This window comes from Gopherus evgoodei, unplaced genomic scaffold (assembly GCF_007399415.2).
Source record: "Gopherus evgoodei ecotype Sinaloan lineage unplaced genomic scaffold, rGopEvg1_v1.p scaffold_32_arrow_ctg1, whole genome shotgun sequence".
NCBI lineage: Eukaryota > Metazoa > Chordata > Testudines > Testudinidae > Gopherus > Gopherus evgoodei.
In genome coordinates, this window is record NW_022059994.1 from 5099187 (window position 1) to 5213101 (window position 113915).

The window sequence follows — 113915 nt, forward strand, 5'->3', positions numbered from 1 at the left end:
CATTACATTAGAAGCAAGAGGAAGACCAAGGACAGGATAGGCCCACTGCTCAGTGACGAGGGGGAAACAGTAACGGGAGACTTGGAAATGGCAGAGATGCTTAATGACTTCTTTGTCTCGGTCTTCACTGAGAAGTCTGAAGGAATGTCTAGTATAGTGAATACTTACGGGAAGAGGGTAGGTTTAGAAGATAAAATAAGAAAAGAGCAAGTAAAAAATCACTTAGAAAAGTTAGATGCCTGCAAGTCACCAGGGCCTGATGAAATGCATCCTAGAATACTCAAGGAGTTAATAGAAGAGGTATCTGAGCCTCTAGCTATTATCTTTGGGAAATCATGGGAGACAGGGGAGATTCCAGAAGACTGGAAGGGGGCAAATATAGTGCCCATCTATAAAAAGGGAAATAAAAACAACCCAGGAAACTACAGACCAGTTAGTTTAACTTCTGTGCCAGAGAAGATAATGGAGCAGAAAATTAAAGAAATCATCTGCAAACACTTGGAAGGTGGTAAGGTGATAGGGAATAGCCAGCATGGATTTGTAAAGAACAAATCGTGTCAAACTAATCTGATAGCATTCTTTGATAGGATAACGAGCCTTGTGGATAAGGGAGAAGCAGTGGATGTGATATACCTAGACTTTAGTAAGGCATTTGATACGGTCTCACATGATATTCTTATAAATAAACTAGGAAAGTACAATTTAGATGGGGCTACTATAAGGTGGGTGCATAACTGGCTGGATAACCGTACTCAGAGAGTAGTTATTAATGGCTCCCAATCCTGCTGGAAAGGTATAACAAGTGGGGTTCCGCAGAGGTCTGTTTTGGGACCAGCTCTGTTCAATATCTTCATCAACGATTTAGATGTTGGCATAGAAAGTACGCTTATTAAGTTTGTGGACGATACCAAACTGGGAGGGATTGCAACTGCTTTGGTGGACAGGGTCAAAATTCAAAATGATCTGGACAAATTGGAGAAATGGTCTGAGGTAAACAGGATGAAGTTCAATAAAGATAAATGCAAAGTGCTCCACTTAGGAAGGAACAATCAGTTTCACACATACAGAATGGGAGGAGACTGTCTAGGAAGGAGTATGGCAGAAAGAGATCTAGGGGTCATAGTGAACCACAAGCTTAATATGAGTCAACAGCGTGATACTGTTGCAAAAAAAGCAAACGTGATTCTGGGATGCATTAACAGGTGTGTTGTAAACAAGACACGAGAAGTCATTCTTCCGCTTTACCCTGTGCTGGTTAGGCCTCAACTGGAGTATTGTGTCCAGTTCTGGGCACCGCATTTCAAGAAAGATGTGGAGAAACTGGAGAGGGTCCAGAGAAGAGCAACGAGAATGATTAAAGGTCTTGAGAACATGACCTATGAAGGAAGGCTGAAGGAATTGGGTTTGTTTAGTTTGGAAAAGAGAAGACTGAGAGGGGACATGATAGCAGTTTTCAGATATCTAAAAGGGTGTCATCAGGAGGAGGGAGAAAACTTGTTCATCTTAGCCTTCAATGATAGAACAAGAAGCAATGGGCTTAAACTGCAGCAAGGGAGATTTAGGTTGGACATTAGGAAAAAGTTCCTAACTGTCAGGGTAGTTAAACACTGGAATAGATTGCCTAGGGAAGTTGTGGAATCTCCATCTCTGGAGATATTTAAGAATAGGTTAGATAAATGTTTATTAGGGATGGTCTAGACAGTATTTGGTCCTGCCATGAGGGCAGGGGACTGGACTCGATGACCTCTCGAGGTCCCTTCCAGTCCTAGAGTCTATGAGTCTATGAGCTGAGCTCTGACATCTCCGCTTGCCCCTGCGCTCCATTCTCCTCTCTCAGCGTAAGTCCGGCAGGCTTGCTGCAGATCCAGTATCGCACCGTGTCGCACCAAGAAGAGGTAACGGCTTCATCGTTCAGATACGCGCACTCACCCTGTGCTCTGACTTTGAACCTGCATTGCAAGCACCACAGAATTAAAGTCAAGCCTTCGTATTCTATGCAGCACAGCAGACAGAAAGCAAGCGGCTAGGGCCTCTACGTTATGTACACCGTCCCCTTTCACTGTTGTATAGTCCAGTTAGTCCAACATCCCTGGTTATGGTTCACATTCAACGCTGCTCTCCAATTTTTAAATTTCACTGTGATGCACAATTTTGGTGCAAAGTTCCAAACATAACTGCATCACAGAAGTTGCCAAGGGAAACTGGGAAGCAGCTAGGGTAGGGACAGCTGGGGCTTTTCTTATGTAGGAAAATACTGGGTTTTGGGACCCAGCGAGCAGTTGAAATGTTTGTCACCGGGAGGGGGTGCATCACCTTTGTCTTTCCCCATTTTGGGGACATGATGGAGAAGACTACATTTGGGGAAGGGGGTTGAATTTTTCTTTTACAGTGCCAGCAATCCTTGATAGCAACTATCTGTCCCAGGATCTGGGACTTCATCCAGTGCCGATGGGGAAGTCTGCTGTCTTGATGCTTCTGTTAAAATGGTCAGCAGCAAAACAGTTACGTGTGGATGTTGAAAACAGCCTAGGCCTTGGCTACTCCTGAGAGTTACAGTGCTGGTGGTGGCTTTACAGCGCTGTAATTCACTCCCCGTCCACACTGGCAAGGCACATACAGCGCTATATCTCCCTGGATACAGCGCTGTCTGTTCTCCACCTGGACGAGACGAATAAAGAGTATAGCTGCTGCTGCAGCACTGGGGTGCCAGTATAAACAGGGAATAATCTTACTATGTTGTGACTGACCTCTGGAACCTTCCCATAATGCTTTTAAGTAAAGATAACTCTTTGTTTTGTCGTGATGCCTCTGTTTGTTTTGTTGTCAACTCCAGGCTCCGGGAGCTGCTTATCTAAAAAACAAACCTAGCTACTGTTTGCTGTGAAGGAGCAGAGGCAGGGAGCTCCCTTTGGGATGCCCACAGCTAGTGTTTGCTTGAGGAGAGGGGGAGGGAGGGGGTGGAGGTCCATTTTGGAGTGGCTGCTTATCTGGTCTGTGAGGAAAAAACCAAAGAGGGCTATTTGCTTTCAGCAAACGGGTCGGAACTTGCAAGGCAGCTGCTGACACAGAGTCAGCTCCAAAAATCCACTCTCTCTCTCTCCCCCACGCTCCCTGTCACACTCCACCCCCCTCTTTTGAAAAGCACCTTGCAGCTTGAACGCTGGGATAGCTGCCCATAATGCACCACTCTCGGTGCCGCTGCAGACGCTGCAAATGTGGCCACGACAGGGCACTAGCAGCTGTCAGTGTGGACAGACGGCAGCGCTTTTCCTACTCGGCTGTACGAAGACAGGTTTAACTCCCAGCACTGTACAGCGGCAAGTGTAGCCATACCCTTGAGTAGGGTTGGGGTAAGCCCAGCTGTAATCAGCTGAGCTATGCTATTAAGGCTTGTCTCAGAGCTATCACAACAGCAGTTCTCTCCATTTCCTCAGGGATATGTTTTACTACTCAAAACAGTTCAACATCAAGCAAAGAACTAAACCGGGCCCTGCCTCCAGCAAGCACCTACCTGCTCCCTGCAGTTCTCAGCGGAGCAGTTTGCTGGCCTTTAAACTAAGCCTGCAAATCACCGGATCCTCTCTTGGGATCCCTGGCCTCAGCCCCATCAGCTGGGAGTCACATTTGTGGCTAAGCCAATTTCCCTGATAGCCCCCCTCCCCATTAACAAGAAAGAGAACTCACCAGTGGTTGAATTCGGTGCCGTTGGTCCATTTCCAGACCTGGCCCGGTTCCCTCCGGAGGCCGATCCAGTGCTCAGAGAGGTCTTTATGGCGCTTAATGAAAGCCTTTCCAAAAGCGGAAGTGAAAGATATTATTCACCACGACTTGCATGTGAGTCTCTCTGTGCTGCTGATGGGGCCTAGTGCAGTCTGCAGCGCTGTTCTAGCTGCCAGCGACAGCAAAGCCTCCTCATTAAGGTTACGGCTGTGGCCTTACCAAAATCACGGCCGTGAAAAACACATCACGGACTGTGAAATCAGACCTCCTCTGTGAAATCTAGTTATGTGGGGGGAGGGGCAGGGCCGGGGGCACCTAAGCTGGGGGCTACTGCCGTGTCCCCATCTCTAGCTTCTAGTCCCTGGGATGGGGAGGGACAGGACTTATTCCTCCCTTGCACAGGGGCTCTCAGGGGAGATCAGAATCCCTCTGGGTACCTCCTCCAGGCGTGGGTGGAAGCTCCAGGGCTTCCTGCAGCCCTAAGAGGTTGCCAGAGCTGGAGGTGGATCTGATCTCCCCTGTGCTGCTGGGAGTGCCCTGCAGCCGGGGGAGGCACCCAGAGATAGGTCTGATCTCCCCCGTCAACTCTTGTCTGCAAGCAGCTGTGTAGGGGAAAAGCAAGTCCTGTCCCTCCCCAGCCCACCCGGGACTAGCAGCTAGGAGCTGGGCTGGGGAGCTATGGGGGAGATCAAACTCACCTCTACGAACCTCCACCTCTGGGGGTGGTGAGAGGAGAGCACGATCAGAAGTAAGGGGCGGGGGCACAACCCTCAAAAGTTTGGGGACCACTGCTCTAAAGTCTGAAAGGGTCTCTCACCATTTCCTGAGGGGTGTCGATCTCAGCCAGGGAGGCACTGAAGGAGGAGCAGTTGCTCTGGCTGTTGTTCCAGTCCCCTTCAGCCTCGGAGAAGTAGTAGCATTTCCCTCCGTACCCGACCCAGCCGTCCGGGCAGCAGCGGGCAGCGGCCGGAGGATCAGAACGAGCCAAAGGTGGGTTAACTAGTGAAAATGAGAAAGTCAAACAGGGTCAAAGATTCTCTCCCTCTCTGTATAGGAGGGGGGTAAGAGGCAATAAATGTTCTCAGAACCAGAGACCCCCATTCAACCAAGGATAGTGCAGCTGCTGCTCCTCCGGGCCTCAGTTTCCCTCTCCAAGGTTGGTCTCCTCAGCTTCCCAGCCACTGCTCTGTGCTGCAGATGTAGCGTCACCCTCCGTTCAAGTCCACGACAAACGTATGCCCTTCCAGGTTGCCAAGGGTCCAAATTAAGAAGTCCCAAACAAATGAAGATGTCCTGCTGAACCTCAGGACTTCCCATCAGCTCACCCCCTACACCCAATTCCCAGCTCTTTTCCTTACAGACCCTTCCTCAAGGCCTTCCAAGGGAGCCTGCCTGGTCCCTGTGTTCCCGCTCTCAGTCCCTTTATAAGGCCCAGGTGATTAAGCTCTTACTTGACCCTCCTTAGTCTCCCTCCCTCAGGCTAGGAAACAACTAATTAACTATCGCACTGGTGGGGCTGGCCCCATCCCCCCTTAAAGGAACCAGTTGCCCCATGACACCTTGATTCCATTTCATGTTACTGATTGTCACAGCGATTCCAGACCCTGTTTATGATAAATCTCTGCCCCCCTGTCTACCACAGGCACCGACTTCCTGCATTTCCAGGTGGGGAGGGGGGAAGATGCTCGACCCTCGCTCTGCCCCAGGCCTCGCCCCCACTTCACCCCTCTCCCAAGCCCCCACCCCTCCTTTTCCTGCCCAGTCTCTTCCTGCCCCCCCCAGCACCTCCTACATGCCACTGAACAGCTGATTGGGGGAGGCGCTGGGGGGGAACAGCTGATCGTCGGGGCCCGCTGACAGGTAGGAGGCACTGGGGGTGGGAGTGGGCATCAATCTGTGGGGCTGCTGATAGGTGCTGAGCACCCACTCTTTTTTTTCCGTAGGTGCCCCATCCCCGGACAGGAAAGGGCGCACAGGAAGTTTCCGCACCCAAAGCCAGCGCCTTAACCCTTGGACCATCCTCCCTCCCATGAAAGCCCCTCAGAAATGGTAACTGGCAGTTCCACTTTACAGAGCCTGCCTTCAGCACAACCTCGGAGACTCAAATGAGCTGGCACGACCGACAGTCGACTTTACCATCAATACAAACAGAGGGGAACCAGAGTCAGCCGCACTTTCGCTCACTTGACTTTTCAAGGCGGTGCGTCCTGGCTGAGACCAACCTCTGACAGGCTCCTGGAACTGTCTGTACAAAAGGTGGAGAGAATGAAAAAGGGGAGATTTCTATTCTCCCCTGGTGTGGCAGAAAAAGGGGGCTGCACAGTAAATCTAGCTGAAAACCCTCAATGAAATGCAACCCTTTCACTGCAGTAGAGGAGGGACAGGGATGGTGCCCCATGGGTAATACTAAAGAGCTGATCTAAAGAGCCAGTGATGAAGTAGTAAGAGGAAGGACCGGAAGTTGGAGGCTGGGGAGGTGCGAATATGTGACTGCGATGGCTCCAAGGCAAAACACGAAGCACAGAGACTGAGGGCTGGGAACTCACCAGCCAGAACAATGATGGTAGTGATCAAAACTAAGATGATTCCTGCTACAAAAGCACGTTTCATGAACTTGCAGTTACATGAATAACCTAAAATAGGGAGAGAAAAACCATTAGTGCTCTTGAGGGAGCGGTGGTATCTAAATAATAACAGAAATGATTTGATTTCCAGTGAGACAAGGAGCGGGAGGTAACAGCTTTTATTGGAGCCATTTCTGCTGGTGAAAGAGACAGCATTCAAGCGACACAGACACCTTCTTCAATTCTGTGTAAGCTCAAAAGCTGGTCTCTCTCAGCAACAGAAGTTGGTTCAATAAAAGATATCACCTCCCCTGGCTTGTCTCTCTAATGTCCTGGGACCAACACGGCTACAAGTACATTGCAAACAACAGTGGTTGATTTCCAGTAACATCTAGAGACTCCAGCTGAGATCAGGGCCCCGTTGTGCTGGGCTCTGCACAGACACACAGAGAGAGACAGTCCCTGCCCCAGCTGAGATCAGGGCCCCGTTGTGCTGGGCACTGCACAGACACACAGGGAGAGACAGGCCCTGCCCCAGCTGAGATCAGGGCCCCGTTGTGCCGGGTGCTGCACAGACACACAGCGAGAGACAGTCCCTGCCCCAGCTGAGATCAGGGCCCCATTATGCCGGGCGCTGCACAGACACACAGTGACAGTCCCTGCCCCAGCTGAGATCAGGCCCCGTTATGCCGGGCATTGCACAGATACACAGCGAGAGACAGTTCCTCCCCCAGCTGAGATCAGGGCCCCATTGTGCCGGGCGCTGCACAGACACACAGTGACAGTCCCTACCCCAGCTGAGATCAGGGCCCCATTGTGCCGGGCGCTGCACAGACACAGCGAGAAACAGTCCCTGCCATAAAGGGCTTACAATCTAAATAGATAAGACACACAAAGGAAGGTTTACTTTCCCCATTTTACAGTTGAGGAACTGAGGCATAGAAATATTATGTGACTTGCCCAAGGTTACAAAGGAAGTCAGAGAGATGAATTGAACCCAATTCTCTTTAGTTTTAATCCAGTGCCTTAACCACAAGTCCCCACAGTTTCTCTAGGGAAGCACATTCCCTACTCTCAACCCACAGCACTGGAGCAAGGCCCTAGCTTTTTGAGTTGTTTATTCCCAGGTCTCTGTATCTAAATCACAAAGTTCTCCAGGTCCATGTGTTCCCCGGGGTTCTTTCAACCCAGAGTTCTCGGTAACATGTACTCTGTGCCAGGTGGTGTCAGGAAATACAAAATCTCCCTGTACGCATGCTGGGCAATGACCATTACCAGAACAGGCAGGGGTCCTGATCTCAGCAGGACCTCTAGGTGCTGTGGTAATATAAAGAACAATAAAGTAGCGATTCGTTCTATTATCAGAGATCTGGGATAGGGTGCAGGATGCTGTTTCTCTTGGGAGTTAAGGCATTAACTACAACATTTATACTTCTTTAACGACACCACTACAGCCTCCCTAGTGTGAACACATTTATGCAGGTATCAAGGTACCATAAGCTTTATCTGCAATTACACCAGGAATCAAACCACAGCCCTCCAGCGCTGGAAGCATAGTGGAGGCAGGAACAGACTCCAGTCCTCTGTGGATCTGGCACAGGGGGGCCTGTAACGCACACTGATCAGAGAAGTGGCTCTCAAGCTGCAGCCCATGTGACATCCCAGGGCCATACAGGTAGTAGGGGATGCAGCCCACAATGGTAAATAGGTTGAGAACAACTGGACTAGAGAGTTGCATACACAGAGATCAGAATAAGAGAGTCCACATGGGGGTTGTACCAGGGTAGGTACATCTGTTTACATTCACAACTTAGCGTATATGGGGATAACTTTCCCATGTGGCCAAGCCCTTAGCCTCTGTGTCTCCTGCTAACCATTTCCTAGAGAGTGAGGGTTTAAGGTGCTTGTCCACATGGGAGAATTTACTGGTATAAGCCATGCCTGTAGTATTACACCACTATGGTTATACTGGGCTAGCTCCCCATGAAGATACATTTATTCTAGAATAGGTGTGTTCACACAGGAAGTTATACTAGTAGGGGGAGGGATAGCTCAGTGGTTTGAGCATTGGCCTGCTAAACCCAGGGTTGTGAGCTCAACCCTTGAGGGGGCCCTTTGGGGATTTAGTTGGGAATCAGTCCTGCCTTAAGCAGCAGGGTCAAACTAGGTGACTGCCTGAGGCCCCTTCCAACCTTGACAGGCTGTGATTTAGGGGGGAGGGATAGCTCAGTGGCTTGAGCATTGGTCTGCTAAACCCAGGGTTGTGCATTCAATCCTTGAGGGGGCAATTTAGGAATCTGGGGGAAATATCAGTACTTGGTCCTGCTAGTGAAGGCAGGGGGCTGGACTCAATGGCCTTACAAGCCCTTCCAGTTCTAGGAGATAGGTATATCTCCAATTATTATTTTTTTTTAACTATAATGGTATAATTATACTGGTAAATTTCTCTGCACAAAGTCCTAAGTTACCTGGTTCATCTCCTCTGTCCAGGTGTCCATTACAATTAAGAGGCTCCATCAGCTGCTGTTGCTGCTGAACAGAATTCTCTCCTCCTCCCTCTGCGTTTTCATTGCCATTAAGACGCTCTTCCATTTGAAGTTCCCCCCCAGAACGATCTCCGTGTCCTCTCTCTGAAAGGCAGGGGCAGAGGCATGAGCTAGCAGCATGAGTGCGTGCACGCACACCAACAGAGCTTGTGCAGTCCCTGCCACCATGGCTATGTGGCTCTCGTTACTGGAGCTAGCTCTAGTATTCTAGCTTGGTACGCCTTCACAAACTGCAGTCACACCTCCCAGCTGCAGTGTAGACCTAGCCTAAAGCCAAGGCAAGAGGTGAAGCACAAGGTACCAGTGAGATAGTTATGACCAGTGGGCTAGGCAGTGATCACAGCATTCCCGCTGCCTGACCATGGCCATGTGAGCTGTCAGCAGCAGGGCAGGAATTTGGGTATTTTTCTCCTTGCCCCAGCTACTGAAATATGTGATTGTCTCAGCTTTCATTAAAACAAACAAACAACCCCCCCCTCAAAGTGTCTAGCCCCCGTGCTTGGTGAGAAAAACTCGAGACCGTGATGCGAGGGCAGCTCCAGGCTAGGAAAAAGACCCGACGGGATTACTTTTAAACATCACTGCTTCGTTTTATGCCAATCTTGTGATGATGCGTGATTTTTGGACACTTGGGGTTGGTGATACTGTCTCTTCTCCCTGTCCCCCAGCCACACCTCATCCCACCTTAGGGTGACCAGATGTCCCGATTTTATAGGGAGAGTCCCGATTTTGGGGTCTTTTTCTTATATAGGCTCCTATTACCCCCACCCTTGTCCTGATTTTTCACACTTGCTGTCTGGTCACCCTACCCCACCCTGCTCAGCCCTGCCCGTCTCCCCCCATGCACCCCCTCCCACCTGGATTCCCACCCCCCCCCCCGCCTCACTCTGCAGTGCGCTGCCGCAGTGCCAGGCAGCACACTCAGGCGCCGCTTTGGCTGCTATATTCTGTCCCCTTCGTCTCCCCGTAGGAATTTCGTCGCCATTGTGGTATTGGCATCGGCCAGGCCTGGGAATTCACACAGCAGCCCCCCCCTCAAAGGTGGAGCTGCCCCTGTCCCCGCCCCGAAGGCAGAAGCTCGGGGGGAGAAGGTGGCGGTGGGACCCAGGCGTCCTGCCCGGAACACGAGCGCCTCAGAGCCCCCCCATCTGTGGGGCCCGCGCCCCCCTTCACTCCGAAAGCAGGGGATGAAACCCTAAGGCCACCCCCCATCAGTGCGGGGGGGGATCGAGGGTTCCTCCACTTCACCCCCCCAGAAATAGAGGTGCACCCCTCCAGAGCCTGCCCCCGATTAGTGCAGGAGGAGGGGAGGGTTGGGGTGCCCCAGCACAGCAGCCCCTATAAAAGGGGGGAGGTGCAGCCCCCAAAACCCCCCCGATTAGTGCAGGATGAGATGAGGATTGGGGTGCCCCAGCACAGCTGCCCTTACAAAGGGGAGAAGTGCAGCCCCCAAAGCCCCCCCTCATTAGCACAGGAAGAGGGGAGGATTGGGGTGCCCCAGCACAGCTGCCCCTATAAAAGGGGGGAGGTGCAGCCCCCAAAGCCCCCCCGATTAGTGCAGGATGAGATGAGGATTGGGGTGCCCCAGCACAGCTGCCCTTACAAAGGGGAGAAGTGCAGCCCCCAAAGCCCCCCCTCATTAGCACAGGAAGAGGGGAGGATTGGGGTGCCCCAGCACAGCTGCCCCTATAAAAGGGGGGAGGTGCAGCCCCCAAAGCCCCCCCGATTAGTGCAGGATGAGGTGAGGATTGGGGTGCCCCAGCACAGCTGCCCTTATAAGGGGGGGGAAGTGCAGCCCCCAAAGCCCCCCCCATTAACAGAGGAAGAGGGGAGGATTGGGGTGCCCAAGCACAGCTGCCCCTATAAAAGGGGGGAGGTGCAGCCCCCAAAGCCCTCCTCGATTAGCACAGGAAGAGGGGAGGATTGGGGTGCCCCAGCACAGCTGCCCTTATAAAAGGGGGAAGTGCAGCCCCCAAAGCCCCCCAGGATTAGTGCAGGAGGAGGGGGAGGTCTCTAAGTCCCCTGTCCCCCCCCGTTCCTCTTCTCCCACTACAAGACACAGGGGCAGCTCCTCTCCTAGATGGTCAGAAAGTTACCAGCTTTCTCTCCGCTGCTGCTGTAGTGCTCGTAGCCCAGCAAATCTCATCTGGATCCTGCCTGCAGTCTGTCTGTCTCTTATCTAAACTCTGCAGGCACTTCCTTGCCCCAGCCTTTGTAATACATCTCTGTACGTCAGTATTTTCTCAGCTGTTTTTTTTAGGTTGAGAGTCCCAGTGAACTGTCGTAAATCAGAGGGGAGAAGCTGGAATGAGTCAGTTCATTTCATAACCAGTTCTGATATAGTCTCAGTTTGAAAAAGTGCAAAACAATGTGGGACAGTGCAAAATATGGGCCGTGAAAGGGTCTCATCCAAGTGTGCATGACTTAGGCAAGCGATGTTGTTTTTCCTGTGGCACCTTATAGACTAACAGACCAAGTGTGTGTGGGGTGCCCCTCAGGACACAGGCGTCTAAGGGGTTGGGATGGATTCGCTGTCCTACACCAGTGTGAAATGGGGCCTCTGAGGGCAGGGCCAGATTAACTCTCCTGTGGGCCTGGGGCTATTAGATTTTGTGGGGCTGTAGGGGATTTGGAGTGGGCTCAGGGCTGGGGATTGGGGTGCGGGAGGGGTTGCAGCTCCAGCTGGGGGGTGGGGCCACGGATGGGATGGGGTTGTGGTGCAGCAGGAGGTTTGGCGTGTGGGCTCTGGGAGGGAGTTTGGGTGCAGGAGGGGGCTCAGGTGGAGTAAGGGGTGGGGGTGCAGGCTGCAGGCTCCAGCCAGGAGGTGCTTACCTCAGGCGGCTCCTGGTCAGCCGCACAGCAGGGCTAAGGCAGGATTCCTGCCTGCACTGGCTTCGCACTGCTCTGCTCCCTGAGGTGGCCAGCATGTCCAGCCACTAGGCAGAGGGGCCAGGCTGCTCTATGTGGTCTATACTGCCCATGTCTGCAGGCACTGCCTCTGCAGCTCCCATGGGCTGCAGTACCTGGCCAATGGGAGCTGCAGAGCTGGCCCTGGGGGCAGGGAGATTCCCTGAATGCCCCTTGCCTAGGGCCGCAGGGACACATTGGGGAGTCAGTGCTTGCGGCTCCAGACCACAGTGGGGGAGGCTTGGGGGCTGGTTTTCGGCCCGTGGTGCAGAAATTTGCTGTGGGCTGGATGAAAAGAAGCAGTGGGCCGTATCTGGCCTTCAGGGCCCTCCTTAGCCCTAGGGCCTGGGCTGCAGCCCTTAAAGCCCCTGCATTAATCCAGTCCTGTCTGAGTGGGTGGCAAATGGATTTGAGTTTGAACTGATTTTTACACCTGTTAGATGGCTGATTGCGTGCTCTGTGCATGGCAAACTCAGAGGCAGGTCCTGTAAGCACTGCAAACACTAGGCTGTACAGGCTCTAACCCTGGGTAGGTTCCCTTTACATACACCCAGTAAGCAAGGGGAGGAAACTTTAGTAGGGCTGGCAGGAAAGAAAAGGTGAAAATACCCTAAGTCATTGGCCCCAGATCCTACAAACATTTAAAACACCCGCTTAGCTTTATGCACGAGTAGTCCCATCAGTGGGACTGTTCATACATTAAGTCAAGCACATGCAGTGCATAAGTATATGTATAGCTCCATCCCTAGACTGTCTCAGGGCTTGTCTACATCAGAAAGTTGCAGCGCTGGTGAGGGAGTTACAGCGCTGCAACTTTGAAGGTGTACACATCTGCAGGGCATCACCAGCGCTGCAACTCCCTGTTTGCAGCGCTGGCCGTACTCCCGTTTTGTCTGGGGTGTAGAGGATCCAGCGCTGGTGATCCAGCGCTGGTAATCCAATGTAGACACTTACCAGCGCTTTTCTTGACCTCCGTGGAACGAGGAAGCCTCTGGTAATCAAGCTGGTCTCCTTTCCCGGTTTGCTCTCTCGTTCCCGGAACCCCGAGCAAGCAGGTCTCCTTCCCTGCGGTTTGCAGGGTGGCTCCGGGAACGCGAGAGCAAACCGCGGCGAAGCTGGTCTCCTTTCCCGGTTTGCTCTCTCGTTCCCGGAGCCACCCTGCAAACCGCAGGGAAGGAGAACCGCTTGCTCGGCGGTTCGGGGAACGAGAGTGCAAACCGGGAAAGGAGACCAGCTTCGCCGCGGTTTGCTCTCGCGTTCCCGGAGCCACCCTGCAAACCGCAGGGAAGGAGAACCGCTTGCTCGGCGGTTCGGGGAACGAGAGTGCAAACCGGGAAAGGAGACCAGCTTCGCCGCGGTTTGCTCTCGCGTTCCCGGAGCCACCCTGCAAACCGCAGGGAAGGAGACCTGCTTGCTCGGGGTTCCGGGAACGAGAGAGCAAACCGCGGCGAAGCTGGTCTCCTTTCCCGGTTTGCTCTCTCGTTCCCCGAACCGCCGAGCAAGCGGTTCTCCTTCCCTGCGGTTTGCAGGGTGGCTCCGGGAACGCGAGAGCAAACCGCGGCGAAGCTGGTCTCCTTTCCCGGTTTGGAAGGAGACCTGCTTGCTCTACACTACACTACCACAGTAAGTCAACCTACGCTACACAACTCCAGCTACGTGGAAGGTGGTACCTATAGTTGAGGCTGCAGAACCGTTTTCTTTATAAACCCAGCAAAGAGTCCTGTGGCACCTTATTGACTAAACAGACATATTGGAGCATGCTTCAATACATCTGTCAGTCTGTAAGGTGCCACAGGACTCTTTGCTGCTTTTACAGATCCAGACTAACACGGCTACCCCTCTGATACTTTATAAACCCAGTTTTTCAGATACTTCACTTCTTGAACTTTTGCAGGTTTCCCAAAGTGGAGAAGGCACAGACTAAGGTGTTGTTTAGTTCTAAATATTTGCTGTTGTTTATTATTTATATTGTGGCCACACCAGTCACAGACCAGGACCTCATGGTGCTGTTTTTAGCATTAATTTAAAATGGAGGGTTGCTTAATAGGTGGAGATACAGGTTTGCTATATCCTATCTGTAAGTAGGTAAGAACATAATGTGAAATTAGGACTGGTTGAAGCCATGAATACCTCCCTCTAATGAGCAGAGATCAGAAATGAGTCTGTCTGTGGTTGGGATTGATTTTCAGGAATGCTGTGTTAGTGTGAGATTGCTGGAAGGTTTATCCTATTTTAGGGTTTTCTGTTGCACCCATCCCCATACTGTCTAAGTTTGTGGTTACTGCTTTGAAGGGTGAGTTTTCTCTTTTCTGTGAAAGCAAAACATTCTCTGTCATACTGAGATCCCTATTTGTTTTGATTGTTATTGCTTTGAAGTTCTCTTTTTCTTGGTGGAAACATTGTCATACTGAGATTCCTATTTGTTTTGATTGTTATTGCTTTGAAGTTCTCTTTTTCTTAGTGGAAACATTGTCATACTGAGATCCCTATTTGTTTTGATTGTTATTGCTTTGAAGTTCTCTTTTTCTTGGTGGAAACATTGTCATACTGAGATTCCTATTTGTAATGATGGATTATTTATATATTGGTGTCTTACAAATCGTTGTTATTGTTTGAGGATGCCTCTTCATGTTCCCACCAATGGTTAAGAGGTCCTTGGGTGGTTGAACTCTTTCTGAATCAATGCTCATTGGGAAACTCATGACTCCACTGTGGTACGAGATTATATCAGGGATGTGGCTTTATCACTGCATTTCCTTCCTTTCTGTGGGTGTCTCTTTATTCCTGCAGTCTAGTTTGACCAGACTTCAAGCCCCTTTGTACCTTTAATTTTATAATAGGGGAGGTCTTCACTGCAGAGTTAACTCAGGTGACTGGCACTGGTGTCTGAGCACCTGGTTTAGCCTAGACTGGGTGAGATCAGCCACACTGGACAGCTGTCACTGTGTCCTGGTGAGGCACTCACTTGTGTGAGTCACTGGGACTTCTGGGGCCATATCCAATGGTTCTTTGTGCTGCAGGAAGGTGAGCTGCTTTATGATTCTTTGCCAGTGAGTTGTGGGAGCACTTGTCCTCCCTGTGGGGCATACAACAGGGATTATGTGAAGCCGTTGGAGGATTATCAGCATTGGAGTGGCTTAGCCTGTATCCTCACTGCAAAGTAGATGGGTTACCAGACCTAGTGAAGTGAGCACCTAGGCTTTTGCCTGTAGCCCCAGACGGGCCAACTAGCCTGGGTTTAAAGCACCGCCAAACTCAGGTTAGAATTTTGTGTATGTGTCCGGGACAGGGATTGGGGCAACAAGTGAGTAAAAGCCCGAGTTAGCTCTGCAGTGAAAACACACCGTGAATCACAAGATGGCTGAAGTGTGGGGCAGCACTGATCTGACTTGATGCCACTCTGACAGACTATGGTGAGTACTTTTAAAGACAAGAAAAGCTTGTTTAAAGGAGCGTTGGTCTCCAGAGCATTGTGAGGATTGTCAAGGTTTTATCTCCCAAAGGCCAGGGATCTCCTTAGCTCAAGTGGTTCTTCAGAGCTGGGCACTGGAGCAGGGCAAATGCTGTGGTTCCATGAAGGACTGAGATAGGCCATCTTCGGCTGCCAAACCCTCATCCTCAGATAAAGGGAAGCCTCTGGATTCCTTAGTCAAAGGTTTCAATGCTAAAGCTTGGAATCAGTTCTGGTCCAGGCTCTACAATAGGGGTTGGCAAACTTTCAGAAGTGGTGTGCTGAGTCTTCATTTATTCACTCTAATTTAAGGTTTCGCGTGCCAGTAATATATTTTAACGTTTTTAGAAGGTCTCTTTCTATAAGTCTATAATATATAACTAAACTATTGTTGTATGTAAAGTAAATAAGGCTTTTAAAATGTTTAAAAAGCTTCATTTAAAAATAAATTAAAATGCAGAGCCCCCCAGACTGGTGGCCAGGACCTGGGCAGTGTGAGTGCCACTGAAAATCAGCTCACGTGCCACCTTCGGCACCCATGCCGTAGGTTGCCTACCCCTGCTCTACACTAAAGTACATAAGTCATCTGCATGTGATGGTGCAAAATTACCACCAGCACTTTCTTCAGTACCACAAATGAACCAAGAGCTGTTGTGCTGGCAACCTCCTCAGGGCTGAACACCAGGGACTCCTGGAAGCACTGGGGCCCCAGGGCAGGCTCCCCCTCCAGTGCCAAGCAAAGCCGAGATCCTGACTCTAGGTCTTGGCTAAGACAGTGCTGGGCATTGGTGAGCCCACCTCTGGTGGGAAGGACTCGGGAAGATGATGCATATTTGGTGGCTCTGTTGGGGATGCAAATGTGTAGCCTTGAGCCTCCAGATCCAACAGTATAGTTGGAATATGTCAAAGTTCTTGGTTTGCTTTTCTCTGCCCTTAAGCGTGAGTGGCAGAGGAAGTGTTTGGAGAAGAGAGGCAGGCCCTGGGAAGAAGAGGGACCATCATCACAGCAGAGGTCATGGATCAGATGCAGGTCATTCACTTCCACAGATCTCAGTTCTGGAGGCCTCAGATACCATCCAGACTCCTCAAATCCATTTGATTCCATCTGTTGGAATCAGTATTATGGTGCCATTGACTTCTCTTTCTCCTTGACTTGGCACTTTCCCATTAGGTAGCTCTAGTGCTATACTAGTGGAGGACTCGTCAGGGCTCAGATGTCAGTTCTAGGGGTTGTCTGGGTTGGCACAGCTGCCTGCTAGCTAGGGTTGCCAACCTCCCAGAATTGGCCTGGAGTCTCCAGGAATTAAAGATTCATCTTTAGTTAAAGATTAATGTCATGTAATTAAACCTCCAGGAATACATCCAACCACAGTTGGTAAGTCTTCTGCTAGCTAGAAACTGTTTTTTAAATGAAAGTTTAGATCCTGCACAATCTGAGTATGTCAAAAGTCACATAAATACCTCATGTGAGTTAAATCCATCTTACATGCCATGTATTCGATGCACACCCTGCTCTAGATCCTCAAATCCATGTTGTATCTAAATCTTTCTGCTTCTCCTTGCGCAGTAAATCTAACACGTGACCTTTCCTTTCCATCCACAGAAGTAAACCTCTTATCTCACATCTTGACCATTGCATCATCCTCCTTTGTGGCTTTGGAAATTCCCCTCTTGGCTCACTTATTTAAACAAAACTGCATTTTTCTGGCTCATCACTTCAACCACATCATCCCTCTTTTTGCACCCCATCCCTTTCTCCACAGCATCAAAGAACTTGTCTTCCTTTTTAAGGCCCTCTGCAGCCGGTTCTCATGCTACCTACCACCTCTCATTTGCTGTCAAGATGCTGACTCCCCTGATCTGTTCTGCCACCGATGCCAGCCTTCACTGCCCATTGGTCAAGTTTTCCAGTAAGCACCTTCAGGCCTTCTCCCATCCTGCCCCTTATGCATGGAAGGAGTTTCCCATGAAAATCCACACAGCCACCGTATAGTCCCCTTTCAAATTCTTCTCTGCTGTGCTGCCTAGGTAGCTAGACTCTCTATGGATAGAAATTCCATGCTCGAATAATAAGAGTGGTGGTATATTCCTATTTCTATAAACACCTGACCAGGATGGTGACTGTGAAATGCTCTAGAAGATTAGAGAAACTACAAAAATCAGAAAACCCAATAATAATGGGGGATTTCAACTATCTCCATACTGACTGGGAACATGTCTTCTCAGGATGGGATGCAGAGATAAGATTTCTAGACACCATTGATGATTGCTTCTTGAGACAGCTAGTCTTGTAACCAACATGGGGAGAGGCAATTCTTGATTTAATCCTAAAATAGGATCTGGTCCAAGAGATGAATATAGTGGAAACACTTGGTAATAGCAACCATAATGTAATTAAATTTAATGTCGGGGGTGGTGATGGTGTGAAGAGGAATACCAAAGAAGCCCATCACAGTAAAATGTAACTTCAAAAAGGGGAATGACACAAAATTGAAGAAGCTAGTTAAACAGAAACTAAAAGGAATAGTCAGAAGGATGAAATGCCTGCAAGCTGCGTGGAAGCTATTTAAAAACACCATAATAGAGGCATTAACTAAATGTATATCCCAAATAATAATAATTAAAAAAAAAGTAAAAGGACCAAAAATTGCCACCATTGCTAAACAGAGTAAAAGAGATGGTTAGACACAAAAAAAATCCTTTAAAAAATTGGAAGGCAAATCCTAGTGAGAAAAATAGAAAGCAGCATAAACTCTGGCAAGTCAAGTTTAAAAGTATAATTACACAGGCCAAAAAGAAGTTGAAGAGTTATAAGCAAAAGACGCAAAAACTAACAGTAACATTTTTTTTAAAGTACATTAGAAGCAGGAAGCCTGCCGAACAATCAGTGGGGACCACTGGACAACTGAAGTGCCGTAGGAGCACTCAAGGAAGATAAGGCCATTGCGGAGAAGTTAAATTCTTTGCATTAGTCTTCACTGCAGAGGATGTGAGGAAGATTCCCACACCTGAGCTCTGCTGTGCAGGTGACAAATCTGAGTAACTGTCCTAGATTGAGATGTAAATAGAGGAGGTTTTAGAACAAACTGATAAATTAAACTGTAATAAGTCACCAGGACAAGATGGTGTTCACTCAACAGTTCTGAAGGAATTCACATATGAAACTGCAGAACTAACAACTGTGGTATGTAACCTGTCACTTAACTCAGCCTGTGAACCAGATGACTGGAGGATAGCTAATGTAATGCCGATTTTTTAAAAAAGACTCTAGAGGCTGTCCTGGCAATTATAGGCCAGAAAGCCTTACCAGGAAAATTGGTTGAAACTATAGTAAAGAATAGAATTATCAGACACATAGATGAACACGATATGTTGGGGGAAGAGTCCACATGGCTTTACAAATCTATTCGAATTCTTTGAAGTTGTCAACAAACATGTGGACAAAGGTGATCCAGTGGCTATAGCGTACTTGGACTTTCAGAAAGCCTTTGACAAGGTCCCTCACCAAAGGTTCTAAGCAGTCATGGGATAAAAGAGAAGGTTCACTCATGGATCAGTAACTGGTTAAAAGATAGGAAACAAAGGGCAGGTAGGAATACATTTTCACAGTGGAAAAAGGTGAATAGCAGAGTCTGCCAAGGATCTGTCCTGGGACCAGCACTGTTCAACATTTTCCTATATAATCTGGAAATGGGTGAAAATAGTGAGGTGGCAAAGTTTGCAGACAATACAAAATTACTCAAAGATTGTTTCATCCAAATCTGACTGCAAAGAATTACAAGGGGATCTTGCTTAACTAGGCAATAAAATGGCAGATTAAATTCAGTGTTGAAAGGTGCAATGTAATGCACACTGGACAACATAATCTGAACTATATGTATAAAAAGATGGGATCTAAATTAGCTATTACCACTGAAGAAAGAGAACTTGAAGTCGTCGTGGATTGTTCTCTGAAAACATCCACTCAGGTTTTTTTGCTGCTGCTGCACATTAACAATGTTAGGAACCCTTTGGAAAGGGAGAGATAATAAGAAAATATCAAGATGACACTATGTCAATCCATGCTACACCCACACCTTGAATCCTGCGTGCAGTTCTGGTCACCCCATCTCCAGAAAGCTATATTACAATTGGAAAAAGTACAGAGAAGTACAACAAAAATGATTAAGGGTATGGGACTGCTTCCATATGAGAGAGATTAATAAGACTGGGACTGTCCCTCTTAGAAAAGAGACGACTAAGAGGGCATATGATAGAGGCCTGTAAATTCAAGAATGGTGTGGAGAAAGTGATGAGGAAAGTGTTATTTATCCCTTCAAATAACACGAACTAGGGGTCACCCAGTGAAATGAATAGGCAGCAGGTTTAAAACAAACAAAAGGAAGTTCTTCATACAATGCATAGTCAACCTGTAGAACTCATTGCCAGGAGATGTTATGAAAGCCAAAAGCATAGCTGGGTTCAAGATGGCTCAAGAAGCAACTTCATGCTCTGGGGGTTCCTAAACCTCTGACTGCCAGAAGCTGGGACTGGATGACAGGGATGGATCACTTGATAAATTGCCCTGTTCTGTTCATTACCTCTAAACTTTCTGGCACCGGCCACTGTCAGAAGACAGGATACTGGGATAGATGGACCTTTGGTCTGACCCAGTGTGGCAGTTCTTATGTTCTGCCTAGGCAGCTGGTGTGCTGAGACTACTACTTATTATGCTGATAACACTCATTATTTCCTTTTGCCCCCGTCGGTTGCATTTATCTGTTGTATCACCTTATACTTAACCTGTAAGCTCTTTTGGGCAGGGACTGTCTCTTTGTTATATCTGTACATTGCCCAGCACAGTGGGGTCCTGGCTTCTGTGCAGTATCTCAATACAAATAATAATAATTGGTTCTCATTCTTGCTGGAGATGTCAAGTATCTCCTGATCTACTAACCTAGATGACTGGAGTGGTCCTTCACCTGGTAGTTTGGGTTATGGAGCTTTAACTGTCACTGGACCCTCTCTTTGTTGGGGCTCAGGACACCCTTTTGCTTTCTGGAACGCCCTCTGCCGTGAAGTGTTATGCACAAAACTAAAGGAGATTTTCTGCATGGGCATCTTAGGATAACCTGCCTCCTGAATCTACACCAGTCCCTCTTGTCTTGAACTATTTGCTGCATCTTAAAATATCTGGACTGTCAATCTCATTATAAAGTTCTATTTTCCTGCCATCTCGGTTTATAAATCTGTGGACTAGGGTGAAGCTGTTTAGTCATCTGACCATATCAAGGTTTATTAAAGGGCTGATCAATGCTTAACTGCTGTTCAGAGACCCTATTCTGGTGTTGAATTTGAATCTGGTACCAACAAGACTGAGGGAGGCTCTTTTGGGGCAGCTGGGAGAATGCTCTTTATTCCATCTGTCCCTAAAGTTGGGACGAATGAGCACGTTGCAGTTCTTAATGGCTGCTCCACCCTAGACAGCCTTCCACAAAGTCCAGGTGATTCTGCAGGCCCAGCTTAAGCTTCTCCATAAAGGTATCTCTGAAGTCCACCTAAATTAGCCTATTATATGGCAAGTATTTTCCCCTCAGGCCACATAAACAATCTGAAGCGATTAAACGGCACACTTCAGATGTCAAGAGGGTCCTTAATTTCAATTTAAGCAGAGCAAAGCCTTTCAAAAAGTCTCAGACTTCCTGTGGAATAAGATTAATGCCTCCTTCTTTCATATTTGCTAAGTAGATACACCCTGACACACTGGTGAAGGTCCTGCTACCTGTAAATCTTAGAGCTCATTCCACAAGGGTCGAGGCTCTTTCTATGGATTACCTCCAGGAATGTTTGAGCTTTGCAAAGCAGCTGCAGGGAGTTCTGCACGTACATTCACACAGCGCTACTTTAGATTTAGCATCCCACTCTGACGCTAGGTTAGGGAGAGTGGGCTTACACAACCCTTATTTAGTGGTCTTTAGTCCACCTGGGTAATACTCTTTTCTGACTCCTATCAATGGGGATATGCAGAGGTCATCTCAAAGAAAAGAAAGAGAATTTATTTAATAGTTCTTCCAAAGTGTTGTCTCTGCATAGGCATACCACTCATATCCTTCTCTTTTTCCCTCAGAGTTCGCTGACCATGTGAGTTTCAGGCATAAGGAACTGAGGCAATTACTTCCAGGAATGTTTATTCTGATGTTGAATTTGACCCTTTATATAACCTCTGATCTCCTCAGCTGGCCCTCATGGAGCTTAAAATGGACATGGCTTTTAACGAGCTCTAAAGCTCTCAGAGCTATAGGATGTCATGCAGAGTCAGCCCTTCAGCCACAGTTACTGGTGGCTAACATCTTTTTATTAAAAATTATGATGAGACCAAATCTGCGGAAGCTGGATGTGGACAATTCTCAGGATGGACATGGCTTGGATCTAATATTCATCTATGCCAAAGTGTTAATATTTAAATGTTCTCTCTTTGGCTTTTCCCCAGAAATGTTGTTGTTGTTGAATGATTTCTATAGTTGTATCACCCTCTGAAATGAATGTGCTGGAACCTTTCCTCACCTGGGTATTTCTAAAAATATTTTGTGTCTGTGCTATTTCTTGTTGGACTTCGCTGAGGAAACATGCTTTTAACTTTGGATAGTAGTATATAAATATTTCTACCACTTTCTGGTCTGCACTTAAAACTTAGCAACCTAGCTATATTGGTCAGGGGTCTGATTCTTCCTCCTCTCTCCACCAAACAACCTAGGTCAACAGAGCTCCCCGGGTAGATTGCAGCTAAGCCAACAGAAAAGCACTTCTGTCTTCTTAGCTTATTTCCTTTGGGGAGGTGGTGTTACCGTGCTGCTAGAAGTACCTGCTTCTGCTTGTGGGCATGCTAGCAGTGCCAGAGGGCTATTCTGGCACTGCTGCGGCAACAGAGCTGTGCCAACAAGCTCCGTAAGCATAGACAGGATTCCAGTTTGCTATGTCCGCTTGGAATTTGATGCTTAAATTGTAAGATATTGAGATTCTCTTATGAGAGGCTGCCTGTTTCTTTGGTATAAAATTTTGTTGTATAGGTCTAGTTGTGAACTGGGAGAAACATTGCATTGTAGCTGCTTCCCCAGAATATGTAATGCCATGTGTGTGTGTCAGTCTGACATTTGCGATCTAAGCCCTGATTCTGCAAGCTCTTAAATGTTATTTGCTTAACTAAGCATAAGTAATCCCACTGATTTCAATGGGGCTATGCATGGCCTTCACTTAACCCCACTGAAATCAGTGGGATTACTTATGTCAGTGGTTTTCAAACTTTTGTAGTGGTGACCCCTTACACACCGCAAATCTCTGAGTGTGACTCCCCTTATAAATTAAAAACACTTTTTATATTTAACACTACTATAAATGTTAGAGGCAAATGGGGTTTGGGGGTGGAGGCTGGCAGCTCGTAACCCCCATTTAATAACCTTGCAACCCCCACAAGGGTCACGACCCGCAGTTTGAGAACCCCTGATTTATGTGCTTAAAGTTAATCGTGTCAGAGTTTGCAGGAATGAGGTTCTAATTTGTGAGGCTGGTGACAGTGAATCTGTCCCTTGGTGTAAGACCTCATTGGTTTAGGGTAGCGGCTGTGTGGAATACATTGTCGTGTGTGTGGGGAGGTGGGGAATAGCCCCCGAGAATGTGTATTTTGGAGCCATACATTTTACTGCTGGGTTTTGGCTGTTGCCAAAAGTTGTCACTCTTTCAGTGAAAGCAGCAAAGAGTCCTGTGGCACCTTATAGACTAACAGACGTTTTGCAGCATGAGCTTTCGTGGGTTAATACCCACTTCATCGGATGCATGTCACCATAGCCACAAGTTCTAAATTTCTCAAATCTCCTTTCAGTGCAGGTTTAATAAATTGTTTAGAAGACATGGCTGTGGTGAGATATTTAGAATGTTTGTGACTTTTGAAGCTACTTATTCAGATTTAATGTTTAATAATCTCTGTAATTAACTCAGTTGTAATCTCTCTCCAACAGTTTTGAAAGGGAGAAAACACTTTTTAAAAGATGTTACAAGATTTCTTTTCACTCACATTTTTTGTGGTGGTGGTTTTGTGTCGATTATGTGTTGCACTTAAGATTTTCCATTAGTCTTTGTGCTTTAGCAGTACTATTACGCAATTTGGGTAAAACCCTGGGCCCACTGAAGCGAACGTGAAGTTTTGCCGCTGACTTCACTAGTCAGGATTTTATTCTGAGTTTACCTTGCCACAAATTTGGTTCAGTTTTCTGAGAGGGAATCGTGAGTGTAGCATAGCACCTTCTGTTGCAATTTGATTATTTTTTTTAACTACAGTTTTTGCAACTCTTTATCTGCATGATTTGTGTCAGGTTTTCATTCTCACGTGAATGTGTTTAAAAATACAGACTAGGGTACGTCTACATCTAAAATTTTGCAGCGCTGGTTGTTACAGCTGTATTAGTACAGCTGTATAGGGCCAGCGCTGCGGAGTGGCCACACTTACAGCAACCAGCGCTGCAAGTGGTGTTAGAAGTGGCCACACTGCAGCGCTGTTGGGTGGCTTCAAGGGGGGTTCGGGGAACGCGAGAGCAAACCGGGGAAGGAGACCAGCTTCGTCGCGGTTTGCTCTCGCGTTCCCCGAACCCCCCTGCAAACCGCAGGGAAGGAGACTTGCTTGCTCGGGGTTCGGGGAACGCGAGAGCAAACCGGGAAAGGAGACCAGCTTCGCCGCGGTTTGCTCTCGTGTTCCCCGAACCCCCCTGCAAACCTCAGGGAAGGAGACCTGCTTGCTCGGGGTTCGGGGAACGCGAGAGCAAGCTGGGGAAGGAGACCAGTTTGATTACCAGAGGCTTTCTCAGGTATGCTGGGATGCCTGCTTATTCCACGGAGGTCAAGAAAAGCGCTGGTAAGTGTCTATACTTGATTACCAGCGCTGGATCACCAGTGCTGGATCCTCTACACCCGAGACAAAACGGGAGTTGCAGCGCTGGTGGTGCCCTGCAGATGTGTACACCTCCTAAGTTGCAGCGCTGTAACCCCCTCACCAGCGCTGCAACTTTGTGATGTAGACAAGCCTGAGCATGTGCAGACAGAGGTGCCTACGCCACGTAGGGAGTTTTAACTGCAGCTGCAACTGTGAAAATGTAAAGAGAGAAAACTGCTTACAAATAAACACGGGTAATTATCCGTTGAAACTGTAAACCAATAAAACCCCAATTCTGCCAAGCCGGGATTGAGAAGTTTGGTGCACTCCCGTGCTGAATCATTACACAACACCCAGATCTGTCTGTTGGTCCACTGATCCCGCAGATGACTCTAGCCCCGCCTGGCCCCCCCAGCTACCCATTGCCATTCATATAGACCTGAGCTCATCTAGCCAGTGGTTCTCAAACTTCATTGCACTGTGGACCCCCCTGCTGACAACAAAAATTACTACACAACCCCGGGGAGGGGGATCAAAGCCTGAGCCCACCCCAGTCCCGCTGCCCCGGGGGGCAGGGGTGAGAGGCAAAGCTGAAGTCCTTCTGCCCCGGTCTACACGGCTCAGGCTTTGGCCCCGGTTGCAACAAGTCTAACACCGGCCTTGGTGACCCCATTGAAAGGGTCTTTTAAGGTTTGAAAGCCCCTAATCTTGGCCAGTATGTCCCGCCTTGCGCCGAGCTGTGCGCTCTGCGGTGTTCCCCAGCCCCGAGGCAGGGCTCTGGCTAAGCTGGGAAGCCCGTCTCCCTCCCCAACAGAAGTTGGTCCAGTCAAAGCTCTCACCTCCCCTACCTGGGCTATCATCTTGCCAGGGCATCTCTCCGGCTGCCCAAGGGGGAAGTCCCTGGGAGCAGGGCCGCCCAGAAGGGGGGGGGGCAAGTGGGGCAATTTGCCCCAGGCCCCGCAGGGGCTCCCCCGAGAGTTTCTCGGAGGCCCTGGAGCGGGATCCTTCACCCGCTCGGTGGGTCCTGGAAAAGTCTGACGGGTCCCCGGCCCCCGGAGCTGCTTCTGCTCGGAGTTTGTGGTGGTAATTCAGCAGCGGAGGCCCCCCCACCGCCGAAGACCCCAGGCCCCCTGAATCCTCCGGGCGGCCCTGCCTGGCGCTGGGGCCTGGGGGTGCTTTCCCACCAGCCAGCCCGCTTGCTTTGCCCCTGTTGGCTGCGGTGGTGGGGCGAGGGCTCTGCAGCTGTGCCCTCCAGAGGGCTCTGGTGTATCGCTCGGGGCTGGGATCCTGCTGCCTCTCTGCCTTTCTCCCATTTCCTGTGAGCCGCGGATCGGCGGCTGAACTGCCCGGGTTAGCAGGGAGCCGCTTCGGGAGCGACCCCGGGGGGAGCTGGAGAAACCGCTCCGCAGAGCCCCCTCTGTGCCCAGCCGGGTGGGGGCTCTGGAGCCAGCCCCAGGCTCTGCAGGGGGGCGACTGAGAGGGGAGGGGCGGCCGGAGCAAGGAAAGGGGAGGGAGGTTCCCAGCTCCCAGCCCTGCCCGGATCCATCGCTGCAGCGGCCCTGGGCAGACTGGCTCGCCTGGGCTCGAGGTAAGGAGCGGAGAGAGGAGAAGCCAGTTGCTGGCCCTGCCCGCTGAGTCCCTGGCGGGGTGCTCTGGGGGGGGGCAGGGGGCAATGTCAGGGGGCTTCCCTCCTAGGCGCTGGGACTATGGGGCTGCCGCCGCACCCCCTGGCTCGAAGGGGTTCTCATCATCTGCAGGGTTTGCTGTTTGCTTGTACAAATTGTTCCCGCACCCCTGTAAGGTGGAAAGTCTCTATCCAGGGAAAATAGGGCCCAGCTGGGGCCAACTCTTAGCCCAGCAACCCCATGTGGAGAAGAGCCCCCCCCTACTCTGAAGGCACTAGGCTACGTTGCAGGTAGGGGCCACCTAGCTGCCACTCTTTTGGGGAGGTGGAATTATTATGCGGACACCTTTGAAATGCCCCCCCCCAAATATCCAGCACGCAGCCCCCAACCATGAGGCAGCTCCACAACCCCTACCCCCCTTCAAGGGTCACTTAGAGTGACTCATGCCTTGGGACCTACCAGATTCATGATCCATTTTGGTCAATTTCACAGTCATAGGATTTTTAAAATTCTAAATTTAGTGATTTCAGCTATTTCAATCTGAAATTTCATGGTGCTGTAGTTGTAGGGGCCCTGACCCAAAAAGGAGCTGTTGGGGGTGGAGGGTGGGACTGCTACCTTACTTCTGCGCTGCTGCTGGCAGGGTGCTGCATTCAGAGCTGGGAGGCTGGAGACAGTGGCTGCTGGCTGGGAACCCAGCTCTGACAGCAGAGTTGCCGCCAGCAGCAAGGACGGCATGGTATGGTATTGCCACCTTACTTCTGCGCTGCTGCTGGCAGGGTGCTGCCTTCAGAGCTGGGCGCCCAGCCAGCAGCCGCTGCTTCCTGGCCATCCAGCTCTGAAAGCAGCAGTGCAAAAGTAAGGGTGGCAATACTGCACCCCCACCCTAAAATAACCTTGCAACCCCTCCCCCGCAACTCCCTTTTGGGTCAGGACCCCCAATTTGAAAAATGCTGGTGTCCGCCGTGAAATCTGTATAGCATAGGGTAAAAGCACACCAAAGCCCAGATTCCATGGTCCGTGCGGCGTTTTTCATGGCTGTGAATTTGGTAGGGCCCCGCTCATACCCTCTCTCTCACACCTCTGCTGTTGCTCAAGGCAGGGACATTGCTGCGACGTGTTTAACTGGCTGGAGTGGGGGAATTGATTTCCGGAGTGAAGAGAGCGGAGGCGAGGGCCGGAGGCAGTTTGAGATAAGCTGATAAAGTAGCAGGGGCGGCCGGGGTTAAAAAAGCAACTCCGCAGGCATGACAAAGATACCCCCGGGTCCCCGGCTAGTGAATTTGGCTGGAGTTGGAGAGTTTGGCTGCGTTGTGCGGACCCTGACCTCAGCACGCAGAGCTGCAGCCTGTAGCTGCCCGCGGCTGGGAGGATGCTGGGGGCAGCGTCCATCCAGCCACACTCGGTCTGGTGCCAGTTCCCCCATCTGCCCCCGGACACACGCTCCCCGCGGCCTCCCTCCCGGGGCAGGGGTGCAGCAGCCCCGGCCGCTCTTAGCTCCTACCGCGCAGGCTCGGCTGTCCCGGGCACAGCTGGTTAAAGGGCTGCCCCAGCCCGGTGCCCCCGCGCAGCCCCCGTTACCTTCTAGCCGCGGGGGCTGGGAGATCCCCGGGCACAGCCCTGCAGCCGGTGCCGCTCGACGCGATCGCTCCTGGAGGGAGCGGGGCGGGCCCGCCTGCCGCTGGGCTTCAGTCGATGTGACCCCCTTCCCCTCGCCGTGAGGTTTCCACTTTCCTGATCCCAGTCGGGGTCTCCCCCTGCCCATTCGGGGTGCGTCCCTCTCTCCCCGGTGGGCTGTTATGGGGGGCAGAGGGGAATTCCCATTTCCTGCAGTAGCTGATATAAGCACCCAAGGGCTCCTCTCCCTTCAGTCCTACATATACTGTATAACTGCACCGCATCCACCCGAGGAGTTCAAAGGCACTGCTCACGCTCCTAACCCTACTTCCTATATATGAATTTGTATAGGATCCAGCGCCCACAGCAAGACACGTGATAAGTGCTTTCTCCTGGCTAAGGGAAAGTCCCCACCTCATTGGGGCTAACAGCTGTAACAAGAAAACCTGGTTGTAGTTTGAAGATGCCACTAATGGTAGAAAGAGATGATCCTCCACCGCCTAGGGGATAGGGCATCTTGTTACTCACACCACTCCTGTTACAGTGGTGTAAGTCCACCTTACAACAAGGTGTAAGTCCTTGTAACTTCACTGGCGTTCACTGATATTTAAACAGATAAAAACAAAAAGACCCCAAACAAATGCAAAATGCAACTATTCATCTGAACAGAAAAATAACCTTGCCCTAAGTAGAGTTTCTGTACCCCAACAAGGGAAAAGACCCCATTAAGTACACCAGGGAGCTTGTTGTTCCCATCACTGTTTCCCTGCTGAGGGTGTTGTGATATTACAGGGATGGGCAGCTGTAAAACCCCAAGACAGAGATTTATTAGGAAAGGTTCAAGGAAATCTTTAGCTGTTACCAGTCAAAAACAAAGATCTTGGAGTCATTGTGGATAGTTCTCTGAAAACATCCACTCAATGTGTAGGGGCAGTCAAAAAAGTGAACAGAATGCTGGGAATAATTAAAAAAGGGATAGATAATAGGCCAGAAAATACCATGTTGCCTCTATATAAATCCATGGTGCGCCCACATCTTGAATACTGTGTGCAGATGTGGTTGCCCCGTCTCAAAAAAGATACATTGGAATTGGAAAAGGTTCAGAAAAGGGCAACAAAAATGATTAGGGATATTGAACGGCGTCTGTGTGAGGAGAGATTAATAAGATTGGGACTTTTCAGCTTGGAAAAGAGACGACTAAGGGGAGATATGATTGAGGTCTGTAAAATCATGACTGGTGTAGAGAAAGTAAATAAGGAAGTGTTGTTTACTGCTTGTCATAACACAATAACTAGGGGGTCACGAAATGAAATCAATAAGCTGCAGGTTTAAAACAAATAAAAGGAACTATTTATTCACACAATGCATAATCAACCCGTGGACCTCCTTGCCAGAGGATGTTGTGAAGGCTAAGATCATAACAGGGATCAAAAAGATTTAGATACATTCATGGGGGACAGATCCATCAATGGCTATTAGCCAGGATGGGCTGGGATGGTGTCCCTGGCCTCTGTTTGCCAGAGCTGGGAATGAGTGACGGGATGTATCCCTTGATGATTCCTTGTTCTGTTCATTCCCTCTGGGGCAGCTGGCACTGGGCACTGTCAGAAGACAGGGTACTGGGCTAGATGGACCTTTGGTCTGACCCAGTAGGGCCATTCTTATGTTCTTTGTTCTTATGAAACCAGACGCAGAAAGGTTCTAAAACTGTGGAACTAGGTAAATAGCCTGTCCTAATGCATTTAACAAATGTATAATACAACCACAGGGAACAAATAAAAAGGATGCTTAGAAGGCATTGCGAGTCTGGGAATGTATATCTTCCTGGAGGAACTGGGCATGCCCAAATTTTAATGCAGGCGCTGCCTCCTACTCCCAGTATGGCCTGACACAACATAAACTTGCCGTACCTCACTTTTCTGATCTGTAAAATGGGGATGGTGGTAATGACCTAGCCCACTGCTATGTTGTGAAGACTTCGTTAGTGGGCCAGATTTGTGAGAGGTATGTGCTAAGTCTGATCATTGCTGAGTTTGTTTAACCCATCACCACCACATAAAGTAGCTCTATCTGGGCCTGTCAGTATTGCCAAGCTTCATGATAACATCAGAAGTCTTATGATATTTAGTGTTTTTCTTACAGCTACAGCTCCTGGTGTCAAGTGAAGACAGAATCTTGGCTTTCATTTTAAAAGAAAAAGTCAATCTCTAGCCCTCTGTGACTGCTAAATGCTCAAAAACCAGAAGGCAAAGAAAGAACTCACCATGTATTATTATTAATCTCATGATTTCTGGAGGCCTGCCTCAGCATTTTTGAATCCTTGGGGCTGGCAATGCTGAATAAAAGTGATGTGTTTAAAATTTGACAACTAACATGTCTTAACATGCTAATGCAGACAGGGCAAGTTGCATTTTAACAAGTGTTAGCTGGGGGTAGCCTGTGGTTCACCTTGACCAGCTAACCCATGTTGAAATACAATGCAACCTATCTACACTAGAGTTTTAAACGTTAGCTTTCGCACTTTTAAAACACCCCTTTTATCCTAGCGTGTGGACAGGCCCACTGAAATACTGGTTAAAACCCCCCAGTACAGGTGGGTGGCTTATTTCCTGAATTGACTGACTGACTTATAAAAAACCTACTGCTAAGTGTGAAGTGAAGAAAGCGCATGAGCTGTGGTAACCACAAAAGTGACATAAAAGATTGTTAAAGGAAACAAGGAAAGCAGTGAGTTCCTTGCCCTTCCTGCTCTTTCAAGCAAAGATAAAAATAGAGAAGATCTTTGCAGAGTAAGATCACACTCAGTCATGGACTCCATTTCAGGTTTTGGTAAGTGGGGACAACTTTAACCGTGATTGCAGGGACTGCTTAGGCAACTGAAAACTCCAGGGTATTTTTGCAGACAATAACTTAGGAATTGTGTGTCTGCCTGTCTCTCTCTCTTTCATATCTCTAATACTAACACATTCTAATATCTTGTGTCATGTCGCTGAAGGGACACTGGTTAGGTTTAAAATTTTAAAGTATATTCTTACTCTTGAATACAACGATTGTAGAAAAATCTAGCTTTACTTTCTATCATTTAGGCCACTTACTTTTTGCAGTTCACCAAGCTTGGACTAGATCACTTAACTTTTGAAAACATCCTACTAGGGTAAGGCCTCGTGAGTTTATACCTCCACCTGCCTGGGGTGTTACCCTACTACATATAATAGACCAGAAATTGACTTTAAACAGGAAGGAAACTGACACTTTCAAGTTACTTTCCCAGTATTGTCAACTCCAGATGTTTAAAAATCATGAATCAGGCTCACAAAAAATCATCAGATTGGCTTAAAAATCATATTATGTAAATAATAGATTTGGGGTTATTTTTATTTGCCTTCTGCTTTTTGAGCATTTAGGGCGCACTGGGGTCACATTGTGAAGCTTTCTCCACAGCTACAAGGAGCGGAAACTTACTTTTTCTTTAAGAATGAAGGCTGAAATCATCACATCTCCATTTGACTCCAGGAGCTGGGGCCTTAAGGAAAACAATAATTATCGTGAGACTCATGACAAAATCATGAGAGTTGAAAACACTGCTTTCACTTCTGTTTAAAGACTAGTTACCTTCCTGAAGGCTCTTAAGAAAAACACTACGGTGATTGAAAAGAATCCTGTGGCACCTTATAGACTAACAGACGTTTTGGAGCATGAGCTTTCGTGGGTGAATACCCACTTCCTCAGATGCATGGTGAATACCCACTTCCTCAGACATGCATCTGAGGAAGTGGGTATTCACTCACGAAAGCTCATGCTCCAAAACGTCTGTTAGTCTATAAGGTGCCACAGGATTCTTTGCTGCTTTTACAGATCCAGACTAACACGGCTACCCTCTGATATATGGTGATTGAGTTGCAGTTCTCACAGGAGAATGCTTAAAACCAAGCATCAAGAAAATTCCACATTTTAAAGCTGAGGAAAAATGGAATCTTCTGAGGTCTATCAGGGCCACTGCTGGCAGGAAAGAAAAATAAAAAGGCCCAGGAGCTTAAGAGGAAGAACTGTCCAGAAAGAAAGTTGGAGGGTCAAATCTTCCAGTGCTTAATCAGATAAAACTTCTATTTCCATCAGCACCTCCGCTCTTAGCTATTAATGTGTTCAATAATTATGCGCTTCATACTTAAATATCTTCAGCCACCTTATCCAGACCTACACATTTTATACGCCTTGGCTCAGGGACTGTATTTTCTGGCATATTCTGAACAGTGCTGAGCATACAGATGGTGTCTGTGAATGGGAACGGCCATACTGGGTCGGCTAGGCATCCTGTGGGGTTTGCAAAGCACCTAGCCTTCCAGGCGCTTTTGAAAATCCTACTAGGCACCCCTGCACTTAGGGTATGGCTACATTTGGAATTTCAAAGCGCTGCCCCGGCAGTGCTGCGAAGTGTGAGTGTAGTCAGAGCGGCAGCGCTGGGAGAGAGCTCTCCCAGCGCTGCATGTAAACCATATCCCTTACGGGTGTAGCGTGCAGCGCTGGGAGCCGTGCTCCCAGCGCTGCTGCCCTGATTACACTGACGCTTTACAGCGCTGTATCTTGCAGCGCTCAGGGGGGTGTTTTTTCACACCCCAGTTGCAGCGCAGTAAAGTGTGAGTGTAGCCAAGGCCTTAGCCAGTTCCTGAAGCCCTTACTCAGTTTTCATCTAGACAGTGCTCAGGTCGAACTCCCAGCAGGGCCTTGTCTACAACTAGCTTCTCTTTATTAAGCTAAATTGAGCAACAGAATTAAACTAACTTGATATAAGGCAGTTGTAAACTGCTTTAAGAACGTCCACCCAGGATTTGCACCAGTTTAACTACATCAATTGTGGTTAAGCTGGTGTGTGTAGCCTAGGTTTGATTCTGATTGTCTGTTGGCTTCAGTGCAATTTACTCCTTGTATGCCCAGGGTGAGCAAGAGGAGAATCAGACCCAGGGAGGGGCTCCAGTGCGGTTGCTCCCAATTCAGACTGAGAGCGAATGAGAAAAGAATTCGGCCCAGTGACTCTAATGAGAGGAGTACTTATGGCACCTTAGAGATTAACAAGTTTATTTGAGCATAAGCTTTTGTGGGCTACAGCCCATTTCATCGGATGCATAGAATGGAACACACAGAAGGAAGATATTTATACATACAGAGAACATGAAAAGGTGGAAGTACCCATACCAATTGTAAGAGTCCAATCAACTGAGATGAGCTATCATCAGCAGGAGGAAAAAAAACTTTTGAAGCGATAATCGAGATGACCCATAGAAGGTGTGATATGGGGCAATAGATTCAATTAGTGTAATGACCCAATCACTCCCAGTCTCTGTTTAAACCTAAGTTAATTGTATCTAATTTGCATATTAATTCAAGTTCAGCAGTCTCTCTTTGGAGTTTGGTTTTGACTTTTTTTGTTGCAAAATTGCCACCTTCAGGACTGTCACTGAGTGGTTAGAGAGGTTGAAGTGTTCTCCCACAGGTTTTTGAATGTTATGATTCCTGATGTCAGATTTGTATCCATTTATTCTTTTGCATAGAGATTGTCCGGTTTGGCCAATGTACATGTCAGAGGGGCAGTGCTGGCACATGATGGCATATATCACGTTGGTAGATGTGCAGGTGAATGAGCCCCTGATGGCGTGGCTGATGATGTGATTAGGTCCTATTATGGTGTCACTTGAATAGATATGTGGACAGAATTGGCATCGGGCTTTGTTGCACGGGTAGGTTCCTAGGTTAGTGTTTATGTTGTATGGTGTGGGATTGCTGGTGAGTATTTGCTTCAGGTTCTGGGGGGCTGTCTGTAGGCGAGGACAGGTCTGTCTCCCAAGGTCTGTGTGAGAGAAGGATCATCTTTCACGGCAGGTTGTCGATCTTTGATGATGTGCTGGAGAGGTTTTAGTTGGGGGCTGAAGGTAATGGCTACTGGCGTTCTGTTATTTTCTTGGTTGGGTCTGTAGTAGGTGACTTCTGGGTACTCTTCTGGCTCTGCCAATGTGTTTCTTCACTTCACCAGGTGGGTATTGTAGTTCTAAGAATGCTTGATAAAGATGTTGTAGGTGTTTGTCTCTGTCTGAGGGATTGGAGCAAATTCGGTTCTATCTTAGAGCTTGGCTGTAGAAAATGGATCGTGTGGTATGTCCTGGATGGAAGCTGGAGGCATGTAGATAAGTATAGCGGTCAGTGGGTTTCCGGTATAGGGTGGTATTTATGTGACCATCGCTTATTAGCACTGTAGTGTCTAGGAAATGGACCACTTATGTGGATTGGTCTAGGCTGAGGTTGATGAGAGGATAGCCCTGTGTGAGGACTTGGTAAAAAGAGTATCGGGGCTCCCAGACTTCAGTGATCTCGCTGGAGTGGGACTCTCCGCAGAACTGAGGGGCTGGGAGGGGAAAACTTCTGAGCCTGCCGAGGGATGGGGCAGGTCCCAGAATTATACTCTGATCCTTCATGTTAAAAAAAGGAAGAAAGGAAGGCTGTGCTGTTTTCTAGCATGGTCCAGCACTGCTGGAGCCTTTAGAATAAGATTCAGTGTTTGGGACTAGAACTGTAGACTATAGTGGATGTTTTCTCACTGGGAGAGGGATGCATCAGGGGGTGTGGGAAAAATCTCATCCCTCACAGTGGAGTCTCCTGATTCTGTGTTCTTTTCCACCCTAGTATTGTTCCAGATTGTAACTTCTGGTGCCCATAGTGTTTGGGGTGACTCCTTTGGTGCTCTCTTGCCCAGCTTGTCTGGACCATTTTTTATTCCCCACTGTAGCTGGTCTGCCTTGTTTTCTGAAGTCTTACTGCATCCCAAAGAGGAATCACTGAAATATTGGAGCATGTACATCAGGCTCCATTTCAGGAACAGTTCAAACAGGGCCGGCTTTAGGCCTATTCCACCAATTCCCCCAAATCGGGCCCTATGCCTAAGAGGGCCCCGCACCCAGTGAGAATCCCTTCCCTGGCTAGAGGCGCCTTTTTAATTTTTACTCACCCTGTGGCGCTCTAGGTCTTTGGCGGCACTTCGGCGGCTGGTCCTTCACTCGCTCCAGGTCTTCGGCAGCACTTCGGCGGCCAGTCCTTCAGTGCCGCCGAAGACCCAGAGTGAGTGAAGGACCCACCGCCGAAGTGGCGCCGAAGACTCGGAGAACCGCCCAGTGAGTACAAGCCCCAAGCGTTTTTTTACGTGGTTGTTTTTTTTTTTTTAAGTCATCCTTGCTGGGGCCCCGTCAAAACTGTTCGAATTGGGCCTCGCACTTCCTAAAGCCGACCCTGAGTACAAATGGGTTCTTCCCGTATGTTTAACAAAAAACAAACAAACCCACAACAAAACTAATCAATAAGACCTCACAGTAATGACCGTGAACACAGAAGTACTGTTGTTCAGGTTATGTACCATTAATGTTGAGTATTGTTGTACTTCCTTATGTTTCCACCAGGACCTGTAGATGTCTGTATTAAATATCAGTTCTATTTCATAGCCAGCCTGGTAAGTTTCCATTGTTGCATTTTGATGATTTTGTGATGGACTCACTGTGAGGCTCTTGTGTTGGACATGTAGAATATCCTGAATTAATATCTAACTTATGTCACTAATCACTGAGCTGATTCCCCACCCTCCCCTATAGACATGGAGAAGGAGCCATTCAACTGAAATAATACAGCTTTTGTAGACTAAACTGAAAGAATTTCCCTCTGTGCTAACTTTAACCCCATTCTTCGCTCTTTGGACTGGAAATTGACCCAATAATTGAAATAAAAAAACTTAGCAGAGAATCTGACAAATTACTCCCAAAGGTGGGAGTGACTAAATCTATTAGGATGTAAAATCTTTACATGGGGGAGGGAAAAATGGTCATGTAGATAATTTAGGGTTCCATTGAAATCGATGGGAGAGTTATCATTGACCTCAGCGGCAGGCCCCGAATAGATTACACGTTCAGGACTCCGATCCAAAGCCCACTGAAATCAGCAGCGATATTTTCATTGGCTTCAATGGGCTTTGGAAGAGACTCTTCTATAGCACCTTAAAGAAAGAAGGGTTTCCAAAGCACTAAAACCTGGGTGGTGTCCTTGGATGCCCAGCCTGAGAGCCCTTAAAGAAGCCTGACTTTCAGAGGGTGGGCACTCAGCACTTTTTGAAAACAAAGCCCCTTTCAGATGTCTCAAACTGGGACCCCAAAATCACTTGCCAAGATTTTTTTTTCTTCTTCTTTTTTTTTTTATTAAGTGATCACCACTCACAAACTAGACGCCTGCACCTGGGCCCATTGAAAGGTTAGTCGACTGAAAGGAAGCAGGAGTGGGCCATGTTGGTAATAAAGAAAGCATTTCAAGCACCACTGAGATGCAGCCAGCTTTGGGGCTATACATGGTGGTGGTGTTTAACAGTGCATTGCAACAGAGTGCTTTTTGTACTAGCAAAAGAGAGGCATAAAAAAGAAAAGAATTGATCACAAGACCGCACCCAAAGGGAATGACAAATACCCAAATAAGACTTGTTTTGGAACAGAGCCCATTTCAGCTCTGAGTAATGGGGAAGCCTCTTCGCCTGGTGGTATTTTTGTAAGTTTGTGCATGAATTGAACAACAGAAAGAAAAATATGCTGGTGCTAAAAGCACACTCTGCCTCACCTCATGCAAAATAAAATCTCTAGAGAAACTGAGTCACTGGGGTTTAAAAGCTGGCGGAATGACACCAGGGCTAGAAAGCAGAAAATCCAAATAGTGCTGGCAAGGGCTTTTTCTGTAGCTCTGGGTGCTTTTCTGTCTCTAGCATTTGGTATTTATTTCCCTCCCTTTTCATGATGGTGCCCTCACAAAACACACACTGCGTCACAGTTCCTGACAAACTGGTTTGCTCAGCGTTCCCGAGCTAGAGAAGGTGAAAGCTGACATAAAGCTCTTTACTGTCTCAAAAGAAGTTCTGTGTTTCATACTGTGGATCCTAAAGTGATGAGACTAAATCAGAAGAGTTTTGGGTTAGCGCTAAGGGTTTAAGGGCTATAGTCCTAAGGGGGGGTTATTTTTTAACGTCTGTAGATGATCCTGGATCTCTAGACTTAGGCCCTGGGGAATTCCCAGTCTCTCCCCAAGGCCTCTGAGAGGCAGGGTGTAGTTGTTAAGTGTGATCCTTTTAGTGCAGATACTTCCTACCCCCACCTGCAGACAAGAGGGGATGGTGAGGGCACAGGTTAATTTATAACCCTGAGCAAATGTATTAGCCTAGCATCAGCAACTGACAAACTGGTTCTTGTGCAGTGCGAAGCAGGAAGCCTGGGCTTGGGCAGTGAGCAGGTGTGCACTGTATCGCACTCAACTGGGAACTATTGCTGAGGGACGGGGAGTTGAAATCCCTGCACCAGGGGAGGATCTTCGTGAGCCACCCCTCCCCAGCCTCCCGAGCCTCTCTGCACTAGTTAGCATCTGCAGAAGCTGTGCACTGATTCCCCAAACCAGGGATACAGGGTGTAATTGCAGCTGCATCCCGGCACTGTGAACTTTCACCCTAGCTTTCATAGGCTGGTGTGGGATTCACACTGAACTCTGGGGCCAAGCAAAATTGTATCTCAGCCCTGCAGTGTTTCTTATGAATCCAGCTATGCCCCGGCGGTGATGAAGAAACATATGGGGGGTGGGGGCAGCAGTGAGGGAAGAGTGGCTCTTGCTGCTCCCTGGAGGCTGTGTGCCAGATTCTCATCCTGGTTACCAAGATAACTCTGAGGTAACTTCAGTGCCCCAGAACTGGTGTAAATGAGAGCAGGATCTGGCCCTGTGCGTCTAACTCTGCTACTCTGGGCCTTTTATTTACTCAGGAGATTCACCCTTTCTTCATCAGCACTGAGCATTCTTCAGACGCCTGAATTATCCTCCACTCCTAAACCGCAATGGGATTCTTTCCTGTCACCTTCAAAGACCTAAAAAATAGCCCAGTCGTTCATCCTAATGCCAGCATTCCCTGCCTTCCCCAGCTCCCTGAAAACACCCCCATGCGGCAAGTTGGAAGCAGGGTTGATATAACCCTATCCACCTCACCTCTTTCTGTCCCAAACAAGCCTCCTCTACAAACACTGAGAAGCCACGTGATCCAGCTTGCACCAGATTCCTTAGCTTTCTGGAGTGCTATTCATGCACCAGTTTTCTGTGGGGCTATTTATGCAACTGAATATTGTTTTCCCTCTGTCTTGTGACTGGTTGGACCTTAGTCACGTAGCCTCACCAGAGCACAATAGCACAGCACTCAGAGAAATACCTCACCCTGAATGTTGTGACATCATACACGGTTCCCTGCCAAGTGTTGAGGCAGCAGGAGCTGCTTACTCAACGTCCTGGGAACGAGCCCTTCAATGTTTCTGAGCAGGATTTGGGAATAACCAAAGAGGAGACCGTCTGGGACAATGCGCTAGGCCCAATGCACTGTGGGCCAGTGCTGAGCGGATAACTGTGCGGTACATACAGGTTTAGTGACATTTCTAGCTAGGTACCTCCTGACTCTGCATCTCAGCGCTGAATGCTTCGATTCAGGGAGCCCCCAGTAATCAGGGACAGGAGAACAGCTGAGGAATCACCATTGGCTTTCTGCTCCTCCTCCCCCATCCCAAGAACATTGGCACCAACCAAGAAAATCCTACCTGCTTGAAGCCCCCGCTGCCCTGTCAGGGCTTCCGCTGAGGGAGCAGAGCAGCAAGCCGGTGGAGGGAGGGCAGCACACCCCTGGCCTCTGCCTTTAGCTCCCCACATCTTTGGCATGGCAGCGAGTGCACTAGACTAGTCCGTCTCTGATATTTCTGTGCCCATGTCTGTGTGCCAGGCTTGTGGTGCAACTCGACATTGTTCAGCCATAGCATTTCTTAGGGCTGTGTGAAACGTGGAAAGAAAATGCGTGGGACTTTGTCTATCGACATCTGTTGCAGGGTATCGAGGGAAGAATCATTCAGATTTATAGGGCCCGATCCAAAGGGTTCGTAGTGCTGTTTGACACCCACTTTGCTCAGACAGAAATGACCACACAAGTGGCAGGGCAATGGGGAACTAAGCCCAGTGTTTCTTCTTGCTCCTGACTGACTACACCCCCCATCTCTTCTTTCCTCCCAGTTCTGTTTTTTCTCCATTTCCCTCCTACCAAGTTTACCTTGCTCTCCTTCTTCACACTCCCCTCTGCTCTTCCTCTTCCAAATCCCCAGTGCTCCTTCCTTCCCTGATCATAAATACACCTCCTCTCTCCTCCCTTCCCAGCATGAATTTTCCCAGGTCTCCTTTGTCTGCCAGGCCCCAGAATTTTTGGATGGCTTTAATGTCTAGCCACTGGTTCTTGTCATGCATTTCTCTGCTAGGTTAAAGACATTGGCGGTGGGTATCATAGGCTGAGGGAGACTGTGCCTCCCCAAACAGCCAGGTGTGGCCCTGCCCATGCCCCCCACCCCTCATGCTCCCCCTCCTGCTTCCCGCTCTGCGGTTTCCCCTGTGCGGTGGCCCTGGGTTGGCCTGGGGCCATGCTGTGCCGCCCGCTCTCCCCACGGTTCAGGGGCTGGGGCAGTTAGCCTGAGGCAAGGGCCGGCAGCCATGGTGGGGTGCTTTGGCGGATGCAGAAGGGGCAGGGCCTCATTTGGAAGGGGCAGGGCTAGTCTCCCCCAGCTGGCAATTCACACGCTGCCCCTGGTTAAAGAGCCCTTTAGTACCTTTTTATTTCCCCCGGTGAAGGTGCTGTGTAATCGAGTCACCATTCGATCTTCTGTTTGTCACGCTAAAGAGGTTGAGCTCTTCTGCATTTTCTCCAGCCTCTGTATCATTTTGATGACTCTTCTCTGCACCTGCTCCAATTTTTCAGCATCCGTTTTAGAAGGTGTACACCGGAACTGCATGCAGTATTCCAATCCTGATTGCACCAGTGCCGGAAACAGAGGTAAAATCACCTGACTTCTCCCCTATTTATATAGCCAAGGATCGTATTAGCCCCTTTTGCCACAACATCACACAGGGAGCTCACGTTCAGTTGCTTGTCCATTGTGATGGCCCCTAAATCTTGTTCCGAATCAGTACTTTCTAGGATACAGTCCCCCCGTTCTGCATTCCTTGTTCCGAGGGGCCCATTGTTTAATGATGTTTTCAAATGTAATCATGTTTTCTTATTTTGCCACCTGCCCCGTGGAACACCCTGAGCCCCCACCCCCACCTTTTCTTAGACTCCTGGCCATGCTGCAGTTTGAGCCCAGGGCCTAGTCCGGCTCAGAGGAGCCCAGCAGTCAGGAACTGCGGGGAGCCAGGGATGTACATTGTACCATCGGCTCTGGGTCAGTCCTCTGCTCTAAGCACTTTCTGGCACTCAGCCGGTCCGCCCTCCCCCTGCGTGCTGGGCCCCTGAGCCTGGCTAACACTCAGGACTGAATTCTAATGGAGACAAGTTACTGTCTCCACCTATGCTATTATTGTGTGTGTATTGTGGTAGCGCCCAGATATCCTAACTGAGAGCAGGGCTGCATCATGTGAAACACCCATCAAAAGCCAACAGTCTAAATAGACCAGACAGAAAGTATTAGGTAGGGAAACCGTGGCACGGAGCAGTGATGTGCCCAAGGTCACCTGACGCACCAGTGGCAGAGCTGGGGATAGCACCTGGGTCTCCTGACGCTTAGCCCAGTGCTCTATCCACTAGACAACAATGCCTGTGATCTGGTTGTGTTTCGCATCCACTTTGGTGTAAATGACTACACCAGGGCAGGCCAAAGGTGAACCAGGCCCAGAGATGCTGGACATAGGCCAGTTTCGTATCTCAGCAAAGGGTTCCATGCCCCCAATGCCAAGGGGGGAGGGGAATCTGAATTAACTGCCAGCATAGATGGGACGATCCCCTTTTCAGCTCTGTTATAAAGAGCGTTTCATGGGTCCATTTTCCAGTGTCAGATTGTGCCAGGCACAGGGGCCCTGCATGGAGGGACAAGGACGGACCCAACGTGCCTTTTTAAAGGTGACTTGTAAAGCTTGTGCACTTTTTGTTTTGTTATATCTCTTTGGGTTTGTTTGTTTGTTTTTGCCTTGAGTGCCTGGAATGATTTTCCTTGATTTTGCTGGGGGGCTTGTTGGGGTCATTGAGGATGTACTGTAACTCTGTTGTATGCATATTGTGACTTGGCAAACACCCAAAAATATGTATTTAAATTAAACATCCATTGATTAAACAGAAGAAAGAACAAGAAATTAAAACAGGCCTTTATACTGAAATTGGGTGAGTGATTATGCAAAACAGTCAAAACTTTTAAAACTTTTCTTCCTTTGGGGGCAAAGTAGTAGTCTCTTATATTAGAACAGTCTTTGGTGAAAACGGTAATTTTCCTTTTGGCTCCGATATGTGGAGGGTATTTATGTATCCTATTTGTAACAAGCAGAGACTGGTTAATTAAGAATGGATGTTTGTGGCTGCCTGGCAAGTCAGCCACAACACCTGCTGCTTAGATCGTGGTTTACGATTTGGTCAAGAATGCTATTTACTTGGGGTGCTGTGCAGGGCCCTGCTGCTCCTGCCTATCGGCCACCATCCCTCGTCTAACCAATGTCAAGTAGATTTATGGGTCCCTTCTGGCCTTAAAGTCTAGGAATCTGTGTTGACTACAAACATCTCAGCGAACTGACATCTGCATCCCTGTGTGTCTTGGTGATTTGGCCATGATCCCGGTGTGTTGCCCAAAAACATCTTTAATTGTTTCTACATTGGCAGCTGGCATCTGTTGGCAGTCTCTTTCTCAGTATCCCCCATGGTTTACACAGCAGGCTTTGTCTAACTGAATCCCATGAATGTTTAGATTTAAGATATCCAGAGTTGCTGGAAGTCTGGCCCCTGCATAATAAGGCCATGGCTACACTGGCACTTTACAGCGCTGCAACTTTCGCGCTCAGGGGTGTGAAAAAACACCCCCCTGAGCGCTGCAAGATCCAGCGCTGTAAAGCCCCAGTGTAATCAGTGCTGCAGCGCTGGGAGCGCGGCTCCCAGTGCTGCAAGCTACACCCATAAGGGATGTGGTTTACGTGCAGCGCTGGGAGAGCTCTCTCCCAGCGCTGGCGCTCCGACCACACTCACACTTCAAAGCACTGCTGCGGCAGTGCTTTGACATTTCAAGTGTAGCCATACCCTAAAACTGGCTGGGTGACTCCATGGGTCTCTGCTGTGATATGATGTGTTAGGTTTTCTCCACACTAGAAAATTGTAGCGTGTTAACTACTGTGTGGTCCCCATAGCCCTTGAACTGGAAGATCGTCAGTGATCGTTTAGGTGGTACACACACAGGAGCAGAGTTGAGGATATTTGAGGGACCTTTTCTCTGCATTCCAAAACTTTTTCCAGCTTAAAAAAAAAATAGTTTTATCAGAACCTCAAATGTCCTGTTTTTCCACTGTGTTTCCAGGCTGTCAGTATTCGGTCACTGATTTGTGTATACATCAGTCTTGCCCTTACATAAAGCTCAAGGGACATGCACATCATTTTAATAACACACCACAGCCACTGTGCAGTTGTTATCCTGCACAGGATCTTTTCAGGGGAGATAAGGCAAAGCACCACATTTATTGGTAATACATGTATCAATCAACACTGTGTCATATGCATATGATTATATATACCACTTATGCGTGTGCGCACACACACACACACACATACACACTGTCTTGATGTTGTTACCATCTAGTTGCTTCCCTTAACTGCACTGGCCAGGTGAGTTAGATAGGGGAGGGGTGGAGCCAGGCTTCTGCTGATCCATATCGATGCTTGGATGTTGACAAGACGAGACCCGGGGTCCTGTGCAAGACACCTCATATTTATAGCAGCTTCCCTCTCATGAAAATCTGTACCAGATTCGAAATCTGAATCTGTGTTCATTAGTCCTTTGTGCTGCTTCCCTCTGGGTGTTGTCCCAATGCTGTTCAAAGAGGGTGTTTCCAAAAGAAGGTGCTTGCTTCCAACCCTCAAGGCTGTCAATATGTCTGCTCTTCTAGTTTTATCGTTCTTGGGTCTGGCTTCCAATCCCCTCTCCAACTGCCGCAGCTGTCTGGAAGTGCTGCCTTCCAGGCCTTGCTCATTCTCACCTCTTTCATTCAACAGGACAATTGACTAAGGTGTGTGGAGGGGGGAATCTTATTCTACTCTTAGCAAAGAGACATCTTTCTTCTATCTTATTCTATCCTTAAGGCTATAACATTATACCAAGGTTCAATACAAAGTTTCTACATAACGATTTGATACAAAGTTCCCATATACCAAGGCTCATCAGTACAAGGTTTCTATATGAGGTTTTGATACAAAGTTTCATGAAAACAGAGGTCGCATGTGGGTAGACCCACTACGAGGTTATATGAAGAGGCACAATGTAAAGCTATATGAAAATTATCAGAGATTTATCTACCTGGTGTCACTGAGCGAGGGAGAGCACACCAGTCCATGTTTGGTAGCCTGCTGTACATAGCATGAGCTCACAGACAAGCTGTGTGGGGGCTCCAAGCACTAAGTTTTGTTTGGGGAGTCCCTACTAAACAGACATCCGTGCTAAGAAAAAAATGATTCTTGCTAGGGCTGTCAGGAAACAGGACGAGACTAGCCTGGCATGCAAGGGTTAGAGGTTTGTTGCGGGAAGAAAGCAAGATTTCCAAGCTATGCTCCTGTGGGATGGTCTAGAGGAGTATGAAGCCAGTCCCTCGGGGTCTTTGGCTGTAGCTCAGAGGTTCTCAAACTGTGGTCCGCGGGTGGTCTGCAGCCTCTAAGGGCTTGTCTACATCACAAAGTTGCAGGGCTGGTGAGGGGGTTACAGCGCTGCAACTTAGGAGGTGTACACATCTGCAGGGCATCACCAGCGCTGCAACTCCCTGTTTGCAGCACTGGCCGTACTCCCGTTTTGTCTCGGGTGTAGAGGATCCAGCGCTGGTGATCCAGTGCTGGTAATCAAGTGTAGACACTTACCAGTGCTTTTCTTGACCTCTGTGGAATAAGCAGGTATCCCAGCATACCTGAGGAAGCCTCTGGTAATCAAGCAGGTCTCCTTCCCCGGTTTGCTCTGGCGTTCCCCGAATCCCGAGCAAGCAGGTCTCCTTCCCTGCGGTTTGCAGGGGGGTTCGGGGAACGCGAGAGCAAACCGCGGCGAAGCTGGTCTCCTTCCCCGGTTTGCTCTCTCGTTCCCGGAACCCCCGTGCAAGCAGGTCTCCTTCCCTGCGGTTTGCAGGGGAGTTCGGGGAACGCGAGAGCAAACCGCGGCGAAGCTGGTCTCCTTCCCCGGTTTGCTCTCGCGTTCCCCGAACCCCCCTTGAAGCCGCCCAACAGCGCTGCAGTGTGGCCACATCTAACACCACTTGCAGCGCTGGTTGCTGTAAGTGTGGCCACTCTGCAGCGCTGGCCCTATACAGCTGTACTAATACAGCTATAAGAACCAGCGCTGCAAAACTGTAGATGTAGACATACCCTAAGTGTAAGAGTACTCTCATTGACTCTTAAGTAGCAAGCAGCACTGGGTTTGGTGGGGGTGCTGCTAGGTGTTTTATAGGATAAAGACCTTATTTGCAAGCTCTTTGAAGCACAGATCTGCCTGCAAAAAAAACAAAACACACACACACACACACACACACACACACACACACACACACACACACACAGAGAGAGAAAGCAGGAGAACTTTGCCTGTTTTTACAGGGCTCTGTTGCATTTGCACAGTGTGGGTCCTAAACACTCACTTAAAATCCCCCAAACCAACCACTTAATGTTTTACTTCTCTTTGTATTCTCAGTGTTGTCACTTGTTTGTGGTTTGCTTTTGCCATTTGTGTCTCATTATTACATATTTTTACTGTTCTATGTGTGTAAAGTATTAATGAAATGTAGAGTGAACATCTCAGAGAAATTGCATAAGCTTGAGTGAATGCCTTTTACTGTCCCTTCCAGTCTCAGAAAAGATTGTGTTGTTTTTTTTTTTTTGGAAGTATGGCAACTTTCAAGTCTGTGACTGTGTGTCCAGGGAGACTGAAGTGTTCTCCTACTGGTTTTTGTATGTTACCATTCCCAATGTCTGATTTGTGTCCATTTATTTTTTTGCTTAGAGATTGTCTGGCTTGGCCAATGTACATGGCAGAGGGGCATTGCCGGCACATGATGACATATATCACATTGGTAGATGTGCAGGTGAAGGAGTCCCTTATGGTGCAGCTGATGTGGTTAGGTCCTGTGCTATCACACCGTGGTGCAAAATGGATTCCCAGCGGTGTAAGGGTGAATTAAAGCACCTGTCCCCAGGGCACACAGCAAGATGAGCAGCCAGCGCCACTTGGAACAGAGAAGGGACAGTGCATCACACTCTTCCAGTCAGACACAGGCAGGGTGAGCGGCTGCAGCAGCAGGCGGCTTATGCTAAGGGCACTGAGACTGGTGCAGGGGCCCAAGGGAGAGAGGTGCAGTCCCCCAATGGCAGTCTCACAGGAGGAGATGATGCAGGTGTTGCTGCAGGAAGTGAGCAGCTCTGTGCAGGGCACACGGGCATATTTTCCGTGTCTCGGTCTCTCTCTCCCTCTGTACACCTCGCCTCCTGTCCAGCCTGTGGGGCAGCCCTGATGTTAACTTACTTGCTGGGAGAGTAATTAAATCTTTCCCCTTACATATTTTCAAACATCACTAGTAAGTGAAACAATGAATTCACACAACTGTGCGGCTGTTTTGGGTAAGGTTGATCACTAATTTGGTTCCTGAATCACTGAGGTCTGAGTATCACTGGTCTAGTCCCTGTCTGATACTAAAAGTGATACTGGGCTCCCTCTCACCTGCCCTTGAGTGGAAACTTTCCCCCCCTCATGAAAAATGTTAACAAATGGGCCGGGGGGAATGTTGCCCAATTTCTTGGGGTGGGTTTCATCCAAAAACTTTTGTTGCTTAAACCCAAGGAATTATTGGCTCTCGATTTATCAGAAATTCAGCAGATGGTGAAAACGTTTTTTAATCGGAAAAGCCCATTTTCCATTTAAAAATAACAACAGACTTTCAGCCAGCTCTACTTGAACACCACCAACAGCAGGATCTAAAAATCCTAAAAACAGACCAGGGAATGTGCATTTTCATCCTCTACATCTTGTTAAGCACCAGTGATATTATCCCATGGTTCTCAGTAATCTCAGTCAGTGTTTTGCAGGCTGCTGTTTATTCTTCATTTGTATTGGGGGTAACACCTGGAGGCCCCAATCATGCATTCAGTGTGTGTCACAGGGTGTCAGGTCCCAGGGAACAAAGTCCCAGCTGAAAACCCAGGGCAGTGCCTGGGATTATACAGGACCAGGGAGACTCTGGGGAGGGAGCGGTGCTTTGGAGCATTGGTTCCTGGGGGAAGGCTGAAGGTACAGAAGCAGCAAGCAGGGTTGGAGAGGACTGAAGGCAGAAAAGCAGCAGAGGGAGTTGCTTGCTGCTTCAGAGCCAAGAGCTGAAAACACCGGGCAGTAGAAGGACTCGCTGATGTCTTCACATTGGAGAGCTGAACTAAGGAGAATTGGGAGAGGGCTGGGGGAGTGAGGGACTTCCCGCTCTCCTAGTAAAGATGATCTCTCAGCAGAGAGTTGGGGATCAGGGGAGGAGTGGGGTTGCACTCCAGCTGGAAGCGCTGGGGTGACTCTCTGGATAGAAGAGGACTGACAGAGTCTGGGTGTGGCAGATGTGTGGTATGTAGGGCATCAAGGGATGAGATATCCTGGGATTTCAATGTCTGCTTGCACTGCAGCGATATATGGACTGTGTGTTGGGATTTAGGTTTTGGACTATTTGCACAAAGTTTTCCCGAGGAAGGGGTACTGTTGGGGCAAGAGGGCCTGTCCAAGAGTCCTTGGGTTACCTGAGAGTAGGAAATGAAGTAGGCCCGCTGATGGTGCCATGGCTTGCCACCAGAGTACACTCTAATTGGGGCAGCCCTTTGTACAGCACCTAGCACTCTTGGGCCTGTCAATCACATAATTAAAATGTTGCCCTGGTACACAGCAGGGAAAGAAACGTGAATGAAAAATCAGTTAGTGTAGGCAGGAAACTGGTCTCAACTTCCTCTTCTACAAGGAAGATGGACACGTGAGGAAGAACCTCATGTATAGATTCTTTGTCAAAAAACTACATTAAAATGGCATTCAGCTGAGCGCACACATCAGTAATTGAGGATAAACAACATTGCAGGGATGTAGTAATTATCTCAAAAGGAATTTATTAATCTAAGGAATTTACCATTATGGTTACACTTGAAAGGAATATAAATGTGTTAAGCTTTGGGTGTCCAAATTCTGCCTCATCAGATTCTTTGAACTTTTCCTGTGTTATTAGATCATTGCCATCTTGTGTACAGGCTACTGTTGAATATACATGTATTTTTAGGATTAATGCTCATTACTCCCCTCGCTATTTTAATAACAGATTCAACTTCCTCAGAAACCTTAACTCTGCTCTTTAGTGCTATAATGAGGACGGAAGAAGTGAAAACATTTAATGTCTCTAAGGCCACGTCCAGACTACCCACAGTATCGGCGGGTTAAAATCGATTGCTCGGGGATCGATATATCGCGTCTAATCTAGACGCGATATATCGATCCCCGAGCGCGCTTATATCGATTCCGGAACTCCATCAACCCCAATGGAGTTCCGGAATCAACAGGGAGAGCCGCGAACATCGATCCCGCGCGGTGTGGACGGGTGAGTAATCCGATCTTAGATATCTGACTTCAGCTACGTTATTCACGTAGCTGAAGTTGAGTATCTAAGATCGATTTCCCCCCCATAGTGTGGACCAGCCCTAAAATGGGATGGATAGAAATTGGTTTTTAAAAACAAAATCAAATGTTTAATGTAAATACAGGTTTTCTTTTAAAAATACACCTATCTAAAGTTAAATTTGACAAACTGAGTTAGAACCTAAACATACACCTCTACCCCAATACAACACTGTTCTAGGGAGCCAAAAAAACTTACCGCGTTATAGGTGAAACAGTGTTATATTGAACTTGCTTTGATCTGCCAGAGTGCGTAGCCCCGCCCCGCCCCTCAGAGCGCTGCTTTACTGCGTTATATCCAAATTCATGTTATATTGGGTTGCATTATATCGGGGTAGAGGTGTACTATAATTTCTTAATTAAAAAGAATTAAGTTGAACTTGTCTTCTGCAAAGTCTTAAATAAAGGCAAACCACTGAACTGGTGGAAGGCACTGGCTAAGCACCTGGAACCAGAGTTTGCTGAAATGATAAACCAGCTTTTAACAGCAGAAGCTTCTGTTGCAGAGAGAATATTTTCTTCATTTCAGTTTATTTAAATAATTCAGTTTGTTGACTAGTTCATTCCTAGTTGGATAAACAAGCTTTTCTGTGTTTTCTTTCTTCTTATCTATGACTAATAACTAGATGTAACAGGATGAGCGCTCCTAGTTCTGAAAAACTTGAAGGACACAGTGACCAGAAACAATCAGCTTAATTCATTAACTCTAGGCATATAAACGGGAGCGCTACTACTGGGGGATGGTGCCAGAAAAGGGGAGGGGCCAGTGGGGGCCACTGCCAGGGCTGGTCAATGAGGGCCCTTGGGTCCCCACGTGTTGCCCCTGACTATAGAGAATACTTTGTTTAACAAATCAGCTTTAGATAATGTTTCTTATATATCCAGCACATTTAAGGTAGCTTTTATTTAACTAATAAAAAAAATTAAAAAAATTGGGTGCATTTATAATTGAATTTGATTTTCCATCTAAACAGAGCTTGCCGCAAGTCATTGTTGTTGTCTAGTAAGTATGAAAAACATCACTCACCACTTTCTAACATAATACAAATATAAAAATTAAGAATCTGTACAAACATAAGCTATATAATTGCTTAAATAAATATGTCTAGATATTTACTGTATTCTCCTGGCTAGCAACTAAAACAACCCCCCCCCCACCATATTTAGTGTAAAGGCAAATCAGCATGGTTTAATGATTTCCAACCAGTGAGAACCAACCACTCTTTGGCACAGGTGGAAAGTGAGAAAACACAGAGATCTTCCTAGCTCAGGATTCCCTTACTGTCATTTATGATAAGGGGCTTTTAAATCACTCTGGCGATGTAGGTGTCTTAAACTTTCATAGTTTTATGCTTTAAAACTTCATGTTCCTGGGGGAATTGATCTAGAATGAGAACAGTTGAAAAACAGTAGAAATGTGAACAACATTAACATAATAGGCTGCTACATCTCTGCTGCAGAGAATGCGATCAATTAACCATCACAAGCAACTTTAACAATGTTACTTCAGGCAGGCAGGCAGCTAGTGCCTTGGTGAATGAATCAATTAACTCAGACAGAGCTGCTATTTGTGCCTGTAGCCTGCCTCTTGCATATAAAAGATGCCCCCTCCCTCCAACAGTACTCATTCAGACCTGTGTGCTTTCTCACTTTCTTCCTGTGCCAAAGAGAGGTTGGTTCTCACTGGTTGGAAATCATTAAACCATGCTGACTTGCCTTTACACTAAATTTGGTGGGGAGGTATGTTTTATTTGCTAGCCAGGATAATATAGTATATCTAGACATATTTATTTAAGCAATTATATAGCTTATGTTTGTACCGATTCTTAATTTTTATATTTGTATTATGTTAGAAAGTGGTGAGTGATGTTTTTCTTACTAGACAAAAATAATAACAGTACGCCCGGCTCCCCTCCCCTGGCTCTGAGGCTGATCCTCCAAACACACTGGAACAGATGCACTGCCTAGGCTCCCAGGGAAGAGGCTGATTATTTATTTGTTGTATTTTTCTGCACAGGGGGCACAGAAAAATGAATGGGCAGACCAAATGAATTGTGTGCACCTGCAGGGGCGCAGAATCCCCCCAGGAGTAACAGTGGCATGGTGTCACTGAAAACATCTGCTTGATTTGCAGCAGAAGTCAGGAAAAAGCTGTTAGGAACCATTAGGAAAGGGATGGAGAACGAGACAGAAAATATCATAATGCCTCTGTATAAATTTGTGGGATGCCCATATCTTGAATAGTGCATGAAGGTCTGGTTGCCCCAGCTCAAAAAAGATATCCTGGAATTGGAAAAGGTACAGAGAAGGGCAATGGAAATGATATGGGGCATGGAACAGCTTCCGTATGAGGTGAGATTAAAAAGACTGGGATATTCAGCTTGGAAAAGAGATGAGTAAGTTGAAGTCTGTAAAATCATGACTGGTGAGCAGAAAGTAAATAAGGAAGTGTCGTTTACTCCTCATAACACAAGAATTAGGGATCACTCAATGAAAACAATAGGCAGCAGGTTTAAAACAAACAAAAGGAAGTATTTTTTCCACACAACACCCAGTCAACCTGTGAAACTCATTGTCAGAGGATGTTGTGAAGGCCAAGACACTAACGGGGTTCAGAAAAGAACTAGATAAGTTCATGGAGGATGGGTCCATCGATGGCTATAAGCCAGGATGAGCAGGGTTGCAACACTGTGCTCTGAGTATCCGGGGTCTCTGTTTTTGCCAGAACCTGGGAGCGGATGACAGGGGGTGGCTCACTTGATGATTATCTGTTCTGTTCATTCCCTAGGAATCACAAAGTAGCTTGTGCATATGAGCCCGTTGCAGTAGACTTAGAGCTGCTCTGTTTGACCGGAGCAGGGCAAAATAGCCTTTCTAGATTCTTTCCCCTCACCCACCCTGTCTGTCCTCAAAATTCTCCCTGCTTCTGGTACCACCCTACCGGTAACCCTGTGTGCTCAGATACACCAGTTTCCCTTCCCTTGTGACCTACCTGTTGAGTAGATCTGGCTGAATGGGTGGCATCTGCAAAGACATTCAGGATTAATGGCTATTTTTCATAACAAACTTTGTCAGAAAGAATAGCCCCCTTTCAGAATGGCCTCCATATTGCATTGTTCTTGATGGGTCTGAAGCCACAGGATCCCACAGGAAAGCTGGTGGGTCCCTGCACTTTGAGGAAGTAAAGAGAGAGAGAGAGATGCCCTTCTCAAAATGGCCACCAAGCGAGGCCCGGTATGGCTTCTGTCCCATTGAGGAGAAGAGGAGAGGACACCATTTTGAAAGAGGGCAGCTCTGTCTGGCATTCTCTGTAACAGACCATTGTATCTGAATCTGTTCTGCTGAAGGAGAACCTTTCTTTTGTGAAGAATAGCTTGGTGGAGAGAGGGGAACTACCATTAATCCAAAACAATGCAGCCTCCGCACAAAAGTTCAGTGGGTTTTAATGCTATGGGAAGTGCTGTTACTGAGAGTGGGGTGTGACAATTGTAGATCTTGCGATTGCTCCTTGATGGTTTTCATTTTCACTGTCTACAAAACTGAAGACCATGGGCAATATCTTTGTGCATGAGGTTAGAGGGCCAGGGAAGAGAGGGGATGCATCGGGTGCCCATAATTATCACGGAGTCTTTATTTTTGCATAGCTCTCAGCATAACGTGTTTCTTAATGGGCAAAGGATCTTTTAAATAAGTTGCTTGAATATTGAGAGGTTAGACAAGGTTGGTGAGGTAATATCGTTGACTGGGCCAACTTCTGTTGGTGAAAGAAACAGGCTTTCCAGCCACACAGGGCATTCGTCTTCAGGTCTGGGAAAGGTTCTTCCGGCTAAGGTGGAATAGATTGTTTAGCATCAGTAATTAGCACATATTCTAAGGGACCATTCAAGGTAGAGTGGCCGGTTAACGCCTCTGCGGTCATAGGGGATTAGTGGGTTACTCACTGTTGTAAAAAGCCATAAATTCAGTGTCTCTGTTCAGTCCGTGATTTCTAGTGTCTAGCAGAGGAATGAATTTAAGCTCCCAGACTCGTCTTTTCAAGGTGTTATGCAGGGATCAGTCGGATTCAGACGCTCGCTGTGTGACAGGTGCTCCCCTACAGGCGATAGGGTGAGTTTATTTACTGGTTATTAAAAAAATCATGAAAGGCTCAAGGTGTGTCTGGGGTGGGGCGCTTCTTGGAACCTGCAAACAGTCTCACTGCTGGCGAATTGGCTCCTCTCCTTTGGGGCTCCCTTCTTGTCATGTTTAGATTTACTGCCCTTTCAGGGTGTTTTTCCTAAGTGCTCACGGGGATTGGCTGGAATGGGAAGTGCCACCTGCCACAGGAGAGTGAAGTGAAGGCGCGTGCTGGGGGTTGAGCAACCTGCCAGGCTCTGACTCTTGGCTTCGTGTTGCAGCTTGAATCTGTAGGAGAAGGGAGGGGAGCTGACTCAGAGCTTTTGCTAAAGAAACAGCCCTGAGCAGAGCCCTGAGATTCTCCACCCCTGGGTCTAGGGGATCCAATCCTGCTCTGCTCAGGTTCGGGGTCCTGCTGGGGCAGGGAGACGCAGTGCACGAAGTGAGGAATCTCTGGTACTCGGTGAGGATGGGGGATCCTGTGCTGATCAGGGTGGGGAGGGGGAGCATGGAGCAAGGGGGGGGAGCTTCAGCTAAACCCTGGAGAGTGGAGCAGGGGTCAGATGGGGGGATACTGGGGAGGGGGTTACACTGGTTGAGCTAGGACAGGTATGTTTCTCCACTGATCAAATGGGGGACTGTTGTTGGGTGGGGCTGCATGCTGACCAGATGGGGAGGGGATTGGAGGCTGTGCTGAGCAGTTTATTTGAACTGTGAAACACCCCCCCACCCCACCCCAGAATCTCAATTTGCTGCAGGCTAGGGTAGGAAACGGCCTGGAGGTGTCTGTATCCCATCCAGGGCAGTTCTCCTGGAATTGGCATGGGCCAAGCAGCCCATCCTGCTGCTCTAATTCAAGAGCATGGTTCAGCTCCGAGAAGTGCGGGGATGTTAGCAGCTCTCTAACATACCCCAGTTGAAAACAGGAGGTTAAACAGCAAGGGCTGAAGCTGCCTCCTCCCATAAGAGCTCAGCAGCTGGGGGACAAATTATAGACTGTGCAGCAGCTATTACAATATGACCTATTAAGCCAGGGGTCGGCAGCCTTTCAGAAGTGCTGTGCCGAGTCTTCATTTATTCACTCTGATTTAAGGTTTTGTGTGCCAGTCATACATTTTAACGTTTTTAGAAGGCCTCTTTCTATAAGTCTTGTGATAGACCCAGGCCCGCTGGGTACAACAGAGTAGTCAAAGGGACATATACTAGCTACTGGATAAGCAGTTTTCTGTTCCTGAGTGACCAGAGCAGGGGCTGCTCCAGGCTAATGAGAACCCCGACTCCAATTAACCTGCTAAGAGTCAGGTGAGGCTGTTAAGCACCTGACTCTAATTAAGGCCCCTCTGATTCTATAAAAGGGCTCACTCCAGTCAGGCCAAAGGGAGCCAGGGAGCCAGAGGAGAGGAAGTGCGTGCGTGCATGCGTGGAACTGAGAGCAAGAGGCATGTGAGAAGCTGCGAGTGAGTAGGCATCCTGCTGGAGGACTGAGAAGTGCAAGCATTATCAGATATCAGGAGGAAGGTCCGGTGGTGAGGACACAGAGGTGTTGGGAGGAGGTCATGGGGAAGTAGCCCAGGGAGTTGTAGCTGTCGCACAGCTGTACCAGGAGGCACTCTAGACAGCTGCAGTCCATAGGGCCCTGGGCTGGAACCCGGAGTAGCGGACCTGAGTTCCCCAAAACCTCCCAACTCCTGATCAAACACAGGAGGAATTGACCTGGACTGTGGCTTCTACCAGAGGGGAAGGTCTCTGGGCTGTTTCCTGACCCACAGGGTGAATCTGTGAGATGAGCAAATCCGCCAATAAGTGCAGAACCCACCAAGGTAGAGGAGGAACTTTGTCACAGTCTATAATATATAACTAAACTATTGTTGTACGTAAAGTAAATAAGGTTTTTTAAAATGTTTAAGAAGCTTCATTTAAAATTAAATTAAAATGCAGATCCCCCGGACCAGTGGCCAGGACCCAGGCAGTGTGAGTGCCACTGACAATCAGCTCACATGCCACTTTCAGCACACATGCCGTAGGTTTCCTACCCCTGTCTTAAGCTAAAGAGTAGGCTTGGAAGGATTCAATTCTGATGGCACGCAGACATGCTGACGGAAAATATCTCCATTGGTGATGTTTGAAATGTACAGCCTGGCAAAGTGAGAAAACTTTTAACTTTTAAAATATGAACGTCTGATGTCTTTAAATATTGTCTGACCGCCACCCACTGACCCACACTTTCTTCACAACTATGAAAACTTAAATTGATATAAAAAAAATTACAAATAAACCTGTGTTATCCATTGAAATTACAAATATTGAATTCTGCCAAATCTAAGAAGCAAACACTTCCTGTTGACTTTTTACTGGAACAGTGCCAAGCATTACTGATACTTTCAGCACAGGAAAATGACTACAGTAGTAGATTTTTAGAAAGGGGTGAGAGTGTGCTGCTTATCTTCACCAAGAAAGGAGAATGGGTGGGTTGCTTTTTGTTGTTCCAGATCTAGCCCCAGTCTCTCAACTATGAATACAAACTTGTATGAAGGAGAATGTGTTTAACTGCTGGACCAGAAATGCCTTATGATGATGAGGTTCAACTGAGTGCATGGAGGTCTCAAAAATAGTGTATATTTTAGTGAGTTTCATGTACAGGATTCTCAGGCAGACACTCACTAACTTCTTGCTCTTTGGTTGCTAGCTATCACAGAATAGTGTATCAATGCGTGTCCTTTTCAGATGCCGTAGTTTTCTTCGTTGGTTCCCTCCTTGGCTGGTCCAGGCTGGGTAAGGTTACATTTACATTTCTTTGTTCTAAACAATCTTAATAATACAGTCTTGGAAAGAGATCCAATAGGAGGAACTGTATGACTGCCCTTGCTTGCGGGAATAGCATCCCTTAAGAAGTAAACCCACAACAGGAAGCTATTTTTTTTTCATGATGCGACCAAATTCTCATGGTGTGACAGTAACTAAAGATAAATGGCTTCCTGTGAATGGACACTTCCAGGTCTGTTACCTGCTACTGAGATGATTTAGAGGTTCTGGGCCAAAAGCAGGAGCCAGTTGAGTCTAGATGCTGGATACAGGGTTTGAAATGTTCTTGCCCAGCAATGTCCGATTAAAAACTCTCGTTTGTCCTGGTAGGAACTTCACTTGTTAGGAGCAGCAGGGTGAGGGGCCGAATGGTGGTGGATTCCAGGGCATGGGGAGAGACTGCATCAATAACTATCATTTTTCCTTTAGGCAAAGTCTTGAATTTCGGACCAAAAGCCGGCCAGAGCTATGTGCCAAATGCGTGAATGTTTGTGGTGCCATTGGGCTGTTCTGGCAGGGTCTGGGTTCTGCTGGTGGATTAGGATCAGTTCTGCGGGCTCTCAACTTGTGCAGTAGAATTCAGAAGCCAAAAACTAACTGGATGTCTTGGTGCTTATGTTCTTGGCCTGAACAGGGAAAGACAAGAACTGACTCCGCTGTGCCCTGAACTATTCTGAGTGTTGCCTCTTAGCTCCTGCGCAGAACTGAAAGTCGCAGAGGGAGTGGAATCGGAGTGACTCTTGCCACAGCCGGAGAGGAGCGGATCAGAGGTGCTCAGAGCAGCCTGTGCGCGTCAGCGGAGAGATGGGGAAAACAGCAGATTCAACTGAGCACAGTCCACAAGGACTTTGTAATGGGGAACCTGAGGCAGGAAGGGAGATGGAAACTCAAAAGAATCCTCAGCAAGAACAGTTATTAATGGAGTTGCCAAGTAGGAATGGAGATGCAACAAGAGAACGAGACCCAGGTAATCACAGCTTCGTGGTCAGGGAACGGGAGGGGGAGACGCATGCTGGGCTTTGCAATTTCCCCTTCCACTGAGGGTTTGTCTCCTTGCGTTTGCCCAGGTAGCAAGGCCCTGACTGCCCCAGTGGGCTCCTGTCAGCAGTTACCCAGCCTGAACTTGTAACCGCCCTTTTCTATGTGCAGCGAAGGGTTGTGGATGAACAGTTCTGGGTGGCAATGTGTCACTCCTGTTTAAAGAGCAAAAGGCAATGAAATGCTACGAACGAACCCCAGGACACAGTGGGGTGCCAAATATCTGTGTGTACTAACTACACACAGACACACCAGGCCCAGCTACAAACACACTGCTGCTTGGGCTGGCTTCTCAAATCTAAAACACAGTGAGCGCTGCTGGAGGGCGCACCAGCTATTTAAAGGGGCGCTAGCCCTATTTCTGCACACTACAGCATCCATATCTAAAACCCTGGGCCCCTGGTCTGTGTTCATCCCTCTGCTTACCGTGAGGGCCAGACTCTCAAACAGGAGAGCACAGGTCCCCTCACATAGTCTTGTATTTCTAGTCAAGTGCCTAGAGACCAGCCAGGCTGGGGCCCGTTGTGCTGGGTGCTGTACAAACATACGCACAATGAAAGTCCCAGCCCCAAAGCACTTAGTCTCACCACATTTGGGACACTCCCAGGGTCCCCCACTTGTGCATGACAAGGAGCCAGGTGTGTGGGGACAGTGAAATTCCTACCTTCCGTTGAGGAGCCCATGTTCAAGCTGGATTTTCCCTAGGCCTTCTGAAAATGTGGCTCTGGGCATTTGGGGAAGGCTGTTTGTGAAGGCTGGGTGGGGCCACAGAGCTGTTCTCCCAGCCCCACACTGGCTCAGAGGGTGGACTTCTTTTGCACAGGGTTTATTCCCTGGGTAATGAGCCAGTGTCCCCAGTTCCTTCATTTTTCAGAGTGTCTGAAGTCTCGGTGCTGCGACACCTTCTCAGCTCTCTGGTGGAATCAATATAGGCAGGAGGGATGGCTCAGTGATTTGAGCCTTGGCCTGCTAAACCCAGGGTTGTAAGTTCAATCCTTGAGGGGGCCATTTAGGGAACTGGGGTAAAAATCCATCTGGGGATTGATCCTGCTTTGAGCAGGGGGTTGGACTAGAGACCTCCTGAGGTCCCTTCCAACCCTGATATTCTATGAACAGATAGTAGATTTTCCCCCCACACTCACCGAGGGAGGGGCATGTGTTCAACTGCTCTGGGCTCAGAGCTGCCTGACCTAAGGCAGAGGAGCTGGGCCCAGACACTGCTCAGGGCACAGACTGCAGAGAAGGGGAGTGAGAGACCCGTTTCTATCCCTTCTGTCTGGGAGCTGGTCACCCTTCTGATGCTCCAGGAGAGCCTGGACCGGAAGAGGGGGATTAGCTAGACCCATTTATCCTCTAACAGGAGCTGAGATCCCTGTAACTCGGTGGGATTTGGGGAGGACATTGTTGGAACTCTGTGGTTTTAACTAATATCCAGGCACATGCAAGGGCACCCGCATTCCAGCAATACAAATAAATACCTGGTCTGTGGCTGCTCCCCTGCTGCTGGTTACTGACGTTGGCTCCCCAATCCCCTGCCGTGGAGCAGCCCTGCGGGCATTCGTGACTTCTCTTTCAGGTTGTGTCTGTCCCTTCAGGAAACCATTAGTATGGGGCACAGCTGCAGGTCTGGTCGTCGTCATCAGTGGTTTGGGGGTAGCTCTGGCAGGTGAGTTCCCAGCCCGTCTGGCCTCCTCTGTGCTTCCCATTCAGTTGCATGTTCTCCCCTCCCAGCCTCTCTGACCTCAGCAGTGGGTTCAGGAAGGATTCATGTTAGATGTCTTTCCAATTCCTTCCCCCCCGCCTACCCCAGTGCCCATCACTCCCTCCGTACAGCTCAAACACACACGCCCCATATTACACACACCTGGAGCAATGGAGTGAACATAATTCCCACCACAGGATCTCTAGCTCATCTGCACAGTGTTCCTGTGAGGACACAGGACAGGGTTTGCAAGTACTACAGTGTTTCTGAGACAGGCTTGATTAGGCAGTGGACACGGGGAGAGGGGGGGAGTCACTGCAGCCCAGCTGGGAAATAAACCTGTCCGTCAAGTTGGAACACAGATGGGAGAGTTTCCACCTCGGCTATTAACCACTCTAGTTGGCACACGCCGTAAATGCTGTTTATGCTGCTAAACGTGACCCTTATTATAGATTCACCGCACACAGACCTTCATTTCAGTTGCTGCCATGTTCCCCTGGCTCCCTCCACTGGAGCCTGGCAAGAACAGCAGTTCAAATAACTCCCTCAACGTTAAAAAACCCAGGCAGTGCATAGCAGAGGCTGCTCATAGGACTCTGGGCATCCAGACCACCTTAACTCTGCCCCCCATAGATACTCTGTGAACATCCAGCTGTGCTCTCCATGCCATGCCATGCCATGCCATGCCAAGCCCAGGAAACAGGCTGCTGCCCTCTTTAGCCTAATGTGGTGAAGTGCCTGATGGAGGCTCATGCATGGTTAGTGTTCAATATCGTTGCCATCTAGATTGGACACAGTGCCGTGCAAGAGCAATCAGACCCCCACTCCTCATGAAGGACCCATTCTGTTCTGGCCCAGAGGGCTTGGCATAGTAGCTACCCAGCCCCTCACATGCTGGGGCCCTCGGGCTCTCTGAGGCAGCCAACTCTCCCTGTGTCACTAAGCCCAGTTGCAGGGAGTCTAAATACCTAACCTCCCCCCTGCCCGGGACATCCCCCGGAAAGCAGCACCGTCCATGTGAGACTCCTGCTCCTCTGCTTGGGCTCAGACACAAACGTAGGATTAGTGTGCTATGCAGAGTGCCCTACTCGGCATGTGTTTGGAGCAGGCCAGCGTCACTACAAGGGGGCAGAGTTAAGGTGATCGTGGGGAGGTAACATGCTGTGCAGTGCACATGTTCGTGATGTCTCTAATAGCCCTGCCATGCTTACTAGGCTCTTGTTGGGAAGCCAGGGAATTAAATAACATGATCAGGGTTCTTGGACTGAGCACCGTGACCCTATCCCAGCTGCTATGGAAATTAATGCAGAGCGTCTATGTATTTTAATAGGCTAGTATAAGGGGGAGCTGTCTCAGGGTGCCCCCTTGTGGCCTAACATGGCCCTGCAGGTGTGCTGCCTCCAGCTCCCTCTTTGTGTCTTGTACCAAGTACCTTAAATTAAGATTCCTCCCCTCTTCTGCTGTTGCATTAAGTACTGTACAGCAAATCAAACTGTTCCTTTGCCCGTCAAGTCTAACGTCTGTTCCCCTGGAGTCAGGGATCCCCCACCCAGCCCTCCTGGACCTGTGTGATTCTTTGGGTAGATTCCTCTCCTCGGATCAGGAGTCTCTGAGCCTCTTTCTAGGGTCTGTGCTGGCCCCTTCCAACTCCTTCTCCGCAGAGAGCAGCCGGCAACCAGTCCTCCTCTCCCTCGGAGGTTCTCTGCTGCCTCTCTGGGAACTTCTCTTCTCTTCAGGCCTGGACTGGTTTTTAACCCCGTGACCGCCTGTCCTGGGCCCCCAGGAATTTCCCCAGCTGGGGAGGAGGGTGGAGTGAGGGACAAGTAGGGCTGGCCCCATTACCTTTGGAGGCCGGTTATGCTGTGACAGGCAAGACCAGCCCCAGTGTAACTTCTGTTACTCACCCCATTCAAACCATTGCACAGGCGCCTTCCAACCCCTCCCTGGTGCTGCTCATATGGATTAGGGAGTCGGACAGTCCCAGTTCTGCGCAGCAGCCAATTGTGGGTCAGGCCTGAGGTTAAAACATTGGCCTGGACATTGGGATTCCTGGGTTCTGTTCCCAGATCTGCCCCTGGGTGACTGGACAGAATGCCTCAGTTTCCCCGTAGTAAAATGTGGTTAATTGCACTTCCCTGCCTCACAGGGCGGGGGAAATGTGACTAAAATCAACCATGCTTGTGGGGAACTCGGGTGCTGCTATGGTGGGTGTGCGCATGCTGAAAGGTTTATAAATAGGAAGGGTGGGCCAGGAGGTCGTGCATCTGTCTAGGCATCTACACTACACCCATCATGGGGGTGCCTGAGCTTGGCCTATACAAGTGACGGCAGCGCCTGTGTGTGTCCGTTCCTAGCCATCTGGGGCAAACCACTGCAGAGCCAGACCCAGCATAACTACTGGCTTTGTGTGCAGCTGCCCGGAGATTGTGCCCCAGCCTGTCACTGCCCTGGCCAGATAAGTTTTTCCAGTGGATCTAACAACTCACAGCACAGAAGCAGCTTCCCATGGCTGAGGTGCTGGTGCCACCCTGTGGCCGAGGTGCTCAGGTTCCCGCCTCTGAGTCCAGTTAGTGCCACGGGCTGAGCGTGCCCCTGAAATTCATCTTACAAAAGCGCCATAGCCGACACTTGTGTGAGCCCCCCCGGACTCGGGAGGGGTGCGGTGTGAGCGAAGGACTGGCCAGGACTCCTGGGTTCACATCACAGCTCGGCCCCCTGACTCCCTGTGACCTGGAGCCAACCCCTCCCCTTCTGTATTGCCAGCCCCTGGCTGGCTAAGCAGAAACCATGTGGGGTAGAGAACTCAAACTAATGGCATTAAACTGAGCAAAGGGAAAATATCTTCTAGTCCCATGGAATCTAACTCCAGAGACCTATTTGCCCTAGGGAAGCCCTGGGGAGAGTCTATAAAGAATACAGACCCAGCCTCCTCCATCTTCAGGCAGTGGAAGGTGTGTCCCCAATAAAGCTTTTCCAAGCCTAGTTTCTAAGAGTCTCCAAGTTTTGACTCCACAATACGTCCTTCCCCATTGTACAGGCATTGGGTTTGCTGCAGATCCAGCGTCTCCCTGTGCTGCAGCGCGAGCTGCCGAACCAGCCCTCATCCATCAGAAAAGCACAGTCGCCGCCTCCTCTTATCGGAAACCTGCAACACAGACCCAAGGGTGGGAGTCAGGGAGGGGCTGGGCATTGCCCATCAATCACGGACGGGGGAGACTCCATCACAGGGTTGGGCAGCCAGAGGAGCAGCTGCACTGAGAGGCATCGGCCTGGCTTTAGACTCCTCCCTGGCACAAGGGGGAAAATAAAGGTGTAGGAACACAAGTAGTAGCTATTGCACAGCAGGGAGAGGAGAAACGGGGTGGGGCTGAAAGACAACAGCTGGGGCTTCCAGAAGAGTCTTTATGCTGGTAGATATTAGGCACGACTTGCCCACTACTCAGCTTTGCCTGATGCTCTCCCCTAGCCCCAACTTTCTCTCCAGGCCCATTTGGCGCAGAGGGGAGAGAATCCACAGGCCTCTCACAAGGCAGCGAGCAGCACCAGCTCTCTGCGGAGAAGAGTTTGATATGATCCTCCCCAGGCAGCTGGGGGACTGTCAGAGAGGCCGCAGGCCTGTTTCAAACCCGATGGGCTGTCAGGACAGACTGTTAGTAGTGAAATCAGATTTCTCCCTACAGCCTTCCCATGGAGAGAAACTCAAATTTCCCCAACAGTGAAGGACCCTGTTCTTCTCCGCACACCACTCCTCAGAGTGGGCTTAGGGAGTCTAACTTCCACCCGGACAGCCCAATGGGGAAGGGGGAGCTCAGTTAGTGTCTCCTCCAGCAACCTCCCTTGTGCCCAGAACTGTGGTGTATTGTAAACTCCGTGGGGCAGGGACCCTCTCTCTGTTCTGTGATCGTACAGCGCCTGGCACAATGGGGCCCTGGTCTAGGGGCTCTGCATTACTATGAATTACAAACAATAACAACACTGCACGGGGGACTCAAACGCTGCTGGAATACTAGTTTTAGTCCATGAAAACCAAATACCAATAAGACCCCCACCCCAAACAACCTTGGTTAAATATATTCTTCATCTTTTGGCAGCATGGCAGGCACTTGTGATCTAACCCAGAAAATGTTACTGGAGGGAGAGCGTAGCACTGGGATGTGGTCTCCCTCCTTGATGGGTGGAGAGAGAGCCATGACCGCCCCCCCGCCCCCCTGGTGGGCAGAACCGGGATACCTGCAGCCACCCCACCGGAAGCAGGGGGGGCGGGGCAGGAACAGGAACTATAAAAGGCCAGCCCACTAGCTCAGTTGGGACAGAGCTGCCAAAGGAGCTGGATGTCTCTCCCTTGCTGCTGGAGCCTGGACCTGATGGAGGCTGCTCCCGTGCCAGAGACCGGCAAGGGCTGCCAGACACCAGGGACACGGAGGAGCTGTTGGAGCTACTGCTTGCCCTTTACCCGGGCAAGACCGATACCAGCCCCAAAATGCAGGTATCTGGACTGGGAGTGTAGGAAGGAGCCCAGGGAAGGTGAATAGGGTTTGGCTGTGTGTGGTGAACTGGGAATGTTCTTAATGTTTTCTCTGAATACGGTGTTGGTGCCTCAGTGTCCCCTAGGCAGTTCTTAAGTATCTTGGTGGTGGAATAAGGGTGTGTGATTGCTGCAGAGCAAGGGGCCAGTGCACCTAAATGCCTGACCTGCTGTCTCCTAGCAACTGATGGCCTGGGCCCCCCCTCTGCAAAGGTGCCAACTGAAGGTGTTGGAGACAAAGAGGTTGGGGTGACCTCCTGGCCCAGGAAAGGAACTCAGCAGAGAGGAGGGGCTGGAGGTGGTTTGAGTCGAGCTGGCTGGGGACGAGGAGTGAGGGCAGACGTGGGGGTCTGGCTCACTGCACCCCAGAATGGACCCAGCTGAGGGGTCCTGGTCACTGTACCTACCAGCTCTGTTTTAGACCGTGTTCCTGTCATCGAATAAATCTCTGTGTTACTGGCTGGCTGAGAGTCACGTCTGACTGCAAAGTGGGGGTGCAGGACCCTGTGGCTTTCCCAGGACCCTGCTGGGGCAGGCTCGCTGTGGGAAGCGCACGGAGGAGCACATGCTGAATGCTCCAAGGAGAGACCCAGGAGGTGAAGCCGTGTGAGCTTCTTGCCCTGCAGACAGTCTGCTCCGAGGGAGAGAAGGCTCCCCAGAGTCCTGCCTGGCTTTGTGGGGAGCAGTTCCAGAGCATCACCCAGGGACTCTGATGGAGGCTGCTCCCATGCCAGAGACCCAGAAGGGCTACCAGACACCAGGGACACGGAGGAGCTGTTGGAGCTACTGCTTGCCCTTTACCCGAGCAAGACTGATGACAGCCCCAAAATGCAGGTACCTGGACTGGGAATGTAGGAAGGAACCCACAGAAGCTGAATAGCGTTTGGCGGTGTGACTGATTGCAAGCTGGACAGAGTGTTGCGGTCAGATTTCCCTGCTGACTCGTGGCACAGCACTCCACCACTGTTAGGGCCCTAGGCTAGGATGCCGTAGAGCAGAAGGGCCTGTGTCCCCCTACCACCCCATCGTCAGGGGTGGCAGCCTCCCCACTTTGTGGTCAGGAGGTCTGCGTTGGTCTGGCACCTGCCTGAACTAGGACGCCAGATGGTTTGCTGACTTTCCCACCAGAGAGCTAATCTCTCCTAAACTGCTATGTGGCTCTGCATGACAGCCGGCCAGAGCCCCTTACCTGAGCTGATTGCTGCCCCGCCCTGATTGGGGGCCCTGGGTGAATACGCTCTCTGCGACTGCCTGAGTGACAGCAGGCCAGAGACCCTACTGGATCACTGCCCTGGGCATATAGATCTATCGCTGCTCGGCTGGACTGCAGGCCTGGGAAACGAACTGTGAGCCAGTTTTCCCCTGAACCGAAGTGCTCTGGAAACATCGTAGCAAAGGGGCCTGGTCTCCTGCCCTGACAGACAGGGGGAGAGAGCTACGACCGCCTTACAGAAAGGGACTCACCAGTTGTTGAATTCGATGCCATTGGGCCATCTCCAAGGCTGGCCCGGCTCCCTCTGGAGGCCGATCCAACGGTCAAGGAAGCCCTTATAACATATCAGGAAATCCTGAAAAATACGACAAGGCAGATTATGCTTCAGCCCCTGGCTGTGGTGCTCGCCTGCCCCTCTGGCTCTGTGTGGCCCTTTCTCAGAAGTTCAGGTTTGGATGGGCCACCCATAGTTTGCCAGCTGAGAGCCTAGGGTCCGATGACATGAGCCCAGCCTGTGCTGGAGGGAGTCTGAGAACATGGCACAGTTTAATGAGCCAACTGGGGGTCATGAAGACAGGACTCAGTAACAACAGGAGTTTTCCCCTCCACTGGTCCCCTTCTAGGCTGGTAGGGGTGAAAGCTGGCAGCTCCGTTCCTCTGACAGCAGCTTCAGCTGGTGAACCGATCACTGGCTGAGAATCCAAGTTTGATGGATGTCCCATCAGACTGGGGCCTGCTCAGCTGGGAGCCTGGGGACACGTGCAGGAGCTGGGGGCTGCTCAGAGGCCATTTTACCCTGTCTGTCTCCATCCCCACATCCATGTTACATGGACAGACCTGCCCCTGCCCCATCCTTCTCCACTCCCCTCTGGGGCTGGGCAACTCTTTGGCTTTGCAGGCACCTCTGCCCTCCTTGTCAGGCTCCTTTCCAGAAGCTTTGCACATAGCGACCCCTCACCCCCCCCCCAAACACACACACTCCCTGCTGCTGCCAGACAGGCAGGAGCTGCTCTGAGGAAGGGCAGAGCTCACCCCTTGCAGAGCCCAAGAGCCTTAGTGCTTCCCCTGGCAGGGGCACGGAGCCCCCACCCCACTGAGTCACTGGCTGTGGTGAGCTGCAGAGGCAGGTTCTCCACAGGCAGTCCACAGGCCAGGAGCTGACCAGGCTGGCCCAGCCCTACAGAGGGGGGATCCCTCCCACCTGGGGCTCTGGGAAAGAGGGGGGGCTGGGCACGAGTGATCCCTGACTGTGAGCTCAGCTCTAGCCAGGCCTGGGATTCAGCCACCAGAAACACTCTGAGGAGAGGCAACAGGGCAGTTTCTGGAAGCTCTGGGGCTGAGCCCAGCCCGATTCCAGCCCTGCCAAGCCCAGTCTGTTGGGATAAAGCATCTGCCGCTCTTTCACCTTTTCCTGCTCACTGTCGATCCCAGCCAGGGAGGCACTGAGTGCAGAGCACTGGCTCTGGCTGTAGGTCCAGTTCCCTTCAGTCTCTGAGAAATAATAGCATTTCCCTCGGTACCCGATCCAGCCGTCCGGGCAGCAGGGCCCAGCAGGGGGGCCTGGAGCAGCTAGAGATGGTTTGGATTTTTCCACTGAAAGAGAGGCAAGTAACAGGGTCAGAGACTGTATCCGCTACCCCCAGCCTGACTCTGTATCTGAGTGAATGAGGGGAGAGAATCCCTCAGATCCAGGCCGCAGGCGCCTTACACCCCTGATCACTGTGCTGAGGGAGGAAATAGGACATTTGACACAAGGGATGGGCAACCGACCCCCTCCTCTTTAGTGGCTCAGCTTCTGGGGGTCAAATTCACAGAAAGTGCAGCTGACGAGCAACCCAGAGCAGAGTGCAGTAACACCGGAGTCACCATGAAGGTGTGGAGCAGGCAGGTAGGGGGGAGCGTTACCCAGTGGCTGGCACAGACAGATATTGACACTATATAAAGTTCAATAAGATTGTGTGGGACACTAGTTCAACCAACCCAGGGACAGCCTCCTAATCCAGCTAGCTAGCCCCCCTCCCCAGGCTCTTTGCTTTAGAGATGCACCTTGGGATGAAGATGGGATTAAACCAGGGGTGGGCAAACTTTTTGGCCCAAGGACCACATCTGGGTATGGAAATTGTATGGCGCACCATGAATGCTCACGAAATGAGGCTTGGGGTGCGGGAGGAGATGAGGGCTCCAGCTGGGGGTGCAGGCTCTGGGGGGGAGGCAGAAATGAGGAGTTCAGGGTGCAGGAGAGGGCTCTGGGCTAGAGCAGGGGGTTGGGATGTGGGGTGGGGGGGCTCCAGCTGTGGGTGTGGGAGGGGGATGAGGGAATGGCGGTACAGGATGGGGCTCTGGGCTTGGACTAAGGGGTTTGGAGGGTGGGAGGAGAATCAGGGCTGGGGATTGGGGCATGGGAGGGGCTCAGGGATGCAGGCTCCAGGTGGCTGTGACCTCAAGCAGCTCCCAGAAGCAGGGGCATGTCTCCCCTCTGGCTCCAACACGGAGCGTGGCCAGGCGGCTCCATCCACAGGCACCGCCCCTGCAGCTCCCATTGGCCGTGGTTCCGGGCCAATGGGAGCTGCGGGGGCAGCACCTGGGGCAGGGGCAATGTGCAGAGCCACTTGGCTTTCCCTATGTGTAGGTGCCAGAAGGGAGACATGCTGCTGCTTCTGGGAGCCATGCGGAGCCACGGCACACATGGAGCAGGGCAAGCCCTGGACCCCACTCCCTGGTGGGAGCTCGAGGGCTGGATTACAATGTCTGAAGGGCCGGATGTGGCCCCTAGGCCATAGTTTGCCGGCTCCTGGGTTAGACTCACGTCAGGAAACAAACCCTGACTGCACCAATCTGTGCAAGGGACAGGCTCTCAGAGAATCTGACATTAGATCCAGCCCAGCAGAGATGTGTTTTATGTAAGTGTCTACACCAGTAAGAATTCCCAGCCTAGGGTGGGGGCACGAGCATAGCCCAGAGCACTTTATCCTGGGCTTAAAAGTAGCCTGTACTGAGTATTCGGAGTCATGTGAATTAGTTTTAAACAAGTGCTGTAATTCTCAGTGACAAAAAATGGGCACAGTGTGGCACCAGAACCTCAGAAATGGGAACAGTCTCCAGGTTAAGACAGTGCTTCCCTGGACCCCAAACTGTGGGGTGCCCCCCCAGGGGTGCAGATGGGTCACCGGGGAGGGAGCACCACCCAGCTTTGCTCTGACCCCAGCCCCAGCTACCTGGACGTTAAAAGTCCAGTTACCCGCAGTAACTAGCTTCTACCACTGGGGGAAGGGGGCAGAAAGAGCCTGGAGGAGCACTCAGCAAAGGCTCCAAAGAGAGGTACCGGCAGCTCCCCAGTCCTGCCCCATTCACCCCCCTACTCCAGCTCCCCCTCCTCCATCCTGCCCCACTCACCCGTGGCTCTGGCTGCAGGCATGGACTGGGTAAGGGGAGGGGCATGATTGAGAAAGTTTGGGGACCACTGGATTGAGCTGGGTTAAAAAGGTCAGTGCCAGAGTCACCCTGTCCAGAGACAGTTCAGCTGGGATCTCCCCAGATCCTCAAGCCAGCGAATCTGTCACAGGCTCCTAGGGAATTTCGATGGGCACCAACCCCCACAGCCGCCTTTTGGAGACCCCACCCCCGCCTCCTTCCCCCAGTGCAGCAGCAGGGACAGGGTCACACAAACTCCTGGGAAAGCCTCCTGACGATTAACTCTTTCGGGGAAGGAGCAGCGGTGGGGTCAGTCAGGTCTAACACCCAGGATACATCTGAAGGGCCAGTGCAGTTGGCTCATACTCAGAGGTAGGGAGGGTTATTGTGTCACTAACAAGTGAGCCAGGACAAGCCATTCTAGACCCACTGGAGTCACTGGTTAGTAGCTTCCCTGCTGCCCCACAGACAGTCCAGGGGAGCAGAGACTGGGTGGACCACGCACTTACCTGCTAAAAGTGCTGCTAGAGTAACGATGATGATGATCAAAACTGTGATGGTAGCTGGGACTAGGACTTGATGGGAAGCACATTTCCTGAGCCTGTTAGGCCCAGGGCCTGAAAGATTCAAAGCCATGAGTGCTTCTGGGGAGCATACTTATTCACGGGATCAGTGCCTGAGCCGCTGTCAGCAAATATCTACTGTGATTCCCAGGGTGCGCTGAGTTGGAGAAACAAGGGGTTTGGTTTTTCTATTTGCAGCTACAATACAACCAGGTTTACAGCATTTAACCGAAGAGTCACTGGGAGATCCCAAAGGGAGCCATTCTGGGACAGACCCGCTGGGTTCTCTCAGGCTCTTTCTCTAGCTCCATGTGCAATTACATGAAGGCAGAGGTTCAAAGGTGTCAGATGTACAACGGAAGATCTAAATCTCCTCCCTGCCGCCCCCCTCCAGGAGCCTCTGTGCGGAGAGTCTGAAGGGGGGACGTGCTGCTGCTTCTGGGAGCCATGTGGAGCCACAGCACGTGTGGAGCAGGGCAAGTCCTGGACCCGCTCCCCAGCAGGAGCTCGAGGGCCATAGTTTGCCCCCAGACTAAGGACTGGCCTCTCTTGGCCTTGCTTCAGGGTTCACACAGAGGGTCTGATCTCTCAGACTTCCTGCAATTCTTGACCCTCCTTGTCTGAAGGAACAAGTTTCCTTTGAAGTCTTGATTCTCAGGACAAAGAGGGGATTTCAGTTAGTGACGTGAGACACAGACACAATGTTACTCGGGGGAATGACCCCTGGCCGCCCCCATGGGAGATGAGGCTCCCAGCTCCAGCAGCTGTGACAGTTGGAGATCTCAACATCCCCTCTTCACACTTGGCAGGCACAGCAGCTGCGCTGGCAAAAACAGCAGGAACAGACGGCATTACCTGCCACCCCCAGACACGGGTTCATTTTCATGCACACCCAGGGCCCTGCCTCCGTGCAATGGTTTCGGGCGTGTGCCTCTCACACAGCGGGAATGCAAAAGTGAAGCGGACCAGAGGGAGACGGGAGTCCAGGATTTCAGTGGGGTAACAGCCCCTGCCCACTTCGAGACCTCTGGCCACATCCAGGCACACAAAGTACAAGTAGCAGGAACAAACTGGGTACCTGATCCATCGGAGCTCTTTGAGGCAATCAGTTTCCTGCGGTGTCCACACATGGGAGTTTGATCAGTTCCATCCACCATTGAAAGTGTGGCCCCGTCTGGCCATGCCTCAGTGTCTCTGCCCAGCCAGTTCCAGTATTATAATCTCTTAAAAGATTTAATTTAAAAAGCAATATGCTGAATCCATAAGCCTATATCAAAAACTTTGAGTTGAAGGCTGCTTTTCTATATAAAGAAAATATCAGGGGACAAACATCAAACTTTCCATGTCGAGCTTTATACATATGGCACAATAGGTCATGGACGGTATAAAGGCCTGGATCCTCTGAGGGACCCAGGGGCTATGCTACTGGGTGCAAGATTGTTTAATAAAGAAATGTTATCTGCAGCTTTATTTAATTAAATTCCACTTACCATCCTAATGCAGCTTGGCACATGTCACCAACAAAAAGTTAATTATGTAGTAAATAAGCAACATCTCATTCGTCATTGTCTAACATACTCAAGGCTGCCCAGAGGATTCAGGCGGTGGGTCCCAGGGCAGTCTTCGCTGGCAATTCAGTGGCAGGGGGCCCCTGCCGCGGGTCTCTGGGGCACTTCGCCAGCGGGTCCTGGAGCGGAAAGACCCCCCACCACTGAATTACCGCCGAAGCGGGGGCCCCCCCACCGCTGAAGACCCCAGGCCCCCTGAATCCTCTGGGCAGCCCTGCTTGGAGCAGAGCCAGGCTGGCCCCGAGCTGCAACCCCGGCCAGAGGGGGCAACACATGTCATTTTGGAACAGGCAAAGTTGAAAGCGCACTGAACTGATCAGTTCCTTCAGCCTGCAATCCACAGACAGTCCATGGGTCTGTGTCCTTTCCCGCCCCCCCCCGCAGACACATACACATAGCCACAGCCCCACAGTCCGTGTCCTTGCCCCCTCCCCCCAGCAGACACAGACACTGCTCCCAGAGCCGCTCCTCTCCTCTCTTCCTCCTTCCCTGGAGCTGCCCATCCCTCCTTCCTGCCTCCCTCCCGGGACTACCCCTCTCTGCCCCCTGGGGCCCGCTCTTCTCCCTCTCTCCCCCCCAGGCCCACCAGGGACACCCCTTTCTCCCTCCCTCCCCCCATTGCCGGGGCTACTCCGGGACTGGGTCTCTTTCCCCCCCTACCCAGGCCTGCCGTCCCGCTCCTAGTATCTGGGGGGCTAGGTCTCTAAAACAGCCGCTTACCAACTCTTGGCGCAGGGGAGGACGTGGCAGTGGGGGTTCTCTGTCTTCATACAGCTACTTACTCACACCCGCTTCCACTACACTCATGATCCTCTCATCTCCAGTACAGGGAGCTTCTGCCCTTTGCCAGCAGTTTCTCTTCCCTCCAACTTCCTGTGGTTATATGTCCTGCCCAGCTCATTTCTGGGTTGCTGTCCTGTGGGGTTTGCAAGGTCTCTGGCCTGGTTCCCCGCTCCCTGTGCACCATGGTGCTGCCCCCTCCGTCTTTTCGCTATATACATGTGTGAGGGATGACACAAGGTGCAGGGCAGCGGGGGAGAATCAGGCCAATGGAGCATCAGGAACAAACGGGGCCTTTAGCTTCAGTGGGACCCCACTGACACTTCCATTAGGGTCAGCGTTACCTGCCTGCGGCTGAAAGGCAGCTGTCGGAACCGTGGCAGGCCAAGCTGGACACGTCAAATGTGGGTTACAGAGGCCTGAATCTCTCCCCTCTCCCTCCAGTTCCCCCCTCACGCCACTGCCTGTTGCAGCTAGCTGGTGGGGGCTTGGAACCAGGGTGGGCTGGCAGCCCCCCTATCAGCTCCCCTAAGTTCCCTGTGCAGCAGCTGCCCAGCAGGCTATTGATTCCCCCCACTGCTGTGTGCTGCTCCTGCCCTCTGCCTTAGAGCTGCTTCTGGGAGCCTCCTGCTTGCTGTGCAGTGTGTGTGTGTGTGTGTGTGCGTGTGCGCAAATATCAGCATGTCTCCTGCCCTCTGCTCCTTTACCCCATCTCCACAGAGCAAGGGGGACACGACAGGGCTCAGGACTAAGGGAGCTTGCTGGCAGCAGTTGCTGTCTCAGCTTGCTGATCTATTTTAAAAGGCAATGTACTTAGAGGGAAGTCAGCGTACAGTAACAGAAAATGTGGAAATGGCATAGGTGCTTAATGACGTCTTTGTTTCAGTTTTCACCAAGAAGGTTGGTGGTGATTGGAGGTCTAACATAGTGAATGCCAATGAAAATGAGGTAGGATTAGAGGCAAAAATAGGAAAAGATCAAGTTAAGAATTACTTAGACAAATTAGATGTCTTCAAGTCACCAGGGCCTGATGAAATGCACCTTAGAATACTCAAGGAGCTGACTGAGGAGATATCTGAGCCATTAGCGATTGTCTTTGAAAAGTCGTGAAAGATGAGAGAGATTCCAGAAGAATGGAAAAAGGCAAATATAGTGCCCATCTATAAAAAGAGAAATAAGGACAACCCAGGGAATTACAGACCAGTCAGCTTAACTTCTGTGCCAGGAAAGATAATGAGGCAAATAATTAAGCACTCAGTTTGCAAACATCTAGAAGAAATTAAGGTGATAAGTAACAATCAGCATGGATTTGTCAAGAACAAATCATGTCAAACCACCTGATAGCTTTCTTTGACAGGGTAACAAGCCATGTTGATGGGAGAAAGTGGGCAATGTGGTATATCTTGACTTTAGTAAAGTTTTTGAAACTGTGTCATGTGACCTTCTCAAATCAAACCAGGGAAGTGCAACCTAGATGGAGCTACAATAAGTTAGGTACAAAACTGGTTGAAAAACCGTTCCCAGAGAGCAGTTCTCAGTGGTTCACAGTCATGCAGGAAGGGCATAACGAGTGGGGTCCTGCAGGGATCAGTTCTGGATACGTTTCTGTTCAATATCTTCATCAATGATTTAGATAATGGCATAGAGATTACACTTACAAAGTTTGCGGATGATACCAAGCTGGGAGGGGTTGCAAGTGCTTTGGAGGATAGCGTTAAAATTCAAAATTATCTGGATAAACTGGAGAAATGGTTGGAAGAAAATAGGATGAAATTAAATACAGACAAGTGCAAAGTGCTTCACTTAGGAAGGAACAATCAGTTGCACGCACACAAAATTGGAAATGACTTCCTAGGAAGGAGTATTGTGGAAAGAGATCTGGGGAATCATAGTGGACCACAAGCTAAATATGAGTCAACTGTGTAACACTGCTGCAAAAAAAGAGGAATGAAATACTGAGATGTATTAGCAGGAGCGTCATAAGCAAGACACGAGAAGTAATTCTTCTGCTCTACTCTGCGCGGATTAGGCCTCAACTGGAGTATTGTGTTCAGTTCTGGGCGTCACATTTCAGGAAAGATGTGGACAAACTGGAGAAAGTCCAGCAAAGAGCAACAAAAATGATGAAGGGTCTAGAAAACATGACCTATGAGGGAAGACTGAAACGCGATAACCATTTTAAAGTACATAAATGGTTGTTACAAGGAGGAGGAAGAATAATTGTTCTCCTTAACCTCTGAGGATAGGACAAGAAGCAATGGGCTTAAATTGCAGCAAGGGAGGTTTAGGTTGGTGCGACGTTGCACTCTATATGATTTTGTAAAAATATGCTAGTGAGTGTGAATATAATGTAACTGGAATATGCTTCATGTAAAAGATCTCTTGTAAAGTATCATTACGAAGTTTATAATCTACTGAATGTGGTCATCCTATTTGTATAAATGTATCACTCTTGTATGTGAAACTAGAAATATGAAATATAACTCTGAGGGCCTATTGTAATTATGCAAAGAGTGGGCCATTAACGGTGGTTTGGAATCTTGAGGGCTCCCCTCAGCCAGGACGATTGACTGTAGGTGGCTCTGTTTTACTTGTTAGTCTTCCTGTATATGTGTGTGCTGGCAAATGGGTTATGAAGTCTTTACAGTGACATGTGACCATGTCAGCTGAACTGGAATCCATCTTTTACCTGGTGCTTTTCCATTGAGAAGGAGGGGTGGGAACCCAGAGAGGGACAAAGGATTCCTGCCTTATGCAAAAGATATATAAATGGGTGGAAGAGAACAAAGGAGGCAGCCATCATGAGAAATCCCCTAGCTACCACCTGAGCTGGAACAAGGGCTGTACGAGGGGAAAGGATTGTGCCCAGACTGGAAAGGTGTCCAGTCTGTGAAAGAAACTTATTGAAACATCTCTGAGGGTGAGATTTCATCTGTATTCAGTTTTATTACTGTTTTAGGCTTAGACTTGCATGTTTTATTTTATTTTCTTAGTAATTCACTTTGTTCTGTCTGTTGCTACTTGTAGCCATTTAAATCCTATTTTCTGTATTTAATAAAATCACTTTTTACTTACTAATTAACCCAGAGTATGTATTAATAAGCTCGATACAAGGTAAAATGGATTTATTTGGGGTTTGGACCCCATTGGGCGTTGGGCATCTGAGTGTTAAAGATGGGAACACTTTTGTAAGTTGCTTTCAGTTAAGTTTGCAGCTTTGGGGTACGTGGGTCAGACCCTGGGTCTGGGTTGGAGCAGATGGGTGTGTCTGGCTCAACAAGATAGGGTGCTGGATTCCCGAGCTGGCAGGGAAAGCAGGGACAGAAGTAGTCTTGGCAGCTGGCAGTTCCCAAGGAGGTTTCTGTGATCCAACCCGTCACAGTTGGACATTAGGAATAAATTGCCCAGGGAAGGAAATCTCTATCAATGGAGATTTTTAAAAGCGGGTTGGACAAACACATGTTAGGAATGGTCTAGATCAGAGGTTCTCAAATAGTGGTCTATGGAACATGTTCCATTTAGGTGGTCTGCAGATAGTTCCCTCTAAGGTGCGTGCCTGAGAACCTGTACATGAGAGAATGAAGGGCTACCCACCTAATTAGTGGAGTCGTACAGGCATGGCTCCACTAATTAGGTGCCTGGACCCTGGAGAAGATGCACATGTAAGGTGAGGTGGTTTCCTGGAGAGAATGGGGGTAGGTGGTGGAGGGGCAGTGATGTGAGAAGAGAGGGTGGGGGGAATTTGGGATGTGCAGGGCTGCAGCGGCCAGAAAAAGAGGTGACTTTCCTCAGCTCCAGGGCTGCGGCTTCCAGGGAGAGACCCTGCTCCTTCCCAGCCCCAGCTTGGGGGTTGCCATGGCAGGGGAGAGAGGGCACATCCATCGCATTAGGAAGGTAAGACAACTGATTTTAAAATATGAGCTGTGTGCTTTTATTTGTAACAAAAAAACTTGAATTATTATTAAGTTATTATTATTATTATAGAGAGCTTTTGTCCACAGCACTTTACAATAGTTAGCTAACGGTACAAACAACATTTGGGAAGATCATGAAGTGGTCTGCCGAGACCCTCAGCAATTTTCATGTGGTCCCAAAATAAAAAGTTTGAGAATCATTGATCTAGATAATACTTTGTCCTGCCATGAGTGCAGGGGACAACAAGAGTGCAGGGGACAAACTGCTCCCTGTGGCTTTTGCTACATCCAGTAGCAGTATTTTACAATAGCAGTTTCTTACAATCCATTGCCTATCAGTAACTGCTCCAGGTAACACATTCCTACAGGGAGCCATTTCCAACAGTATATTATGTGTGGGTGTGTTTGTGGTGGTGTGCTTGGTGCTGGACTAAAATATACATAAAGTTGCCAAGTCTCATGAGATAACTATGTGACCCTGCCTTTCAAAAACAAGCCCAAGCCGCCCGAAAACAAGCAGCTCGGTAAGTGATGATTTGAGCTTCCCCTTCCCGCCCAGGCTGGCCAGCCCCAAGCTCCTAGTTCCACTTCCCCTTCCCCTCTGCACTCCTGGTTCCACTTCCCCTTTCCCGCTGCCTCTTCTCCTCTCCTCTCCTCCTCTCCCCCCAGTTTCCCAATAACTAGCCTGTCTCCAGGCCCACCCCCACAGGCTCCCAACCGAGGGCTGGCTCCTCTCTCTGCTCTCCCCCCCCCCCCGCCCAGGAGCGCTAAGTAAACACATGGCCTGCAGGTAAAGCGCTGTGCTGTTAATGTAACAGGCGAGGCGGCGGGAGGGGGGAAGTAAACTGGCCCTTTCTAGCTGTATTTAGAACCTGCCAAAGGCACTAATCAGAGCTTCCCACAGATTAGGTTCCTTTGAAACAAATGGTTCTGAAAGGACGAAACCACCCTCAGTGCAGTAGAAAGGGAACTCTGAGCCTTCCTCTGACCATGGGCAGCCCCCCCTCACCCCCAGAGGCTAAAGCACGTGAAAGTTGTCAGTACAGCAGCCACATGCCAGGCTCTTTAGAAGGGTCATGAGACCCGGTCTCTGCCCCCAAAGAGTTTACAGTAGGTAAGTGTGATGTTATTGGCATAATCTGGGATCACGTAGATCATTGTTGCAACCAAGGTCCTATAGTGGCACCAAATCTGGTATAAAGGAGGTCAAATGAGCTGTCTAAAACAAGGTTATGGTTATAAATATTGCCTCTATACTGTCAGTATTTCAAAATTATGCTGTGCTTCTGGGTGACACCCCAGACAAGTTGGTGTTAGCTCTGCCTAGCCTGCTTGATGGCCCATTAAGGACCATCAGCTACACAATTGACCCATTGAGAGAAGGCAAATACGCCTTGTAACTCAGCAAAGTATGCAGGGACTTGCCCATGTGACTCCAGACTCCATTTTGCTGTAATTTTCCACAGTAAGGACAAAGAGGTTCTTACACCTGGAAAAGACTATAAAAGACTGATGCCTCATCTCCATCTTGTCTTCAGTCCTGCTTCTTACCTCTGGAGGGACTTGCTACAAAGGACTGATGACCCATCCCAGTGGGGGATGTACTCCAGAGACTTAATTTGAACCTGCAGTTTATTCTGTCTCTGCTACAAGCCTGAACCAAGAACTGTGCCATTACTTTATCTAATTGATTCCATTTAACCAATTCTAGCTCTCATCTATATTTTTTCCTTTTATGAATATATCTTTAGATTTTAGATTCTAAAGGATTGGCAACAGCGTGATTTGTGGGTAAGATCTGATTTGTATATTGACCTGGATCTGGGGCTTGGTTCTTTGGGATCAAGAGAACCTTTTTTCTTTTACTGGGGTATTGCTTTTCATAACCTTTCATCCCCATAATGAGTGGCACTGGTGGTGGTACTGGGAAACTGGAGTGTCTAAGTAAATTAGAACATAAGAACGGCCGTACCAGGTCAGACCAAAGGTCCATCTAGCCCAGTATCTTGTCTACTAACAGTGGCCAATGCCAGGTGCCCCAGAGGGAGTGAACCTAACGGCAATGATCAAGTGTTCTCTCTCCTGCCATCCATCTCCATCCTCTGAAAAACAGAGGCTAGGGACACCATTCCTTACTTGTGCTGGCTAATAGCCATTTATGGACTTATGAATTTATCCAGTTCTTTTTAAAATGCTGTTATAGTCCTAATCTTCACAACCTCCTCAGGCAAGGAGTTCCTCAAGTTGACTGTGCGCTGCGTGAAGAAGAACATCCTTTTATTTGTTGTAAACCTGCTGCCTATTCATTTCATTTGGTGACCCCTAGTTCTTATATTACAGGAATAAGTAAATAACGTTTCCTTATCTACTCTCTCCACATCACTCATAATTTTATATACCTCTATCATATCCCTCCTTAGTCTCTTTTCCAAGCTGAAGAGTCCTTGCCTCTTTAATCTCTCCTGATATGGGACCCGTTCCAAACCCCTAATTGTTTTAGTTGTCCTTCTCTGAACCTTTTCCAGTGCCAGTATATCTTTTTTGAGGTGAGGAGACCACATCTGTACACAGTATTCAAGATGTGGGCTTAACATTGCTTATATAATGGCAATAATATATTCTCAGTCTTATTCTCTATCCCCTTTTTAATGATTCCTAACATCCTGTTTGCTTTTTTGACCACCTCTGCACACTGTGTGGACATCTTTAGACAACTATCCACGATGACTCCAAGATCTTTTTCCTGACTTGTTGTAACTAAATTAGCCCCCATCATATTGTTTGTATAGTTGGGGTTATTTTTTCCAGCGTGCATTACTTTACATTTATCCACATTAAATTTCATTTGTCATTTTGTTGCCCAATCACTTAGTTTTGTGAGATCTTTTTGAAGTTCTTCACAGTCTGCTTTGGTCTTAACTATCTTGAGCAGTTTAGTATCGTCTGCAAACTTTGCCAGCTCACTGTTTACCCCTTTCTCCAGATCATTTATGAATGAATAGGATTGGTCCTAGGACTGACCCTTGGGGAACACCACTAATTACCCCTCTTCATTCTGAGAATTGACCATTAATTCCTATCCTTTGTTCCCTGTCTTTTAACTAGTTTCAATCCATGAAAGGACCTTCCCTTTTATCCCATGACAGCTTAATTTACGTAACAGCCTTTGGTGAGGGACCTTGTCAAAGGCTTTCTGGAAATCTTAAGTACACTATGTCCACTGGATCCCCCTTGTCCGCGTTTGTTGACCCCTTCAAAGAACTCTAATAGATTAGTAAGACGCAATTTCCCTTTACAGAAACAATGTTGACTATTGCTCAACAGTTTGTTTTTCTATGTGTCTGACAATTTTATTCTTAACTATTGTTTTGACTAATTTGGGGATCATCCAAAGTGCGTGGAGTAAGAGTCAGTTCTCCCACTCCCGGGCTCTTGGTTCCCTGAATCCCTTCCCTCATTGGCCTGTAGTGCCCTGTCAATTGGGCTGACCTGGAGCGTTGGCCTCTCCCCATTGGTCCTGGGGTCTGTCAGTCTCCTCCAGATTTTGGTTAGAGGGATTGTACAACCGGGAGCCAATCATGCTCTCTGGCGGGAAATTAAAAAAAAAAAGCAGCAGCCACTCCTTTGGAAGCCCAAAACAAGCAACAATCAATAAGCCACTTCAAGCAGGAAGCCCAAAATGAGAAGTAACAAGCCCCTTAAAGAGCTGGAAAAGCCCAAAAACAAGTAACTCAAAGAAATTACAAGACAAGTCCACTTAAAAAGTCCACTTAAAAACAAGTGAAAAGTGGCTTGTTTTAAATCTACTTGGCAAGCTGATGGGGCGCTAAGCCAGGTGGCCTGCTAGGCAAGGCTGAGAGCTTCTTAACGAGGCTTTGATCCCTAAGCTCTTTATCACCCATCAACCCTTAACCAGGAGGCGGGGCTACTCAGGAAGACCAGGGCTTTACAAAGCTCACTCCTAAGCGACTAGAGAAGCAGCTAACAGGGGAGTTTTGCGAGGGGGTTTACAAAGGGGACCTGGGAGGACGGGCTATGTACACTTAAGATTCCTTAAACGTCTTTTAACTTAAGCCAAAAAACACCTCCTGATAAAAACAAAACAACAACAAAGGAACGAGCTGCAGGAGTAAAAAGAGAACGCAGGCAGAAGTCCAGCAACAGAGGTGCTACCCAGTTTATTACACCCAATTCAGCATGTATGATTACCTGTCCTGTGGGCAGGTGCCATATGTATGGATTCGGTGCAAGGAGCTCCTGGCCCTCAGAGACTGTGTACGACTTTGAAGACCAGGGTGGCTGAGCTGGAGGAGCTAAGGGAGGCAGAGAGGTACATAGATTAGGCTTTCCGGGACAGAAGAACGGTCCCACCTCCGGGTCTGACTGCCTCTGTGCTGTTGAGGAGGATGAAAGCCTCAGGGAAGGAGAACATCCCACTGGAGCTGAGGGAGGGAACTCCAGTTTTTAAGAAGAGACAGCTATTAGTAATCGGCGATCTGATCATTAGAATGTGAGGCTACATTAACAACAATGTGTTAACCCTTGAGGGCTCAGCCGAGTGCTAGTTCATCATTTAGCAACAAGGCGTTCCCTGGGAAATATCCCACCCTCTGACTCCTACACCTCAACCAAGCTTCACAGTCATCACTGCTGTGTACAGTATTAGATTGTTTGTATAAAACTTATACTGTGTATATGTGTGTGTATACAGTACATAATGGACGGATGAGGGGGACAGTACCATGGGACACAGGGAGCAGGGAATCAGGCCAGAGACCTACAAACCCCACAGGACAGCGACCCAGAAATGAGCTGGGCAGGCCATATAACGGCAGGAAATTGGAGGGAAGGGGAACTGCTGACAAAGGACAGAAACTCTCTGAACTGGAGACAAGAGGATGACGAGCTGTGGGAGGTGCATTGGGGAAGTAGCTGTATAAAGGTAGCAAATCCCCACTGTGACATTCTCCCCTGCACCAAGAGTCGGTAAGCGGCTGTTTTAGCTGAGTGGGAGACCCAGGTCCCCAGATACTAGGAGCGGGAAGGAAGGCCTGGTGAAGGGGGAGAGACCCAGTCCCAGAGTGGTGAGGGGGGGAGGGAGGGAGAAAGGGGTGTCCCCAGGAAGAGCAGTGGACCCCGGGGTCAGGGCCAGCTCCAGAGTTTTTGCCACCCCAAGCAGCTTAAAAAAAAAAAGGACACGATCATGATCTGTGGCACTTTGGCAGCAATTCGGAGGCTGGTCCTTTGCTCTGAGTGGGAGTGAGGGACCCACTGCCGAACTGCCGCTGAATAGCTGGACATGCTGCCTCTCTCCGGGACTGGCTGCCCCAAGCACCTGCTTTCTAAGCTAGTGCTTGGAGCTGGCCCTGCCCGGGGTAGTGGGAAGCAAGGATGGGGAGAGGGGTGGCTCCAGGGCTGGAGGAGAGGAGCAGCTCTGGGGAGGGGGAGAAGAGTGGTGCTGGAGAGAAGGAGGGGGCAGCCTCAGGGAAGGGGTGGCCCTCGGGAGGGGGGAAGGGGTGGTCCCAGGGAGATGGGGAAGAAGGGAGAGATAGGGGCTGCCCCAGAGGGAAGGGAGGGAAGGGGAGAGGGGTGGCCTGAGTGGGAGAAGTGAGGGAGAGAGGGGTTGTCTGGGGGGAGAGGGGCAGTCCTGGGCGGTGGGGGGAAGGTGGGTGGAAGAGGGGGAGAGTTGTGGCCCCGGGGGGAGGAGGTCTGGTGGGAGTGGGGAGAGGCGCTGAGTCAGGATGCCTGGGTTCTATACCTAAGTCTGCTACTTACTGATTATGTGAAATTGCATCTGCCTTAATTTCATCCTCTCTAAAGTCAGTGTAAACAGGCTCACCCAAAACACTATGGGATCTATGGATGGTTGGCTGTGTATAGGTGCAAAGAATGGATAATCCATTAGTGTTCACAATGTCTTGGAACTGCTGGGAGTCTCCTAAAGCCTAATTCTGCTCCTGATTAAGGAGGGATGTGTGCTGTGTAATGCTGACCCCTAGTGGAGACTCTCAGCATTGATACAAACAAGTTACGTGTTACACCCTAGATCGGTGGTCTCCAAAGCGCACCCCAGGGGATGCAAGAGGATCCTTCGGGGTGCGCGGAAGGAGGAGCACCGCCGGAGCAGCGCAGGGGGCAGGTCTCCAGCCCATGTTACACAGGAGGCCAGACTAGACGATTACGATAGTCCTCTCTCACCTTGGAATCTATGTGAGTCTATGTTGTCTGCCATAATCTAGATAGGCTGCCCTTTAATAAGAGGTAAGAACTTGATGCCAACTCTGAGTTCCAACACATTAATAAGTAGGGAAGCCTCCTCACAAGTCCATTTGCCTTGTGCTTGATGGTGATCTAGGTATGCTGTTCTCCCCAGAAGTAATGCATCAGGTTGGGCGTGGCAGTGAAAAGAATACTCTTCTGCACATCTTACTCAGTTCTTTCAATTAGTTAAAAGAGGCGAGAACATTCTCTGGAATCTGCAGCAGCATGTCTAAATTACATCTGCTCAGCTCGAATGCTGATTTCAGCCAATCCTGCATGCAGCATAAGTGTAGTCTGGCATGCTGCATGACAATAGTGCAGGAGGCCATGTGTCCAAGCAGACTTGGACAGTCCTTACTGTAGTGTATGGATTCAACTGAAGCTGTTTGATGAGACTGGACATGGTTACAAATCTGCCCTGGGGCAGATGAGCTCTGGCTGTCTTGAAGTACAAAATCACCCCTATGCGCTCTATTCATTGTGTTGGAGTAAAAGTGGATTTTTCTTTGTCAATCTTCAGGCTGAGGTTGCTCAAGAGTTGGAAAATCTGAAGGCTGAAACTTTGTACCTACGTTGCGATTTCCCTCTGGCAAGCCAGTCGTCCAGGTGTGAATAAACTGCTATGCTTAGTGTTCTGAGATGGGCCGCAATCACTGCCAAGACGTTGGTGAGCACCCTCAGTACTGTTAAGAGACCAAAAGGGTAGAACCTTGTACTGATAACGGTTTCGTCCCAGCAAGGACCTTAAATACTTCCTATGCACCTTAAATACTTCCTATGGAAGCATGTGTTCTGGAGGTAGAGAGGCATAAATCAGTTTTCTGAATCTAGGGATGATATTATGGAGGCTAACATTATCATCCTGAACTTGTATCAGTAGCATAAGGTGTTTAGCTCTCTCAAAGCCAGGAAGTGCACATTAGCACAAGTTTTCTTAAAAAGCCAGCCTAGGAAATTAAATGCACGTGTCTTGGTATGGACAGTAGAGGTAAATCACATTACTCCACACTGTAACAATCAGGGTCCAAACACGGCAAAGGGAGAACAGTGGCTCTGAACCATGAAGAGTAAGCAATTGAATCAACTGGTTTTATACGTTAGTGTATAAAAATATCAAAAGTAAGGTATTTTATGAAAACTTGAAGATGTTCTGAATTTGATGGTCATTATAAATTATGTATACAGACTGGGGTTGTGAATCTATATATATTAAATAGTATGCTCATAACCTGTACTACAATTTCAAGTACACCTCACAGAAGGGAAGGGCTCCTCGCAAGACAGCTGTTTACACAAAACCAGACACAAGTAATGATCCCTGGTACAACCCAGGAAAAGATAAATGATGGACCATTAGTGGTAAGACACAAAAGCCCCAGCTACCAAGTTGAGAGGGAATTTCACCCTCACTCCCCACCTGCTGAATAACTGTGAATTACCATAGTCTGGGAGAAAGAAAAAACAAAGATCGTGCAAACCCAGTTAAAAGAAGGAGGTTGAAGTGAAAGGTATCCAGAAACTGAGGGACTGCCTCTAAGCTGTCCGTGAAACGCTGGATCCCCTCTATGACAAGGGCACACTGGGAAACTGTTCAGAGGCAATAAGTAACTCAACAGTTCCCAAACTAAGGGGTTGAGACTCCACGGGGAGGTCACACCATGAATGAAGGGTGTCCCGCTGTTTTGCTTTTCACAACATGACCTTGCATGTATGTTGCATGAAAGGTCACGCTATGCAGAGGCCACCATTTTGTCAGGGCACCCTCCATAGTGTCTGGGGTTGCAGAAAGCCATAAGGCTGAAAATGGAGTCACGCAGGGAAAATGTTTGGGAATTGCTGAGATAAAATTGCTCTATGTTTATTTTCTATGTAACGTGGGTTTGCTTTTCCTTACTATTTCATTTAGTGAATCTGTGATTTTTTCTCTGGTGTCCAAACGTTGTGGAGGGTGTGTACCAAAGCAAACTGATAACTGGGGGCTCCTTTTACACCTCCAGGGGAAAAGTCTGAGTGTTTGGTAGCTAAGAACTTGGGGTAGATGGATCTGGGGAGATGTCGGACCAGAAGGGCTGTTTAGGCCACTCTGTGAGGAGTAGCTAGAGTAATGGAAGCCAGGGTGACAACTTTATACTTGTGGGCTGGATAGTGGGGTCAGAGCTCTGAGCCATAATAATAATATAATATAATATAATATGTGGAGATATACCTCTCTCATAGAACTGGAAGGGACCCTGAAGGGTCATGGAGTCCAGCCCCCTGCCTTCACTAGCAGGACCAATTTTGCCACAGATCCCTAAGTGTCTCACTCAAAGACTGAACTTACAGCCCTGGGTTTAGATTGCCAATGCTCAAACCACTGAGCAATCCCTCCCCTGTAGCAATATAGTATTAAGAAATCCCAAGGGCACAGGACAGCTGGTTACAGACACTCATTGGATTGAATGTCATGTCACACACTATCCCATTTTGCCCTGTATTTTCTCCTCCACATCAAGGACTCCTTGCAGCTGTCACCTTCACGTGCTGAATTTGCCTTTGAGCCCATTTTTCCTGTCACCTTGGGACTCCAGAATCCTGCCTTCTTGAGCCAGACACGCTTGCCAGCTGCAAACACAGATCCAAGTCTGGTCCATGCCCCCAAAGCTGCAGACTTTGATGAAAAAATGCTCAGCAGGTCACCTATCTCCAGCACCCAAACACCCAGTTCCCATTGGGATCCAAACCCCAAATAAATCCATTTTACTGTGTATAAAGCTTAAACAAGGTAAATTGTCCGTCCTCTAAAACACTGATAGAGAGATATGCACAGCTGTTTGCTCCCCTAGATATTAATGACTTACTCTGGGTTAATTAATAAAGAGAAGTGATTTTATTAAGTATAAAAAGTAGGATTTATGTGGTTTCAAGTAATAACAGACAGAACAAAGTAAGTTACTCAGCAAAATAAAACAAAACATGCAAGTTTAAGCTTAATACATTAAGAAATTGAATACAGGTAAAATCTCCCCCTCAGAGATGTTCCAATAAGCTTCTTTCACAGACTAGACTTCTTCCTAGTCTGGGCCCAATCCTTTCCCCTGGTACAGACCTTGTTAGTTCCAGCAGGCATCTTAGGTGAAAAGCCAGGGATTTCACATGATTGGGCTTCTTTGTTCTGCTCCACCCCCTTTTATAACTTTGGCACAAGGTGGGAATCCTTTGTCTCTCTCTGGGTTCCCACCTCTCCTTCTAAATAGAAAAGCACCAGGTTTAAGATGAATTCCAGTATCATGTGACATGGTCACATGTCCTATGAGACCCCAGCCTTCATCCTTCCAGTACTGGCCTGCACATACCTGGGAAGTTTTGCAAGTAAACAGAGCCGCTCACAATTAATTGTCCTAGTTAATGGGAGCCATTAAAATTCCAAGCCACCATTAATGGCCCACACTTTGCATCATTACAATAGGACTTCAGAGTAATGCTTCATATTTCTAGTTTTAGATTCAAGAATGATACATTCATACAAATAGGATGACCACACTCAGTAGATTATAAGCTTTGTAATCATAATTTACAAAAGATCTTTGCATAAAGCATATTCCAGTTACATTATATTTACACTCATAAGCATATGGAGTGCAATGTCACACTGCCAAAGGGGAAGATGAGGCACCTGAGCCTGGCTGTGGCTGGAGAACAAAGGGGCGAGATTGCTGCTTGAGTCAGCTCAGAACAAAGGTGGAGCCCATGGAAGCAGGGAATGGTGAACCCATGGGACCCTGCCCCATCTGATCTTTGGCCTAAGACTACCTCTTTGATGCTAGCCTACAGCCTTTCAGCTTCTGTATTGCAGGTGACTGATGAATTGGTACCTTATGTTGAAAAGGCTGCCTGGGGTCGCTGCAGATATTCACTGAGGGCACTGCACCCTGGAGAGGAAAGTCTGAACAGGATCCTACCTCAGTTCAGCTTGCCAAATGGGTTGCTTGGGCCCCAAGGCCCTGGTCTCAGAGTCATTGAGGCTACAGGCTGGCTGTTGCAGAACAGTGGGGATCGTTGGGGTCCAGGACACTAAAGTAGTTACTAGCAGGAGACTGATGGAAGGTTAGAGCATAGCATAGACACTGTAAGTCAGTGACACTGCCCTGCCCTGCCACCACCACCAGAAAAACTGGCCAGTCAGGCTAGAGGAGCAGTTTATGGGCAGAGGGTGACTCTCAATGGCTAGCAAGTGCCAGCTTTGAATCCTGTGAATTCCCAGAGCAGTGCCTGCAAAGATTAGGATCAGATTTTCCAATGGGAGGTCTCACTGTGGACTGTAGATTAGCACACAAAGAACTGTACCTACAAGGGCGTTTTTGGGGGAGGGATAGCTCAGTGGTTTGCGCATTGGCCCACTAAACCCAGGATTGTGAATTCAATCCTTGAGGGGGCCACTTAGGGATTGGGGGCAAAATCAGTACTTAGTTCTGCTAATGAAGGTAGGAGGCTGGACTCAATGACCTTTCAGGGTCCCTTCCAGTTCTAGGAGATAGGATATCATCATTATTGCAGTGGGCATTTTCTGCAATATTTTGACACCTATGTGCCTCAGTTTCCCTGAATGCTTTGTATTGCTACCCACAGGGTGCAAATGGGTTAAATATGTTCTTGGGGGCAGATTAAGAGACAGGAGGTGTTTGTGTCACACAGCTGTCTGGGATGCTATGAAGGGGGTCATTAAAGGACTGGTAGAAACTGGCCCAAATCAATGGAGAATTTGGAAAGGCAATGGGAACCCCACTGGCCGTGATGTTCAGGCCTAGCAAACACCAACTAAAACAAAGGACATTTCCCCTGTCACATCTCGGAAGAGAAGCAGGACAAAGGCCCCAGTGGGAGAACAAAGGGGAAAGGTGATGGCTGGGAGAAGGGCTGACCTCTGGGAAGATAGAGAATCTCACACTTGGGACTGATAAGGAGATGGAGACAAAAATGGATCCCATGCCAGCTCGACTGGCTGATGGCATTGGGGACCAGGCCTTAACCTTTGCCTTTCTATGCTGCTCTGAGGACTTACAGATTCTGTAGCCAGGTGACTTATAAATTGTTACCTTGTTTTGAAAAGGCTGCCTGGTGTTGCTGCAAATACTGCGAGCAGTGTGTGCTGCAGGGATACAGCGTACACAAGCCTCCTGTAGGAGTCTGGAACCACTGCAGGGAGCCACAGAGAGAGAGAGAGAGGAATAGCTGGTGCTGAGGGCCCAGTTTCAGAGTCTGGGAGGCCACAGGCCAGGCCCAGCCTAGTAAAGGTGTTAGTTACAGGCTGGGCATAGACCAGACCCTGTGGATCTGTGACAAGAACTATTGTGTGCCCAGATTTGGGTGCATAAATGGTAAGCAACTACCAGATGTGGGAATACAAACTGGTGCTTTTTCATCTAAATCTCCCACAGAATTAGAGGCTATGGCTGAAAGTGGGGCAGGGTGGAAGAATGTTCAAAACGGTGCCTTTCTGAGATGTGGCCAGATGGCAGGTAGGTCTCCAAAAGTGACACTGGTGCTTTACGACTTTTAATTTTCAAATTGTTTCTAAGAGCCAAGAGTGTCTGCTCACACTCGATGCCCAGGAGGCAGCCAGCTCCTCATGAAATCAGACCCTGATCCTGAGGAATAAGTGAATGGATCTTTCTTGGAAAATGAGTTTGTCGGAGGCTTTAGAATTCTTTAATTAGCAAATATGTTTTTCTTTTAGAAAATAAGCAAGGGTGCTCGCCATTTCAGTTACGCAAGTGCAGCTCACTGGTGTGACTGCTTATTTCAGGGCAACTTTCTCACAAATCCATTTAGCTACAGCCGTGTAGGTTTCCGAAATAGTGCGGTTCCCTTTGATCATCCCACAGCTCTCCCTGTCAGCAGTGCCTGTTAGCTGGAACCTGGGGAACAAAGAGCAGGAGTCGCTGGGTGTTTAGCTTTACTGAGCAAGATCTTTAGCAGCTATCCCTCGTTCGGAGGGGTGGCCTATCTCCATACTAGCTTCCTTCAGCCCTACTTTTCTACAGAGCCCTAGTTAGTAACGTGCCTCCCAGAGTGGGAAAGGAGCTGGGGAGGCTCAGTTCAGTGCTGGAAAACACTTGTCCACTTGCAAAATCAACCGCCATGATTGATCATCACCGCCTGTGGGTGTGTTCAAACCCCACTGCTGGGGAGCCAAGCCCAGGAGCCCAGCAGCACCCGTGTGGTCCTGTTTTGTACAACTGTGCCATGTGCACTGAGTGGTGTCTGAAGTGGGTGGAGCTTAGTTGGTGGGCGGGGCTTGGGAAAATACCGCCACTTTCCCCACCCCCATGGCAGCCTGAGGGAGGTAAAATGTGCTGCTCAGCAGGAGAGGGGACCCTGATCCTGCATTAGCAAGCACATTGCTGGACAAGGGCCACCTTACTCAGGCAGAGCAGCACAGCCGAGAGCTAACATAGGTGTGAACAGCTAAGTGCCTCTTCAGCAAGACAAGGATTGTGCTTAAACTAGTGTCTTCCCAGACATGCCCATTCTCCAAAGAGACCCTGGCCTGACCCCCCTTCATCCTGTGGTCTTGCAAGCACACGGGGGCTTGAGACTGACCAGCTCTCCATGGGGAGGACTCTGCCTGGTGCTTAACTGTACTTGTGCTCACAGACAGCCTCTGCTCCTGCTAGCACTACAGAGCACTAACCTTGTGTTCCCACTTGTGCACTGTGCAAGACACACTCAGTTTCAAAGCCAGAATAGGCCCCATGAACACTCACAGTGTTTCATCGAACGTGGCGCCATCCACCCAGGTCCATTTCCTCTCTGGGGATGGAACCTGGAGTCCAAGCCAGACCAGGTTCAGCTGTGGAATACTCAGTACGTACGCCTGTAAGTGACAGGACGGAGGAGTCTGGGTGAGTATAACCTGCTGGAATTCTCTGGCTTCTTTGCTCTCTCAGCAAATGAAGGAAGAGAACCTGCTACACAGCTCTGCAATAGGTATAAACCCGATTTCTGATGTTTCTCTTTCCCAGTCTCACCCCATCCTTCCCTTCCACGTATCAATGACATTTTAATGTGCTCTGGAATAGATTTTTCTTAAGCCAAATGCCATACAGCCAGGGCATTGTTGTTTTGCTGCAAGCCCATTGTATTACATTATGACTAGCGACACTCATCTCTCAAGTATCAGAGGGTTAGCCATGTTAGTCTGTATCCACAAAACCAACAAGGAGCCCGGTGGCACCTTAAAGACTCACAGATTTATTTGGGCATAAGTTTTCGTGGGTAAAAAACCCACTTATTCTCAAGGGGCGGGTTAAGCCATCTTTATTTACTGTACCATCTCCTTCTTGTCTTGGATCACCAGGATCTGAGAGCTCTTCGCTGAGCAGTCCTCACGACTCTCACTCCAGGTTTTACTTTCTTTAGAGACCCAATAGCACTTGTTCTTGTGCAGCAGCCAGTCAGCAGGGCACAGTTTGCATCCACAGCCCTCTGGAAAGAGATATGGAAAAGGCAGCATTAAATAGGCTGGAAGCTTCTGAACAATGCTGAGCTTCCCTGTGTTCACAAGGGGCTTTCAAACGATAAACATTCTCAGCCAAGACATTTCTCTTTGTTCATTGCTTGTTTGAGGAAAGGCTCACTGGGGGTGTGAGGCAGGAGAGAGGTGCTCTGGCAGAGCTGTAATGTGAATAGGAATTCATGAGCTCAGGCACACAATTCACATTTTACAGGCTCAGTAACACACAATGCATTTCCCCCCAAGGAGCACCGAACCGCTGAAATGAAAGACACGACAGAACTGTCACCTTCTCTGCTGAACCACTTCTGGAGCCCTTTAAAAGTAGTAGGAGAGAGGTAAGGGATTCTCATAGGAAGTGCTGAGGGCTGCGTGCTGATCACACACACAAACACACACAAAACCACCTTACAAGAACAGTATTGCGGTTGCAAAGTCAAGCACTCAAAAGTTAGGAAGTGTCAGAATTAAGGTTGCCTGTGCAATTTCTATTGGGTTCCCTTGTGCATATGCATTATGATCCAATCCGTAATTACATAGTCCCAGACTAGTTTTCTCCACCAGACCCCTGTGTCATTCAGGGCACATGACAGATGGGCCTTTAGTTTCCTGGATTGCTGCTACCACGTGGTGTTACAAGCCTCACCTAAAATCTGCACATGCACATCCTGAATACCTCTACTCAGTGCCTCAAAAGTCAGTATAGGGAAAGCCGGCGCAATCTAGTGGCAGAGTAGGGAGGCTGAACACCTGGGTTCTAAACCCAGCTCTGACACCACCCCACTCTGGCTGTGTCTACACTTACGATAATTAAAATCCCAGCATCCTCTTTTGACTAACAGAGGATTTACCAGCTTGTGCAACTACATTATTTCCTCCCTAAAAATCTCTCTAGAAATTTCAATTGGATGTGGCAAATATTTCCAAATTATGGTCTATGGGATGCTTGTAGGTGCTCTATGAAAGCTGACAAGTCACATGTGCCTGGCTTCTCTTTGTTTCCAGCTGCTGTATCTCACTACAAGACAGCTACAATTACATGTAATGCTTTCCCAGTACATCTCTACCCCGATATAACGTGACCCAATATAACAAGAATTCGTATTTAACACGGTAAAGCACTGCTCCGGGGAGGCAGGGCTGTGCACTCCAGCGGATCAAAGCTAATTTGATATAATGCAGTTTCAACCATAATGCAGTAAGATTTTTTGGCTCCCGAGGACAGCGTTATATCAGGGTAGAGGTGTACTACTTTTCTATGAGCAACTTCTGTAGTTGCCATTGGGATGTTATTGGATTGCAAAAGGGAGGTGAGGAGGGTGGGGTCTGGCAGTTTACACATGGGAAGGCAGGCATCCATTAGGTGCTCTGTGTTAAAATATGCTGCACCATGCAAAAACATTTGAAACTATCTGGGATTTGGAATTGTTTTTCATTTCCTCTCCTGTGGTATTGTATAATGTTGTGTGCTACTAAACAGCTAGCAAGTTTCACCCCACATGTGATCACACTACAATGGTAAGTGAAAGGATATAAAATGTGCTTGTTTTGTACATATTGGAAGTACTTTGAATGACCACTAGATATCACTCCTACTACTCTGCACAAACAGCTGAAAATTTATTTATCAAAGCTGCCTGAAAAGTGAGATTTTCCCTGGCAAATTATCAGAGGGTTTTCCCCTTTTTTGCTTTCTCTCCTATTTTTCTCTCCACTGGAGGAAAGATGTGAAAAGATAAAATGTATAGGAAAGTGGGGAAAAGGTCATGATTTTGAAATTAAATATTTAGTTTTTCTCTGAAAATTTCCCCTTTGGAAAAATTTCAGAAAATTGAAAAATAAATCGTATCATGAAAAATAAAATTTGACAAAACCCTCTTTTCTGATTAAGAATCAGGTATGTTTCAGTCAGTTGTAGTATTTATTTTGCAGCCATCAAACAGAACAAATGACAAGAAAAATAAGGACGGGAAGATGAAGCTCTGGCACCTCTCAGCTATGTATAAGTTATTGTGACACAGTAGCTGAATTTTCAATCAGTGAGTTTGGAGTGAGCGTTCTTCCAGGTGGACACAACGTTGCAAAGAGTACAAAGAATAGAAGATACAGTTACCTGTTGAGTTGTTGTCTGGCTTTGGATACAAATTTTGATTCGAACAAGACTGGGAATCCTTCGGGCTGGAATTACATTCAATTCCATTTGTTGTTCTCGGGCTTCCAGTCTGACCTTCACAAGGATGTGTAACAAAAGGTAAAAAGTATCAATTCACCAAATACTGTGGGAGATCTATCGAGTTACAATGGGGACAGAAAAGTGGCGTGAGATGGAATCTGACTCTATCCATTGTAAGGGTCATTCCACATTTTTGCACTTCTCACGGTGCAGCTGTTACAGCCAAATAATGCATGTTTCATGTATCAAGTTCTCAACTCTACTTTGTTTATGTAACACTTTTGATGTCTATGGCAGTGATGAAATGCCTGGTAATTTATTCAGAAATGTTTTGGAGGCCAAAAAAATAGAATCTAAATGGAATTGCCGGGGAAGAGGAGAATTCGCTGAGCCAATGAATCTGTGGCACTGAGATACTCACCCCAAACACCAAGCGCGATCACAGCTGCTGCTAGGATGACGTTCCCGGCCCATCCAAGCCATAAAGCCATCCGATGCCAGCGTGGGCACTGAGGGATTTCTGCAAGAGTCAAAATCTAGTGTAAAGTTTCATAATGAAACATGGAAACTTCTTCTCCGTTGGAGGCTGCTCAGCTGGAGATAAGGATTAAAGTTCAGGCTCATGTAATATGAGGAGGAAAATGATCATGCACGGAGTTTAAAACTCTGAGGCCACATCACCCTCACAAGGGCAACATTAATTGCCCAACTGGATGGAAGTAGAGGAAAGCTGAAGAAAATGCCAAAGACAACTAATGTTTACTAGTCAGCAAGTCCACATCAACGGTCAAGCAAGAGATTTCCTTCTGATTATTGATTAACCAGCTGTGGGTTTTTCCCCCAGAGTTTGCAGCCTTGAGGACCCTAAAATGCACGTATAGCTACTTCAACACAGTTTTTAACAGGAAAGATGTGGGGACAAGCTGCCTTTTCTGTGTCACCCAAAACCCCTGCCTTGGTTAAGCTAAGCCTGCTGCATGGCCACTGTATGGCCTGCTGACTTGGCTGCTTTTAACAATAAGCAATAATGGTTTCAGGCACTTTACTGGTTTGCTAAAATCTCCCCGTATAGCAGAGGATAGAGAATGTCAGAGGGGAAGGTGCTAGAGACTTGTTTGGCTCCTGAGTGTCCCATTAAATCAGCTGCTTGTAGGCAGAGGAGGAGGACTGTGATGAAGAACGCTGGAAGTGTTTGTTCTTGTGCTTTTGAGGTCTCTTCCCACTGCCACTGTGGAGAAAGGTTGGAACTTCCTTAGTGAGCAATACACCTGACAGAGGTTGTTGCTGAGCCCTACCTTTGAAACATGTCAAGGTTCAGATAATTCTCAGACTAGGTGATATATATGCTTCTAATAAGCATGGTCATACTGGCTCAGACCAAAGGTCTGTCTAATTCAGTGTCCTTTCTTCTGACAGTGCCAGTGCCCGGTGCCCCAGAGGGAATGAACAGAACAGGAAATCATCAAATAATCCATCCCCTGTCACCCATTCCCAACTTCTGGCAAAGAGTAGATTTGATCGTCTCCAGATCTTCTCACTGGCCCTTAAAAGGCAGATCTTCTATCCTCCACTGGGCTGCTGTAATGAGGGCTGGGCAGTGGGGTCAGGAACATCTACACAGGACTATCCCAGTGGCCACACCCCTTGTATTGGTATCCAAGGCATCATATGCTATGTTAAGAGGATGTTTACCCATTGTACAGCCCCTCCAGTACCAGCGCCCCGCCACCTGCTTTTGTTCCTCTGGAAGAGACTCCAAGAGGGGTTCAGGGTATCCCGGGGAGCACAGCTCTACCTGGACATTACTGGTTAGTAACTCAAGACTTGCATTCCTAGAGAGTCTGAGGCATATTCCCTACAACCAAAGGAGACAAATCTTTTCCTTTCTCTGTTTGTGAGAGCAGAAGACAAGGCTCTGGGCCTGTCCTGGGCCACTGACACCATCACAGAGTTGGGGGTATGGTGTTGCTGAAGGAACTGACATCTTTCTGATGGGACAGGATACATCTGGCCTGTTCTCTTAGAGACCAGGGGAAAAAGCACAAGAGTCAGCCAAATGTCCTTTGTAAGATTTGTCAGCCCCTGACTGGTGGGATAACATTTTCTTTCACCTGGGCCTACAGAATATTGAACAACTCCACTGCAGAGGTACCTACCTTGAGCTCCAGAGAATTGGCCCTCTTCCTGAGATGCTCTTGAAACCAAGGATGTCTATTCACTAGGAGGTGGCACTACAGAAAGACTATATTTTCGTGCAGGACAATGGCATAGTAGTGTCCCCAAATGGAGATTCTTCCATGTCCTGGAAGTATCACTGTCCCTCATGTTATCATCTCAAACACCGGTGTGGAGGGACAGTAGGCTAGGCCGGTGCCAATGCTGATCGATGAGGCACCAGAATTGGAGCAGACAGTGGCTGATGGAGCTTCCACCAAAACCTAGATTTCTACTGGGGCAGGAGGTTTGGGTTGTCGTCTCCATTAAGGTTTGAACAGATTCCTGAATATCTGACTCGCATCAGTGACTGATGGGGCTTGAAAATTCTTGGAGGAAAGATCCCTTGCATCACCTTCCTTTTGCATATTCTGTCAAATTTACAAATATTCATGTTGTATAGCAGCATCTTCTTGTCATGGGAAAGGTATAACTTGACCTGAGAAAATAATTAGAGGTCACGTCTCTTTCTCTTTACATCTGCAAACAGATTGTGACTATCTTGACTTCCATTATTCAAATCTGCAGAATAATTTCTGAACATGATTCAGTTTTTAAATCCCTTGAACAGTAAAGTCTTTGAATGGGAAACTAGTCTCCTAGTAACTTGCTATGTTGACATTTGCACATAGTTTTCAAATTTTAGGGAAGAAAGTGATGGTTGGTTGGATGGTGCAAAAAGGCTGTGAGGGAAGGATTTAGAAAATTACCAATAGAGCGTGGCAGAGAGAACATGCTTAGTCCCCTAACTGTTCACTTCTTGACATGCTAATGTTTGGTGCTTTTAAAATGGCTCTGATATTTTCCTACTGTAAAAAAAATTAGAAAATCCACCAGGAAGTACAATCTTAGAAATCACTTTACATTTTCAAGGCTGTCTTCAAAGAGGAAAAGAGCTAGAGACTTAAAAACATAATTTAAAATCAAAAAAGCAACAGTCTCTAGGCTCCACTGAGTTTGTAATCACAACAGGAGACTTGCTTTCAATATCAAAGAACTTAACTTCAAGTAACTTTAAAAACTATAGCCCATTATTCATAAGAGTTCATCTTATGTGAGAATTCTCAGTGAGACTTAATAAAAAAATCTTACGACCTTAATAGAACAAGATGTTCTAGAGACATAAGTGGACAAAAAATGATGTATTTTTAAAATAGTAAACAGCTGATTTTCTGTTTTTAATTAAAATAATTAAATGATTTGTTAAATTAACTTCAAATTTTCAAAAAAATAAAAATAAAATTCTTGTCTGGCCCCAGATTAACAAATTTCAGGATCAAACAGGGAGGGGGGGAGGGAGGTTAGAGATGGTGTTAAAAAATTAGGCTTATACTAGAAACTCTTTGACGAATGTAACTACGGTGACTCCACAGTTTAAGCTCCAGATTCCAAGGAAAGTAAAGGACATATGTAGGGACCCAACTCCTGGCCACAGCAACACATTTCCATTTTACAGCCCCACGGGGCACTACATGGGGCTGGAGCTCCCCCAACTCCCTGGGGGCAGAGAGCCTGGTCAGGTTTTCCCCAACAGCATCCGGGACCCAGCCCATGACCCCAGTGGCCTGGGTGCATCACAAGGGACCGGAGTTCCAACTCTGGGAGGCTTGAAAGGAGAGAGATCTGGCATGGACTGGGCTCCCCCAAGAGCCATACCACAAACCACATCTGAACCCATTGGTCTATTTCCTCCCTCCGTGATAAGACTTTTGCTGCAGCCAGCTAATTACATTAGTCTTGTTGTTCAAGCAGTAGCAGTTCGTGCTGCAATGCTGACCCTTCAGGGTTCAAACTTTGCTGAAAATACATGATGGGGGTTGCTACAGTGGCACATAACAGAATTTGGTTTTACCCTTTTCCTTTAAAAAAAATCTAGTAAATTACATACAAAGAAGACTCCCAAAAGAATGATTTCAGAGGGGTAGCCATGTTAGTGTGTATCAGCAAAAACAACAAGGAGTCCTTGTAGCAACTTAGAGACTAACAAATTCATTTGGGCATAAGCTTTCATGGGCTATAACCCATTAATCAGATGCATTACAGCCCACGAAAGCTTATGCCCAAATACATTTGTTAGTCTCTAAGGTGCCACAAGGACTCCTTGTTGTTTTTTCTCAAAAGAATGTTATTTAGATTGCAAAGTCAAACACTCAAAAGTTAAGAAATGCTAGATTTACAATTGCTTCAGGAAACTTATCTCTGTTCCCTTGTGCATATCGATTATGACAATGTATGTCCATGTAATTAGAGACTACTTTTTTCCTAAAGGATCCCGGCCTCATAGAATACACAAGATGGTTGCACAGTGGGGCAGAATTAAGGTTGTACCAGCAACTGTATGTCTGGCATGTCCTAACTTTTGAATGCTTCACTGTGCAAACTAAGTAATGGTTTTTAACTTTTTATATGTAATCCTGCATATACTGTACTATACACAGACTGAGTGATAAAATATCTGAACTATTAGTATTTAATTTGCTCGTCAACTGAAATATCAGCTTTATATATTTTGATTCTAAGATTAACAGCATAATAGTAATCTAAAATGGCCTCTCATTAGTAGCCTGACTCTATTTATAGAAAATATGCTCTGAAAATAGCTAATATATTTACTATTTTATTATATTATTAGGATTTTTTATCTCCAGATCCCAATCTTTTCAGGAGAGTCTTGTAAAAAAATATACTATGATTTATATATTTACATTTTACATCCTTTTAAGTTTAGTTTACAGTTCCTTGTATATTCATTATTCCTGGAGCACTGAAAGCTATTATTTTTCTTCCTCTTCTTCCTACTGTAATCATCTTTGTTAAGAGTTGTCCAAAGTTTAATTGCTCTGAAGTGTAACGACTTGATTCCTCACAAATTCTCCCTATCCAGGTCTATTCAGAAACCAGTACAACCCCCTGCTGCATCCCCCACTGTTTTCTTCACCCTTTATTGACCAAGTTGCCCTTCATTTCTTTCTCTTTTTCTCACCTATTTCCTAACCTGGGATACTAGACTTCAGTCTCCCTACTTGCCTCTTCATGAATCCTTTCCTCCTCACTTCCCTCACCATGTGGAATCACCTCCATGACCCTCTGCACTGACTTGTCAGCAATTTTCCAAATCCAATCTCTTCTCCCTGATCTGTGTGATATAACGTTCTCTCCAAGAATAAATGAAAGACACTGAAATAAGTCTCTCAGACTCCTTGTGTTCAGTCTTTCCAAGACTTGACCAGTGCATTGCTCTTTACCTCTGATTTACCCCACTACACTATGTACTGCATCGTCAATACAGTATGAATATCCACCCCCAAGTGTTTATGAAATATGTATAAAAATGCCATAAAATAAAGCTGTATTGTTCTTCACATGGAGTTTACATGTATAGACTGTCAGCAGCTCTGAAGATTTCTGTGACACTCTGTATTAACATTAAAATAAAATTCACAATATTACATTAAAGAGATTCAGTTCCTAGTTCTGACAGGTGGTAAATTACCTCATATTTGCTGAGTTCTAACATACAAACGGAACATAGAGACTCCCACCTGCATTTTGTTTCTAGAAAATCTTTCTTTAAATATCTGTGCTACCAGTAAAAAACAAAAACAAAAACAAACTCACCCAAAAAGTGAAATCCAAACCAAAAAAAGAGAGCATACCGCTACAAAACGAAGAAGTTAAATACACTTACTGGGGTGCTGAGCTGGATGCAGTGACTTTGAAGTGGGAAAAGCTCCAGGAATGTTTAAATCAGCATATACTATTTCTCCAGCCATGGCAAGTGCAGAGGAAGATGAGAAGGTACAAGAAGGCAGACTGTCTAAGAGTTGCCTCATATTTATGCATGAACCAAGATGACGGACGTATCCAGTAAGAGGAAGTGTGTATCAGAAGGTTTTGACTTTCTTCTTTCCTAGCAAGCTAAGAGAGAAATCCAGGCACTAGAGATGAAGCGTTTGAAGTACAATTGCACCAGCTAATCTGAGACAGTCTCTCAATACATTAGAGCTGGTACTGGGATCAGATGAACTGTTGATTTTTCCTATATTAAAAGGAAGCTGCTCCCTGTTATGTTTGGTTCAGAAGCTCTGGACATTTTAAGATGAGAATTCTTATCATCACATAAAACTGGAAAACAGATTGAAAAATATGAACTTTTTAATTACAATTCATATTTCCCATTGGGGACAGATGTCTTTAATTTATCTCATCACTAGGGACAGTCATATCCCTCTCTCTAGCTATTTTATTCAGGTTCTGCACTGTTACCCCTTTTAACCTGACTGTCTACTCAAAGTTGGGAGCTTTGTGGGTTGTTCCAGTTAGGAAGAGAAATTGCTGATGGAGTCCGTTACCTTTGATGCAATCTTATTTACAAAGAATGTACAAAGTCCTGTTTCCCCAGACACAAGAGGAACCAAACAGGACCCATAGTCCTTGTTCTCAGGTCCAAAACTCATTTCAGCTTTCCAACCCAAATCCTCTCTCTAGGCTACTCCCCTGGGCAAACCATGCTCCCAGTGGCTTGTTGCTGAGGCTGTGTCTGTTCCCCTCTCACCTTCCACCCCCGGTTTCACTCTCTCTGCTCTGTCTCATGCTTCTCTTCACACATACACACACACATATATCTCTGGCCAAACAATACACGGTGGAGTCTTCTCCCACACAATGCTCACGTCCACCTTTGTCTTAAGTGGGGACTTGTGATTATAGAATCATAGAAGATTAGAATTGGAAGAGACCTCAGGAGGTCATCTAGTCCAACCCTCTGCTCAAAGCAGGACCAACCACAACTAAATCATCCCAGCCAGGGCTTTTCTTAACTTATCTTAAATCGGGGGTTCTCAAACTGGGGGTTGGGACCCCTCAGAGGGTTGTCAGGTTACTACATCGGGATCACAAGCTGTCAACCTCCATTTCAAACCCTGCTTTGCCTCTAGCATTTATAACAGTGTTAAAGATACAAAAAAGTGTTTTTAATTGATAAGGGGGTGGCGGCACTCAGAGGCTTCATGTGGGAAAGGGGTCACCAGTGCAAAAGTTTGAGAATCACCATGGCTTAAATGAAGGCCAATGGCTAAACCTGCAATAACATCATTAGTATCATTCCTTTGAGATATTCAGACTCTTGTAATAGTACTTCCTTTGCAACCTGCACCTGACCCAGGGAAAAGCTTCTCTGTTGCACTAGGACTACAAGGCACTGAGCGACATCCTACTGAAGTAATGGGAGGAAAGGGTGCTCAGCACTTCACAGGACAGAGCCCTGTGTCTGATCCCTGGACTATAGGAATCAGCCAAGGTTCTGCAGAAATTTTGCCCACAGGAAAATAATCAGGTTCCCTAGTCACACAGTGACCTGACAAGTAAGAAGTACAGTTGGAGGAAACTGGTCTTATGCAATAATGCCGGCACCTCTACATCTCACGTACCACTTGCTAGTAACATTAGTTTATTAACTACCTGGTTGATAAATCTGCAGCTCCAGAGGTGTCTCCTCCTCACTTCTCTGTCCATCCCTCGTACCCCTCCTGTTACTGCAGCAAATCCACCTCTCTGTACAGAAATTCTAATGACTACAGCACTGCAGTAAAGGAGGCAAAACAACCCTTCTGATCCTCCAACATCCATGCAGCAGAATCATGGTCAATGGAGCTATTTTGCACAGTGAACTGGCTAAGCAATCCAGGCTGCATAGCCCAAACATCAGACCCAGGCGTCAGCTTCTGTGAAGAGCTGTCAACATGCTTCACGGATAAGATCAACCAAATCTGTATGAATGGAGCTGACTGGGAAAGAAAATTCCATTGCTCACCAGATTGTATTATTCATCCCTCCATCCCTGAGATCGCCCCCATCAAGAAGCCCTGAAAAATGTTTGAGATACAACCTGTGAAACAGATCCATGCCCCTCCTCGCTGTTACATGTCAGGTAGGAACAGCTATGCCCACTACTCATGGAAATAATCAACATCTCCTTTGGAGAAGCACACCTGCCAAATTCCTTGAAAAATGCAATTGAGATGATTTGGGGAATCTGTCTATCTACAATTTATAAATTTTGGTTAATTTTATGAAATTTCTGTATCACTAAATGCCTCAGTGTGTCTGGCAGGATGTATAACACCCCCTCTTCCTTTCCTTCCATGATCTGAAAGAACCAGTAGAATAAATAAAAGAAATCATTAACCATAATACCTGGTCTCTGACCAAACTATGGGTATGCTAAGGAGGGTGTCTGATCTGGGAGAACCAGTTTGACCCAGATGGTCTGAAGGAAGTGGGTTTTGGAGAATAGAAAGTCCACAAACAGGAAAACAAAGAAACCAGGTGCTGATTTTGTCCAAAGACTCAGAAGGACTCTGAGACAGAGGAAGTTTGAGCAGGAGAGAGGAACAGAGAGGCATGCTTTTGTAGCAAAGTGGTCCTTCTTTGACTGTGGGACCAGCCAAGGTTAAAAGAAGCAGGCAGGAGGAAAGAGCAGACTGCACATTCCAGAGGAGAAGTCATGAGGAGAGAGGTACAGAGGAGGGGACTTGGAACCCTGAAAAGATACTCCCCCAAATCATGACAAACACTCCAGCATGGTGAGGAAAGTGAAACGAGAATGGTGTATAGATGTTTTAGTGTTTTGGCAAGAGCTGTACATCTCTGGAGCTACCTAAAAGAACAGTGATTGGTTTGGGAGCCATTTGCAAAGCCTCTGTGTTACATGCTTCAACTATCACACTCCGCAGGAGAGGTAAACTGTAAACCCAAATACCCATAAGGTCAGACCTCTGTAGAAAAGTGCTTAAGCTACTGGGATGTCTATGTGGGGCACTAGGATAACTGGACCACAAGGTCCCATTTCCATGATGGGGCAATAGACATACTGCCTGAGTCCAGGGAACATGCCAGAGAAACCAGTGAACGAAAGCATGCTGAGGCCAGCTCAGAGTCAGGTAGCTTACGACACAAGGGTCTAGCATGATGGGACCCAACCACAGAAGCCTGGTGAGTGTCCAGCAGGGGGAGCTTTACTAGGACTAGTTAATTAATCTATTAACAAAGAATTAATGGAAGGTAATATAATCAATGCTAATCAATAAGGGTTTATGGAAAATAGATCCTGACAAAATAACTTGATATCTTTTTTATGTTGACATTACAAGTTTAGTTGATAAATGTAACATACTTATGTTTGACTTGGTACCAAGTGACATTTTGATTTAAAAAACTAGAGAGCTATAAAATTAACATGGCAAACATTAGATGGATTAAAAGCTGGCTAATGGATATGTCTCAACGTGTAGTTATAAATAGGGAATCATCATCCAGCCGATCTGTTTCCAGAGGGGTCCTGCAGGGTTCGGTTTTTGGACCCACACTATTTAACATTAATAAAAATGACCTGGAAGAAAACATTAAATCATCACAAGATTATACAAAAATTGGGGGAGTGATAATCAATGAAGTGAACAGGTCATTGATACAGAACTATCTGGATCACTTGGTAAGCTGGGCACAAATGAACAATATGCATTTTAATATGGCTACATGTAAATGTATACAGGTAGGAAGAAAGTCTACAGGGCATGATTAGAGAACAGGGGACTCTCTCCTGGGAAGCAGCGACTCAGAGAGATTTGGGGGTCATGGTGGATAGTCAGCTGTACATGAGCTCCCAGTGCAAAACTGGCCAAAAGGGCTAATGCGATCCTGGGGTGCATAAAGAGGGGAATCTAGAGTAGGTGTAGAGAGGTTATTTTACCTCTATATTTGACACTGATGTGACAGCTGCTGGAATCCTGTGTCCAGCTCCGATGTCCACAATTTAAGAAAGATGGTCATAAATTGGAAAGTGTTCCAAGAAATCTATAAAAATGATTAAAGATTAAAAAATATGCCTTGTAGTGAAAAACTCAAGGGGCTCGATCTATATAGCTAAACAAAGAGACGCTTCAGAGGTGACTTGATTACAGTCTAGAAGTACCTACAGGAAGAACAAATATTTAATAATGGGCTCTTCAGTCCAGCAGAAAAAGGTCTGACATGATCCAATAGCTGGAAGTTGATGCTAGACAAGTTCAGACTGGAAATAAGGTGTATATTTTTAACAGTTGAGAGTAATTAACCACTGGAACAACTTACCAAGCATTGTGATGGATTCTCTCTCACTGACCATGTTTAAGTCAAGATCAGATGTTTTTTTCCTAAGAGATCTGCTCTAGGAATTATTTTGGGGCAGATCCCTGGCCAGTGTTTTATAGGAGGTCAGACGAGGTGTTCACGGTCATCCCTTCTGGCCATGGAATCTATGAAGGTCTGAGACAGCAATAGCTTGCCCAACCCCAAGAAACCAACCTACTTGACCCTGAAGACCTGGCATATTTAATCTTGTGAAAAGAACCCTGGGGGGTGGGAACCTGATAACAGTCTTCAAATATGTTGAGAGCTGTTGTAAGGTTCTATGGTAATTTGCTGTCATTTACTGTTATTTTGAAATTTTCCTGTCATCACCATTTCAAATCTGTATATTTTGTTGTTTGGGGGCCATATTGGGGTTCCTGCTTGTTAAGCTTTTGGTGCTCTTTTCAAGTGTGGCGGGAAAAGACTGAGTTCGTGACCTGGCTAATCTGCCTAGATGCTGCATATATAAACCCTATGTGCCAGTCTCCAAGTGCCGTCTGCCCAGAACCACCCCATGTCAGTTGTGTTTGCACAGTCTTCGAGAGACAAGTACCATCATCAGCGCTTACCTGAGGTCCTGCTTACCTGAAAGATCATTCCAACTGATCCAAGTTCCTCCTGTGTGCATTCATGACACGGTCGAAGGTCTGGATCCACCTCATCAGGAGCTGTGGCAGACCAGACGGACACGCCTGCTTTCCTTGTTCTGATTGTCATCTCATCTGTAAAATAATAATCTTGTTGTTAGTCCATAGTCTGTATTGGGGAATAGTAAGACCAGCTCCACGCCCTCTGTTTCTCAGACCACCAAGTTATTGTTGTTGCTTTATCCTTGTTTACCTAACAGTGTTATGTTAATAAACCCTCTTTGGTTCACCTTTAATTCTGGCAAAGTGTCATTGTTGCTCCGCCCATGGGTGATAGACCCTAACTCAGGGAAGCAGAAAACAACCTTTAGCAGGGGTCCTCTATATCTCTCCTATTTTCCCTTTTCCCATAACACTGTTATTAAGAGGACAGTGATCAATTGTTCTCCTTGTCCACTGACGGTAGGATAAGATGTAATGGGCTTAATCTGCAGCAAGTGAGGTTCATGTTAGACATTAGGAAAAACTTTCTAACTCTCTGGGTACTTAAGCTCTGGAATAGGCTTCCATGGGAGGTTGTGGAATCCCCATCATTGGAGGTTTTTAAGAACAGGATGGCCAGTCACCTGTCAGGAATAGTCTAGGCTGACTTTGTCCTGCCTCAGTACTTTATGACTTTTTGAGGTCCCTCTCAGACCTACATTTCTATAATTTTATTTGCTAGGTGGATCTGCAAAAAGGTTAGACTGAAAGAAAAATATATAATTCACACATAAGGAAGTGCTAGACTCCGATTACTGATTCATGTAAATTGCCGAAGCTCCATTGAAGTCAATGTCACTGTGCCCATTCGTAACAGCTGAGAATTTGACCCCTTAATCCGTATATCAAAGTTTATCGACATCTCATGTAGTAATTCGGTATCAAAATCAATTGCCAAATCTTTAAAAGACTCAGCATGTCAGGTGAGGAAACAAGCAACACTGTCTGGTGTTAGAATAGGGGGTTGGGTTGTATTTCCAGCCCTGGCTCGGATGAACTGGGTTGTTTCAAAGTGGGTATTCTTCGGGTGTTGCTGAGTAGCATAGCGGGGGGGGGGGAGCGGGGCAGCGGCCGCTCTCCCACTGAGCACAAATGGCACCCTTTAAATTTCTTGGCTCCTTTTTAATTTTTACTCACCCAGCGGCGCTCTGGGTCTTCGGCGGTGGGCCCATCACTAGCTCTGGGTGTCTTCAGTGACACTGAAGGACCAGCCACTGAAATGCTGCCGAAGACCCATGGAGCACGTGAAGGTCCCGCTGCCAAGGTACTGCCAGAGACCCGGAGTGCCGCCCTGTCAGTAAAAGTGCCACCAAGTGAGTAAAAGTGCTGCAGTGGGTGGCGCCTTTTTTGGGGATCACTCCCCCTGTTCCCTCCACCTGGCTATGCCACTGATGCTGCTGTGGGGAGAGCTGTGCAAACAACTGTGTTTTCAGTTCATGGATTGTCCTGAAAATTTGAAAAATAAAACAGCAAACCAAAAAGTAACAAAAAATTTAGTGAATTAGACATGAATTCACAAAATGTTTCACTCCCCCTGAATTGTATTTTTAATTAAAAAATAGATTTGGCCAAAGAATTTCACCCAGCTCTTGAGTTAAGGTTGTTTAAAAGTGGATTGGGGAATATGAAGATGGGACCACTGCTCTCATCTCTTTTTTAAATGTTTAAAATACTATATAAACTTAAAGGGCTTGTCTACACTACTGCTTAAGTCCATGTAAAGTTACGTCACTCAGTGTGAAAAAGCCACTCCCCTGAGCGACGTCAGTTACATCAACATAAAGCGGTGTCTACACCATGCTATATGGGCAGGACACTCTCCCACCAACAATGCACACACCTTTTGCTGAGGTGGAGTCATTATGCCGAAGGGAGAGCGCTCTGACCTTCACCAGACACGCTGCAGCAGGGCAGCTGTATCGGTCCAGCTCTGCCGATGTAGCGCAGTAGTGTAGCCTCCCTGGTGCTTTTAAAAACATTCTGTTAGCTGCTTTACTCACTCCCTCCTTCGCGTTTACACTTTGACATTTACAGCTAGAAGAGGGCAGGAGAACAAGGGACAGGTGAGAAAGGAGAGGAGACAGCATAGAAGGTGCATGGGGGCTTAAAATGGAAGCAGGAAGGGGGGTGAGGAATGGAAATGAAACAATTTTTCAAACTTCTCTCACAAAGAGGCACATTCCGATTCTGCTGGTGGGACTGTTGTCCATCACTAGCAGAAAGGGAAGTGGCAGGTATCACTCTTTTATAAGACAGAAGCCATGTTATTCCTGAGTGCTGCCACAAGGAGAGGGGGAATGAAGTGCCCTGAGCTCACTACCCTTACACTGAGGTTCTCTAATGCATTGCACCAATCTAATGTGTTGTGTGTCCATAGGCTGATATGCTAAGAACAAAACCCTTTATTTAATAAACAGCCTCAAATTCTGACCTCAGGCCTGTGTTCTAGGCTGGTGTTTGTGTCAGCTCCACTGGAGAAATCTATACCACAGAAGCCTCAGCAATGACCAAATCCCGCGTGACGACTGACTAACTTTGTGCCCTTTTCCTGTGTGATCACTAAACATAACAGTTCTGTTATTTCAGATACATTTTGTAAAGGGACCTCTTACTCTGCGTCCTCTGGATCAGTGAAACTGATATGGGGGATGAAAAAAATGTTACAAGCAGAGTAACTGAAATACCGCAAAGAAGGTATAAAGGAGTCTGAATGAGATGCATTAAGTTAAGTACCCGATTATTCCTATTGAATTTCAGTGGGATTCTAGTGCTTAAATCTCAGGCTCAGATGAAAATCTCCCAATTTCGTTCTTTGTTGTTTGTAAAACGTGAGTGAATTTTGTTCTCATGGTGTGTGTGTGTATGTGGGGGTGTCTTTTAGTGCTGTCTGAAACTACTACTGAACAGGCCGTTGTGGTACGAGTCTCTGTGTCACAGGGCACTGTCTGCCGTCTTTAACTGTGACCACAGAACCTGCCGCTGCTCCAAGAACCCTGGGATGTTTTTAAGTATTATCTACTGAAAGTTTTATTCCAAAATACTACATCGAAATGCATGTTCACGTTTCATTCGATAGTGTTTCCTTTTAAAAAATTAGGAGATTTCATCTGAGCCTGAGATTTAAGCACTCATATCCCACTGAAATTCAATAGGAATTGGGTACTTAACTCCCGCAGGCTGTTTTGAAATCTCAGTCTAGACGCAAAAAGACCTATACTATTAATGTACCAGTAAAGTTGCAGTTAAAGTGAGCAAGAGGCAGGAAGGGCAAATGTGCAGGTTTCTACAGCACAAAGCAATATGATGGGGAGTGTTTGTATGTAAAGTAATTTGGTACTTTAAGATCCTTTATGGTGAACGTTAGATTGGGGCGTTATTTGATCTAGGGCAAAGGGGGCAGTTGCCCGCACTCCCCCCACACCAGCCTTAGTTTGCTCCCTACCCAATTTTTCATAGGTCTATATGCTACTCTTCCCCGTCCCGAACCTTGCAGGATAGAACATAATCACATAGAATGTTCTATATGTGGACACAATCTTCCCCCTTCCCCCCAAAATAATTGAAATGATGCCACTGGATTAGAGTACGTAGCATAAAGTTGAAAACAAAACTGTGCAGTTATTCAGCAAAAGCGTGAGGCCTGGGAACATGTATTTAGTGAGCAGAGCAATTAGTGCAAAAATGATGCGGATGTTCAGCAAAAGCAGGTGGCCAATAAGGGGGAAGAATTTGTGGTTAACAGGATGATGCACAAAAGAGACTTGCTCGCTGTTAATCATTATGGCACCCATCTGGTGACCAGAAGTGCGAAAAAATTGTCATCTGGTTTTGTTTTCTCCAGTGGGTTTCAAAACAAATTCTCACTCTGCAAACATTTATACAGATGCTTCGCTTTCCACATGTGAGCAGTCCTACTGGCATCAAGAACAGTATGCACATGCTTTAAGGTAAACAAGCAGAAGTGCTTGCAGAATCAGGGCCTAACTCTTTGTAAAAGGGAGCTGGGGTAAGGGTTTGTGGTGTCAGAAGTCTGAAGAGTTAATTGTGCTGGTGAAATGCTCAGTTTCCTTTCTTGTACAAACCAGCAAGCAGAGAGCAGAAAACTGTGCAGGGCTATCTTTAACTCGGTGTGGGCTGTGACACCCACGCTCGTGGAAAATACAAAATAAAAAACAGAATTAGAGGGACAACATTAAAAAGTTTAGACCAACATCTATCATCTCTGGAAACTGTTGTAGTCCAGTAAAGAGCCCCAGAGAGATTCTTAATTTCTGTAAAATAAACATCTCTACCTTTTAAAATCAATAGTATTACTGAAAGATAATAGAACTCCTACCTTCTCCTTCCCTGGTTTGCAGGTAAAAACCCAAAATAAACAGTGACCCCCCATTAGTATTGCAATTCATGTTTAAGAAGGACAGAAAGAGCAGGTATTGCCACACTGGGCTAGGGAAGGGGAACAGGTGGGACCCAGCTGGAATGATCCCCTTCTCTCCCTCCTCCCCACCCCAATACCTCTAGAGACAGAACTGTGCAGGAGCGATCTCTCCCACCGCAGCCTACAAGAGCACTAGGACCCATGCAGCAGCAACCCCCTACCCCGAGCTATGATGTGAGGCTGGGGAAAGAAAACGTCCAGGGAGGAACTAGTCCCAGAGGCCAAAGAGACATTAGCTTGCAGAAGCAGATGCAGAAGCTGCCTCAACAAGTGCTACAGCAGGGACTGGTTCGCTCCAATGCCTTCCCCTCTGCCCTTCCCCTCAGCCTCACCCCATCATGCTTCCATGTTCCCCTCTGCCCTTCCCCTCAGCCTCACCCCATCATGCTTCCATGTTCCCCTCTGCCTTTCCCCTCAGCTTCACCCCATCATGCTTCCATGTTCCCCTCTGCCCTTCCCCTCAGCCTCACCCCATCATGCTTCCATGTTCCCCTCTGCCCTTCCCCTCAGCTTCACCCCATCATGCTTCCATGTTCCCCTCTGTCCTTCCCCTCAGCTTCACCCCATCATGCTTCCATGTTCCCCTCTGCCCTTCCCCTCAGCCTCACCCCATCATGCTTCCATGTTCCCCTCTGTCCTTCCCCTCAGCCTCACCCCATCATGCTTCCATGTTCCCCTCTGCCCTTCCCCTCAGCTTCACCCCATCATGCTTCCATGTTCCCCTCTGCCCTTCCCCTCAGCTTCACCCCATCATGCTTCCATGTTCCCCTCTGCCCTTCCCCTCAGCTTCACCCCATCATGCTTCCATGTTCCCCTCTGCCCTTCCCCTCAGCCTCACCCCATCATGCTTCCATGTTCCCCTCTGCCCTTCCCCTCAGCTTCACCCCATCATGCTTCCATGTTCCCCTCTGCCCTTCCCCTCAGTCTCACCCCATCATGCTTCCATGTTCCCCTCTGCCCTTCCCCTCAGCTTCATCCCATCATGCTTCCATGTTCCCCTCTGCCCGTCCCCTCAGCCTCACCCCATCATGCTTCCATGTTCCCCTCTGCCCTTCCCCTCAGCCTCACCCCATCATGCTTCCATGTTCCCCTCTGCCCTTCCCCTCAGCCTCACCCCATCATGCTTCCATGTTCCCCTCTGCCCTTCCCCTCAGCCTCACCCCATCATGCTTCCATGTTCCCCTCTGCCCTTCCCCTCAGCTTCACCCCATCATGCTTCCATGTTCCCCTCTGCCCTTCCCCTCAGCCTCACCCCATCATGTTTCCATGTTCCCCTCTGCCCTTCCCCTCAGCCTCACCCCATCATGCTTCCATGTTCCCCTCTGCCCTTCCCCTCAGCCTCACCCCATCATGCTTCCATGTTCCCCTCTGCCTTTCCCCTCAGCTTCACCCCATCATGCTTCCATGTTCCCCTCTGCCCTTCCCCTCAGCTTCACCCCATCATGCTTCCATGTTCCCCTCTGCCCTTCCCCTCAGCCTCACCCCATCATGCTTCCATGTTCCCCTCTGCCCTTCCCCTCAGCTTCACCCCATCATGCTTCCATGTTCCCCTCTGTCCTTCCCCTCAGCTTCACCCCATCATGCTTCCATGTTCCCCTCTGCCCTTCCCCTCAGCCTCACCCCATCATGCTTCCATGTTCCCCTCTGTCCTTCCCCTCAGCCTCACCCCATCATGCTTCCATGTTCCCCTCTGCCCTTCCCCTCAGCTTCACCCCATCATGCTTCCATGTTCCCCTCTGCCCTTCCCCTCAGCTTCACCCCATCATGCTTCCATGTTCCCCTCTGCCCTTCCCCTCAGCTTCACCCCATCATGCTTCCATGTTCCCCTCTGCCCTTCCCCTCAGCCTCACCCCATCATGCTTCCATGTTCCCCTCTGCCCTTCCCCTCAGCTTCACCCCATCATGCTTCCATGTTCCCCTCTGCCCTTCCCCTCAGTCTCACCCCATCATGCTTCCATGTTCCCCTCTGCCCTTCCCCTCAGCTTCATCCCATCATGCTTCCATGTTCCCCTCTGCCCGTCCCCTCAGCCTCACCCCATCATGCTTCCATGTTCCCCTCTGCCCTTCCCCTCAGCCTCACCCCATCATGCTTCCATGTTCCCCTCTGCCCTTCCCCTCAGCCTCACCCCATCATGCTTCCATGTTCCCCTCTGCCCTTCCCCTCAGCCTCACCCCATCATGCTTCCATGTTCCCCTCTGCCCTTCCCCTCAGCTTCACCCCATCATGCTTCCATGTTCCCCTCTGCCCTTCCCCTCAGCTTCACCCCATCATGCTTCCATGTTCCCCTCTGCCCTTCCCCTCAGCCTCACCCCATCATGTTTCCATGTTCCCCTCTGCCCTTCCCCTCAGCCTCACCCCATCATGCTTCCATGTTCCCCTCTGCCCTTCCCCTCAGCCTCACCCCATCATGCTTCCATGTTCCCCTCTGCCTTTCCCCTCAGCTTCACCCCATCATGCTTCCATGTTCCCCTCTGCCCTTCCCCTCAGCTTCACCCCATCATGCTTCCATGTTCCCCTCTGCCCTTCCCCTCAGCCTCACCCCATCATGCTTCCATGTTCCCCTCTGCCCTTCCCCTCAGCTTCACCCCATCATGCTTCCATGTTCCCCTCTGTCCTTCCCCTCAGCTTCACCCCATCATGCTTCCATGTTCCCCTCTGCCCTTCCCCTCAGCCTCACCCCATCATGCTTCCATGTTCCCCTCTGTCCTTCCCCTCAGCCTCACCCCATCATGCTTCCATGTTCCCCTCTGCCCTTCCCCTCAGCCTCACCCCATCATGCTTCCATGTTCCCCTCTGCCCTTCCCCTCAGCCTCACCCCATCATGCTTCCATGTTCCCCTCTGCCCTTCCCCTCAGCTTCACCCCATCATGCTTCCATGTTCCCCTCTGCCCTTCCCCTCAGCTTCACCCCATCATGCTTCCATGTTCCCCTCTGCCCTTCCCCTCAGCCTCACCCCATCATGCTTCCATGTTCCCCTCTGCCCTTCCCCTCAGCCTCACCCCATCATGCTTCCATGTTCCCCTCTGCCCTTCCCCTCAGCCTCACCCCATCATGCTTCCATGTTCCCCTCTGCCCTTCCCCTCAGCTTCACCCCATCATGCTTCCATGTTCCCCTCTGCCCTTCCCCTCAGCCTCACCCCATCATGCTTCCATGTTCCCCTCTGCCCTTCCCCTCAGCTTCACCCCATCATGCTTCCATGTTCCCCTCTGCCCTTCCCTCCCTCTCCTATGCCTTTTAGCCCTCTTCCTTTGTCTGTTCAGTAGCTCATCCCCTCCTAACTAAATCCCCATCCAAGGAATACAAATAATTGGGGCAGTAGCAGGATATTTACAAGCCATCACATTTCTTTACTCTGCTTGTCTGTTATGCCCATTCCCTGGCCTCTATATTTAGACTGTTACAGTTTTGGGGGCAGGGACAATCAGCTCTATTTGTACAATACTTGCTAGAGTGGGGGCCCATTCTACCTATCAGAAGTACCTATATGGAACCCATGATCATCATAGATCTGAGCCTGGAAAAATCTTTATCCCGACTTACCACCGTGAGGCAGGGCAGGGTTATTACCCCCATTTTACAGCTGGAGAACCAAAGCACAGAGAGGCTACGTGACTTGCCCAAGGTCACAGAGGGAGTCTGTGGCAGAGCAGGGACTTAAACTCAGATTGCCCAAGCCCTACAAACGCACCTTAAACTGCTGGATCATCCATCTCTTGATGGTCCCCAGGCACTACTGCAGTTAACCTGCTATTACTGTGATCATCTTCAGTTCGTGTCCTAAAGTACCGTGCAGTGTTGCTGTCCACTGTTGAGCAACACATTTTACCCCAAGAGAACTGCTGTTCAGCAGAGCATGACGTGTACTATACAGCCCAAGCCTTATTCAGGCAAAGCCCTCAGAAGAAGACAGCCATATTTTTTAAAAAGAGCCTTAAGGTTACAATATCTTTGCATGCAAGTATTTGTACATGAAAAACACATTTGATGTGCAGAGGATCTTTGCTCATACCAATCACATAGTTCTCTCCAGTCCATATATAAAAGTGTTTGTTTGGATGCACAGATATTGGCTGTCATGCAGTAACAACATATTTAGCGGTCAAGTAGCAACGTCGCTTTGGACACTTTGTACATGTTTACGTCCCAGTGATATACATCAAACGCTTTTGACGCAGAGTGTGAGAGAGAAAGAGAGAGACACACACACACTCTGGAACAAACCTGAAGGTGGGACACACTTTGTACAAAAGTTTAAGTTCCTTTATAAATATATATGTACCCCTCTGCCAAATGGTGTTGGCAGGAAAAAGGGCCAGTTTCAATATCTAGGGATTCCTCTTAACACTGCAAAAGAGAACCAGCGCAAGCCCCCACCCAGTAATCTGGGAAAACTAAACACCACCCTGGGCATCTCTAAGAGGCAACAGCACCTCACTCAAAACCACTGAGTCTGCGTATAATAAACAAAAACTTTCAATAAAAGGGAGAGGTCACTCAGCATTTCTTTGGGAAAACACTGCAACAGTAATTCAAAAGTATTCAAACCATTAGTAACCACCTGTTCCACAATATCTTGGGCAGTGTCAGTTGCCTCAGTTTCCCAGCTTGTGGTGTGAAAGTCTGACGGATGAATGTCCCTTTAACACACAACTCCCCTTTCCCTCTGCTGCACCCCACTCACAGTTCGTTGTCTGAAGTCAGCAAAGTCCCAGAATTCAGGGGTGTGTCCACATGGCTCATTCTCACCCCTGAAAGGGGGGACTGATCAGTACCTCTGCTGCTGACCGCTGTAGCCTCTGCCACTGCTTTGCTGCTTGCTGCTGCTGCTCACCCCGTCTCTATTGTCACCTCTGCCTCTAGCCGCAATGTCGTGTTCTGAGGCTCCACCACTCAGCAATTTCACCAGGTAGTTCTCCCCAGACCAGGTCTAAGGTTTAGCCCCTTAGACCTATTAATCAGCAATTTCACCTCTAGTGATCACTAAGCTAAAACAAAGACCCACAACTGAGTTCGCTACGCGCTGCCTTTAGACACTAGAGGGGAAGGATCAAACTGTATCCAAAAGCACCCTTTAAACAGACTTTCTACCACCATATAAGAGACTCTGAAGAAGCTCTCACTCTCTATCTCCCCCCACTTTCACTAGCATGTGACATCAACACCCCCTGCTTAGCTATTGAGGTTACAGTTAGGGTAACCCTCAACAATTCTGCTGCCCTTCAGTCATACAGTAAGGAAAACAACATTTTATTACAGCCACATTCAAGACTAAAGTGATTTTTAACTCAAAACAGCAAGAATTGGTCATTTTGGCAAAGCAGGTCTGCCTGCTGATCACCTTGGCAAAGTAAGTGTATCTGTGCAAATACATCTGTTCCTGAGGTCTTTTTTCCCCAGTGCATCAACAGAAGGAAAGGGAGAGCTCATTCAGATCCTTACTCACATATCATATGCCTTTGGAGCAGGCGAAGGGGGGAAAGCATAGGGGCCAACTCTGTGGGTGCTCCAGCCTTGGAGGAAAAAAAGGAAAAAAAATAGTGGGTCCTCCAGCCAGTTCCCCTCATCCCCTACCCACCAGTGGCCCCGCTGATTAGTGCCTCCTGCCCACCTTAGATCAGCTGTTCCGTGGCATGCAGGCAGCACTGGGAGTGAGGGCAGGTGCACTTTGGGGAGGGGGAAGAACTGGGCAGGAAGAGGTGGGGTGGGGTGAGGGCTTGCGGGAAGGAGTGGAGTGGAGGAGGGCCTGGGGCAGAGCCGGGGGGCCAAACACCCTACATCACATCAGAAAGTCGGTGCCTCTGGGGGAAAGAGAATAAAAGGCTGTGTAGTCCAAGGGTTAGGTGGGAGACTCATGGTCCAGTTCCCCTGCTCCAAAGAATATTTATTTATCCACAGTGGAACAGCTTCAACAGGAGAGACTTAGGGACCCTCTCCCCATCAGACTATCCCATAGCTCAGTGGCTGGTGCACACTCCTGAGAGACCCCTCTTCATATCCCTTCTCCCCCTCAGGCAGAGAGGGAAACTGAACCTGGGTCTCCCACATTCCAGGTGAGTGCTCCACCCACCGGGCTAAAAGTTATAGGGTGGGTGGTGCTACCATCTCCAGTACTGCCCGCAGCTTGAATGGGAGCCAATGTGGAAGGCAGCCTCTCAACACACTTACCAGATCAGGCCCTGCATGTGAGCTAGATGGGCAAACACCTACCTGCCCTGGGTCATGGATTGTGCAGGGATTTAGGCTGGAGCTTGGCATCCTGACACCTCCAGTGAGGCAGCATGGTCTATGCTCAGAGGCAAAAGCACCTAGGGAATTTCCCCTCTGAAAATGTAGGTGTCTGCAGTGCTCGGCGGGAGGGTTGTAGATCTCAGTGGAGCCTAAAACTGGGAGTTAGGTGTCTCATTCTGGGGCCTGGGTGTCTATGTACCTTTGTGAATCTACCCCCATGTCCACTCCTAGTAATAAACAATAGTGATTTTGAGCAGAGTGAAGGCAAACGTCTAGAGCTTAATCCCACCCATTTTCACAGGCTCACACTTGTGTTGTCTCTTAAAAAAAGCATCTAAACCTGTTTTCCAAAGGGAAGCAGGTAAGGGAGAAGAGGAAGTGTAGGAGAGCCACATCTAAGAGTGAATAACATGATGGAGCTGTGTGTCTGGTTTCATTACACAATCGTTATCTGTATGATTCTTTGGTTTAACTTTATATTGTGTGGTCAGAAAACAATCTTCATGCAGCCTGAAGTTCTGTCTAATCTGATTAACAATGTTTACATTTTGCTCTTCTACCTGCAGCTATACCTTGTCTACGTTTTCAAGTGGGTTCTCAGTTCAATGAGATGAGTTAAGGAGATGTCACTGTTTCTACCACAGGCCTATATCCTAAGTTAGACAGTCTCAGCATGGGCTTAGCTACCCCTTAACGTTTAATAATTTAACAGAACATAAAAAAGTGCAAGTTGAACAGGGTTGCACAGCATTAAATCTTGAGCCTGAAGTGAGAAACCCCAGCCACCCATCTCAAAAAGGGACTCAAGGTAGAACAGCTACTGTACTTAGCATTTCTGCAGTACATTTTTTCAGAGAACTGACTAATCACAAATAAATGTAGTATTTAGTACTAATAACTAATATCCTATCTGCAGTCCTCAAAGGACTTTATAAACACATGTTAAATCCTCTCAATGACTTTATGAGTAGGTAAATAGCTCCATTTTACAGATGGGGAAATTGAGGCAGAGAGACATGATCTGTCTAAAGTCACACAGGAAGTCTGTGGCAGGGCTCAGAGTCATACTAATGTTGCCTTACTGAGTCTGTGTTTACCCATAAGATGATCCTTAGGCAAATGCTCAAGCAGTTCCCTCTCAAAATAAACTACAGATGCTTAGGATGCAATCAACAACTTGATGAGAATAAAACAATGAAATTACTTTATAGATTTATAAAAATATAAATTGATGTAAAAATCTTCATGTTAGAAGGCACTGAATAAGATTAAAAAAAAACATTATTTGACAGTTGTGAGACAAATGTATTTAACTTCCTAGTAATGTATAAAGACTTTATACCTGAATGCTTGTCAGTTGTAGTAAACCAGAAATGAATTTAAAGAGTCGGAAGCATATACCCAACCATTATGCAAAAAAAAACCCCTAACATTCCTATTTCTAGCTTACGGAACTTTTTCCATAAATGCATATCTGCGTAAGTCGGGTCTTGCGTAACCCAGGGAGCGTCTGTATTGTTAACAGTTCTGCTCAAAACCTCTAATCAACAAGCCTTCTATCTTTAAAGGGGCTACTGTGCCAAGCCAAAATCTGGGTACGTGGCTCCATCCAGTGTTGTTGCTCGGCAGCCGTTGAGCCAGACAGAAGGAGCACAACTAACGAACCCCACATTCAGAATCTGGTATTGATACCGTAGCTCACTAGTTCTCTGGTTAGCCAGAGAGTCTCCAGACAAACAGGATAGGCAAGATCCACATTTATAATATATAAAGGCAAATCCCCTCCACCCCACCCCCATGTGTTGAATTGCAAGCACTTTCTTTAAGAGTAGGAGGCTCCTGGTTGTGTTTGCAGACAAGGTGCTCTGTGGCAAAGCATGTGAGAGCTAAAGTAAAGCAAGGTGGGCGAGTTGTGTCTCGCCACCATAGGGAGCAGCCTGTTTTCTCTCTGTGTGTGTGTTTTGGGTTCTTGTGTTATTATTGTCAATTCTAAGAAATCAAACAGTGTTGCATTGCAACCTTCCAGCAAGAGTAGTTCTGTTTCTATCTAATTTTTCTGTGTATATGCTGGTAACATGCCCACATCCATAATTGAACATAAAAGAGCCCTTCAGACCTTCATGCACCAGAAAGCAGCAAGAAAGTGCTCACATTCAATACACTCTCCTCCGCATTTACCTACTTGTTACAAGTGACCTTTAACAGTGTCACTTTCACATCATGCAGAAAAGCCACAGATAGTTCCCTTCAAATTCTACAGAATCAGAGTCTCCCCCTTTCTGCTCTCAGTTGTGCTGAGTATGAGGCCAATTATTTGCTGTCTTATTGCACCCAGACATTACCATGCGTTCCACAAAGATGCTTTTATTAAGTTTTCCAGGGTCCAAGTCAGAAAGGTCAGGCCAAAGTTACTCTAAATGCCTCTGACTAAGATTCTGCCACCTTGAGAATTTCCGGTTTGAAACAAATTCTGCATAAGGCACCATACAGTAGCACAGCAAGAAATCTCAGATCCTGCAAGAGTTCTCCACGCACTTGCTATGACCGGTGAGCAAGTCTATTAACATTGTTCCTTAAATCACTGAGGAGTACGCTATTGTTAGGTCCTCAGCCCTACTAAACCCAAGATGCCCCAACACTCCCTGATCTGAGACAGAAGGATGGAAGAAAGGACAGGCTTAGAGTTAAATCACTTGACTGGAGCTAGGAGATCTGAGTTCTGTTACCACAGATTTTTAAAATGTCCACTCTGTTCAGGTGCCTCCATTTCTGGTTTCCCAGCTGGAGGCATCTTGGTGTGTTTTCCAGAGGTGGGGATTATCTACAGCTGCCACTGACATTAGTGGGAGCTACTGGGTGCTCAGCACTCTTGCAAACCAAGCCAATTAGCTTCTAAATCTATATAGACACCCAACTTTAGGCTCCTATTTTTGAAAAGCTTCGCCTAGATATAGTCTCAACTCTGACTGTCTATAGCAGCAGCAGCACCTAGTGGTCAGGCAGTACGTTTTACTGACTACAGTATTAAATTGTTATTTCGACAGCATCACAAAATGGGGATAATAGTATCAAACACACAAAACAGTATAGGAACATATTGTAAGTTGTTTGTTTGTTAGCTAGTTTTCCCCTCATGTATTTCCTTCCTGTCCTCTAGACTGAATCCTGTTTTCTATCCATATTTCTAAACGCTCTAATCCCTGTGTATTCTTCTTCTCTGGTGTTCACAGCTCCTCATAATTTGCTGTCATCTGGAAAAATTAGCGTTTCACTTCTCCCCTGTCCCATATTCCTCATGTATTAATGGACCTACTTTCTGGAACTGGTTGAATTTTTTTTTTAAACACAAAAACAGCTCTGACAAAAACAAAAGTTTCCTGTGGAAATTTCTCAGTTTTTATTGTTTTTGATAAAAAAAATTCATTGCAGTTTTGCAAGTCCTCTCTCTCATTGGAAAAGGGGAGAAAATAACATGACTGTGTTTTCTCATTTAAAGAAATAAACTTTTCATGTGGAAAAAGGTCAAAAAATGATAGGGGGAAAAACTGAAGAGAAAATTAGCTGTGAACTTTGTAAAAAGTCCTGAAAGTTTTT

General features: G+C 48.0%; 3 protein-coding genes and 1 long non-coding RNA gene across 6 annotated transcripts; 1 reads left to right on the plus strand and 3 right to left on the minus strand.

The window, feature by feature from the left end:
* Nucleotides 1–1723: 1723 nt before the first annotated feature.
* On the minus strand, nt 1724–27356 carry LOC115640868 (C-type lectin domain family 2 member D-like). 2 transcript variants are annotated; one of them, XM_030543946.1, is made up of 6 exons: nt 27294–27356; nt 8753–8914; nt 6267–6353; nt 4538–4719; nt 3685–3788; nt 1724–1949 (listed from the first exon to the last, which is right to left on the minus strand). In XM_030543946.1, the coding sequence occupies exons 2-6, from the start codon at nt 8874–8876 to the stop codon at nt 1781–1783; spliced, it is 666 nt and encodes a 221-aa protein (XP_030399806.1). In that variant the 5' UTR covers nt 8877–8914; nt 27294–27356; the 3' UTR covers nt 1724–1780. The 2 variants fall into 2 exon arrangements, with proteins under 2 accessions (XP_030399806.1, XP_030399805.1); XM_030543945.1 differs by lacking the exon at nt 27294–27356 and adding an exon at nt 10927–10998.
* On the plus strand, nt 25418–61346 carry LOC115640944. Of its 2 annotated transcripts, none has more exons than XR_003997972.1 (4): nt 25418–25675; nt 54633–54965; nt 56613–56702; nt 60830–61346. It is a non-coding gene; the product is annotated as an uncharacterized LOC115640944 (long non-coding RNA). The 2 variants fall into 2 exon arrangements; XR_003997973.1 differs by lacking the exon at nt 60830–61346 and adding an exon at nt 59776–59860.
* Nucleotides 59715–66972, minus strand: LOC115640894 (C-type lectin domain family 2 member E-like). The gene is given in 5 exon segments (XM_030543984.1): nt 59715–59762; nt 59765–59883; nt 62728–62831; nt 63882–64069; nt 66397–66972. Coding segments are annotated over 5 exon segments (576 nt in total). The 5' UTR covers nt 66524–66972; the 3' UTR covers nt 59715–59724.
* A 17670-nt stretch (nt 66973–84642) lies between these two features.
* Nucleotides 84643–99737, minus strand: LOC115640867 (killer cell lectin-like receptor subfamily B member 1B allele A). The gene is made up of 6 exons (XM_030543944.1): nt 99610–99737; nt 89063–89161; nt 88582–88695; nt 86286–86440; nt 85720–85829; nt 84643–84870 (listed from the first exon to the last, which is right to left on the minus strand). Exons 1-6 carry the CDS (start codon nt 99650–99652, stop codon nt 84750–84752), a joined length of 642 nt encoding a protein of 213 aa, XP_030399804.1. The 5' UTR covers nt 99653–99737; the 3' UTR covers nt 84643–84749.
* Between the last annotated feature and the right edge of the window lie 14178 nt (nt 99738–113915).

Excerpts from the sequence above, each read along its gene's own strand:
- LOC115640868 (XM_030543946.1), bottom strand. The coding sequence starts at position 8,876 with ATGGAAGAGCGTCTTAATGGCAATGAAAACGCAGAGGGAGGAGGAGAG. Across the intron at positions 4,720-6,266 it reads TACCATCATTGTTCTGGCTG|TTAACCCACCTTTGGCTCGT; the intron begins GTGAGTTCCCAG and ends CATTTTCACTAG. Across the intron at positions 1,950-3,684 it reads GGCACCGAATTCAACCACTG|GTTCAAAGTCAGAGCACAGG; the intron begins GTGAGTTCTCTT and ends CTTGCAATGCAG.
- LOC115640867 (XM_030543944.1), bottom strand. The coding sequence starts at position 99,652 with ATGCACACAGGAGGAACTTGGATCAGTTGGAATGATCTTTCAG. Across the intron at positions 89,162-99,609 it reads CAGTTGGAATGATCTTTCAG|AAATCCCTCAGTGCCCACGC; the intron begins GTAAGCAGGACC and ends TGACTCTTGCAG. Across the intron at positions 84,871-85,719 it reads GCCACGTTCGATGAAACACT|GTTCCAGCTAACAGGCACTG; the intron begins GTGAGTGTTCAT and ends TTTGTTCCCCAG.